The following is a 120,882-nucleotide window of genomic DNA, read 5'->3' as shown; positions in this document are numbered from 1 at the left end:
GAAGAACACACTTCAATGCATAAAATATTAGCACAGTGAAAGCTTTGCTATGCAGCATACATGAGGATTAGAGCATTTTGATTATCTAAATGTTCCAATTATCTGAGCATCCCATCAAGCTGAGAAAAACCAATTGATAACAATAGTAAAACAAAAAGTATGGATATGACCATTGTAAAACTATATTGTAGCCATCAAAAAGTAAGTATAGGATAAATAGAAACGAGTACAATTTACTCTTATTTTATTAAAAACTTACCACTTGGTGGCTTACAACCAACTTTAGTTTTTGTATTTTTCTAAATTATCATTAAATTGATATGGCATTTAAAAAATCTCCCATATGTTATAATGATGTGTGTCTTTCTATACTACATATGAGGTATGGCAAAAAATTCTGGTCTGGTGCAATAAAAAAAACAAAGTGAAGGAGCTCAAAAATGATTTTATTTTTATTCAATTACCTGATTCAGTACACTTATTACACCATTAAAATTTCTGAAAATAGTCATCGAAGGTGTACGAAGCTATGGTATTCAGTTCAGCAGTTATGAATTTCTTTATGTCCTCAACATCCTGAAATCTCTTCTTTGAGGACAGTTTTCACCTTGGGAAAGTGGCAGAAGTCCACTGGTGATAGCTTTGGAGAATAGGGTGGATGGTTGATCTGTACGATGCCATACTTTATCAGAAATTTCTCTCAAAATTGTAGCCTCACCCAGGAAATGCACTTCAGTAGTCTTTGAAGCACCTGCATATAGAATACAGCAGTGATTCTCTCCCCTTCAAGTGTACATTCCCTGTGAATCACACTGTTTGTTGAAAAACACGATCAACATCATATTGATCTTGGACTTTTGTAAACAAGACTGAAACACCAACTCTCATCTCCAGTGACAATACGGTCGAGGAAATTAGGGTTGTCGTGAGAAGTCTGGATGAAACCTTCACATAATGGCATTCTTCATTGCTTTTCCTCATTTATGACACTGTACAGCACAGACCCTCCTTTTTCCTAAATTTTCATGCAGAATCTGACAGATCATCTCCTTATTCATATCCAACTCATCAGCCATCATTGAAAGGATCAACCGACGATCTCTTGCAACTATTTCCCGAACTTTTACAACTCTATGCTCACATCAAGAAGTTAATGGATGCCGACTTCTTGAGTTATCACGAACATCCTCCGACTTTGAACCACTTATACAACTTAACATTTCATCACCATAAACAGTTTTTAACACCATGTTTCTGTTGCAGAATTGCCCGATTCACATATTCTTTTACAATATATGTGAATCAGATTGCAAATAAAGAAGTTGACAAAGTTGCAAATGAAATCAATAATATTGTACATTGATGTAATTATAAAGTTTTACATTTTTTTTTTTTTTTTTGGTATTGTGGACAATAACAACAGCCACATGTAGAATTGAAATGCCTATGCACTTGGAAATATTAAAAGATATGGACGATTATAATGGGGGATTTTAATTTCCCAGATATTGACTGGAATTTGTATGTTGGTCACTCATACACTAGCAAGGCTTTTGTGGATTTATTGGATGATTGTTTTCTACATCAGCATGTTCGGGAGGCAACTAGAGGGAGTAATATACTTGATCTAATTATCAGTAGTGATTTTTTATGCATTAAGAATCTACAGATAAAGGAACCACTAGGTGGCAGTGATCACAGTGTACTGAAGTGGGATTTACTCAAAGAGGTAACCACCAATCAGTGGTAAAAGGAAGGGTTATTGCTTTCTTAAAGGCGACTATGATGGTCTGAGACAGTATTTAAATTCTATACAGTGGGACCAACTGATGATGTTACCAACAGCAAATTCAAAATGGGAAGCATTCAAAGAACTTATCTTGGAAGCTACTAGGCTTTACATACCAACTAAGAAATATTGTTCATGGTTTAGGCCTAAATGGAAGTCAGATGAACTAATGAGACACATGGCAGAGAAGAAAAATGCATGGAATACATATAAATTAACACGTGACACAGAAGCCTATGATAGATATAAGCTGGTCTGTTACCAAGGAGGTTAGGCAGGCAAAGGCAGATTAGGAGAAATCTTTGGCAAAGGATGCAAAGAAAAACAGCAAAGAGTTCTCTTATGTAAACTCTAGAAAGAAGGGGATGAATCAGATTGGTCCACTTGATATCGAGGGTTCAACTGTTGATGATCCTGCTCAGGTAGCTAACAAACTAAATGAATATTTTGCATCGACATTCACACATGAGGAGTTATTCAGCGAGGGGAATGCCAGAGGTGTATTCAGCTTTGGCAGTAAGCTAGATAATCTTGTAATAACTGAGAGTAAAGTGGAGAAGAAATTGTTGAAGATAAACACAAGAAAGGCACCTGGGGTGGATGGGATCTATCCAGTTATATTAAAGGAGGCAGCAAAGTAAGTAAGCAAACCCTTAGCCATAATTATGAGAGCTTCCTTGGACTCAAGGTACCCATAGACTGGAGATGTGCAAATATGACCCCAATTCACAAAGGAGGATCAAAGGCTGACACAATTAATTATAGACCTATGAGTTTAACTTCTGTTCCAGGAAAATTAATGGAGGCACAGGTTAAAGAAGCACTGCAGGATCATCTAGACAAGACTTCAGTTATAGCTCGGACACGGCATGGTTTTGTTAAAGGGAAGTCTTGCCTGACCAATTTGATTGGATACTATGATGCAGTCACAAAAGAGCTGGATGCAGGGAATAACTTTGATATTATATACTTGGATCTTAGAAAGGCTTTTGATACTGTTGCACATGGATGACTGCTGCACAAATTGGAGCAGTGTGGCATTGGAGGCAAATTGCTGCTATGGATGAAGGGGTGGTTGAGGGGGGAGAAGTCAGAGAGTGGTAATCAATGGACACTGACCATCGTGGACTAATGTTATTAGTGGAGTCCCTCAGGGTTCAGTGTTGGATCCATTATTGTTTTCTGTATTTATAAATAATATTGATGATGGTATATCAAGCTTAATGTCCAAGTTTGCAGACGATACAAAGGTTGGCAGGGTTGTTAAGGGCACTACTGACGCTATGCTGCTGCAACAGGATCTGGAAAGGTTGAGCAGATGGGCTGAGAGGTGGCAAATGAAGTTTAACATTGACAAATGTAAAGTACTACATATGGGAAACAGCAACCCCAGAGCAACGTATCAACTCTGTGGTACTACACTGACAGTGGTAGAGAATGAAAAGGACCTGGGGGTAATTGTGCAGGTAGATATGAAGTTCTCTGAGCAGTGCAGACGGGCTGCAAGAGTAGCTCATGGCATCATATCAAAGATATACAGGAATTTTTCTAGCAGGGATAAGGAGGTGATTATTCCTTTGTATAAGGCAACGGTTAGGCCACACCTTGAGTACTGTATACATGTCTGGAGGCCTCATTTCAAGAAGGATGTAGAGCTGCTGGAACGAGTACAGAGAAGGGCAACAAGATTAGTGAATGGAGCAAAGGGTTGCTCTTACGAAGAAAGGCTTAAATTTTGCAAATTACAGTACAGTGTCTGGAGACTAGGCACCGGCGAGGTGATCTGATAGAGGTGTATAAAGCCTTGAATGGTTTGAACATGCTCAATGCTGATGGGATTCTGCCTCTTGCTCAGAATAATCACCTGAGAGGGCATAAATTCAAATTGAGGAAAGACAGATGTAGGATATATGTGCGGAAATTTGCCTTCAGCCAGCGGGTAGTTGGTTGGTGGAACAGACTTCCATCTCTTGGTGTGGAAGTTGATAGCCTAAATAAATTTATGGCGCAGCCGGACAGGTATTTCGAACGAACGGTTCGGTGAAGTGGAAGTGTTGGTTTTTTTTTTTTTGGCTGATGCTGCATAAGCTTGCTTTCTTGTATCATATGCCTCTACTAATGCTAATCGATTGGATGCACTTCCTTAGAATTTGTGTTTCTTAACCAACAGCATAACCCCTCCTCCCTTCCTCTCCTGTCTATCCTTTCTGTACGGGGCGCCTCCGTAGCCAGGTGGGAAGGAGCAGCAGTGCGTAGCACACGCTTCTTGATTAGACCGGGGTTCAAGCCCGTCACCACCAAATACGGAGCATGCGGAAAGGTCAGGGAATGACCACCGCACCGGAGCAATATGGCCTTAGTTGCTAATGCTCTTAAAAAAAAAAACCAAACCAAATAACCAAACCTTTCTGTACACATAGTACTCCCCAAATTCCAATTCTGCACTGCTTATGTCTGTGTTACACCACGTCTCTGATATCCCAACAATATCTGCCTTTGATGTCTTGACTAGCACTTCAAGCTCGTCAAATTTATTAACTATACTCCTAGCATTGGTGTACATGCAAGTATGTTGTTATTTGGTTTTTCGGAGCATTAGCAACAAAGGCCATATTGCTCCGGGATATGCGGTGGTCATTCCCTGACCTTTCCGTATCTGGTGGTGATGAGCTCGAACCCTGGTCTAATCAGACCAGGCTGAAAAAAATTCTACCCCTTGGGTCTTTCACAATCTCTCCAGGGCCGAATTGATCGACAAGGCTCTCATCGTATCTTCCTCCTATCGTGTCTGGGCAGAATTGCAGACTTTCTCATTCAACCCTAAGTTGCGACTTTTTTTCAACATTGACCTGTACTTGTTGAGTAAATCTGCAGATCTCTTACTCTTAATGTCAATTGTTCCATTCTGTACAACAATATCACCTTTTCTGCCCTTAAGAGATATCATCTCTTGCATAGAATATTCCCAGTCTCCCTGACAATAGAGTCACCAACTATAACTAGTTCCTTCAGGTCCAACGCATTCTGCCTTGGAGATTGCCTCTGTGTTGTCTGATGCACAGGAGTGAGCTCTGCCGTTGAGCCGAGAGCTTGATGGGCCTCTCATATTAATTTCTTCGAAGGCATTTACTCTACACCCCAAGCTCTCATAGACGCCCATCAGAACGCTGAGTCAGCACCTAATTTATTGACACTCTAGCACACACACAGCATTCCTTCTTGGCTAGATCATGTATCGTCTTAGGAAGTTCAGAAACATGGAAGACTATTGTACAAATTGGAGCAGAATGGTATTAAGGGTAAGTTGCTACAATGGATAAAAGGATGGTTAAGTGGGAGAATACAGAGGGTGGTAATCAATGGGTGCTGCTCTTCTTGGACTAATGTTATTAGTGGAGTCCCACAGGGTTCGGTGTTGGGTCCACTGTTGTTTTGTATATTTATCAATGATATTGATGAAGGTATATCAGGCTTAGTGTCGAAGTTTGCAGATGACACAAAGGTTGGCAGGGTTGTTAATGACAGTAATGGCAGTGTGCTAGTGCAACAGGATCTAGATAATTTCGGCAGATGGGCTAAGAAGTGGCAACTGAAGTTTAACCTTGACAAATGCAAAGTACTGCATATGGGTAGAAGTAACCCCAGAGAAACGTACCAACTGTGTGGTACTACACTTAAGGTGGTAGAAAATGAAAAAGACCTGGGAGTAATTGTGCAGGCAGATATGAAGTTTTCTGAGCAATGCAGACAGGCTGCCAGGGCAGGTCATGGGGTTTTGTCAATGATATATAGGAATTTTGCTAGCAGGGAAAAGGAGGTGATTATCCCTCTTTATAAGGCAATGGTCAGGCCACGCCTTGAGTACTGCGTACAGGTCTGGAGGCCTCATTTTAGGAAGGATGTAGATTTAATTGAGCGTGTACAGAGAAGGGCAACAAGATTGGTGAGGGGAATGAAGGGATCCTCTTATCAAGAGAGGCTTAAGTTCTGCAAATTGCAGTGGCTGGAGACTAGGCACCTGCGCGGTGATCTGATTGAGGTGTATAAGGCCTTGAATGGGTTCAGCACGCTGAATTCTGATGGGATCCTTCCACTTGTTCAGATTACGAACCTAAGGGGGCATAAATTCAAATTAAGAAAAGACAGATGTAGATTAGATGTGCGGAAATTTGCCTTTAGCCAGCGGGTGGTTAATTGCTGGAACAAACTTCCATCTGTCGTTGTGGAAGTTGATAGGGTGAATAAATTTAAGGAGGAACTGGACAGGCATTTGGAGGGAATGGTGTGATTTTTTTTTTTTTTTTTTTTTTGGCTGATGCTGCATAGCTCATACATTTGCTTTCTTGCATCACATGCCACTACTACTACTACTACTATTTCACGTTTCGCACATTTTTTGAGACTGATGCATTGGAGAATTTCCCCCTTCATTTCTCCCTCGAGTCACAGCACTCTCAATAGTCTGTGATCTTTGCTTTTCAGCTCTAGTCTGGGTCATGATTTCCATTTAAATACAATTTAATTAACAATGAAATTTAATAAGATTAATATTTTTGATTAATTGATAATACTCTAATAAGCTAACAGATTCCTAATTGAGTGCTTCGTATTACGCTATCTAGTTTCACGTTATACCTTACACTATCAGTTCGAGATATATATATGTTACGCTATTTCTTATTGACTACAATATGGAGGCTAGTTCAACAATATTTGCGTCAACATCGGGAGTCGTAACTTCCAAAAATCGCTAGTTAATTTCAAAATAAAAAGCCAACGAATGCTACTAAACCTATTTAATATCTCTGTAAAACACAATGTAAATAAATAAATAAATAAATCTTTATTGTGAAGTAGAGTTACAGCACAATATCCCATCACAGGGACGAGTGCCAGGGGTTCACATATAGATAAAATAAGTACCGCGTACAAATACAAAAGGCTACAAAATACAGCGAACACATACGAAAAGGCTACAAAATACCGATCACAAATGCAACAGAAATACAAATACAGCATAAAAACACAGAGCTAGACACAAATACAGAAATAAATACATAAGAAATACAAATAAATAAATATCAGGGTTCAAGGGCTTTGATAAAGTTGTGTCTGTCCTTGTTACTTATTATGCTGCCGATGTCGGCGTCCACACGGTTGAGGGCAGCGAGCATCTGCTTGGGAAGAAATCTCTCAGTGAGTACAAGCCTGTTGTGGTGAGCCACGAGTGCTGGTACCGACCTTAGGCTTGGCTGTGCAGTCCTCCAAGAGCAAGTGTTCCAAATATTTGGAGATGATATCTGGCCTGTGATGAGTTTGGCTGTGAAGACCAGCCTCTTTTGCACGATCAGGAACTTCATCCTCGGGACGTCGAGTGCTTGTGCCATCATAGTGGTTGTGGTAGCGGGAGGTAGCCGAAGCTTGTTATTGGCCCATTTCAGTAACCAGTATTCAGCAGTGTACACCCGCTTGAGGTTTGTATGTGCAGCAGAGGCCCATATTTCTGCACCATAGAGAATGGCGGGGTAGACGGTGGAGGTGATGAACCTATTAACAGTGACAGGATGTCGGACGTGTAGCAGCTGCTGCTTTGAGATCCACCATAGACTAGAAAATCTGGTACTGATTTTGTCAATCTGGTTGACAAAGGACATCTTTTGGTCAAACAGAACGCCAAGGTCTGTGTGCAAGGGTATTTGGTATTTGTACCCCTGCGAGTGAAACGTTGAGTACTGTCAGCATGGATTTAAGGGAGAATATAACCTGAGCAGACTTCAGTGGGTTGATTTTTAGATTGAAGTTTGCCAGGTACAATTCTAGATCCTTAAGTTGAGAATTGATCCTGTTGCTGAGCTGAACGGGGTTGTCGCCAGGGTTAATTTGAGTCAGCAGTTTGAGGTCATCGGCATAGCATAGGAGACCATTCGTTGAGGCAATAATGGGCAAGATGATAGCTGTGAACAGGACACCAAATAGGACACCCCCCTCCCTGCGGTACTCCAGCAGTGATGTCGCAGGATAGGGTATGTTGCTGCCAATGGAGAATAAGTATTCTGTGACAGAAGAGATTCCAAAAAGCACAACATATCACCTCGAATATGAAATTTCTCCTTAAGTAGGAGGAGCAAGGCCAGGATCGACAAGGCATCAAAGGCTGCACTTATGTCGAGATACATGGTTGCTAGCTCAGCTCTTTGTTCGAATGCTGAGAGGATGCGTTCTGTGGTGGCTGTCAAGTTAGTGATTGATGATTTTCCTGCGATGGCATAGTGGATTTCAGGTGGTTTCGTCCAGAGGATTTGTTGAGTGATTGTGGGTTGCAAAGCCTTTTCAAGAGTTTTTAACAGGCAAGAGGCAACTGATATGGGTCTGAACTGGCTGACGTTTGTGACAAATTGGTTTTTAGGAATGGGGTACACTCTGTACTTATTCCACCTGGGTGGGAAATAATGCTCAGCGAGGCATCTGTTGTAGATCGAGAGAAGAGGGTCTATGATGAATGTGCTCAAGCATTTGATCATAAATTGCGGAATTCCATCCTCCCCAACAGTGGCTGTTGTGGGAAGGGAATTGATGGCACGTATGAGTTCCTGTTTCGTGATCTGGATGGTCCCTAGGACATCTGAAGGGTTTTCATAGTCGGGCTGGACAACTGTAGATGGGACTGTGGTTATATTTGAAAACCTGGCGATGTATTTGAGCCATTCTTGAGGATCAAGCATATGACTGAATCCACCACGTGGGGCAGCATAGAATGGCTTTCCTTTCCTCAGAGTGCGGTTAAGATTTACTTGGATTGCAGCAGCTTTCTTTCGATTAAAGTGGGCCCTGGCGCGGGAAAAGGCAATTCTGTCTTGACTGCCATTCGTAAGCTTCCATTTCTTATGTAGGACTTGTTTCATTTTGAAGCTGTTGTTGAGGTCAGGAGTCCACCACGATCTGGAATGGGGAGTTACGTTACTCATTTGGTGGCAGCATAGTCGGTGACGGATTTAATCCAATTAGACAAGAGTGTCACTGCGAGGTTGAGGTCGCAGTCAATGAGGACATCCCAAGGAATGCAGGATGCTGCTTCTACACAGAGTTGAGGATTAAGGTATTTAGGTGCTGAAATGTATTTGACTATTTTGTTGTCAGGGACGTTGAAGTTTGGCACCTGCAATGACCATGTCAAAACTATGGGCTGGTGATCGGACAGGAAGAATGCGATGTGATCATCCTCAGCTGTGCATAGTGTTGAAGCAAAAGTGAGATCCAGTAGGTTCAATCCCCTGGTGGGGTTCTTATTTACCCGTGTCATGTTGATGGATTTGAAGAACTCGCAAAGCCTGATAAAGAGGTGATGTCGGTTTGGAGGCAGGTTAAAATCACCACAAACAAGGCATTGTGCAGACGAACGAAGATGGTTTAAGAGCCAGTTCCCTAGATCTTCAATAATTTCAATTGTAGGCCCTGGGGAATATACACAGATGCGATATCAATGTGGCTGGAGTGGAAGCGTAGCGAGACTATAATTGCTTCGAAAGCTTGAGTTGTAGTTGAGGTCGAATTCTCATATGAGAATGGGGAGGTATTGTACAGTATGGCTACTCCACCGCCTCTAGATTGCTCCCTGGAGGCAGACAGCATGTGGTAACCAGCAATAGCTGAGCAGAAGAGCGTGTCTTGATTAGGTTGAAGCCACGTTTCTGCAAGGCAGACATCAGAGACCTGAGAGAGGAAGTTCTGTTCTGCTGAGTCTAGTTTGTTCCTGGTGGACCTGATATTTAGGAAGTACACGCTGATGACAGGTGTTCGACGAACTTCCGTCCTGATTGGAAGTGTTCTGAGTTGGCATGTTCTCGAGCGAACAGCACGACTTCCTAACGAAATATGGACTGGTATTTTATGGGGACCGTCGTATAGGAAACTCAGGATACTCTTATCATAGCAGGGTGTGCTTTAACTGTGGGGCTTGGCAGAGTAGTGGTATGAAAGGAGGACTGCTGAGATCTTTGAAAGTTGTCCGGGAGTGAGTCCAGTCAACTGTGGGTGGTGATGTTGCAGACTTGGTTTTGGTGCAGAGGTGGGGGTTGGGGAAGGTGACTGGTTCTCCTATTATAGAAGGGTCGAATAATGGTGCCAATAGGCCAAATAGATTCGGTTCAATTAAATTGAACAGGTCCTGTGCGCATTCAACTCTGAACGATGCGCAGCAGGGATTCCTGGTGTGCAGTTGCTGCACCTTTACTCGAAGATTTAGTAGATCACGTAGAACCTCAGCAACATGATTTGCTGTGGTATTTGGGGCTAAGCGAGATATGAAAAGTCCACTAGAGGGTCTGGACTTCTGCCGTCTGGGAGGTGTGGGAAAGCTGCAGTTTGGAGTTGGTCAATGTAAATCGTTGGCTCACTCTGTAGTTCATACATGTACTTTCCTCTGGTTGCATAGGATATGATGGATTTGCAGTGGGGTGAACTGGGAGTGGAAATTGTAGTGTGGAAGAATCCACTGGTTCGAATATTGAATTCGCTCCAACACAGTCCCAATCCTTGTGAAGATGAGAAGTGTGAGTGAGGTATGGGGGACAGGCATTGCGAGAAGTTGGGTGGGTGTGAAGGTGGAAATGATGACTTTTGCCAGAATTCGTTATTGCAAGTAAGAGAGTTTCTACATGCGGTGCCATTGACCATTGGTGGAGCCTGCTTCTGTAATTGTGGAAACCTCTCTTTCGTTGAGTGGCGATTAACATCAGTTGCCCTTCTCAGGTTCTTGAGCGTACGTGAATGATGGGCTTTTGTGGGTGGTTTTTGCCCTTTCCCATCTGTTTTTAGAAGCTGGCTGGAGCGAGGAGATGGTGCTCGACGATGTTCAGTGTTTGGCCGTTTTTCAGATTCGTTCCTACCTGGAGCTTCTGATGGAGGACTGGGGATTGATTTTTTGCTACATTTGGGGCAGACTGATATTGTAATGGCCTTTGGGTAATTTTTATATAATCTAACGAAGCTCGTCAGAAGGTTAGTGAGTTTGCTCGGATCTGCTAGCTTACTCAGTTCGATCTTATTATAGATATCAAGGAGTATAAATGTCATCTTGTTTTCTTTGTGTAGCACTGTGATGTCGTCTTGTAGCTCTGCCAGTTGTGCTTTTGAGATTTCATTTCCATGATCTATTTTCGCTATTGCTTCTGATGTGGGTGTGCTGAAGTTTAATAATTCATTTTCGAGCTGATTAATTCTGGAGATTAACTGCTTGGTACTCTCAACAACTGCGTCCGTGGTTCCTGAACATGGCACACCGTGTTCAGGTGTCATGTTCAGGAACATGACACACCTCAGTTCTAGAAGTTCATCAGGTTTCGCACCTGTGATGTCGGTTCTCTGTTGCCCTGAGTCCTTAGTGTAAACTCAGCAGAAAGTTGAGAAATTGCAGTCTGAATTTCGTTTACAGAATCACTTAGCTGAATAAAATCACAGTGGGATATGCACTCCGGATCAGTTTGTAAATTAGGTGAAGTGTCATCGACATTCCTCAAGTCATTTTCTGCTTGTTTGCAAAATTGACATTTCCAAGAATTTTTAATTTTCTTTGCAAGTCTTTTCAGATCAGCGTATGGGCTACATGGCCCACAGAGGCAAACAGCTTTGCATGAAGTGCACACAAGGACAGTCAATTTGATAACCACACCCTGTGCAAGTAGTAGGTTTGCTCATGGCTGCAGAAACCATAGGTATTTGCAATTTAAAGGATTATCAGTGTCCTTGAGGACAGGCGAAAAACTGAAAGACGAATACAGAATACGTGTAAAGTCACTGAAGGCACAGTGAGTGAGTGAGGAGTGGTCAATGAGCCCTGAGGCGTAAATTCCAGAGATGTTACGGACAAGCTTAGTGTCAGCAGCTCGTGTAGGCAGGGAGTGCTGTATGTCATCATACAATCTGGAAAAGCAACGGACAATTGCCTTGATCACAGAGAACAAAGTAATATTCAAAATTCAAAATTAACCTGAATCGAATTAAGAGCTGATTGGTTACAGGTATAAGTGCACTTTACTGTCACAGAAAGTTGGGGCTCTCTTTCAGCCTGGATTTAGCATTGATGGGAGCACCCTCCCCAGTCAAGTGCAGGGTATTTACGTGGCAATCACGAGATAGCGGCGCCTCTCTATATCCCTGCTGCCAGCCACATGGTGACCACTGCGGTCTGGCAAACAAAGGATACAGATATTAACGCAAATAACCTGCTAATTTCCCAACAGAAATTTCAAATTTTCTTACCAGGGGAGTAGTCCAGTACTTGACATCTTTGAGTGAGAACACATTTTGAGACAAGAACTGAAGTTAAAGCACATTTTTTAAACAAATATGTAGTATGTTAACAAAGAATATGGTAAAATTAAAAATACTTATCCCTTTTCCCTATATGGGTTAATGTTAACTGCAGATGGAAAACCTAGATTAATTGTGAGATAGGATATATGAAATTGATGGGTATTAGAAGTCACTGTCTTTTTTCAGGCCATGATTTAAAATATAATGCATATGTATATTTTACGCACAAAGGAAAACAGTAAGAAACTTTTAAAAAAAAAGACACTTATTTATAAAAAATCAGTGATAAACATTCAGTGTGATTTTTTTAGAAACAGAATATGCATAAATCTAAAAACTGAAGTAATGAAAAGTTTATTTTACATATTCCAAAACCATTTCTTCATTGTCATACTGATTATTTATTTATTTTTTTTCTTTCAAGATTTGAAAACAATAAGGAACCGATGGGTACCCAATCCCTGTACATTATAGTAGACAAATTTTGAATATAATAATTTATGTAATGAATTGGATGTTTATAAAGGACAATTTTTAAATATATCAGAACAAATCAAGAAATATTGTTTCAAAATTTGAAATAAAATAGTATTAATGTTTTTTTTGCTAACATTTCTCCATGGTATTCCTTTTTATATACAATGCATACGCAGTTGACACCTTTGTTCCATATTGTGCATTTTACATAAATCCATAAATGTCTGAAATCAAAATTTCAGTATCCATGCTTAAAACTTCTGGACTACAGGTTTTCTTTACGTCACCACGAATTCTTCCATTTTACAGCAACAGTAAAATGGAAGAAAATCTTGCCTAAAGGCCAGAGGTGCGAGCAATGTGTACGCAGTTGAGTTATATCTGTACTTGCCTGGGAATCAGCAAGCTTAATTTGTTGAGGTAAGCTGGGGGATTAATACAAGAAGCAATGCCACTGTCCACACGCTATTCCTGTAAACACTCCCACTGATTTACATTGTTCATTTAGGCTACCTGTAGCTGCTGGTGCCAAGTAAGCATGCCACCTGCGTTCTAAGAGCACCCTAAGATTCCACTAGAAGAATTAAAAGCAAGCCTCTAACAAAAAAAAGATGCATTACAACATACAGCACAAAGACAAAATATGGTTAGCTTCTATTGGTAACAAACCAGCTTAAGAGTTGTTCACAGAAGACTTTGGGAGTACTGGAAAATACCCAATTTTTAGGGCATATTCTTATAGTATAGCAGAATGGAGACAATAAACTGAAAGTCTTTCTCCTTGAACAGCCAAGGTAGCCATAACTGGCTCACAGAGAAAGGAATAAAGACAAACAAATCGCTACCATTTCTAAACATGTTCCTTCAAAGAATAAACCAAACAGTCATGTCACTTCCATATACAAAAAGTCAAGAGGTACAGGCAAGTAACTAAACATTATGAACTATCCAAGGAGCAAAAAAGCAGGGGTAATAAAAGGTCTTAAGGATCTCCATATATGCAGCCCAAACCATCTGGACCTGGTAATAGCTACAACAAACCAAATACAGCTCCATAATAGGTACCTGAACTACTTCAGAGATGACTCCTTGAAGAAAACAATTCAACTAAAAGGTGCCAGCCAAACCAGCAAGGGAAGAATCTTAACCTGAATACCTAAGGCTGCCATACCACCATTTGCAGGTCATAAAAAGAAGTGGCAAGAAACAGAATATCAAAATTATTTACTTCAAGGGCAAACCTAAACTAAAGAATATCCACAGCTCCATCCCCAGAGGAACAGGAGTAGTTACTAGAAAGATTTAAATATTACTATCCAGATATGCTCCATAACCCCAGGAACTCATATCTAGTGAGTATGGGCTTGGCACACCCAGGGTCCTGAGCTGGATATCATCATTCTTCTCTTTCTTGGTGATTCCCTTCTACTTCTGACGTGTTCTCTCTCTCTCTCTCTCTCTCTCTCTCACAGGGTAATTCAGAAATGTTTTTTGGCTGGTGCACCATAAGCCTCGGGCTTCCTTGCGCTATATAGAAAATAATAATGTAAGTTTTGTGAACAATATTCAAATAAAGTTAATTTCATATTAATGTTTTAGAAAATAATGAATACAATTTCACGAATTTAGAATGTGGATAAACTGGTGCAGAAATTTAGAATATTTATTGAATTTGATTTTTTAAGAGCTTGAATTATCTAAATATGCAAATCACAGTGACTGTTAGGTCACTTTGATATTATGATAGAAGGACATTCAAAGAAGGTTACTTCATTATAAGTCATAGAGACACAGCCATCAAAAACAAAAAGCAAGTGGGTTCACATTGCACAAGAATACCTCCATCTCTTCAAGAAAAATATCATTACACAAGCAAGGAGTTATTCTAACAAAAGGCCACCAGAAACAACCAAAATGATGATCTTCACAACCAGTACAGACTCTAACAGGTCACATCCTGCAAAAATCACTATTTCCTTAGAAGCTGCAATAAAATCCAAGAAGTCCAACAATCCAAGTAATATAATGGAAGTGTAATTACTTAAATTACAATCAACTTTAAAAAATTTTTTTAAATGTAATTTTAATGAATAATTTATTCCCTAGCTGTTAAGCATAACATTTCAAAAATTGGTTGTTGTTATGATAATTTTTCTTCCTATCCAAAAAAATTACCTCAGCTGTATACAACTAAATTATATCTCAACATTTAGTAATTCTGCATTTTCACTTTTATGTTTAAAACCTAGTCTCTTTCACCTTTTACTTGTTGAAGCAATCTCATATTTCTTAATTCTTTTGTAAAAACCAACCATTCAATATTCTTTTGGGTTTGAATTTATCTTTTGCCAGTTCCAACAATACAGTATGGATGCTGATAATGGACAGTCAGCTCCATACTTTACTTAAGATTTTTCCTATAATTTTCAATAATTATTTTAATTAAATAAAAATAGCATAATATTAATATTATAATATTAGAATAGGAACAGGTGCATGTATACTTGCATGTACACCAGTGCTAGGAGTTTGGTAAATAAATTTGATGAATTTGAGGTATTGCTCAGAACATCAAAGGCAGATATTGTTGGGATATCAGAGACGTGGTGTCACACAGATATAAGGAATGCAGAACTGGAATTTGGGGAGTACAGTGTGTACAGTAAGGATAGACAGGATAGGAAGTGAGGAGGGGTTATGCTATTAGTTAAGAAACACATAAAATCCAAGTAAATGAAGCTAGTCGACATCGCAGGACAGTGCAGTGTTGAGTCAATTTGGTATGACATAAGCACTGGGAGATCACAATTGAGAGTAGGAGTGTTATTTTTTTTTTATATTATATTATTATTAGCCATATGGTGCAAGGAAGCCTGAGGCTTATGCTGCACCAGCCAAAAAAAAATTCCCGAGTCACCCTAACAGAGAGAGAGAGAGAGAGAGAGAGAGGTATCAAAAGTAGAGGGAAATCACCAAGAAAGAGAAGAATAATGATATTCCAGTTCAGGACCCTGGGTGTGCCAAGCCCATACTCACCAGATGTGAGCCCTTGGGGTTATAGGCCTAATGACTCTGATCAGTATAATAAGAAACTGTACAGGGAAATAGAGTGGGCCAGTAAATCAGAGTCTTATAATGGGGGATTTTAATTTCCCAGATATTGACTGGAATTTGTGGGTTGGTCACTCACGAACTAGCAAGGCTTTTGTGGATTTATTGGATGATTGTTTTCTAGATTAGCATGTTCGGGAGACAACTAGAGGGAGTAGTAATACTCTTGATCTGATTATCAGTAGTGATTCTTCATGCATTAAGAATCTGCAGATAAAGGAAACACTAGGTGGCAGTGATCACAGTGTGCTGAAGTGGGATTTACTCAAAGAGGTAACTACCATCAGGGGTAAAGGGAAGGATTTTTGCTTTTGTAAAGGTGGTCTGAGACAGTATTTAGATTTTATACGGTGGGACCAACTGATGATGTTACCAACAGCAAATTCAAAATGGAAAGCATTCAAAGAATTTATCTTGGAAGCTTTTTTTTTTATCAAAGAATTTATCTTGGCAAAGGATGCAAAGAAAAACAACAAAGAGTTCTTTACTTATGGAAACACTGAAAGGAAAGGGATGAATCAGATTGGTCCACTGAATATTGATGGTTCAACTGTTGATGATCCTGCTCAGGTGGCTAACAAACGATATGAGTATTTTGCATCTACATTCACCCATGAGGAGTTATTCAGGGAAAGGAATGCCAGAGGTGAGTTAAACTCTGGCAGTGAGCTAGATGATTTTGTGATAACTGAGAGGAAAGTGGAGGAGAAATTTTTGAAGATAAATATAAAAAAGGCACCCAGGATGGACATGATCTATCCAGTTATATTAAAGGAGGCAGCAAAGAAAGTAAGCAAACCCTTAACCATAATTATGAGAGCTTCTTCGAACTCAGGGAAGGTACCCATGGACTGGAGATGTGCAAATGTGATCCCAATTCACAAAGGAGGATCAAAGGGAACACAAGTAATTATGTTAGTTTAACTTCTGTTCCAGGAAAATTAATGGAGGCACTTGTTAAAGACGCACTGCAGGATCATCTAGACAAGAATTCAATTATAGCTCGGACACATGGTTTTGTTAAGGGATAGTCTTGCCTGACCAATTTGATTGGATATTGTGATGTGGTCACAAAGGAACTGGATGTAGGGAATAACTTTGATATCATATATTTGGATCTTAGAAAGGCTTTTGATACTGTTGAACATGGAAGACTGCTGAACAAATTGGAGCAGGGTGTCACTGGAGGCAAACTGCTGCTATGGATAAAGGAATGGTTAAGTGGGAGAAGACAGACAGTGGTAATCAATGGATACTGCTCTAAGTGTACTAATGTTATTAGTGGGGTCCCTCAGGTTCAGTGTTGGGTCCATTGTTGTTTTCTGTATTTATAAATGATATTGATGATGGTATATCAAGCTTAATGTCCAATAGCAGATGATATGATACGCTTCTGCAACAGGATCCAGAAAAGTTGAGCAGATGGGCTGAGAAGTGGCAAATGTTTAAAATTGACAAATGTAAAGTACAGGTGACCCCCCCCCCCCGCTTAACGCTGATAATACGTTCCGGAAAAACAGAGCGCTAAGTGAATCCGCGCTAAGCGAGCGCTGCATTCCCATAAGGAATGCAGGAATGCATATGTATAAGGAATGCATATGTATTTGTGAGTTGCGGTCGGTGCCATAGGATATTTCCTAATCAATAATAAACGGTAGTGAAAAGATGCACAAATGTTGGTCAAAATATTTAATATTCAAATATTTGTACATATAAAATATTCTGCATTACATACGTATATAATTATATGGTAACTACTTACGTATCAAAATTAAACTTAAAATTCCAATTAAAATCATGAATTTAATTGATCTAAATTGATTTAATTTAACTGATGAATTAATCATGAAAATTGTGTCGATTTTGGGTTGAACTTTGGCCCTCTTCCAAATAAACTAAAAGGGTATTAATTTTAAATTCCCCACAGTTTAATTACCACCCTTCAATAAAGTCAATCGAACCTTCGCCGCTTTGAAACCTGGCATGTTTTTTTCTTCTTTCAATATGAAACTTCTTTTAGGCATTCGTTTCCACAAAAGTCCTGCTTCATCTATGTTATAAACTTGTTGAGAAGTATAACACACAATACCCCTCTTCAATAATTTTAACAAGTTCTTTTTTGAAAGTTTCAGCTCCTTGATCTGCACTTGCGGCTTCTCCCTGGATTTTAAATCTATTCAACCAGCCCTTACTAGTTTTAAATGGTTCCAATTTTTTTTTTCTCTTTCTCTCTCTCTTTTTTATTATTTATAATATTTAACTTAACTGAATTCTGCATTGGATATTATCTTCAATAAAATTAGTTAGTCTTTCCATTTCAATCCTAATAGCCGGCCTAGCCCTAGTTGCTTGCAGTGGAACAGCTATCTTTCCCGCTGCTAAAATTAATTCTTTATTTTTTTTTTATAATTGTTCTTACAGTTAAACTTGCAAGTCCTAAATTTTGGCACACATCCACTTGTCTTTGATCGGAGTCGATTCGCTTCAAAACGTCTAATTTGATTTTCAAATTCAGTCTTTTTCCTTACATTTATAGTCTTCATGTTGTTGCTTTTTCATTCTTATCGGCCATTATTAAATCTTCGAAAATGTAACTGCATTGGTTGCATTAATTATGATACAATATTCAAGTAAACTATTCTTTTCGCACGATGTCTAATACGGTACTGAGTGATCACTAGACTTCGGATAAATGCATAAAACGCAAATATTACAAGCAATATACGTGATCATTTATTAAAATGTTGATCTCCGAATTGCAGTACAGTGACTTGTTACTACGTAACAAGTCACTGTACTGCAATTAAATTAGCGCGCGAGAGAATTTCACTGAACGTGGGAATATTACTCAGGTCGGCGTGGAAAACATTTTAACCGTATTTTTATATTCATTTTCAAGCTATCGACTCCATCAAATGAAACAATTTCGTTAAATATGCCAAAAATGCAATCTGTAAAAGAGCGTTATAGTGATCTATAACAGCGTTATAGTCAGATACGGGTATAATATAAGAACAGCGTTATAGCGAATCAGCATAAAGCGAACCACGTTATAATGGGGCCTGCTGTACTACATATGGGAAGCAGTAATCCCAGAGTGAAGTATCAACTCTGTGGTACTACACTGAGTGGTAGAGAACGAAAAGGACCTGGGGGTAATTGTGCAGGCAGATTTGAAGTTTTCTGAGCAGTGCAGATGGTCTGCAAGAGTAGCTTATAGTATCTTGTCAATGATGTACATGATTTTTTCTAGCAGGGATAAGGAGGTGATTATCCCCTTGTAAAAGGCAATATGGGTCTGGAGGCCTTCTGTACTTGGAATGGGAACAAGTACAGAGAAGGGCAACAAGATTAGTAAATGGAACAAAGGGTTGCCCTTACGAAGAAAGGCTTAAATTAGTGTCTAGAAACTAGGCACTTGCAAGGTGATCTGATTGAGATGTATAAAGCATTGAATGGTTTGAGCATGCTCCATGCTGATGGGATTCTTCCTCTTGCTCAGAATAATCACACCTGAGAGGGCATAAATTCAAATTGAGGAAAGACAGATGTAGGACAGATGTGCAGAAGTCCGCCTTTAGCCAGCAGGTAGTTGGTTGGTGGAACAGACTTCCATCCTTTGTTGTTCCTATCCAAATTGGAGCAGGGGTGAAATGGGAGTGTTTTTTTTTTTTTGGCTGATGCTGCATAAGCTTGTTTTCTGGCATCATATGCCTCTACTAATGCTAATATCGTCCAACTTACTTACCTTTATCTCAGTACTCAGTACAGCAGTTATATGCTATGTGTACTTTGTATATAGTCTGGTATGATTTAGTTATTTCACCCTAAATAAAAAAATCATAAATCAAGAGGTGATGACTGAATTTACTGTCCCATCTAGTGCACTACTGTAGCTGCCACCTCTCTGGGTTCACAATGGAAAATCCATCTCTTTGATCCAGTTTGACTCACCATTATAACATAGTTTGTAACATGGAGTTTCTCCTTCCATTTACAATGACATAGTTTTTCTCTATTTCTTTATTTTTGAGAACTACTTTTCCAATTATTAAAACTACTTTAAAATTAGAATACAGTTGTGCCCCTGTATCCACTAATTCAGTTACGCACAGCTAACCATGGAAAAAAAAACAAAAAAAACTTAACACTTGCTACTCACGTGTCCAATACGATGCTTCCCTTTATTTTTTACGATGTTGATTTTAAATCGAATAGCTTGCCTTTATTTTTTTACAATGTCGCGTGTGGTTTGGTCACCAACATTATAAGATTCATTAGAGACTTAACGGATGCACTGTTTTCAAACTTTTGAATCATTTCAAGTTTTTGATTAATTTAAAAGCACAACTCCTGCGTTTGCCCATTTTTGCGATTTCTAAACAATAAAATAAAATAAATAATAGTTAGCATAAAAAAAAAAAATTCTGACATAAATAACGAGACAAAATCTGTCCTTTTGCGGTGCAAAGGAACACAATAATCAACGCGATACACTAAATCAAACTAAACATTTGGGGTCTCTCTCTCTTTTTTTTTTTGTTTTGAGTGGTAGTTGTGAAGCCAGCGAGGGTTGCAAGATAATAGGTACACTGATCTCACAATGACGACTTATGATGCCGGTTCTTGTCGCTTATTGACGACTTGCAAAATATCTGTTTATACCTATTCTATTTCTTACTTGAATTTTATGATTTCTGTTTGAATTTTTTTTTTTTTTTTTTTAATTTGGAGTCTTGAAGTGTCCCAGTAAATCAAGAGTCTGCTGTACTTTATTATTACCGTATTTAATGTTGGTAGTGTGTTTAATTTATCGATTAAGCTTTATTATATGTACAAGACAGACAACTGAGTAGCATTATTATGTACGAGTTATTAAACCACCCTCATATGTACAAGAAAATCACGTTATATATGGGGTCAGCACATGTTGATTACCACTCTGTCAGCACAGACAGAGAGTGGTAATTAATGGACACTGCTCATCGTGGACTAATATTATTAGTGGAGTCCCTCAAAGTTCAGTATTGGGTCCATTATTGTTTTCTGTATTTATAAATGATATTGATGATGGTATATCAAGCTTAATGTCCAAGTTTGCAGACGATATGAAGGTTTGCAGGGTTGTCAAGGACACTACTGACACTATGCTGCTGCAACAGGATCTGGAAAGGTTGAGCAGATGGGCTGAGAGGTGGCAAATGAAGTTTAACGTTGACACAAGTAATGTACTACATATGGAAAACAGCGACCCCAGAGCAACGTATCAGCTCTGTGGTACTACACTGACAGTGGTAGAGAATGAAAAGGACCTGGGGGTGGTTGTGTAGGCAGATATGAAGTTCTCTGAGCAGTGCAGACGAGCTGCAAGAGTAGCTCATGGTGTATTGTCAATGATATATAGGAATTTTTCTAGCAGGGATAAGGAGGTGATTATTCCCTTGTATAAGGCAATGGTCAGACCACACCTAGAGTACTGTATACAGGCCTGGAGGCCTCATTTCAAGAAGGATGCAGAGCTGCTGGAACGAGTACAGAGAAGGGCAACAAGAGAAGTGAATGGAACAAAGGGGTGCTCTTACGAAGAAAGGCTTAAGTTTTGCAAATTAGAGTGTCTGGAGACTAGGCTCCAGCGAGGTGATCTGACAGAGGTGTATAAAGCCTTGAATGGTTTGAGCATGCTCAATGCTGATGGGATTCTCCCTCTTGCTCAGAATAATCACCTGAGAGGGCATAAATTCAAATTGAGGAAAGACAGATGTAGGATAGACGTGCGGAGATTTGCCTTTAGCCAGAGGGTGGTTGGTTGGTGGAACAGACTTCCATCCCTTGTCGTGGAAGTTGAGAGCCTAAATAAGTTTAAGCCTCAGCTGGACAGGTATTTCGAACGAACAGAGGGGTGAAGTGGAAGTGGTTATTTTTTTTTTTTATTTATTTATTTTTTATTTTTATTATTATTATTTTTTTTGGCTGATGCTGCATAAGCTTGCTTTCTTGCATCAAATGCCTCTACTAATGCTAATGCTCACTTATATCCACTGTTTCAGCCATCCACGGTAGGTCTTGGAAAGGTCGCGGATACGGGGGTCTTACTGTATTTTAAAAATTCTGTGAATTTCTTCTTATTTTTGTTAATGAATACAGTTGTAACAAATATCCTAAAATAGTTTGGCATAATATTCAGTTAATCACAGAAAAAAAATGCAATCTTTATTCTGCAGATTTTTCAATTCCATTGCAATGCATACAATATGCCCCATAGATGATACCCCCCCACTCCTCTCTCTCTTTCACAAACTTAAATCATTAAAGATTTATTTTCAAAGAAATTAAATGTACAGTATGGCAACTGCTCTGGCTTGTGTTGCTAATAGAGGCTAAAACATTGTCCTCCCCTGTCAATAAATTAGTAAAAGTCACCTTCCTTTTATAGTTATAAAAGACCAGTGAGGAATGAGTACAGAAATAATATATCATGAATATCAAAACAGGCTGATGAATGATAAGCTGATCAGTAGTACACCACAACATAAGTGGCAAACATTACACTGTTTTATTCATATAGTAAATATGTATAAAACACTTACATTAAAGTTCAAATATTTAATACACTCATAGTAGAAGCTGTATAACTTTATGAATAAATTTGGTAAATTGTATACAGTAAACCCCCGCTATTCGCGGTTGCTGATTTAATATAAAATGAAACCTAAAAAAATGTGAATTTTAAATCGGCGTGAACATTTTCTGCCATAAAAAACATGGGCGTGGCTAAAATCATCTTTCCCAGTCAAAACAGTGCTCAGTGGCTGGGGGGGGAGAGGGGTGACAAAATCGCGAGCGTGGATGTTTCTCGCTAATCCTTGTTCAGTATGTGTTATGCGCTTGTCATGGAAAGTCTCGTCGTTTGCTTTTAATTTATATGCTTATAAATTGAATAAATTTATCAATTTATATGCTTACAAAAGTGAAAAATCTACCGTTTTGCAGTGTGTTAGTGTAAACAGACTTTTTCGAGTGTATTAACGGTAGAAAGTGACTATTGTGGACAAATTCTTTTCTAACCCCTACAAAAATATGGCTACGAATAACAAGGGAATTGTGAAAAGATCAAAGAAGTTGATGACATTAGCGAGTAAAATTCAGTTATTAGACAAAATTTCTAATGGTGAAAGTGTCTTGTCGGTGGCAAAACATTATAAAATCAATGAGTCAACGGTACGATCAATCAAGAAATCGGAAGAAAAAATCTGCCTTTGTGTCCGTGAAAACGCGCTAATTGCTTAAAAAATTTGCTCTGTAACTCATGATGTTAAATTTGAAAAAATGGAAAAAGCTTTAAATCTGTGGATAGAAGACCAAACTCAAAATAAAGTTCCCTTAAGTTCACTCATCATTCGTGAAAAGGCAAAACACCTTTATCAACACTTTAGCAAAACTGGTGATCGCACTGGTGGGATAAGTTTTTTTAGATATAGCAAAGGCGCTGGATTGAAAGATTTGTTTGAAATTTCTAATAAATATTACATTTAATATTAAATTGTTTCTTATTTTCATTTCGATGCCTTATGCTTGCATTTCACTATGTACATAGTCATATTATCAAGGTACATATCCATACATAGACAAACTTTTAGACTAGTTTTTCTTATATATTTCATACTTTGGAACAGAACCCCTGTATTACTATGGGAGCCATAACTCAGTATTCGAGGCATTTCTCAGGAACGTAACCCCCGCAAATAGCGGGGGTTTACTGTACTTAGTTTGTTGGCCAGCTGACTTTATATAATGAATTCCTAAGACCAAAGTATGTTTCCCTGTTAAATCTACTGGCTCCTAATAGAATTCATAGAGAGCCAAACTAAGTTTTCAGAAGCATTATATTAAATATTATTTAACTTAAATATAATCATTTCTAGAGAACTAAATCATCATCCAATGGCAGAATTTTTGAACCAAACTGAAATGGAATCCTTTTGCAAAACGCACACGTGCTCATACACAATTTTTAGTACTTCTCATTATCATTGAAGATAAAACATAGATATTTTGCAGTGCTAGTTCTTTTGCAATAATGAAAGAACTGATATGCAGTTGTTGGTTGGGGAATGTGCATGCACACACACAAATCTTCAACACTTCTCATTATCATTGAAGATAAAGAATAGATATTTTGCAATGCGAGTTCTTTTCAAATAATGAAAGAAGGTCTTATATCTAGTTGTCTTTGGTTGGTGAACTGACAAGTGCTCGATGAAGTTTGAAATAGAACAAATTATCCTAAGTGATGCTCAGCATTTTAACAATTACTCATATCAATGCTGGGTGTAAGAAAATATTCAGATAAGTTAGAAAAAACACTGAGTTCAGGCCTTCTCTTTCTGGTGAAATTTTGGAAATGTTCTTGTCAGCCAAGTTTAAACAGCAGTGCCATTGTTATGAACAAAACTTTGATGCAAAATTTCTGAAAAGGGCAAAGTCTGCAACAGTATTTTTAGCATTAGCATTAGTAGAGGCATTTGATGCAAGAAAGCAAGCTTATACAGCATCAGCCAAAAAAAAAAATAAATAAATAAATAAAAAATTACCACTTCCACTTCACCCCTCTGTTCATTTGAAATACCTGTCCAGCTGAGCCTTAAATTTATTTAGGCTATCAACTTCCACAACAAGGGATGGAAGTCTGTTCCACCAAACAACCACCCGCTGGCTAAAGGCAAATTTCCTCACGTCTATCCTACATCTGTCTTTCCTCAATTTGAATTTATGAACTCTCAGGTGATTATTCTGAGCAAGAGGAAGAATCCCATCACCATTGAGCATGCTCAAACCATTCAAGGTTTATACACCTCTATCAGATCACCTCGCTGGTGCCTAGTCTCCAGACACTGTAATTTGCAAAACTTATGCCATTCTTCGTAGGAGCACCCCTTTGTTCCATTCACCAATCTTGTTGCCCTTCTCTGTACTCGTTCCAGCATCTCTACATCCTTCTTGAAATGAGGCCTCCAGACATGTATACAGTACTCTAGATGTGGCCTGACCATTGCCTTATACAAGGGAATAATCACCTCCTTATCCCTGCTAGAAAAATTCCTATATATCATCGACAATACACCATGAGCTACTCTTGCAGCCCGTCTGCACTGCTCAGAAAACTTCATATCTGCCTGCACAACCACCCCCAGGTCCCTTTCATTCTCTACCACTGTCAGTGTAGTACCACAGAGTTGATACGTTGCTCTGGGGTTGCTGTTTCCCATATGTAGTACTTTACATTTGTCAATGTTAAACTTCATTTGCCACCTCTCAGCCCATCTGCTCAACCTTTCCAGATCCTGTTGCAGTAGCATAGTGTTAGTAGTGTCCTTGACAACCCTGCCAACCTTCGTATCGTCTGCAAACTTGGACATTAAGCTTGATATACCATCATCAATATCATTTATAAATACAGAAAACAATAATGGACCCAATACTGAACCCTGAGGGACTCCACTACTAACATTAGTCCACGATGAGCAGTGTCCATTGATTACCACTCTGTCTTCTCCCCCTCAACCACCCCTTTATCCATAGCAGCAATTTGCCTCCAATGCCACACTGCTCCAATTTGTGCAGCAGTCTTCCATGTGCAACAGTATCAAAAGCCTTTCTAAGATCCAAGTATATAATATCAAAGTTATTCCCTGCATCCAGTTCTTTTGTGACTGCATCATAGTATCCAATCAAGTTGGTCAGGCAAGACTTCCCCTTAACAAAACCATGCTGTGTCTGAGCTATAACTGAAGTCTTGTCTAAATGATCCTGCAGTGCTTCTTTAACCAGTGCCTCCATTAATTTTCCTGGAACAGAAGTTAAACTAACAGGTCTATAATTACTTGTGTTGCCCTTTGATCCTCCTTTGTGAATTGGGGTCACATTTGCACATCTCCAGTCCATGGGTACTTCCCCTGAGTCCAAGGAAGCTCTCATAATTATGGCTAAGGGTTTGCTTACTTCCTTTGCTGCCTCCTTTAATATAACTGGATAGATCCCATCCACCCCAGGTGCCTTTCTTGTATTTATCTTCAACAATTTCTCTTGAATAAGTCATTAGTTGATATCTAATATACAATCCAAACGGAAATTGACAGAAAAAAAATCTTAGGTTTTTTTTCTGTCAGTTTTCAAACACTGAAAACGTACTGTAATTCTTAACAATCAATCCTATTGTTAAGTAGTGGCAATATACACATTTTAATATAAAATGTGTATATTGCCAGTGAAATTTAATTCCTATTGCAGCATTGACTTAAAAAAAAACCCTCCTGCTTTTATCTGAAAAATTCTCATTTTCCTCCTTATTTTGTTAATGAATACAGTTGTCAAAAAGCTGAAGATTAGTTACCCAGTCTTCAGCATTTTGAAAATCGAAATTTAACACCTGTGCACCATATTAAGACTTTCCATTTAATTTGTCAAATTAAATTAATTCACTCAGAACTGCTAATTACTTACTTTTGATAGGAAAGAGTATACAGTACTTTATTTCATGCAAATAATTAGTGGATATCTAAAAGAAGAGTTAAATTTCAATTGAGAACTTTGTTTTTTTTTTTTTTTTTTGTTTTTTTTTAAACACTTAAATTTGATCAACACATAAGTTAGAGCTGAGATGATCAGGACTTTCTGGCATATAAAATAAAGTGGATTTTTGCTGCTGTAAGGGGATAAGTATTTTTCATTTTTACCGTATTCTTCGTTAGTTAACATAGTACATTGTGTTTTACAGAGATATTAAACAGGTTTAGTAATGTTCGTTAGCTTCTTATTTTGAATTTAACTAGAGATTTTTCGAAGTTACGACTCCCGGTGTTGGTGCCAGTATTGTTGAACTAGCCACCATATTTTGGTTGATAAGAAATTGCATAATGTGTATGTATATCTCGAACTCATAGCGTACGGTATAAAGTAAAACTAGATAGCGTATTACGAAGCACTGTATTAGAAATCTGTTAGCTTATTATAGTATTATCAATTAATCAAAAATATTATTAATCTTATTAAATTTCATTGTTAATTAAATTGTATTTAAATGGAAATCATAACCCACACTACAACTGTGAAACAAAGATCACAGACTAGCGAGAGTGCTGTGACTCAGGGGAGAAAAATGTGAAATGTTTGCCGACCTTTCTAATCTAGCCAAGGAGGATGCCTTTGTGTGTGCTAGGTGTCTTAGAGTGTCAATAAATTAGGCACCAGCTCAGCGTTCTGATGGGCATCTATGAGAGCTTGAGGTGTAGGGTAAATGCCCTTGAAGAAATTAATATGAGGGGCCCATCAAGCTCTCAGCTGCCCACCCAACGGCAGAGCTCACTCCTTTGAATCAAGGAACACAGAGACAATCTCCAAGGCAGAATGCACTGGTCCCACAGGAACAAGCTACTGTTGATGACTCTATTGTCAGGCAGACGAGGAATATACTATGCAAGAAGGATAGGTGGAACAGAATCGGAGTATGTTTGCCAAGGGCAAAAGTTCACATTGTAGAGCAGATATCTTTTAAGGGCACAAAAGGTGATACTGTTGTACACAATGGAACTAATGACATTAAAAGTAAGAGATCTGCAGATTTACTCAACAAGTACAGGTCAATGTTGAAAAAAAGTCGCAAGTTAGGGTTGAATGTGAAAGTGTCTGCAATTCTGCCCAGACTCAACAGGAGGGAGTATATGATGAGAGCCTTGTCAATCAATTCGCCCCTGGAGAGAGATTGTGCAACGTTCGTGGGGTAGTATTTTTTTCAGTATGGTCTGTGCTTGTTGACAGGAACGTCTGCTTCTAAAGGGATGGGGGTACACTTAAATAGAAAGGGTGCAAGAATATTTGCTGATGCTATCAAGATAGTGTTAGGTAGGTCGGAAAACAGCTAGCTTGGGAAGGGTAAACAGACTAAAATGTTAACAGTGGCCGCAGGCAGAGGCAAATGTGATTCTTGCACTGGTTCTATTAGAATGAGCAGAAGCCTGGAAAGAAAGGTGCTGGAGATTTCCAGGACTGCTGGGAATCATAGTGGAACAAGTAAATACATGTGCTGTGTTAGGGTAACACAGAGTAGAAACAGGTGCATGTATACTTGCAGGTATGCAATTGCTAAGAGTATAGTTAATAAATTTGATGAGTTTGAGGTGCTGGTCAAGACATCAAAGAGGGATATTGCTGGGATATCAGAGATGTATCACACAGATATAAGCAGTGCAGAATTGGAATTTGGGGAGTACAATTAACAAACACAAAATCTAAGGAAGTGTATCCAATTGACAATGGTGGACAATGCAATGTTTTGTCAGTTTGGTGTGACATAAGCACTGAGAAAGGGAAAGTGAGAGATGTGTGTTATAGGCCTAATGAATCTGATGAGTATAATAAGCAACTGTGCAGAGAAATAGTGGGCCAGTAAATCAGAATGTCTTATAATGGAGGATTTTAACTTTCCAGATATTGACTGGAACTTGTGGAGTGGTCACTCGCCCACTACCAAGACTTTTGTGGATTTATTGGATGACTGTTTTCTACAGCAACATGTTCAAGAGGCAACCAGAGGGAGTAATACTCTTCATCAGATTATCAGCAGTGATTATTCATGCATTAAGAATTTGCATATAAAGGAACCACTGGGTGATAGTGATCACAATGTATTGATGTGGGAATTACCTAAAGATGTAACTACCATGAAAGCTAAAGGGAAGGGCTTTTGCTTTCTTAAAAGTGACTACAGGGTCTCAGACAGTTTCAAATTGTGTACAGTGGGATCAACTGATGATGTTACCAACGTTGAATTCTAAATAGGAAGCCTTCGCAGGCACTTTGGAGGCTACTAGGCTTTTAATTCCAACTAAGAATTACTGTTCAAGGTTTAGGCCTAAATGGATGTTAGATGAATTAATGAGGCTTGTGGCAGAGAAGAAAAATGTATGGGATGCACAAGTTATCAGGTGACACAGAAGCCTACGGCAGATATAAACTAGTCTGTAATCAAGTCACAAAGGAGAAATTTTTGGCAAAAGATGTAAAGAAAAACAGCAAAGAGTTCTTTAATTATATAAACTCTAGAAGGAAAGGGATGAATCGATTGGACCACTTAATGGGTTTACTTTTGATGATCATGCACAGGTCGCTAATAAATTGATGAGTATTTTGCATTTACATTCACACATGAGGAGATATTCAATGAGCCGAGTGCCAGACGTTTATCCAATTTTAAGTGATTTTGTAATAACTGAGAGTAAAGTGGATGAGAAATTGTTCAAGTTAAACATAAAAAAAAGCACTGGGGTGGATGTGATCTGTCCAGTTATATTAAATGAGGCAGCAAAGGAAATAAGCAAACACTTTGCCATAACTATGAGAGCTTCCTTGGACTCTGGGGAGGTCCCCATGGACTGGAGGTGTGCAAATGTATCACCAATTTACAAACGGGGTTTAAAAGGTGACACAAGTACTGAAATTTGAAATTATGTTCGCATAAATTATGTCCGAATTAGCGGTGGAATCGGATTACCAGTTGCTGGATTAGTGATGGCTGACCTGTACTTGGATTTCAGGAAAGTTTTTGATAATGTTGCACATGGACTGCTGTACAAATTGGAGAGGTATAGCATTAAGGTTAAGTTGCTACAATGGATAGAGAGATGGTTGAGTGTGAGACAACAGAAAGTGGTAATCAATGGACACTACTCTTTGTGGAAAAATGTTATTAGTGGAGTTCCCCAGAGTTCGGTGTTCAGCCTAGTACTATTGATGAAGATATATCAGGTTTAATGTCCAAGTGTACAGATGATACAAAGGTTCTCAGGGTTGTTAACGACAGTATGCTACTCCCACTGGATCTAGATAAGTGGCAACTGAAGTTTAACATTGACAAATGCAAAGTAATGCATATGGGTAGCAATAACCGAAGAAAAACGTACCAACTGTGTGGTACTACACTCAGGGAAGAGGAAAAGGCCTGGGGGTAATTGGGCAGTCAAATATGAAGTTCGCTGAGCAGTGCAGACAGGCGGCAGGGCAGATCATTAGCATTAGTAGAGGCATTTGATGCAAGAAAGCAAGCTTATGCAGCATCAGCCAAAAAAAAAAAAAAAAAAAAACCACTTACACTTCACCCCTCTGTTCGTTTAAAATACCTGTCCAGCTGAGCCTTAAACTTATTTAGGCTATCAACTTCCACGACAAGGGATGGAAGTCTGTTCCACCAACCAACCAACCACCCGCTGGCTAAAGGCAAATTTCCGCACGTCTATCCTACATCTGTCTTTCCTCAATTTGAATTTATGCCCTCTCAGGTGATTATTCTGAGTGAGAATCCCATCAGCATTGAGCATGCTCAAACCATTCAAGGCTTTATACACTTCTATCAGATCACCTTGCTGGTGCCTAGTCTCCAGACACTGTAATTTGCAAAACTTAAGCCTTTCTTCGTAAGAAAACCCCTTTGTTCCATTCACTAATCTTGTTGCCCTTCTCTGTACTCGTTCCAGCAGCTCTGCATCCTTCTTGAAATGAAGCCTCCAGACCTGTATACAGTACTCTAGGTGTGGCCTGACCATTGCCTTATACAAGGGAATAATCACCTCCTTATCCCTGCTAGAAAAATTCCTATATATCATTGACAATACACCATGAGCTACTCTTGCAGCCCGTCTGCACTGCTCAGAGAACTTCATATCTGCCTGCATAACCACCCCCAGGTCCCTTTCATTCTCTACCACTGTCAGTGTAGTACATCATGGAGTCTTGTGAATGATATATAGGAATTTTGCTAGCAGGGACAGGGAAGTGATTATCCCATTATACAAGGCAATGGTCAGGCCACACCAAAATACTGTGTACAGGTCTGGAGGCCTCATTTTAGGAAGGATGTAGAGTTGCTATAACGAGTACAATGAAGGGCAAGATTGGTGAGGGGAACAAAGTACTCTTACCAAGAAAGGCTTAAGTTCTGCAAATTGTAGTGTCTGGAGAGTAGGCTCCTATGAGGTGATCTGATTGAGGTGTATAAGGCCTAGAATAGGTTGAGCAAGCTGAATGCTGATGGGATCCTTCCTCTTGCTCACATTAAGTATCTGAGGGAGCACAATTTCTAATTGAGGAAAGGCAATTGTGGAATATTTGTAGAGAAATTTACCTTTAGCCAGAGGGTAGTTGATTGGTGGAACAGACTTCCATCTTTTGTTGTGGAAGTTGATAGCCTAAATAAATTTTTTTTTTAAGGCTCAGCTGGAGAGGCATTTGGAATGAATGGAGGGGTCAAATGAGAGAGGTTTTTTTTTTTGGTTTTTTATGGCTGATGCTGCATAAGCTTGCTTTCTTGCATCATATGCCTTTACTAATGCTAATGAGGGCGCAGACTCTCTTTAAAAATTACAGCTGTGAATTACAGACTTCAAAAAAATAAGCATTTGCCATTTTATTTACCTAATTGTTAATTTATCTTGTACTTTATAAGTAGCCTTATAGTTCTAATTATGCTGGTTATTTTTATTTTAGATAGAGTTTTTGTAGGTTACTATTTAATATAAGTAAAACCATTGTTTCGTTTGAATCTTGCAGCCATTGTTTTTGTGTAGAGAGTGGTAAGGAATTCAATTTTTAATTGTGGTAAATAGGTAGCTCTAACATAAAATTATACTGTGTAATACACATCACTACATTTAGGATTCTATTAGATAGTGTAGTATTGATAATTAATTATTAATTAAATTTATTGATCTTATTCATTTTAAATATCATGCCCCAGACTAGAGCAGTAAAGCAACAGAAACAAAGTGGCAGGAGTGCTGTGACTTGGGGGAACTGAGGGGGGGGGCAATTCTCCAACGCATCACAGCCTAAAAAAAAATGTACAATTTGTGAAATGTTTGCCGAACACTCTGGAACAGAACATGATCTAGCCAAGGAGAATGTCTTTATGTGTGCTAGGCCAGAGTGTCTAGAAATTGGGCGTTAGCTCAGTGTTCTGATGGGCATCTACGAGAGCTTGAGGTGTAGCGTAGATGACCTCAACGAAATTAATATGTGGGGCATGTCAAGCTCTCAGCTGCCCAACTCAACGCCAGAGCTCACTCTTGTGCACCAGGCAACACAGCAGCAATCTCCAAGACAGAATGCACTGGTCCCACAGGAGTTAGTTATTGTCAGTAACTCTATTGCCAGGGAGACAGGTAATATACTGTGTAAAAAGGATAGATGGAATAAGACCAGGTTATGTCTGCCAGGGGCAAAAATTGATGATGTTGTAGAGCAGATATAATCTTTTAAGGGCACAAAGGGTGATATTGTTGTACACATTGGCACCAATGACATTAAGAGTAGGAGATCTGCAGATTTATTTAACAAGTACAGGTCAATTTTGGAAAAAGTCGTAAGTTAGGGTTAAATTTGAAAGTGTCTGCAATTCTGCCCAGACACTATAGGAGGGAGTATATGATGAGAGCCTTCTAAACTGATTCGGCCCTGGAGGGTTTGTGCTAAGATTATGGGGTTGAATTTTTTTTCAGCCTGGTCTGTGTTTGTTAACAGAAGAGTGTGCTTCTACAGGGATGGGATACCCTTAAATAGAAAGGGTGCAAGAGTGTTTGCTGATGCTATCGAGGCAGCGTTAGATGGGTCACAAACTGCTAGCTTGGGGGGGGATTCACAGACTAAAAGGTTAAAAGTAGCCACAGGCAGAGGTGAAGGTGATTCTTGCACTATTTCTATTAGAATGAGCAGCGGCCTGGGGTTGGGGGTTTCAGGGACTGATGGTAGGGTAACTAAGAATAAGAATAGGTGCACGTATAATTGCATGTTCACCAATGCTAGAAGTATAGTAAATGAATTTGATGAATTCGAAGTGCTGGTCAAGACATCAAAGGCATGGTGTCACACAGATATTAGGAATGCAGAATTGGAATTTGGGGAGTACAATATGTACAGACAGGATAGGAAGGGAGGAGAGGTTCTGCTGTTAATTAAGAAAAACAAAATCTAAGGAAGTAGATCCAGTTGACAGAGATGGACAGTGCAATGTTAAGTCAGTTTGGTGTTACATAAGCACTGGGAAAGCAAAAATAAGAGTAGGAGTGCATTATAGGCCTAATGACTAATCAGTACAACAAACAATTGTACAGAGAAATAGTGGGTTAGTAAATCAGAATGTCTTTTAATGGGGGAATTTAGCCGACCGGGCTAGCCGAGTGGGTAAAGTACCTGCCCGGCAACCCAAAGGTCGCGGGTTCGATTCCCGCCTCGGGCTTGGATCAAAGTACTGCAAAAACTTTGGGAGGTGCAATATGGCCACAGAAGCCGATGCGCCAACAACTACCAAATCAAAAAAAAAAAAAAAAAAATGGGGGAATTTAACTTCCCAGATATTGACTGGAATTCGCACACTACCAAGACTTTTGTGGATTTATTGGATGATTGTTTTCTGCAGCAGCATTTCAAGAGGCAACCAGAGAGGGTAATACTCTTGATCTGGTTATCATCAGTGATTATTCGTGTATTAAGAATTTGCAGATAAAGGAACCACAAGGTGGCAGTGATCACAGTGTACTGATGTGGGATTTACTTAATTATATAATTACCATCTGGGGTAAAGGTTTTTGATTCCATACAGGTGACTACAGTGGTCTCAGACAGTTTTTAAATTCTGTACAGTGGGACCAACTGATGATGTTACCAACAGCAAATTCTAATTGGGAAGCATTCAAAGAATTAATCATGAAAGCTACTAGGCTTTTCATACCGATTAAGAAATATTGTTCAAGGTTTAGGCCTAAATGGTTGTCAAATGAACTAATGAGACTCATGGCTGAGAAGAAAAATGTATGGGATGCATAAAAATTATCAGAGGACACAGAAGCCTATGACAGATATAAGCTAGTCTGTAATCAAGTCAACAAAGGAGATCAGGTAGCCGATTACGAGAAATCTTTGGCAAAGGATGCTAAGAAAAGCAGCAAAGACTTCTTTACTTATATAAACTCTACAAGGAAGGGGATGAATCAGATTGGTCCACTTGATATTGATGGTTCGACTGTTGATGATCCTGCTCAGATAGCTATCCAACTGAATGAGTATTTTGAGGAGTTATTAAGGGAGGAAAATGCCAGAAGTTTATCAAACTGTAATAGGATACTTAATGATTTTGTAATAGCTGAGAGCAAAGTGGAGGAGAAATTGAAGTTAAACATAAGAAAGGCTCCTGGGATGGATGGGATCTATCCAGTTATATTAAAGGAGGCAGCAATGGAACTAAGCAACCCCTTAGCCATAATTATGAGAGCATCCTTGGATTCAGTGGAAATCCCCACGGACTGGAGATATGCAAATGTATCCCCAATTCACAAAGGGAGATCGAAGGGTGACACAAGTAATTACAGACCAGACAGTTTAACTTCTGTTCCGGGTAAAATAATGGAGTCACTGGTTAAAGAATTTGTAAAAATTGTAAAGATGTCTGACAAATTTGAATGGATACTATGATGTGGTTACAAAGAAACTGGGTTCAAAAAATAATTTTGATATGATATACTTGGATTTCAGAAAAGCTTTTGACACTATTGAGCATGGAAGACTACTGTACAAATTGGAGTAGAATGGTATTAAGGGTAAGTTGTTACAATGGATAAAAGGGTGGTTGAGCGGGAGAAGACAGAGAGTGGTAATCAATGGGCACTGCTCTTCATGGACTAATGTTATTAGTGGAGTCCCCAGGGTTTGGTGTTGGGCCCACAGTTGTTTTGTGTATTTATCAATGATATTGATGAAGGTATATCAGGCTTAATGTCAAACTTTGCAGATGATACAAAGGTTGGCAAGGTTGTTAATGACAGTAATGGCAGTGTGCTACTGCAACAGGATCGTAGAAAAGTTGGGTAGATGGGCTGAGAAGTGGGAACTGAAGTTTAATGTTGACAAATGCAAAGTACTGCATATGGGTAGAAGTAACCCCAGAGAAACATACAAACTGTCCGGTACTACATTTAGGATGGTAGAAAATGAAAAAGATCTGGGAGTAATTGTGCAGTCATATATGAAGTTTTCTGAGCAATGGAGACAGGCTGCCAGAGTAGGTCATGGGGCATTGCCAATGATATACAGGAATTTTGCTAGTAGGGAAAAGGTGATTATCCCTTTGTATAAGGCAATGGTCAGGCCCTGCCTTGAGTACTGCGTACAGGTCTGGAGGCCTCATTTTAGGAAGGATGTAGAGTTGCTTGAGCACGTACTGAGAATGGCGACAAGCTTGGTGAGGGGAACGAAGGATGGTCCTCTTACCAAGAAAGGCTTAAGTTCTGCAAATTGCAGCGGCTGGAGACTAGGCACCTGCGAGGTGATCTGATTGAGATGTATAGAGCCTTGAATAGGTTGAGCATGCTGAATTCTGATGGGATTCTCCTACTTGCTCAGATTATCAATCTAAGGGTGCATAAACTGAAATTGAGGAATTGTTGGAACAACTTCCATCTGTCATTGTGGAAGTTGATAGCTTAAATAAATTCAAGGAGGAACTGGACAAACTTTTAGAGGGAATGGTTGCGTGAATTTTTTTTTTTTGGCTGACGCTACATAAGCTCATACGCTTGCTTTCTTGAATCACATGCCTCTATTACTATTACATGAGCTCACAGAAATAAAATGTGAATTAAATCGGTAACAAATCTTAACCAGTTGCGGTCTGATTTCGCAACCACTATGATAGTGAGAAATTCTGTTTCCAGTCCAATGTCGCATTAAGCACACCAATTAGCATTTTCTGAATACAGATTTTGTTTTCCTGCTATGCTGATACAATTATTGTACTATTATTGATTTACATATCATATAAAGAATCTGAAAAGCTAAATCCATGTTTATTGATGCTTATAATCAATTGTTAAAGCCAGGTTCTGTTTTGTTTTTTTTTTTTTTTCAGTCCTCTTTCAGTTAGATGTCATGGCACCAGAAATGGTGTTTTCCAAATATTAAATGTTTATATTGTACTGGCATCTATTTATACTGCGAATAAAAATCTGAAAAACTATATCTATATTCAATTGTTAACAGCAGGTAGTGTTTTTTTTTTTTTTTCTTGAAGTCCTAATATGTCAACCAGTGGAACCGATTATGAACTTTAGGATTTCCAATTATGAACTTTGTTTTTCAAAATCTGAAAACATTTTTCATAATTGGTTTGTGTGCTGGCTCATTTACTGTATTATCAGCTATATATACTTCATATGACCAATCTAAAAAACTAATTTGATGTTTACATTCAATAGTTGATGGCAAGAGGTGTTTTTCCCCCCTTCCTCCAAAGTCAAATTTTTGAAACTGGCACAACTGTTGGCATTGAATGTTTATATTCAATTTTTAATTGCAGGTAGTGTTGTTTTTTTAGTCACAGAGTAACTTATACTCTATATTAGCCTGAAGTATTTGGACAAGCCGTCAAGATTAAAGGTCTTTCTGATGGCAAAACTGAGAAATTGTTAGACCTTTCTGAAGAAACTGAGGGGTAAAAATAGGAAATCTCTTACAATAAGATGGTTTTGGAATTTTCTACATAGTGTGACTGGGTTTCAATGTCACTAAATGAACTAAAGGAGTTTTGGAGTTATCAACATGGGAATAAAATGAAAAAAGCTGATATAAAAAAATATTGGTCTGAAGAATGGACATATGGAATTAAATTTTTCAAGACTGTATTTAGCAGGAAAAGATTTCTGCAGATATTTTGGATATTGCATCCCTGCCCACCCACAAAAGGACAAACAAGGAATCCACAGCAGGGGCTCTAAAATAAAAAATATAGTCCACATTCAGAATGGAAAAGTTTCATGAATATTTTCCTCTAGGAAGAACTATAGCATTAGAGCTTTTAAACTGTTTTGTCACACTGTTTTATATATTAGCCCATGTAAACCCAAAAATAAATCATTTTTGAACATCACATTCAACTAGTAATTTTTTTTCGTTGTTAGGACTGCATGGGGAAGACAGTAAAAATAATGATAGACTGAAAAGGGTTAATATTATAGCTCAATTTTAGTATTAGTAAACTAAAGTACTAATTTCAGATGTTGCATGCACAGAGGCTCCTTGGATTTCCTGAATTTTTTTTTTTTTTTTTTTATGTAAACCCCAAACACGAGAGGTATTAGAACCTATAGTACTTAGTACCGTGCTTGGGTTGAAGGTTGAGAAGACGAAAGAAGATATTTGTTGACATTGGACTTGAATTTCTGTAGATTGTAATTTTCAGGAAATACATATGAAGGAAGGTTGTTCCAGAAAACAGCAGTTGAATGAATAAACAAGGAAGATGAAAAGTTGGTTCTGTGAGTTTGAAGTTGGACAGTAAATGGATGTTGGCTGGTGGCTGCACGTGTTCGGACTGTTTTGAAAGAGAGAGCGGGAATTATAGAAGCCAATTCAGAAGAACAGTGCCCATAGAAGTATCTGTAGAAGAGGCTTGCAGCAGAAACAGTACGTCTATGAGAAAACGAGTGGAGAGACTCTGTTAGAGATGAATCATTAATTAACCTAACTGCCCTCTTCTGAATGGAATCAAGAAGCCTGAGAGAGGTTTTGGGAGCACCACCCCAGAAACAATATTCCCAAAGAATAATGTTCCCAAAATGTGGGAACAATATTCTATGGCAGGGCGGATTTGCGATTTATACAGAGTGAGCAGCTATTTGGAAAAAAAGTAACCGAGAGCGAAAGAGAAAACCAAATTTTTTAGATGCAGAGGAAGCAGTATTTGTAATGTGCTTGTGCCAAGAGAGATTAGAAGTCAGGGTAATCTCCAAAAGAGATATATCATTTTGCCTAGAAATCGGAGTGTCACTAAAGATAAGCATAGGAACAGAAGAATCCTTTTTACGAGATATAAGACAAGACTGAGTTTTAGAAGGGTTGAAATCAACTAAGTTGTCTTTACCCCACTGGAGAATTACCTGAAGATCGGCATTTAAGGAATTGGTAGAAGATTTTCGAGAAGTTGAAGCTGATTGAGCAGGACAAGGTTTCTCAAAATGGAAAGTGGAATGCAATGTGCTATCATCGGCAAAACTATGGATAGGACTTCCAGTCAATGGAAGGTCATTAATATACAACAGGAAAAGAGTGGAGGAAAGAACTGAACCTAGGGGGACACCGGCATTAGTGGAGAAGTTAGAAGACAGAGAGCCATCTACCATCACCCTCAGTGAGCGATCAGAGAGAAAACTGGATAACCAATTACTAAAAACAGTTGGCAAACCATAGGATGGAAGCTTCTTTAGAAGACCTTTATGCCAAACATGATCAAAAGCCTTTGAGATGTCAAGAGCAACTACTTGTGTTTCACCGAACCTTTCCATTGAATTAGTCCATAAATGGGTAACATAAGCCAGAATATCACCAGTGGATCGACACTGACGGAATCCATACTGGCGATCATTGATCAGACGGAAGGTTTCTAGGTAGTTTAAGAGTTGGCGGTTAATTGATTTCTCCATTACTTTAGAAAGAGTAGAAGTAATTGCAATGGGACGATAATTGGATGGGAGGGATTTGTCACCCTTTTTAGGAACTGGCTGGATATGAGCAAATTTCCAAGCAGAAGGAAAAACACCTTTGGAATAAGAAAGTGAAAAAAGGCGGAAAAGAATAGGAATAAGTTCGGGAGCACAGGTTTTGAGAACAAGTGGAGAAATACCATCGGGACCTGGAGCTTTCTTAGCATCAAGATTCATCAAAATCCTTCTGATATCCTTTTGACAGAAGACCAACGGAGGCATTGAATGGAGCGTGTTGGGAATGGTGGGAGGTGTTTTACTAAAATCATTAATGCATGAGCTGGAAGAAAAATGGGATGCTAGCAGGTCAGCTTTATCCTTTTCTGAAGTGACAACAGAACCATCTGGTTTGGACAGAGGTGGGAACAGAGATGGCCAAAAGTTGCAGCCAATAGCTTTGGCAAGAGATCAGAATGTTCGGCTACCATTAGGGCAAGAAGCAAGTTTTCTACTCTTAGCCTGTTCAAACTCTAGTTTGGACTGATTAATAACTGCTTTACAATTGTTGCAAGCTTTGGTATAGGCAGAAAATGAAACTGCAGAATTAGAAACAAGCTAATTAAGATATGCAACATTCTTCTCTTGAACAGCCTTAGCACATTTATTGGAAAAACCAAGGTTTAGATAAGGGACGAGATTTTAAAGTGGAGTTTGGGATAAAGGATTCCATTCCTGCAAGAATAATTTCACTGACACGATCTGAGCAAACGTTGACATCAGAAGTTTTGAAACAGTAATCCGACCAAGTAAAAGAAGAAAAGTCTCACAGGTCATCCCATTTTGCATTCTTGTAATGCCAAACAACACGAGGTTGGGAATAGCCATGAGATAAAGGTTTCATTGGAGAAGAAACAATCACCAGGTTGTGATCTGAAGTGCCTAAAGGACCTCTCACTTCAACCGTGTACTTAGAAGGGTTGTTTGTGAGAAAAAGATCAAGCGTATTGGCTGTATGATTAGGATTGTCCGGTATTCTTGTAGGTAAATGAACAATCTGTGCAAGGTCATTAGTAATTGCAAAAGCCTCAGCATCTCGCCCTGCTGGGTCAGTGTGACTAGAAAACAGAAGCCAGCTGGAGTTGTGAACATTAAAATCACCAAGGAAAATTACCTCACTGTTAGGAAAGTTGGACTGGAGAAAGTCAAGTTGCAAAGAGAGGAAGTCAAAGAGCTCCAAGTGATTGGTGGAGTTGGGAGAACGGTAGAGACAACAGATGAATTTGACACAATGAGGTAGAGAGATTTTAAGCCAGAGAAGATCAAAGAGAGGAGATTCCAAATTGCCAAGTCTCTGACAGGGAATATTGGAACCGAGATATGCACAAGCACCACCTTTGAGGCGAAAGGAATCATACAGTGAATAATTTGGGCAACTGAGATGAGCAGTGGTCAAATCAACCGATAACTGAGATTCTGTCAGAAAAAGTACATGGGGTTTGGCAGACTGCAGGTGGAAATGGACATCGTTGAGATTAGAATTGAGACCACGTATATTTGTGAAATGAATTAGGAAGTGCTTGGGAGGTTTAGATCTTTTCGCAGATAAGCTTGCTCTATTAGTTTGACAATTCATGGTGTAGTCAATAGTAAGAAAAGTGGGTGGGACATGCTGTATGAGGCAATGAAATTTTTGGATATGGCGTACACGTGGTAAGAATATACCCAGATCCTTGACATAACGTGGCCTCGACAATGCTACCCGCATACACACTATTCGGACTCCCTCAGTCACTATCTGGCAGAGTAGAGGTAGCAAGATTATACACTAGCTGATCCGGAAGCCTCCTAGAAAGTTACCAATAATTTCGGTCCGGTGTACTAACTAGCGGCCGGCCGGCAAACACCGTTTTAGAGCTGTACCCTCGAAATGTAAGGAATATTGGATCTCGCCACGACGTTCATCATAACCTCATTCATCAACCATACTGCATGATGGAAGAGATAGGGAAGGGTTGACCGGAACTTAGCTCTAGAGACTAAACATGGGTTCCACCACTTCAAGCCTCCAATAAGCAAAGTGGCGGTATTTCACCAGTTGATGAGTCATCTACCACCTAGTACTGCCTGGTAACATAGAGGGGCGGCGTTCCTCCACGTGGTGTGGGCACCACACCTCGACCCCTGCTTACGTTGGTTCACACCTGGGTGGTCACCCACCATGTACTTGTGCATGGAGGTTATACCCAGGATTACTAACAGTCCCACCATCGTGAAGGTGCAAGCAGAGGATTTGACTGTCACAGACCATCCGGACTTCGCCGAAATTGGGTCCACTTGACTTGAGTGTCACCCAAATATCAGTTCCATCAGCGTTTTAGACTCCCAGGTAGCAAGTACAGCATGTCTGGCATATCTGAGAGAATGCCTGTGACAACCTCAAGGACCCATTAAATTAGTCCATAAATGAATAACATAAGCCAGAATATCACCAGTGGATCGACATTGACGGAATTTGACTAACATCTTGAATTGTCATGGCTAGGCCAACATTCCTGTCAATGGTCCATATTTATAGAACAAAGTTTTAAATTGCTTGACCACTTTTGGAGAGGTCAAATGTCTATATCAATAGTTCAACCTTTTCACCGCCGAGGATCCCATTTTTTTTCCCCCCCCATGCTTTTTTTTAAAGATTTCATTTTCGCTATCAAAGCTCTGAATTTTATCAAGTAATGAAAATTTAAAGAAAAAACACCTGAAAAAATTACGCATGGATAATCCATAAACTGTACACTTCAATGAACTGAAAATAGCTTATGGACTTCCAGTGGTTCAATGCATGTAAATATTTTGCATTTATGGAATTTAGAGATTTAAACAATATCAAACACACCCTCCAAAAGGACTGTAAGCAGCACATATCAGTAACCTATAATTTTTTTTCCCTCTCCTCCCAGTTTACTTACCACAGTCAAAGATCTCAAAAGAAATCATAATAAATGTCATGTTTACATTCTGAAATGTCAATTGTTCAGCTCTCAAAATTTTATAAATTACATATGTGAAATTTTTCACTTATTCTATTTAGCAGATTTGTATGGTTCAGTTAAGCCCTTCAATTCTCACATTAAAACAGAGCTACTGATTTACATAAACAGTGTTAATGGCAAAAATGTAGTTCAGTGTAATTATTATACAGAAATATATGGAAAATATGGTTCTTAATCATTTTCTCTGTATTCAAATTGAAAATTACACTGCTAAATTCTAACAGTACAAAAAAAAAATACTATTAAAATTTTTCTAGAATTTAAAAATTTCACATTTTTTATAGTCTATTTCTGCTTATATGCAAATCATAAATGACGTGCATATAAGCAGATAACAAAGATTCTTTAAAAATTTATATTACATTGAAATAGCAGACAAAACTTCTGTATCTTCTGCAAGACAAAAAGAAGCAACTTTCTTAAACATATGGCCATGACTCTATGCTTTTATAACCTTTGTATTTTTTCTTCTCCTTTAATTTAGAAAAATATCTATTGGTTCCAGGAAATGCACTCACACCACCAAAAAATGTGTCATTCTCTGGATTAAAAAGGTCATAGTCTGGAATAACATGGAGATTTGCTGGTAATGTCTCTCTAGAAGTGATTAGTTGATCATATGGAGAGTTCCCCTCAACAAGAGTCTTGAAATAATCAACAACATCAGCAACTGTATTAATTTCATGAAGCAGATAACTTGGTACATGATGACTGAAATGCTTGACACAAGTTGTTAAGACCTAAAAAAATATAAAAGTATGTCTGTGTTAATACTCTCAATTTTAAGTAATACTAAACCAACAGATTTTAAAAAATTCAGCTTTTACAGAGACAAGGAATTTTTATCCAGGCATTCTATAGTTATTTCTTTATTTGCATAATTTCAAATGCACAAGGTTAAATATATAGCAATAAACAGAATTCTGCTCTCTCTCTCTCTCTCTCTCTCTCATTAATTCAGAAGCACTCTAAAAGAAAGGCTGACAGCTGAGGCAAAGAGTATGCAATGCCAGGCTTGGGAAGTCTGGAATTCTGGTGCACATATTTTAGGAGGCCCTTAAAATATGGTCACAAAGGCCCGACCAGCAATAAGTACACTGTTCCGGGGTCCCCCATGACCTTGGATCCTGGAAAAACTGCTACTGCACCTCGGTAAATGCAGCCTTGAGAATATGGAACCCTATCATACTCTCAATGCTGTCATCACCTGTCATATTCAAGTCTGCTATTCTAAATATACTTTGGAATGCAACTTATTCATGATCAATAACACACTGCACAAATATGATCTCACAATATATAATCTTCTCTGTTGCTTCCCAAAATTTTGTATTTGTGCTCCATTCCTCTCCCCCGCTCTCCATTCACTTGCCATTGCAAATACAGGCAACCACCGTATAACACAGTACTTCTACAACACAGTCAATAAATTGCAGCAATCCTCGCACAACACAGTACTTATATAATATGGTTTCGCTCTAACATGGTTAGAGAATTGCGGCAAACAGGGCAGTGCAAAGGTACTTGGGCACCTGGATGCAAAAGTGATTAAGGGGCCTCCATTTATTTATGTTGAGACTGATGGCTCCCAACTGTTGGGTCCTCCTAGATCGGGGGCCCTGATGCGGTGGATCCAATGCACCCCCTATTTGCACAGCCCTGGAGGCAAACCTCATAACACGGTATTTTTGAGCTTTTGTGCTTGGGCAACTCTGCAAGATGTAATTTTTCAACATTTCCATTCTTTTATATTATCCCCACTGTTGACCTGCTAGTCGTTATGCAAAAAAATTATTGGGAAATCTCCGTACTTTATTCTGTTAGGAAATCCCCGCATTAGGTTCTGTGCTATTGAACTTGTGCTTGTTTGAGACCATAAAAATTTGTTACTTCAAAGCTTGCAGTTGGTGACATTTAAGGTTATTTTGGTTTTTATTTGATCGTTTATAAATTTTTCCGGGTATGTATTACTAAAATGTGTTCTTAAGAACCATATTGGAATAATTTCTTTGTTGTGAATTTAAGCGGCCTCGTTCATTTATGTTTCAGCCATAAATTATGCCTAAGGAAAGTAAAAAAGCACCGCTCAAAAGAAACTATTTCCCTAGAATCGAAGATACAAATTTTGGAACGTCTTATATAAGAGGAATGGTATCATATGTTGCAAAACATTTAAATTTAAATTAAGCAACAATCGGACCATAAAGAAAAATGAACAGAAAATTAGAATGACACATGAAGCAGACAGAGTTGTGTGGGATCCCAAATACTTAACGAGTTCTCAGATTTTCTATAGGGCACTGAACTCTTTTTCCCAAACTCTGAATCTTCACTTAATATACTGCTGTAATAGGTGAGTTCTCATGAAATGGCATGATCCTAAGTACATTCTGATACATGAAAATGACAAAATCAATATATCTGGTAAAATAAAAGCAAAATGATAACTATGGCCATAATAAATCTGACTAATTAATAATCAAGTATATGCACTCCTTTATTTACGTACAAATGACATAGGTACAACTTGTAGATACATACAAAGCACAAAGCTTCTCAAAATTAATAAAATTACCTTATTACTGTATAAAATTACACAACACGATAATATATTGCCAGTTTTTAAACACGCATGTGCAAAGTGCCAAAATTAGCTGCAGTACAGTGGACCCATGCTTTACGATATTAATCTCTTCAGGACACCATCGTATCATGAAAATATTGTGAAGTGAATAAAACGTTAACCCCAGGAACTCACATCTGGTGAGTATGAGCTTGGCACACCCACGGTCCTGAGCTGGATATCATCATTCTTCTCTTTCTTGGTGATTTCCTTCTACTTTTAAATCTCTCTCTCTCTCTCTCTCTCTCTCTCTCTCTCTCTCTCTCTCTCTCTCTCTCTCTCTGAGTAACTTGGGGAATTTTTTTTTTTTTTTTTTTTTTTGGCTGGTGCAGCATAAGCCTCAGGCTTCCTTGCACCATGTAGCTAATAATAATAAAACACATTGTTTTTTGGTAATTTGTTCGAAGACCTAGGAAGCTGAAATTTTTGCTATAAAACTAAGCTAAAGGGTCATTTTTATAATAGAAATTGTATTAGTTTTATATAAATTTATGTCAGTTAAGCACAACACGAAAATCACTTTTAACTAAAGGATGCAAAAACAAAACATGCACCCAACATGTTTATAAACCTTCGTACTGGCTGAGAGGAAGGACTACGTGGTCCTGTCAGAGACAATTGTAAGCCCCGAAATAAATAGGTGGCAGTTAACATGATCACTAGAATCATCTGCTTTATAGAATCAAATTTCAAAAAACTAAACCAAATCATTAAAATGCGCTACACTTTCACTGTTTATTGTCACGGAAACTCTGGTTTTTCATCCAGCAAACAGAAAATCGACCACAGAACACATGCAATTTTCATTGGTATAAATGGAGCAATATGGCCGTAGTCGTTGATACGCCCAAAAAAAAACCCCACTCCAACAACACCATTTACTGATATTTGGTTATAAGAATCAATTTTTGAATGCCTTCATGATATAGTAATACGCTCATAAGCTTGCAAGAAAGCAAGCATTATGAGCTTATGTAGCATCAGCCAAAAAAAAAAAAAAAAAAAAACCCCAATTTCACACATCCATTCACTCTAAAAGTTTGTCCAGTTCCTCCTTGAATTTATTTAAGCTATCAACTTCCACAGCAAATGGAAATTTGTTCTGGAATTAACCACCCACTGGCTAAAGGCAAATTTCAGCACATCTATTCTACAACTGTCTTTCCTCAATTTCAATTTATGCCCCCTCAGGTTCGTAATATGAGCAAGCGGAAGAATCCCACCAGAATTCAACGTACTTAAGCCTTTCTTGGTAAAAGGACCCCTTCGTTCCCCTCGCCAATCTTGTTGCCCTTCTCTGTACGCCCAACCAACTCTACATCGTTCCTAAAATGAGGCCTTCAGACCTGTATGCAGTACTCAAAAGCGTGGCCTGACCATTGCCTTATACAAAGGGGTAATCACCTCCTTTTCCCCACTATCAAAATTCCTGTATATCATTGGCAATACCCAAAGACTTGCTCTGGCAGCCTGTCTGCATTGATCAGAAAATTCATATCTGACTACACAATTACTCCCAGTTCTTTTTCATTTTCCACCATCCTAAATGCAGTATCACACAGTTGGTACGTTTCTCTGGGGGTTACTTCTACCCATATGCAGTACTTTGCACTTGTCAATGTTAAACTTCAGTTCCCACTTCTCAGCCCATCTATCCAACTTTTCTAGATCCTGTTGCAGTAGCACACTGCCATTACTGTCATTAACCCTGCCAACCTTTGTATCATCTGCAAACTTCAACATTAAGCTTGATATCATTATCAATATCATTGATAAATACACAAAACAACAGTGGGCCCAACACCAAACCCTGGGGGACTCCACTAATAACATTAGTCCATGAAGAGCAGTGTCCATTGATTAGCACTCTCTGTCTTCTCCAACTTAATCGCCCTTTTATCCATTTTAGCAACTTAAAATTAATACCATACTGCTACAATTTGTACAGTAGTCATCCATGTGAATTGTCAAAAGCTTTCCTAAAATCCAAGTATATGATATCAAAATAATGTTTTGAATCCAGTTCCTTTGTAACTACATCATAGTATCCAACAAATTTGTCAGACAAGACTTTCCCTTAACAAACCCATGCTATGTCTGAATTATTACTGCAGTCTTGTCTAGATGATCCTGCAATGCATCTTTAACCAGTGACTCCATTATTTTCCTCAAAATAGAAGTTAAACTAAATGGTCTGTAATTACTTGTGTCACTCTTAGATTCCCCCTTTGTGAATTGGGGATACATTTGCACATATCCAGCTCATGGGGACTTCCCCTTGTCCAAGGCTACTCTCATAATTATGGCTAAGGGTTTACTTACTTCCTTTGCCACGTAAAGTCCTTGCTGTTTTTCTTTGCGTTTTTTGCCAAAGAATTCTCGTAATCTGCCATCGATTGCCTAACCTCCTTTGTGACTTGATTACAGGCTAGCTTATATCTGCCATAGGCTTCTGTGTTGCCTGATAATTTATATGCATTCCGTGCATTTTTATTCTCTTCCACGAGTCTCATTAGTTCATCTGACATCCATTTAGGCTTAAACCTTGAATATTTCTTAATCAGTATGAAAAGTCTAGTAACTTCCAAGATTAATTCTTTAAATGCTTCCCATTTAGAATTTGCTGTTGGTATCATCATCAGTTGGTCTCACTGTATTGAATTTAAAAACTGTCTGAGACCACTATAGTCACCTTTACAAAAACCTTTCTCTTTACCCCTGATGGTAGTTACATCTTTAAGTTGTTGTTGTTTTGGTTTTTAGGAGCATTAGCAACTAAGGCCATATTGCTCTGGGAATATGTTGTGGTCAATCCCTGACCTTTCCGCATCCTCCGTATTTGGTGGTGACGGGCTGGAACCCCGGTCTAATCAAGAAGCGTGTGCTACACACTGCTGCTCCTTCCCACCTGGCTACGGCGGGGCCTACATCTTTAAGTAAATCTCACATCAGTACACTGTGATCCTTACCACCTAGTGGTTCCTTTATCTGCAAATTCTTAACGCATAAATAATCATTGCTGATAACTGATCAAGAGTATTATCCTCTCTGGTTGCATCTCGAATTTGCTGCTGCAGAAAATAATCATCCAATAAATCCACAACAGTCTTTCTAGTGTGCGAGTGACCAACTTACACATTCCTCTCAATATCTCAAAGTTAAAAACCTCCATTATTACACAATCTGATTTACGGTTTCATTCTATTTCTCTGTACAATTGTTTGTTGTACTCATTAGAGTCACGATAGTTGTGTTCCTAGGAACACAACTATCGTGCTATACGAGGACTGACTGTACACTATACAGTACTCAACATTATTTATTTTTTTTTTTTTTAGACTCATTTAACTTGGTTACAAATTGTAAAATGCTGTAAACAATACTGTGCATATATGTACTGTACTCTATAAGTATTTAGTATCTATAAGACTGAAGTTGGTCTTCCATACAAAAAAAGCACTTATGTACATTAAAAAAAAAAAAAAACAATTAAGTACATAAGTCAAGGAGAAAAGAAATTTTAACATACCTTAAACTTCAATAAAGGATCCTTTAGGGATGTATCTTTCCATGATGATGCTAAAGTAATTCCAAGAACATCTTTACAAATATTCTGCAACTGCTGCTCAGCATCTGGAGGAGGAATATATGATTTTTTGATCCTGGAAAACCTACACCAAAATGAAATGACACAACTGGTCAGTGTTTCTTCAATGGACTATCATTTCCATGCAACCTTCCCCACCCTTCAATTCTTTTTAAAGTTTTTAATTCTTATTAGAAAAATGTAATTATAAATGCTCAAGGCATATAATATTATGAGTTTAAAATACACTATAAAATATTGGCGTAAATACACTATAGTGAACTCATAATGAAAAATTATATAAGTGGTGTAAAGGTATCGATTTAATTTTATCTCATATTGTGACTACCTTCACAATGAGCTATTACGTATTGCACTACCTCGAATAAGTAACACTTCACTAATAGACAAGACTATTGTTACTTATTCTCAGTAGGCACCACCACCACCCAGATGGCACCATTTCAAGGCTTATTGACCTATCGTCGGTGGGTAGGCTCAAGGCATAATATATTATGCCTTGAGAATTTATATTTTATTTAAGTATTATCTTGCACACCTTTTGGCATCTCTCATTTGTGGAAAAACTTCACAACTGGGTTGGCATGATTGCAACACCAGGGTAGGCTTCTGTGTCACCTATTAATTTATATGTATCTCATGCATTTTTCTTCTTTGCCATATGTCTCATTAGTTCATCTGACATCCATTTAGGCCTAAACCTTGAACAATATCTCTTAGTTTGGTATGAAAAGCCTAGTAGCTTCCAAGATTAATTCTTTCAATGCTTTCCCCATTTAGAATTTGTTGTTGGTAACATCATCAGTTGGTTCCACTGTATATTAAAACAGTCTCAGACCACCGTAGTCACCTTTACGAAAGCAAAAACTCTTCCCTTTACTCCCGATGGTAGTTACCTCTTTGAGTAAATCCCACATCAGCACACTGTGATCACTGCCACCTAGTGGTTCCTTTATCTACAGGTTCTTAATGCATGAAGAATCACTACTGATAATCAGATCAAAAGTGTTACTCCCTATAGTCACCTCCCAAACATGCTGCTATGGAAAACAATCCTCCAATAAATCCACAAAAGTCTTGCTAGTGTGTGAGTGACCAAACCCACAAGTTCCAGTCAATATCTGGGAAATTAAAATCTCCATTATAAGACAAACTGATTTACTGGCCCACTCTGTTCAGTTGTTCATTCTGCTCATCAGAGTCATTTGGCCTATAACACATTCCCTACTCTCAATTTTGCTTTCCCAGTGCTTATGTCACACCAAACTGACTTGACACTGCACTGCCCACCCATTTCAACTGGCTGCACTTCCTTGGATTTTCTGTCTCTTAACTAATAACATAACCCCTCCTCCCCCTTCCTGTATATATTGAACTCCCCAAATTCCATTTCTGCATTCCTTATATCTGTGTGACACCATATCTCTGATATTCCAACAATATCTGCCTTTGATGTTTTGACCAACACCTCAAATTCATCAACCAAACTCCTAGCATTGGTGTACAAGTATACATACACCTGTTCTTATTCTTAACTACCCTAACACCACCCATGACGACTCCCAGCAGTCTCTGAAATCCCCTGCACCTTGTTTACCAGCCTGCTGCTCATTCCAATAGAAGCAGTGCAAGGATCACTTTCACTTCTGCCCTCGGCTACTGTTAATCTAATAGTCCATGTATCCCCCAAACTAGCAGTTTTCCGGCCCACCTAACACAGCCTTGATAGCATCAGAAATTCTATCCCTTGAGTCTTGCACAAAATTCTACCCCTTGAGTCTTGCACAATCTCTCCAGGGTCAAATTGATTGACTAGGCTCTCATCGTATTGACTAGGACCTCATTTCGTGTCTGGGCAGAATTGCAGACACTTTCAAATTTAACCCTGCTTTTTTTCAACAATGACCCGTACTTGTTAAGTAATTCCGCCAGTCTCCTACTCTTAATATCATTAGTGCCAATGTGTACAACAATATCACCTTTTGTGCCATTAAAAGATAATATCTGTTCTACAACATCATCAACCTTTGCTCTTGGCAGACATACCCTGGTCCTGTTCCCCCTATCCTTCTTGCAAAATATATTCCCCCTTTTCCCTGACAATAGAGCCACCGACAACAACTAATTCCTGTGGGTCCAACGCATTCTGCCTTGGGGATTGCCTCTGTGTTGTCTGATGTTCAAGTGCAAGCTCTGGCATTGATGTGGGCAGCTGAGAGCTTGATGGGCCCCTCAATTTAAATCCTTTGAGGGCATCTATAGACCCATAACAATGCTGAGTTGGTGCCTTATTCCCTCACACTCCTTACATCAAGCACACACAAAGACATTCCCCTTGGCAATATCATGTCCCATTCCTGAATGATCCACAAACGTCAAACAAGCACTACATTTCATAAGGCTATGATTCAGAGGACAAACAACCCCCCTCAGTTCTTCCCTGAGCCACAGTACTCCCACTAGCTTGAGCATTTTGCTTTGCCTCTGGTCTGAGGCATGATTTCAATTCAATTTCAATTAAAATTTCAAATTCAATACAATTTAAAAACACAGGTCAACCATCACTAATCCGGCAGTATTGGGACCTGTGGCGTGCCAGATTAGTGAGTTTGCCGGATCACCAGTGGTTATTTTAGCACATACACTTTACCCAACAGTTAACTACCTCATCCTACCTTCAACAAGTTGACTGCCAAGCTAGTTTAAGAAAAAAATTCTCAGGAACCAAAAAATATTTAGCAAATAATTTGATTAGTAATTCTAAAATAAATATTGTAATGTCAGTGTTGTTGTTTTTTCGCTTAAAATATCAAAAGACGAGTTTTTTTTTAAGTCGCATATATGTGGCTGACATGGCCCAGTAGGCTACTTTATTTCTTGAGAAGCCATGTCGGCGACATACCTGTGACGCTATTACAGCATACATATGAAGGTCGTTTGTGATTAGTTTATTGCACATGCGGTGAGCACTGCAATAAAACTAACTGCGATAAAATAAACTCGAACATCGCAATAAATTTGTCAGTATTGTTAGAGATTTTGTGAAAACAAGTTCGTTAGCGCACTGTATTATCCATCATATTGTGTTGTTTTTCCGCAAGTTTGTACAAGTGTGGTGTAAAAAAAAAAAAAAAAAAGCTAAAAAGGAATGGCTAAAAGAAAATTACTAAAATAAGAGGAACTGAGAGAAATTGCTGGAATTTTTTCAACTAAGCAGAGTTAAACTTCTCACATACACACTGCTGTCGAGGTTTTTCAGAAGTTCAACTTTATCTGTTATGGACAATGTATGGTGTTTGCGCTTTACACCACGAGAGGCACTTCCTTTATGAATTGGAACCATGGCTGGGGCTAAATGTGAGCAGATTATAATAACAAATGCTAAATGTGAGCAGATTATAATAACAAATGAAGAAAAACAAGTAGATATGGCTTGCCAGTGTTTACGAGTTTGCACCAACAGCTGATGCTGCAACCAATGCCACCAAAAACAGTAGCGGCAGGTCAGTGCACCGACCCGGGAAATTTGAAATTACATTCACGGAATTAGTGGTGGAACCGGATTACCGGTGGCCAGATTAGTGATGGCCGACCTGTATAACACTAAACTTGTATACTAATGCAGTTATAACACTATATATATTTCAGTATCTAGTTTTATCTCCAACTGAGTTATGTTATATGAATTTCATATCTCCTATGAAGTTGTGTATTAAGTTGTAACATTACGTTTGTAAAATCTAAGTCGTTATATGTATTGAGTTAAAAAATTACGTTCGTAAAATCTAAGTAGTCATAATAGATAATAAATTTAACTATCTATTGCCACCCATGTGGTTCAAACTCTCACGCTAGCTATCTATGCCAAATCACTGATTCTAAAAGTTCTATGAATATTACTGTCATACGTTACAATCTACATGACAAATCAAATTATTAAATCACATAAGTAGTGCTATAATTTATAATTCTCTGCTGATACTGATTTCACTGCTACAAGTTTCAGAGAACTACCAGTATGTTTGTCTAGCTCTGGCTTGTGCCGCAATTTATATTATCTGTATATCACATGAATCTCTATATCATATGAATCTGTATTTTTATCTGTATATCATATGAATCTGTATTTTTATCTGTATATCATATGAATCTGTATATAATATATATGAAAGCGAAGTTGCCAGCTTCTGGCTAGGGGCTGCTTGCTAATAAAAATGAAAAAATGTCCAATGAAAGCAGTTTGGTAGCAACATTCAGGTTCATGTGACATATTTTCGTGTTACAGCATTAATTTTTGTTGTAGTTATTTATGAAGTACTGAATAATTTCCTTTAGTGAGTGTAGTAGTGAAAAACAACAAAAAAAAAGGAGAATATATGACATTGTGTCAAAAAAAATATTTTATCCAATGAAAGCATAAGTTGAAGGTCACGGTTTTTAAATTTCTATTCATTCGCCGATAGGTCTACAGTTTTAATTTTCAAAAATTAATTAAAAACATTTTTAATACACAGAACATGGATTTTTTATAGTTTCATTTAGAAGACTGAAAATATAGGTGATATCAAAAAAATTAACAATTTTGAATTATTTTTTGCTGATATTTCAAGTTTTCCAGTGACTGCTGATGGGTTAAAAATAAAAACTGCTGAATGAAAATAATTTTTTTTTTTTAAAGAGAAATATGATGCAATTAGAATCATATTTCTCTTAAAAAAAAAAGCCTGTTATCAAAAGGCCCTCAGTTTTTACAAGAAATTTAAGCTCAATGTGAATTAAACAATCATATGCAGGATTTAAATCTAAGGCACAGCAGAGCTTTTAAAATCTAGGTTGAAGGAATGGAATTTATTGCAAAAAGATACAACTGTATCTATATTTTGTAAAACAAAGAAAAACTTTATATTTTGCTATGGAAAATTCACTTTGCTACTGTAACAGCATTGATGGACTGCTTGATGCCCTTTAAAGAGAACATAAATCAGAAGAGGCTTTTCACTGGCTCTTCAAAATTAAGTCTAAAAGGTATGCTGTTACACAATGGTATAGTAGTAGTAGTGGTGGTGGTGGCATGTGATGCAAGAAAGCATGTGTATGAGCTTATGCAGCATCAGCCAAAAAAAAAAAAAAAAAAAAAATCACACCATTCCCTCCAAATGCCTGTCCAGTTCCTCCTTAAATTTATTCAACCTATCAAATTCCACAACGACAGATGGAAGTTTGTTCCAGCAATTAACCACCCGCTGGCTAAAGGCAAATTTCCGCACATCTATTCTACATCTGTCTTTTCTTCATTTGAATTTATGCCCCCTTGGGTTTGTAATCTGAACAAGTGGAAGGATCCCATCAGAATTCAGTGTGCTCAACACATTCAAGGCCTTATGCACCTCAATTAGATCACCTCACAGGTGCCTAGTCTCCAGAAGCTGCAATTTGCAGAACTTAAGCCTTTCTTGGTAACACCAACTCTTTGTTCCAATCACCAATCTCGTTGCCCTTCTCTGTACTTGTTCCAGCAGCTCTACATCTTTCCTAAAATGAGGCCTCCAGACCTGTATACAATACTCAAGGTGTGGTGTGGCCTGATCATTGCCTTGTACAAGGGGACAATCACCCTCTTATCCCTGCTAGGAAAATTCCTGTATATCATTGACAAGACACCATGAACTACTCTTGCAGCCTTTTTGCACTGCTCAGAAAACTTCACATCTGACTGCACAATTTCTCCCAGATCTTTTTCATTTTCTACCATCCTAAATATAGTACCACACAGTTTGTACGTTTCTCTGGGATTACTTCTACCCATATACAGTACTTTGCATTTGTCAATGTTAAACTTCAGTTCCCACTTCTCAGCCCATCTATCCAACTTTTCTGGATCCTGTTGCAGTAGCACACTGCATTACTGTCATTAACAACCCTGCCAACCTTTGTATCATCTGCAAACTTAGACATTAATCCTGATATACCTTCATCGATATATTATTGACAAATACCGAAAACAACAATGGGCCCAACACCAAACCCTGGGGAACTCCACTAATAACATTAGTCCGTGAAGAGCAGTGCCCATTGATAACCGCTCTGTTTTCTTCCATACAACCATCCTTTTATCCATTGTAGCAACTTGCCCTTAATGCCGTACTGCTCCAATTTATACAGTAGACAATATACATGTGCCACAGTATATTGTTGCTTTTTGTGTGAGTGCAGCAATCAAGCCATTTCTTAAGAAACTAAGCTTTGGCCTCCCTCACACGAATCTTATACCTGAAAGAAAAATGTCATTTATAAGCCACTAGCTGATCAAATAAACATATTTTTAGCACTAACTGACACAAAGTTGGTCTAATGAAGAATTTTGTAAAAGCTACACACGAATGAAGATTGCTTTCAATGTTTAAAACTAAAATCTGCGTGCACGATGCCAAAATTAAAGGTGCATTCATCACAGATCAGTGAGTTGCCAAAAGATGAACATTTTGAAATAGTGTTAAAGCTATTGCAAATCCTTCAAGAAAGTTGTTGAACATTTTTTTGTGAGCAAAAACAGAATACAGAAAATATGTAATGATATACCGTATTTCCGCATGTATAAGATGCACCCTTTTTCGAAAAATTTGGGGTCTAAAAACTGGGTGCGTCTTATACAGTGGTTGTAGATTTTTTTTTTTACTTGCATTTCCCGCTTTTTAACACTTGTTGTCTTTGCACTCATTGTTTCGCACTTGTTACTGGTATATTAGGTTACGTTTTGCCACATTCTGCCCAGAAATGGCTCAGAAAAGATTTTCGTACAGTGCTGAATTCAAGTTAAAAGTGATCCAGTATGCAAAAGTGAATGGAAATCGTGCTGCTGAACGTAAGTTTGGTCCTCCTCCAACTGAGAAAACAATCCGAGACTGGCTAAGAGAAGAAGAAACCCTACTGAAAACACCACAGCAGAAGAAGGCCATGAGAGGCAAGTCAAAAAAATGGTGTGATTTAGAGAGGGAATTGAAGATATGGATTGAAGAGCAAAGGGCAATTGGAATTCCTGTGTCCACAAAGATGGTTCAGCATGAGGCAAGAAGAATTGCTGATGAAAAAGAAGTTACTGATTTCAAAGGAGGACACAATTGGTGCTTCAGGTTCATGAAACGGAATGGACTAAGCATGCGTACACGCACCAGACTTGCCCAAAATATGACTGAAAGCTATGAGCAGAAGGTCCTTGAATTTCATCGTTTTGTCATTCAATGTCGGAAGGCACATCAGTTTGAGTTGGGACAGATTGCAAATATGGACAACGTCCCCCTTCAATTTGATGTCCCAAGTAACAGAACTGTTGATAAGAAGGGGGTGAAAACTGTAACTGTGAAGACAATTAGACAGAGCCATTATACTGTTGTTCTAGGTTGTGCCAACGGCACCAAGCTGCCTCCTATGCTGATTTTCAAAAGCAAAACAATGCCAAAAGATGACATTCCTCGAGGAGTGATTGTCCACGTTCATGACAAGGGTTAGATTGATCAGGATGGGATGAAGATCTGGTTTGAGAAAGTTTGGAGCAGGAGACCAGGTGGGCTCTTATGCAAACCTGCCCTATTGGTGCTTGATCAGTTCAGGAAACAACAAAAAACACAAAGAAGACTGCTGCAGAGCAAGAAACAAAACTTGCCGTCATACCTTGACATCCCAGCTCCAACCACTTGATGTCAGCATTAACAAAACCTTCAAAGCTGCCATGAGAGATGAATGGAACCAATGGATGAAGTCTTCTGGGGACAATTTGACACCAGCAGGAAGAGTGAAGAAACCAACTATAGGAGAAGTTTGTACCTGGGTGAAAAGATCCTGGGATAATATCAAGATTGAGATCGTTGTCAAGTCATTTAAGAAGTGTGGCGTTTCAAATGCCATAGATGGAACTGAGGACGAGGCAATATATGAAGACAGTGATTCGTCATCAGACCAGATGATTGCAAGTTAATGGATGGGAGTTTTGATAGTGATGAGGAGTTGTATGAATTTTATGATGAATAAAACTTGAGTTCAATAACTTTATGTAATACATATTTTTTCAAATTTTGGGGCCCCAAAATTAAGGTGCGTCTTATGTCTTATATATGGGGAAATACAGTACTTCCTCTATTCCCATTTAGAGTGTGACCTTGAACATCATGAAGCCATCAAAATAATGCACTCGTGAAGAAAAGTTAACAAGGAAGGTGGAAACCCAGTATGCCGGCAGACTACTGCTGGACATTGATTAGAGAGGCTCCTGATTATTAAAAAAGAAAATGCAAATGCAAAAAAATAAATAGCTGCATTTTTTTACAGAATTTATTAAAATTCTTTAAGTGTTAAAATTTTATTGAAAATTTCAACACATGTAACCTGATTCCACTGTATATCAGTGGGTGCTAGATGGCAATATCTGACTTCACATTGGATTCAGCTAATCAAAATCCATGAAATACATATTTTTATAGGAAAAAAAGTCAAAAGCTTAAAATTTATATCCACTGTAATCATTCAAAAATGTAAAAATCATAGTAGGTGTTGATATTGAGTGATTTCTTCTGCCACATCCTTTAAAGTTTTATTTTTTCAAGAGAAAACATTCACTTCTAACTAACATTGGCTACACACTACTATTCTTAATTTTATAGTAAAGTCTTTACTATAAAATTGGTTTTCAATAAAAGATTGAAAACCAATTACATTACAAACTTTTAAAAATAATTCATTGTACTGAATATTTTTGTCAAAATTATTTCATTCAAACAAGACTTACAAAGCACTGATAAGGGAAGTCAACTAGGAGTCAGAAATATTTTTGCTATAGTAAAATTTTCATTAAAATGGTTTTCATATCATAATAGGATTTTGCTTATACTAAATCTTTTTAGATGAAGCTCTTCATTTGAAATGGACTCTCATATGACTCAATGGACTCAAATTTTCCAGCTGTGTTATTTTCAAACATTTTTTTAATACTTATGTTTTCCTCTGACACTGTTTATTTTCATTTTTGGCCTTATGCTTAGTTAAATCATGGCTGGTAAAATATAAAATAGTTAAGTTAGGAAGGTTCTGCGTAAAATATATAAGTTAGGAGAGTTCTGCATAAAATATGCAAGTTAGGAAGGTTCTGCGTAAAATATATAAGTTAGGAGAGTTCTGCATAAAATATGCAAGTTAGAAAGGTTCTTCTCATTCTTATTTATATTTAATTCCATTAGAATTCATGTCCAATTGCAGCAAACATTTTTATTTATATTGTTTACTATACTTGTGGTTGGAAATTTGTTCTTCAGACTAACACTCTTCATAAATCTAGTCATCTCTGTATTCTTGCACAGGGAAGTTAACTAACTAATCATAAGCAACTTATGATTTCCACCACTACCTCGTAATCAGCATAGCTGCCCTAGCAAGAATGGGATATTTTTCAAGAGTTTTGAAATTAGAGGGAGTTGAAAGAATTAGAAATAAGAAAATCAGTCTGTTGTTAGACTAAATAATTTTTGAGTGAGTCAGTACTGAAGCTGGTTTTCACTTAAGGTACCTGTAATTAATAAGTTGTTTTAATTTTGAGAAATGAAAGTGAAATGAATCTGAACTTGCAAATTAAGTTTTAATTCTAAAGGATGAGGAAAATACAGTTATTAATTTATGCTATGATAATCAAGTTCATTATTATTATTATTATTAGCCATATGGTGCAAGGAAGGCCTGAGGCTTATGCTGCACCAGGCAAAAAAAAAAAAAATTTCTGAATTACCCTGAAATAGAGAAGTAGAAGGGAATCATCAAGAAAAAGAAGAATGACGATATCCAGCTCAGGACTCTGGGTGTGACAAGCCCATACTCACCAGATATGAGCCCCTGGGGTTACATAATGGGAATTTAAAGCAACATTAGAGTGATTCTGTGAGCAACTGTATGTATGTGTGTGTGTGTGTGTGTGTGTGTGTGTGTGTATATATATATTAATTATTATAATTATTGGGGAAAAAAAAAAAGATTTATTGCACATATATTTGTTTAAAGAACACATCACTGATGAGGTTACGTTTTGCTACAGATTTTTCTTCTTTTAAATACAGTTTTCTTCCCAAAATAAAGTCCTGTTTGGTTGACTTATTTTACCATTGTTAGTTGATTTCAAGTGGAATTCTTATTTTAATTTTTATAAATCTTCTTGCCATGCTTTTAGTGCTAGTATTCAACTAGAACAGCTTGGCATGGCAAATATAGCAGTCACTAGTGGGCTGCTGATATGACACAATTTCATTTCTACATGTGGCTGTTGTTATTGTCCACAATAGCAAAAAAAAAAAAAAAAAAGTAAAACTCTCTATAATTACATCAATGTACAATATTATTGATTTCATTTGCAACTTTGTCAACTTCTTTATTTGCAATCTGATTCACATATACTGTACACATGATGGAGGAAATTTAATCAAGCATGAGAAAGTAGTGGAAACAAATCTGGCTGTCTGTCAAATTCTTTAAATTTTTTAAAATAACGCATATGCTGAAAAACACAAGACTCAAGTTTTTATTCTTGAAGTTTTATTCTTAAACTTTCATTTTAAAACTTATTTTAAAACTTTTAAAAATATTTCTGCCATATATCTTAAAACATAATCCAATATATCTCTGTGTGCATTTATATGTTTATGAAAATATCTACTAGTTGTTGTAATTTTTAATCCTGGTTTAACTTTATTTATAACAAAATAATAAGTAAAAAATTATATATTATTTCTTCATAATAGAAGGAATTTCTTCTTAAAGACAAAGAATACGTTAAGAAGGGCCCAATTTTAAATTATTTATTGCCTTTATTCCAAACATTCCTGCAGTATTATGGAAACCCACATGCACGTGCTAGTGTGATTCTAAGGGATGCACCAGCTAGTGGTTAAGGCTTAACAAACAATGCGTCATTACATTAATTTCTGTTAAATTCCAGTGTTAAAAAAAAAAAACAAGTTTTCTATGCTTATGTTTGTAACTGCTGTCTAGATCTAATACAGGTGGCCACCTTTAAAGTTAATTGTAATCATAGCTTGATGATACTTATTAATTCAGGTGAATTTATATACTATATGAATATATGAAGTTTTCAAAGTTAATACAAAACATTCCATCTCAACACAATCTTGAGTTATACATTCCTTTACATGCCTGAGCATTAATAATTACAGGATTCTAGGTTTCTAACCCTGCATGTATATTTAAAAGAAAACCCAAAGACTAAATATAATATTTAAATCTTCTCTTAACTGGTGTAATCACATTTAGTATTTAGAACCTATTGCTTTATCTAAACTGCACTGAGAACTATTTGGCAAACTTCACTGCCATTCTTGTTTTGTTTGGTTAATCAACGAATTTTGTTTCAGTGATGATGTTGGTTGACAAAAATAAAGGTGTGAATGAATGACTGAATGACTGCAAGTTTGTGAATAAAAATCTTTCAACAATAAAGAGGGTACATGTCACCATGTACCCTCTTGTTCCCACAGATAAAAATCTAAGGTGCTAAGGTCTGGAGAATGGATAGCCAACATTATAGATCAATGACCAATTCACAGACCAAGAAAGCAATGACTGAGTTATGCTTTCATTGGCTTACTATTCATTGCATTAATTGACTAATTATTCAAATCATTCCTAAATTTCAAATATCTAAAACTTCTTAATTACTGAGATTCACAAATGAATCGAATGTGTACTGGGGATGAGATGATCCTTTTTAAATGTTATTCCACTTGCTTTTTTATACTTATTTTTTAAAATTCAGATAATGATAACTGCATAACTACTGAGAATCAGACTTATGTTTTCTGACATTTTACTGAAAGCGATAAGCTCCAGAAGTTAATCGTCCTGTGTGTGCGTGCGTGCATGTATGCATGCACACACACTAATATGAATACATTTTTAATATAAATTGTAATATAAATTTTAATATACATTTTTAATACTAATATGAATACACACTTTTAAATTAAAAATACCTTAAAGAATAATAAGGAAAAGAAAAGACAGGCAACCAATGGTACTATACATATAGCAACAAATGGGGAAGTTACTAAATTAAGAATTTATCCTCTCTCCTTATAAGAGGAGAGAGGATAAATTTTCTCCTTATAATAAATTAGAATACTGTAATTAAAAGATCAATAAAGCAAAATTATGAGTCATTTAGAGATAAATTTATAGATGGCACCTAGTCAACAGCACCAAAAGGAACTGTTGAGAAAATCAATTGCACTGTTGTGCCGATTTAGTTTCTGTTAGTGGTGTGTGTGGTGATGCCATGATTTGTTGACATTTGAAATTCAGTGTTTCTAGGCCGCCGTAGCCTAGTGGTCAGGCGCACGGGTGCATAAGTACACGTGCCTTGAGTGACCGGGGTTCAAGCCCGTGACTACTGAATACGGTGCTGTTTCTTGTAATCTGTCTATCTTGTGAACTCCTCTGACCGTTTGGTCTTCCCGGAGTATAAACAGAAAATTTATTTATTTATTTATTTATTTATATTTGTTGATTTATGGCCTTCAACCAAAATGGGACTCAATCATTGCTCTGTTATAATTTAATTTTGTTTTATATATTGGCTATGTTGTTGTGACTGGGTTTTAGTATCACCAGTAGCAACATTTTGTGATTTTCAGCTTCAGTGCTAACAAGGAGATAGTCTAAATTTATCTATAACTTGCTTGTAATTTTTCTCACACTAGCCTTTTAATTAAAGTATTCTAAATTATTAAATATGCATTCTGTGACACCCTTTTTATTAATTTAGTCTCTTCAATTGTTTCATGTTATTTTCATACTCATTCTGATAACCTATTCTTAATCTTCTAATTTACATTTGTGTGTGTGTGTGTGTGTGTGTGTGTGTGTGTGTGTGTGTGTGTGTGTGTGTGTGTGTGTGTGTGTGTGTGTGTGTGAGTGAGTGAGTGAGTGAGTGAGTGAGTGAGTGAGTGAGTGAGAGAGAGAGAGAGAGAGAGAGAGAGAGAGAGAGAGAGAGAGAGATTCTGCTGAATATACTACACAGAACATAAATCTAGATGTTACTTGACTATGTGGTTATGATATAAATTAACTTAATGTCCCCAAAAACTCCATCAGCAACAAAAATCAGACTCTATACTCACTCAGCAGCAGTGAAATCAGATACTGTGTTCCAAATTTTGACCAATGCCCAGGACGATATACCCCCCCCCCAAGGAAATAAAAGTTAACAAACTAAAGAATCTAAAAGACTTTTTATCATGTACATAGCGTTATCTTATCAGTTATCATTTTGTTCTAAAAACAAAATTTGTTTTTAGAAGTGGGGAGAAAAAAAAAAAGACAGATGGCAGTTATTTTTTGCTATTTTATACATTCATCATTGGTAACATTCATTAATAGAATCCTTTCAGGCCAGCAGCATGACATTAAAATTATAATTGCAAACAAATGCATGAAGTCAAACAGACCGGTTAACAGGTGGACTCACCAAGCAGTAAGTTCAGTCAGGAAAGATTTGACTAACAGGCACTTCTAGACCAATCAATGCATAGCAAAATAAAAGATTCTGTGGGTACATATAACTGGCAATTGCCAAGCAAGGTCAGATTCAGTGAATGACTGAGTGCCTGAACAGTGATGGTCAGAGTATGATCAAAGTTTGAAAAGCAAGTAGTCCAAGAAACTGCCGGTGATCTGGAAAACAGGATCTCAAATATTTAACTGCAATTAAGTACAAGCAAATCCATAAATTAGCATTAGTAGAGGCATACGGTACAAGAAAGGAAGCTTATACAGCATCAGCCAAAAAAAAAAAAAAAAAACACCTTCCCATTTCACCCGTCCATTCACTCCAAATGTTTGTCTAGTTCTGCCTTAAATTTATTTAAGGCTGTCAACTTCCACAACACAGATGGAAGTTTGCTCCAGCAATCAACCACCCGCTGGCTAAAGGCAAATTTCCGCACATCTATTCTGCAACTGCTTTTCCTCGATTTGAATTTATGTCCCCTCAGGCGATTAATCTGGATAAGAGGAACAATCCCATGAACATTGAACTTGCTCAAACCATTCAAAGCCTTACACACCTCAATCAGATCACCTCGCAAGTGCCTAGTCTCCAGACACTGAAAATTGCAGAACTTAAGCATTTCCTTGTAAGAGCAGCCCTTTGTTCCATTCCAATCTCGGTGCCCTTCTCTGTACTCATTCCAGCAGCTCTACATCCTTCCTAAAATGAGGCCTCCAGACCCGTACACAGTACTTGAAGTATGACCTGACTATTGCCTTATAAAAGGTGATAATCACCTCCTTATCCTGCTAGAAAAATTCCTGTATATCACTGACAAGAAGTCACACCTGTAATACAATTCTTACATGAGCTGAATGTCTTTTAACTGTAGTTTTTTTTAAAGAGGATCTGGAAAGTCAGCAGACCCACATCTAACATCCCAGCATACTAAGCCATGCTATTTCAAGGTTATGCTATATACAGTTAATCAGTACATGAAATGGTGGAAGACAAAAAAAAAAAAAAAAAAAAGTAGGATGATTTTGGATATTCTTTCAATGTGGTAAATGGCAGGATAATTATGAAATTTCTTGATTTTACAAACCTTCATTCATTTCAAGTCCAAAAAGAAGGATGTAGGATGGCAGATCATAACTTCAAGCACCACATTTACCTAAATGGCTGAGAATTAACAAACTTCATATTCTGAATATTTTCAAAATTTATCTTCTCTTCACTATGATGTAATCAATTCCAAAATAACTTACCCTTGTGCGACTAAAGAATCTACGCTTGATTTAAACAATCCATCTGAATGTAAATAACCAGTTTTTACCTCACTTCTCTTTCTTAAACAGATACCAGCAGTTAAAATCCTTGAAGAGCCAGCAATCTTCTCCTAAACGTAAATAAAAAAAAGTTGATTAAAGTTTGTGTATATATATGTATTTTATACAGTTATTTTTGAATATATTAGTAATAACCAATAGACATCCATACTATGTACCTAAATCTCATCAAATAAATCTAAAGTGCATACTTCAAAGAAGTCAACAGATAAAACTGTTTATCAGCCTTTATTTTTATTTCAATGCCAAAAAAATATCATCTGATGTCTGCTGTTTGCTTTACATGAGATATTCTAAAGTGTCAGTTTTATTCATTAGTGGTGCTTTTGTGGTTGGAGTTAGTCAGCTCTGTTAGTTAATTGAGATTTTCTGCAAACCCCCACCACACTTCCATTTATGTGAAGCTTTTCAACTTCCCAATTTAACCCAAAATTAGTGTAAGATGGGTTATACTGACAAAAACATAAAATAGAGTTTATTTAACCCTATCCCACTAATCACTGGCTTTCTGTTCACCCATTCCAAATTTAAATGTTAAAATATCAACTAAAATTAGTCATCATGAATTTTAAAATATGCCCAATATGAACCTCCGTTTCAATCCACAGATTATTTTTTAATTGAAGAAGTGGATACGTGAAAATCTAAGAAGACACCGCGTTTTTAAATAAGTCAGGTATAATTTTTTTTTTTTTTTACTTTTTTTCCCACTCAATATCAAGTATGCATTATAAGTAAGGTAATCAGACATCATTTTTGTGAATAAGATTTCTTTTACTAAGAATTTTTTTTTATTTTCTTATTATCCAATAATGGGAAAATAACAAATAAATTTATTAAGTGCACCACTTTCAACTAATAATAGCTGTTTGAAAGAAAAGTAACACCAAGAATGAAAAAGAAAACAATATTTTTATGCAGAGGAAGTAATATTTGTGATGCGCTTATGCCAAGAGAGATCAGAAGTCAGGCTAATGCTAGTATAGGTATTATCTTAACTAACAACTAAATGTTGTTGTTGAATGTGATATGAGAAAAAGCAGATTCTTTTTTGCAAGAAATAATACAGGACTGAGATCAGCATTTAAGGAATTAGTAGTGGATATCTGAGAAGTTGAAGCTGTTTGTCAGAAACATTTTCTCAAACTGGAAGGTGGAATGTAGTGTGCTATCATAAGCAAACTAAGGATAGAATTTGCATCAGTGGAAGGTCATTAATATAAAGTAGGAAAACAGTGAGAGAAGAAACACTTGGGATTTTGTTATCAGGTGAGAAGTTCGAAGACAGAGTCATTACCCACAGTGAGTGGTTGGAGAGAAAACTGGCAAAGGTGGGGGGAAGAAGCAGCCCACAAGACAAGTGAGCTTGTTTAGAAGACCTTTATGCCAAACATAATCAAAGGTCTTGAAAGTGTCAGATGCAATTGCTTATGTTTTAAACTTTGAGTGAATTTTTCAAAGATGAAAAATGATGGAATCCATACTGGCCAATGGAAGGTTTTGATATAATATAAGCAGGGCTTTTTTTATTTTTGTAAAATATGAACTTCTGGAATGGTGAGGAAGTCCTCCCAGGAAATCAGGGTGGGGGATCTTTCCCAGGAAAATTTTTAGAAAATCATGGTGCCAAATTTTCAAACTTGGGAGCTTTTTTTTAGTCTTGTACAGTTAGTTTTTAATGAATTTTTGTTTTTCTGAGATGTCAATAAAAAATTATTTGGTCCACATGCACAAGGCTAACTTTCTGTATTATAGTTGACCTACTGCCGTGGGCTTTCAGTAAGTTGACAAAGAGGCTCTTCGCCTCGAAAGCTATTTGCCGCATTTGCTTGATTTTATGTTTTTAATCCAACTTTGTATTCTAATGTTTTTAATTAATTTGTTTGTTTTATTTTAACAGAGTAATTTTTAATTATATCAATTAAATTTTTAATCATATATTTTTATTTCAAACTTTGGGGGTTTATTTTATTTTGTTAATTGTCAGCTGATACAACAATATTGTTACAGTATAAAAAATTATTTTATCATTTTGGCCACTTGATAGTTTTGCCACTCGCCTCGCTCTCCCACTTCTTTGCTATAGTGTGTTTAATAGTCACCTTTTCCTTTACTTGTCACTTCAATAATATCGGACTTTGCCTGTGGACGTCCTGGAGTGAAGACATCACTCCACTTGGTGAGAAATTTGCAAAAAATGGTGACTACTGAAGAAATTCAGTGTTTTACTGATATATTTATTAATGAAAATGGGCATAGTTAATATTAAATGCAGAAAGATAAAAATTATCAGTTAAGATTAATTCTTTGCAGTTTTATTAAGTTCTTAGCAAGGTGTGACCACTTTAAATTTCTACACACTAACAATGCACCATCAACAACGGCCACCATTGTTGTTGTGGAGTTCTCTGTTTTGTGAATGGCCACCATTGTTGTTGTGGAGTTCTTTGTTTTGTGAATGGGTTAGCTTGTCATGCTCACGTCTTGCTTGAACTTAATGGTGTTTTCTACATATACAGATAGCACTTTAAAAACTAGTTATAATCAGTGCAAGACTACAAAATTTAATGAGTTTTACATTTTGTTAGACTAGCACACACATCACAAATGACTGATAGCTCCCTTTTGCTGAACTTAGCATTCATACTGATCTTTTAGCCGAGCCTTGGAACTTTGCATTTTATGAGATCCCTCTGGAATCTCTGGACCTTGAGTCTATAGATACCAGTGATATTAAAGATCACTCTCCATTTTATCATAAGAAACAGGACATAAAATTGAGTTGTGCCTAAATCAGAAATATGGGATCTTAACCCTGTTAACAGGTTTAAGACACAAGAACTAAGGAAAACAAATCTCAAATGAAATCAGGACAGCAGACCTGGCCTTGCCACTAGTAAATCTAAAAGGATAAACATATCATGAATGGAATCAACAAAGATAGACAAAAATATGCAGAAAGATCCAGAACCTGTCACAGAGGACATAGACATCACCTTTCAGGCAGCTGGCTCTGCTTTAGATAAAGTGATAGTAACAAGCTTAAAACTTGATGGTTTAATGGCTGAACAGACTTGAAGGATCGTGGCTTCAGTCAGAAAAAAGGTAACTGAGTGCTGGACAGTGTTAGAGCATACAGCCACCAATCTGATTTTTGAGAACTAAATATTAAGAACCAAACTTGAAACCAAGAAAATAAAAATGGCAACAAACCCAAGCATGTGCACAGGTCTCCTGAAAACTAACTTCCAAAATAACTTACCCTCTACCACACCGCCACCAAAATCAAGAAACTAGACCCAACACCAATCAAAACAAGGAAGACAATGTTTTAATTATAAGACCCACAGAGGAATTGAAGCTAGATTCAAGCAAAGCTGTGAAGCAAGTCTTCACAAAAAATCTCAACTTAAGAATGTAAAAATACAGAGTTTAAGAAAAATCTAACTGGCAGTGTAATCCAAACAGCGACAAAGGCTGAAGCCGACAAAGTTAGACAGAATCCCCTAGTTGCAGAGATGAGTTTAAAAGCTGAAAAGCCCAAAACCAGAGGCCCAATCATTGTTATTTTTGACCTGAATAAAATTAAAGGTAGAAATGATATCCTCACAGAAATATATGATAGAACTTTCATGAATAAATGATAAAGGATGAAATAAACAGTGAACTAAATATACTGAAATATTATACTGAAATACCCCAAAATTAAGTCAACACAATCATGCAACTGGACTATTGAACTTTCACCCACCAAGAGCATAGCAAATCGCCTCCATACAACAAAGAATTTATATATGATATCCTATATAAATACCTGTTCCCAAAAAGAGACTACTTGTGGACACTGCTGTACAAGGATTGCAGAAAAACACCAGAGGCCAGATGCACCAATCGCAAATCTGCTGGGCTCTCCTATAACCACTCGGTGAGGGATCCAAGTGCCCGATCCACATCAAGACAGTAAACCAGTTTAAACAGAAAATAGATTATAGGTACTCTCCATAATCCAATTAATTGTATAAGGCAATGGTCAGGCCACACCTTGAGTACTGTATACGGGTCTGGAGGCCTCATTTCAAGAAGGATGTAGAGCTGCTGGAACGAGTACAGAGAAGGGCAACAAGATTAGTGAATGAAACAAAGGGGTACTCTTACGAAGAAAGGCTTAAGTTTTGCAAATTAGTGTCTGGAGACTAGGCACCAGCGAGGTGATCTGATAGAGGTGTATAAAGCCTTGAATGGTTTGAGCATGCTCAATGCTGATAGGATTCTTCCTCTTGCTCAGAATAATCACATGAGAGGGCATAAATTCAAATTGAGGAAAGACAGATGTAGGATAGACGTGCGGAAATTTGCCTTCAGCCAGCGGGTGGTTGGTTGGTGGAACAGACTTCCATCCCTTGTCGTGGAAGTTGATAGCCTAAATAAATTTAAGGCTCAGCTGGACAGGTATTTCGAACGAACGGAGGGGTGAAGTGGAAGGGTTTTTTTTTTTTTTTGGCTGATGCTGCATAAGCTTGCTTTCTTGCATCATATGCCTCTACTAATGCTAATGACCAGGCTTTGAAGTTCTTACAGTTGAATGCCCAACATGCAAACACAGTTGTCAATCAGATAAGAATAATCATGGAAGAAAACCAGATGGGCATACCATGAATCCAGGAGCCCTACACCCATGATGGCAGGGTTCAGGGATACCTCAGAAACTACAGAATTGTTGAAGCCACTACTGATACATGGGCTGCCATAGTAATCAGAAATACAGACATAACTGTCACCAAAGTAAATACCCCATACACTCCACTAGCAGTCTGTGCACATTCCTTCTCCCTTGGGTTCACTTCACATTACATCAATGTAATTTCAATGTATTCAAACCATAGATTTCCCCTGTGGCATAGCCACACCTCATAGAGACCACAGGAACTGGAAGACTTCATATAGCTACATCACCACCTCAAGTCCTAAACAAGCTACGCAATCTGCCGACATACAGCAGTACATTGCACAGAAGTGATCAGCATTACTATGGACACAAGCCATAGCACACAAATTTATAAACTCGCATGTGCAGGAGGCTTGGACCACATCTGACCACTGTACTATAAGCTTTCAACTGGATCAGACCACCCCCCCCAATATATGACATTATTCACTAGCATATGAAAAGCAAATTTCCAAAAATATCAAGAAACTCTAGGAACCCCCCTGTCACAGACACCCCCAGAAGAGAACAACCATGTCCATCCAAATGAACAGTTAGGCAACTTACAAACACTATCATCAGAGCAGCAGATGCCTCTAAGAAGAAAACACAACCTAGACAAAATGCAGTTCCCTTATGGTGCCTACAGCTGAATACTCTCTGGTGAAGTGCACCAGGCAAGAAAATACTTTCAAAGATCCAGAATATAATCCAGAATACAATGTGTATAGGAAGGATAGACAGGACAGGAGGGGAGGAGGGGTTATGCTATTAATTAAGAAACACAAAGTCCAAGGAAGTGAAGCCAGTCGACATCGATGGACAGGGCAGTGTCGAGTCAGTTTGGTGTAACATAAGCATAGGGAAATCAAAATTGAGAGTAGGAGTGTGCTATAGGCCTAATGACTCTGATGAGTATAATAAGATATTGTACAGGGAAATAGAGTGGGCCAAAAATCAGAGAGTCTTATAATGGGGGATTTTAATTTCCCAGATATTGACTGGAATTTGTGGTTTGGTCACTCGCACACTAGCAAGGCTTTTGTGGATTTATTGGATGATTGTTTTCTACATCAGCATGTTCGTGAGGCAACAAGAGGGAGCAATACTCTTGATCTGATTATCAGTAGTGATTCTTCATGCATTAAGAATCTGCAGATAAATAAACCACTAGGTGGCAGTGATCACAGTGTGTTGAAGTGGGATTTACTCAAGGAGGTAACTACCATCAGAGGTAAAGGGAAGGGTTTTTGTTTTCGTAAAGGCGACTATGATGGTCTGAGACAGTATTTAAATTCTATACAGTGGGACCAACTGATGATGTTACCAACAGCAAACTCAAAATGGGAAGCATTCAAGGAACTAATCTTGGAGGCTACCAGGCTTTACATACCAACTAAGAAATATTGTTCAAGGTTTAGGCCTAAATGGTTGTCAGATGAATTAATGAGACGTGGCAGAGAAGAAAAATGCATGGGATACATACAAATTAATGGGTGACATGGAAGCCTATGATAGATATAAGTTGGTCTGTAACCAAGTCACAAAGGAGATTAGGCAGGCAAAGGCAGACTACGAAAAATCCTTGGCAAAGGATGCAAAGAAAAACAGAAAAGAGTTCTTTACATATTTGAACTTGAGAAGGAAAGGGATGAATCAGATTGGTCCACTGGATATTGATGGTTCAACAGTTGAGGATCCTGCTCAGGTGGCTAACAATCTAAACGAGTATTTTGCATCTACACTCACGCATGAGGAGTTATTCAGGAAGGAGAATGATGTAGGTAAAGTAAACATTGGCAGTGAGCTGGATGATTTTGTAATAACTGAGAGGAAAGTGGAGGAGAGATTGTTGAGGATAAACATAAAAAAAAGGCACCTGGGGTGGATGGGATCTATCCAGTTATATTAAAGGAGGCAGCAAAGGAAGTATGCAAACCCCTAGCCATAATTATGAGAGCTTCTTTGGACTCAGGGGAGGTACCCATAGACTGGAGATGTGCAAATGTAACCCCAATTCACAAAGGAGGATCAAAGGCTGACACAAGTAATTATAGACCTGTTAGTTTAACTTCTGTTCCAGGTAAATTAATGGAGGCACTGGTTAAAGAAGCACTGCAGGATCATCTAGACAAGAATTCAGTTATAGCTCAGACACAGCATGGTTTTGTTAAGGGCAGGTCTTGCCTGACCAATTTGATTGGATACTATGATGTAGTCACAAAAGAACTGGATGCAGGGAATAACTTTGATATTATATATTTGGATCTTAGAAAGGCTTTTGATACTGTTGCACATGGAAGACTGCTGCACAAATTGGAGCAGTGTGGCATTGGAGGCAAATTGCTGCTATGGATAAGGGGATGGTTGAGTGGCAGAAGACAGAGAGTGGTAATCAATGGACACTGCTCAACGTGGACTAATGTTATTAGTGGAGTTCCTCAAGGTTCAGTGTTGGGTCCGTTGTTGTTTTCGGTGTTTATGAATGATATTGATGATGGGATATCAAGTTTAATGTCCAAGTTTGCAGATGATACAAAGGTTGGCAGGGTTGTTAAGGACACTACTGACGCTATGCTGCTGCAACAGGATCTGGAAAGGTTGAACAGATGGGCTGAGAGGTGGCAAATGAAGTTTTTAACATTGAAAAATGTAAAGTACTACATATGGGTAACAGTAACCCCAGAGCAACGTATCAACTCTGCGGTACTACACTGACAGTGGTGGAGAATGAAAAGGACCTGGGGGTAATTGTGCAGGCAGATATGAAGTTCTCTGAGCAGTGCAGACGAGCTGCAAGAGTAGCTCATGGTGTCTTGTCAATGATATACAGGAATTTTTCTAGCAGGGATAAGGAGGTGATTATTCCCTTGTATAAGGCAATGGTTGGGCCACATCTTGAGTACTGTATACAGGTCTGGAGGCCTCATTTCAAGAAGGATGTAGAACTGCTGGAACGGGTACAGAGAAGGGCAACAAGATTAGTGAATGGAACAAAGGGTTGCTCTTACGAAGAAAGGCTTAAGTTTTGCAAATTACAGAGTCTGGAGACTAGGCACCGGCGAGGTGATCTGATAGAGGTGTATAAGGCTTTGAATGGTTTGAGCATGCTCAATGCCAATGGGATTCTTCATCTTGCTCAGAATAATCACCTCAGAGGGCATAAATTCAAATTGAGGAAGGACGGATGTCGGATAGATGTGCGGAAATTTGCCTTTGGCCAGCGGGTGGTTGGTTGGTGGAACCGACTTCCATCACTTGTTGTTGAAGTTGATAGCCTGAACAAATTTAAAGCTCAACTGGACAGGTATTTCGAACGAACAGAGGGGTGAAATGGGAGTGGGGTTTTTTTTTTTTTTTTTTTGGCTGGTGCTGAATAAGCTTGCTTTCTTGCATCATATGCCTCTACTAATGCTAATGCTAATAATTGGACACTAGTTAAGATAAATGCCAGAAGAGAATTCTAACGAACCTTGAAAAATGAATATACAACCCTAATAAGGTAGAAAAAGGACTCCTGGCAACAGCTTGTTAGTACCACTGGTACGGCTGACTCATGGGATGTGGTTTACCGAATTGTTACCAACAAGCTGCCAAAAGGCAACAAGTACCACAAACACTGGCCAGATTACTAATACCTGGGAGGAAACAGTGCATCATTAAGAACAGTCAAACACATGCACTAAAAACAACAACTGTCAACATCTGGAGACTGAAATGCCTTTCAGCCCTGAGAAACAATCCACAGCACTGAATAGAACTAAAAACAATAAATGTCCAGGCAATGACCTAATTGAAATATAAATGGTGAATGAAGTAGCCAAAAGATATCCACACCATTCCCTACAACTATTTAACAATTGCCTGCAAAAAGGGATTTTCCCTACTCTTTGGAAACAGTAAAACATTAGGTTAACATTAAAAAATCTGGAGAAATCCTCCAGAGATCCAAAATCATACTAGCCCATTTCCTTCCTATTGGTCCTGGCCAAGGTATTCTATTCGGTATCTATCAGGCTGGATACCCACTACTTGAATGCACATCTTAACAGACACAATATGGATTTAAACAAGGATGCTCCAATGAGGATGCAATGAACCACATAGTCAAGACAGCAACCACAGCAGAAGAAACATGCTAGCCATACCCATAGACTTTGTAGGGGCCTTTGATGCCCTGTGGTAGCCAAGCATACTTTGCAGACTGCGATGTTCTGTACAAAATAATACAGGATTATCTTAGGGATAGAGAGGTATCAGTAAAAAAGAGATATCAGTGCATTACTAGGAAATGTCACACAAGGTTCAGTGCTGGGTCTGTCTCTGGAACATGGTGCTGGATGAATTCCTGGGGATGGACATATCCCCGACAGAAATGTGATGTGATATCATTATTTCGATAGACCAGAGTCCATGTATGTGGTAACTGAGATCCTAAATTTACAGAGTCAAGTGGCAGCTTTCCAGGTAGTACCTGCAATGCAGGGATACTGGCTGCAAGGCTGCTGGATAATTGTGACTAGCCAGTTCCTGACTGTTATCTGGGTTACTTTTTTGCAGCCACATTCCCGTTGCATAGGTGACAATGAGTATGAACGAAATTTATGGAGAAGGGAAAGAGCTTTTACTTTTATTCCCCAGTTTGTCCTTGTTATCCTATTTACCATGGATACAAAACTTTCACTTTTTCAGTTGTATATGTATGTCACAAATATAAGTTTACAATCCAAGCACTTAGATATTTTATTGTAGTTATATGTACAGAAAGGACATTGTATATATGTGTAAGGTAAGGTAAGGTGGCTCCAAAACATTAGTTCAGCTCTGCCACAGTACACTGTGCTGATAAAGAACATTGTAAAAAAGGCCAGATATAGTGTGTATACAGTTATGTTGAAAATATTGTATTAGGCAACTTAGATACCAAAAAATAGCAATCAATTGGAAAGTTGCTTCCTGATACTTGTACAGTCACATACTGCCTTTAGTACAGTGTTTAGGGTCAAGCGGCACCAGTAGTTTTCCACAACTCCACCACATACTGTTTTTTTATTATTATTTATTTTACTAGCTAGTTCCAGCCAGCTGTCCTGGCAATCCCACCAATTATTTACATGCTACATATATACAACCACTGAAAAAGTTTATGCAATTATCTTAGATTCCTCATTGAGTCAAATTCATTCTCAACCTAATGTCCATATCACAATGCAATACCATAAAGGTATCTGAAACAATAAAAATCCCAGCATAAGGTTGTGATGACCTCCAAGGATCCAAGTGACACTTGTAGGTCCACCACAAAGACTCAAAATCATAGCAGACGTCTAAACCAGGAATTATGGTCACAACAAAGAAGTCAACTGTTCTCAAATGTAGCAGTCCCAACAGAACAGCAGTTAACAGTAAAGAGTAATACCCCAATTAGTCTCTACATACTGTACTTGGAACCACAATAACAACACAGCAGAACAGGTCATCCATCAAGGAAGGAAACAACCACAATGCAATCCAGCTGACTCATCATGCTAGATATCAGGCATGCTCAGTGATTACCTGATATGACATACTGTTACTAATGCCAATATCACTGTATCACAGTTCTCCACATGCTACATATATACAACGTCAGACTTATAGCACCATACAGGTGCTATAAGTCTGACATTGGTAGTATAATATCACTATTCTTCACAACTGAAGCATTATGCTTCACAAATACTGACAAACCAAAACCATGAGCATGTAACCCTTGGTGTTGAAATAGCACAATGAGCCATTTAGGCCAAAAGATTAAGTTCTACAAATACTGAAAGATGGGCACCAGGAACCTGTAACTTCTACTGCAGAAATTGCATAACTGGTCATTTTGGCCAATCACAACAATGTGATCTCCTGCTGTAGAAATGGCAAAATTAGCCATTCATATCAATCAGAACAGTATAATGACACAGTGAGCCACTGAAATTACCCGTAGACCTAACCCAATGAGCATCCCCCCCCCCCCAAATCTTTTAACCAGTTAGTTTCATGAGTCAGTGGAAGGGGCATTTGGAGGATGTATCTTGAGGTACTTTAGAAGTTATAGCATTCACAGGGTAGACTCCCACCTATAATTGAGAGATTTGCTTCTACAGGGATGGTATACACTTAAATAGAAAGCGTGCAAGAATATTTGCTGACGCTATCGAAGCAGGAAAACTGCTAGCTTGGGTGGATACAAGGATTAATAGATTAACAGTAGCCAATGGCAGAGGTGAAAATGATTCTTGCACTGCTTCTATTGGAATGAGTACCAGCCTGGAAAACAAGATGCAGGGTATTTCAGAGACTGCTGCGAGTCATTGCGGTACAAGTAAACACATGGGTTGTGTTAGGGTAGCTAAGAATAGGAACAGGTGCATGTATACTTGCATGTACACCAATGCTAGGAGTTTGGTAAATAAATTTGATGAATTTGAAATACTGCTCAGAACATAAAAGGCAGATATTGTTGGGATATCAGAGACGTGGTGTCACACAGATATAAGGAATGCAGAACTGGAATTTGGGAAGTACAACGTCTACAGAAAGGATAAACAGGATAGGAAGAGAGGAGGAGGGGTTATGCTATTAGTTAAGAAACACATAAAATCCAAGGAAGTGAAGCCAGTCGACATCGCTGGACAGTGCAGTGTCGAGTCAGTTTGGTGTGACATAAGCACTGGGAGATCGAAATTGAGAGTAGGAGTGTGCTATAGGCCTAATGACTCTGATGAGTATAATAAGAAACTGTACAGGGAAATAGAGTGGGCCAGTAAATCAGACATTCCTATAATGGGGGATTTTAATTTCCCAGATATTGACTGGAATTTGTGGGTTGTTCACTCACACACTAGCAAGGCTTTTGTGGATTTATTGGATGATTGTTTTCTACATCAGCATGTTCAGGAGGCAACTAGAGGGAGTTGATCTTGATCAGATTATTGGGAGTGATTCTTCATGCATTAAGAATCTATAGATAAAGGAACCACTAGGTGGCAGTGATCACAGTGTGCTGCAGTGGGATTTACTCAAAGAGGTAACTACCATCAGGGGAAAAGGGAAGGTTTTTTGCTTTAGTAAAGGTGACTACGATGGTCTGAGACAGTATTTAAATTCTATACGGTGGGACCAACTGATCATGTTACCAACAGCAAATTCAAAATGGGAAGCATTCAAAGAAATTATCTTGGAAGCTACTAGGCTTTACATACCAACTAAGAAATATTGTTCAAGGTTTAGGCCTAAATGGATATCAGATGAACTAATGAGACATGTGGCAGAGAAGAAAAATGCATGGGATACATATAAATTAATGGGTGACATGGAAGCCTATGATAGATATAAGCTGTTCTGTAACCAAGTCAGAAAGGATATTAGGCAGGCAAAGGCAGATTATGAGAAATCCTTGACAAAGGATGCAAAGAAAAACAACAAAGAGTTCTTTACCTATGTATACTCTAGAAGGAAAGGGTTGAATCAGATTGGTCCACTGGTTGATCCTGCTCAGGTGGCTAACAAACTAAATGAGTATTTTGCATCTACATTCACTCATGTGGAGTTATTCAGGGAGGGGAATGCCAGAGGTGAGCTAAACTCTGGCAGTGAGCTGAATGATTTTGTAATAGCTGAGAGGAAAGTGGAGGAGGAATTGTTGAAGATAAACATAAAAAAGGCACCTGGGGTGGATGGGATTTATCCAGTTATATTAAAGGAGGCAGCAAAGGAAGTAAGCAAACCCTTAGCCATAATTATGGGAGCTTCTTTGGACTCAGGGGAAGTACCCACGGACCCCAATTCACAAAGGAGGATCAAAGAGCAACACAAGTAATTATAGACTTGTTAGTTTAACTTCTGTTCCAGGACAATTAATGGAGGCACTGGTTAAAGAAGCACTGCAGGATCATCTAGACAAGACTTCAGTTATAGCTCGGACACGGCATGGTTTTGTTAAGGGAAAGTCTTGCCTGACCAATTTGATTTAATACTATGATGTGGTAACAAAGGAACAGGATGCAGGGAATAACTTTGATATCATATTATTTGGATCTTAGAAAGGCTTCTGATACTGTTGCACATGGAAGACTACTGCACAAATTGGAGCAGTGTGGCATTGGAGGCAAATTGCTGCTATGAATAAAGGGATGGTCGAGTGGGAGCAGACAGAGAGTGGTAATCAATGAACACTGCTCATCGTGGGCTAATGTTATTAGTGGAGTCCCTCAGGGTTCAGTATTGGGTCCATTGTTGTTTTCTGTATTTATAAATGATATTGATGATGGTATATCAAGCTTAATGTCCAAGTTTGCAGACGATACGAGGGTTGGCAGGGTTGTTAAGGATACTAATGACAGTACACTGCTGCAACTGGATCTAGAAAAGTTGAGCAGATGGGCTGAGATGTGGCAAATTAAGTTTAACATTGACAAATGTAAAGTACTACATATGGGAAGCAGCAACCCCAGAGTGACGTATCAACTCTGTGGTACTACACTAACAGTGGTAAAGAAAGAAAAGGACCTGGGGGTAATTGTGCAAGCAGATATGAAATTTTCTGAGCAGTGCAGACAGTCTGCAAGAGTAGCTCATAGTGTCTTGTCAATGATATACAGGAATTTTTCTAGCAGGGATAAGGAGGTGATTATCTCCTTATATAAGGCAATGGTCAGGCCACACCTTAAGTACTGTATACAGTACTCAAGGTGTGTCTGGAGGCCTCATTTTAAGAAGGATGTAGAACTGTTGGAACGAGTACAGAGAAGGGCAACAAGATTAGTGAATGGAACAAAGGGTTTCTCTTATGAAAAAAGGCTTAAATTTTGCAAATTACAGTGTCTGGAGACTAGGCACCTGCAAGGTGATCTGATTGAGGTGTATAAAGCCTTGAAGCGGCTATAAAGCCTTGAAGGGGCTTAGAGGGGAACAGGTATCCTGTGTGTTATCAGACACTCAGCCTAAAACACTGATGGATCCAATATCTCTCTATTACAGAAGATTTAGGAGAAGTCCGGTTGGCCTGCCTCCCTAAAATCCACTCATGCACACCTTCTCAATGGTAAGCCCTGTTACGTCACTTAGGTGGCAACGAACGTGTAGAGTGGTTCTCTTCAAGACGCCTGGTCAGCGTGAAGAGGAAAAGACCAAACCCTCCAGCAATGAGAGCACAACAATACAAATGGCCCTCAGTCCCCAGCAGCTTTCACTCTCCCTCTTACGGCAGCGAGAGGATCAGAGTGGAAGCAGAGGGTGCTAAGAATCTCTGGGTACGACCAGGCAGCCATTCACGGAAACTGAACTTGGCCTGTTATAACGTACAATCACTCATCGGTGAAGACAGGATATTAGAGCTGGAAAAGGAATTAGAAAATGTGAATTGGAATATCATCGGTTTGGCTGAAACAAGAAGAAGAAATGAATCACAAGTTTATCAAGTGGAAATCTGCTGTACACCAATGGAAACAGTGAAAGGAGTGAAGGTGGAGTTGGGTTTCTGGTCCATAAAGATTTTAAAAACAACATTTTGGAATTCAAAAGTACATCACCAAGGGTGTCAAGACTAATACTCAAGATTTCTAAGAGGTACAAGCTAAAGATTATAATGATTCATGCACCAACATCGAGCCATGATGATGAAGAGGTTGAAGAAATGTACACTGAAATTGAGTCTTCTAGATGAGCAGAAAACCCACTACACTATTATTATGGGGGACTTCAATGCTAAGGTTGGAAAAAGGCAAAACAGCGCAGAAAGAGGAACTATAGGAAATTTTGGAATTGGTGAAAGAAATAAAAGAGGTGAAAGACTTGTGGAATTTGCAGAATCTCAAGGAATGTCAGTAATGAACACTTTTTTCAAGAAAAGGGTGAACAGAAAGTCGACACGGAAGAGTCCAAATGGATTAACAACTAATGAAATCAACTTCATCCTCACTAACAGAAGATATATTGTGAATGATGTTACCGTCCTGAATAACGTAAATGTTGGAAGTGATCACAGAATGGTAAGATGTACACTTGATATAGATGTAGGAAAGGAAAAAACTGACTCGAGTAAATAATACAAAGGTCTTTGAAATAACAGAGCAGGAGAAAAAGCAGTATGTACTGGAACTTAAGAACAAGTTTGAGCTTCTGCAGACTGCTCAGAACCAAGATATCGACGAGGAATATTACAACTTTCTGAAAGTGATAAAGCCCAAGAAACCTATAGGGAAACAGAAATCCAAAGAAGAAAAAATTAGTCAAGAAACACTTGTCATGATGAACCAAAGACGACAAATGAAGAGCAAGAAAAACACTGACAGGGAGAAAACTGAGTATACTGAGTTATGCAAAGCCATTAGAAAGAGACTCAGAGAGGACATAAGAAGATTTAACACAAGAAAAGTAGAACAAGCATTAAGGGAAAACAAAGGATTTAAATCAGCAGCCATGAGCAGTAATACAGAAAGACAAATGATACTGAAACTGAAGAATAGCGAAGGTGTACTTATAAACAGCAGAGAAGGCATAATTCAAATAGCAGAAGACTACTATAGAGAATTATACAAGGAGCGAGGGAATGATACCAGCAGTGGGGAAGATGGATTGCAAAGTAGCAACACATACGACATACCCGATATTCTTCCTGATGAGGTAGAACATGCATTGAAGAAAATGAAGAATCAGAAAGCCCCAGGGGAAGATGAAGTTACTGTAGAGTTGTTAAAATTGGGAGGAAGAAACATAACACAAAAACTGGCAAGGCTCTTCACAAAGTGCATTAGAAAAGGTGTGACGCCTAAGCAGTGGAATAATGCAATCATAGTTTTACTGCATAAGAAAGGAGATAAAGCAGAAATTATAGACCAATTAACTTGTTATCCCACATCTACAAGTTCTTCACAAGGGTCATTACTAACAGATTAGAAAGAATACTTGATGAGAATCAACCGAAAGAGCAAGCTGGCTTTAGTACAGGATTCTAAAAAATGGATCACCTTCATGTAATATCACAGCTAATGGAGAAAGCAAATGAATATAAAACACCATTATGCCTGGCATTTGTGGATTATGAAAAGGCATTTGACTCCATACAGCATAAGGCAATGTTTTGGGCACTGGAAAGACAAGGCATAGATACTCCATATATTATGATTTTGAAGAAAATATATGAGAGTGCTACATCCTTTATTAGACTAGACAAGACAGTAGCAAATTTAAAATCGAGAAAGGAGTTCGACAAGGAGACACAATATCTCCGAAGCTGTTTACTGCTGCCCTTGAGGAAACTTTCAGAAGATTAGACTGGTCGGAGAAAGGAGTCAATGTGAACGGAGAGTACCTAAACCATTTACGATTTGCAGATGACATTGTGGTAATAAGCCACGATCCCAAAGAATTAGAGGAAAATCTTAATCAGTTATGCACAGTTAGTAAGGATTTTGGACTAAAGATGAATATGGCTAAAACAAAAGTAATGATAAACAAGTATGCCACAGAAAGGGAAATAATGATTGAAGGAGCAGTAATTGAAAAGGTGGAGTCATATACTTATCTGGGACAAGTTATTAGCTGTAATAATGATAAATGGCTGGAAGTCAAGAGAAGAATAAATTTTGGATGGATAGCATTCAGGAAATATAGTCACATACTGAAGAGCAATATCCCAGTTTGTCTGAAACGTAAAATAATGAATCAATGTATACTCCCCACCATGACTTATGGAAGTGAAACTTGGGCACTCACCAAAAGAATGGAAGAGAAGCTAAGAACTACACAGCAAAGAATGGAACGAATTATATTGGGAATCAGACTGTTAGATAAGAAGAGAAACACATGGATTAGGCAGCAAACTCAAGTAAAGGACATTCTTATCAAAACTAAAGAACTAAAATGGTCTTGGGCAGGACACATAGCTCGAAGACATGATGACAGATGGACTAAGAAAATAACAGAATGGTACCCAAGAGGAGCTGGAAGAAAACCTGGAAGACAAAGGCGGAGATGGATAGATGAAATTCATGAGTTTTTGAGTAGTAAATGGATGGCCAGTGCTCAAAACAGAAGGAACTGGAAAGTTGCTGGAGAGGCCTTCATCCTGCAGTGGATTGAAAATGGCTGATGATGATGATGATGATGAAAGCCTTGAATGGTTTGAGCATGCTCAATGCTGATGGGATTCTTCCTGTTGCTCAGAATAATCATTTGAGAGGGCATAAATTCAAATTAAGGAAAGACAGATGTAGGATAGATGTGCGAAAGTTTGCCTTTAGCCAGCAGGTGGTTGGTTGGTGGAACAGACTTCCATCCCTTGTTGTGGAAGTTGACAGCCTAAATAAATTTAAGGCTGAGCTGGACAGGTACTTGGAACGAACAGAGGGGTGAAATGGGGGAGTTTTTTTTTTTTTTTTTGGCTGATGCTGCGTAAGCTTGCTTTCTTGCATCATATGCCTCTACTAATGCTAATTAGAACAGTACTACTCATCCTGTGTCCACCCTGTCTTCTATAATAATAATCTGTTCTAACATAGCATATTATGCCTTTTTTTAACCATCACTCAATATCTGGCTCATACTCCTCCAGCTGCAGCAAGATCCTCCTTCTTCTGAATATTTGGACCGCAAAGTTCATAAAAATATTCTTTTGTACACTAACAGTCGTTCACATCCAGGAGTAAAGGAGCAGAGATTAGGAGCTTCTTCAATTAATTTTCCCCTTAGGTCACATTCATAGAAAAGATGGTTCCAATCTCCTGGGAGTCCACAAGTAGATGGAGTATGCTCACTGATTCCTAATTCCCTTAGCTTTACAAAAAATATGAACCACATACAGAAAGATTTTGTTATTGTTATTTGGTTATATTTTAGGAGCATTAGCAACTAAGGCCATATTGCTCCGTGAATATGCGGTGGTCATTCCCTGACCTTTCCGTATTTGGTGGTTACGGTCTCGAACCCCAGTCTAATCAAGAAGCGAGTGCTACGCACTGCTGCTCCTTCCCATCTGGCTACGGAAGCGCCTTACAGAAAGATAAGTTGTATAGAGATTAGGATTAAACCAAGTTGCCCGCTGTTTACCATTAGCATTTCTCATAAAAAAAATTTTTGGCTCCTTTCCAACACTTTTCTACTGTTTTATTAATTCTGTCCATAGATGCTTCCTTTCCTCTTTGTATCACAATCTATTTCGAGTGACAAATAGTTGTATATCAGCCCCTTTCTTAGATAACTCATTGATAGAAACAACAGGTGTAAATCCAGTGGTAGATGACCTGTTAAAACATGTAGTGCATCAGTACACAGTTCAATAGGGTATACACATCTTCAATAGAATATATTGCTGAATTGAAAAGATCCTGTGCAGGGATCTTTTCAATTCAGCAAAAAGCAGAATCCAACCAGATACGTGATGCATACCCCCACAATTAGCATGAAAATGCAGTTCCTTTCAGATTTATTCATTAATCAAGGATAACTTCAACGACAGGTAAGTTCATTGTTAAGTCACTGTTAAGTCAGTTACTAGAACTGTTCACAGGGGATCTCCACAAGGATCCATATTTGGGCCTATGATGCAGAATCTAGTCTTAAATGACTGACTGAAAGCAACTACATCAACATAAATATGGTAGCATATGCTGATGACCTGGTTATGCTAGTGAAGGGTGACTCTCAATTACAATTGGAAGTGCATTCTAATTTTGTTTTATCAGGACTGCAGAATTGGTGTGACTTGCACACACACACACACACACACACACACATTTCAAAAACAAACAGTAAAACCTTATTACTCAAGGGCCATTTATCAGTGACAAGAATTCAAGGGTTATGATAGGAGAGCCAGTCTTCAATCAGTTAAAACTCTAAAATATCTGGAAGTGATGACTGACAGGCAGAAGGGCTTCATAACCCACATCACATATATTGTGGTAAAATTTGGAAGTTTGTGGGCATTGACTGCTGAAATTACAAGGAAAGAATTGGGCATTAGGAGTAAAGTACTGACCTTAATTTATCGCCACATACTTCCTTATAAGAATTAGGAAAAATTCCACACCCACCAAAGAAAGTTAGTGCAATATCAATGTATGCCAGCAAATCCCATGCCATTGATGGCCAAAGCCAATGGCACCAACAATTTTAAAAAATAAAAGAGAATAAATAAGAGAAATCCTGCACTCAGTGCCAGCAAAAAAAAAAAAAAAAAATCCTGTCCTGAACAAGCTACGACTAACTAGCATATAGTGGACAGACATCAGAGGCTAACAAATGCAGCAAAGTGTAAAGAGGTCTTCAGGGTTCACAAGTTACGTAGAAACAGAAAACTGTTTCCTGTTTCAGTGCCAGCTCATCAGAGAGGTGGCACTGAAGCGGTAGCAGTAATGGTAGTGGTGTGTATATTAGTTGCTGAGGTAACAATAATGAAATGGAAGCAAAAATGCAACATCATGTGGAAAAGTTGTTGTAGGCAAAATCCTGAAGTTGATCAAGATTCTCTTTGGTGCTCAGTAGAATAGTTTTACTACCAGGATCTCAATGAACATTAATGGTGACGAGTTGTTGATGCAAGTCATGGTACAGAAAGTAGTGGTACAACACATGCTCCCAGGCCTCGAGATCACCACGGAAAAACAGGAGAGCTAGAAAAATTAAACCATGCAAGTTTATAATTCAAAGAACCTTGATCAGTTAAAAGAAACATATTGTTTTTTTGTTTTTTTTGTAGTTGTTGGCGCATCGGCTTCTGTGGCCATAATGCACCTCCCAAGGTTTTGGCAGTACTTTGATCCAAGCCCGAGGCGGGATTCGAACCCATGACCTTTGGGTTGCCAGGCAGGCACTTTACCCACCTGGCTAGCCCGGTCAGCAAGAAACATATTGTACAGCCTGGAATAAATAATACTGTCTGTTAAAGACTTTGATAATGAAAAAGTCACATTTGATACAAATTTCTGTCTAAATGCCTTTCTTAGAAGTGGACCAGCAAGACTGCCATTTCTGAATGAGAAAATTCCAAGAATGAAGTTTTTTCAGTTTCAGCAGATGCATCAACAGTGATATCCTGGAAAGTAACAGATATTCCATGATGAATGTAAAAGTATAACCCACAACAGACAAGGTGGAGATAAACTGAAAAACAACCAGTTAAGACATGTAGGGTTGAGGTTGTCATCCCCTACACACAGCCAACAACAACACAGATTGTTGTAGAACGTGTAGTTTGTTTGTACTTTATAGGCATACCAAAATCAGGCACCTGTGCCAAAGTTGCAAATATGAAAAAATACTACTTTATAAAGAGTATACAGTGTTCTTGTGCTGAGGATTGCCAAGTAATTTTAATTAACAAGAACATATTTTCTAACTTCATCCAAAAGGTGAACAAGATATCAATTAAAGTTCAAGCTGCAATCAATAAATACTAAACCAAGAAATATAGGATGGAGAATGACCATCCAAATGAACAGCAGGAAAACAAACTAAACAGACCTTTAACAGACAGTATCATTTCTGTTTTCTGTGAACAATATACCATTGCAGAAGATTGTTCAATACAGAGTTGGCAGTATGTTCAATAGAAGCTTGAGAATTACCAGAAACCAAAAGAGAACATCTGCATAAGTGTCACAAACTCATTTCTGCATAAGTGAGTTTGTGACAGTCAGAAAGGGTGGACATATTTTTCCACAATAAGCTTTCATTCATGCTTTCACAAGTGAAAACCATGAATGCATTAAAGTAATTCCAAAACTGCTTCTTTAGTTCCACAATCAGCATGAACCCAGAATAATCAGAAGAAACCTTAAAATGTTCAAAGAGAGGAAATCCAGTTAGGAAGAATCATTCAAAGCACTTCCCAAAATTAGAAAGTAGTACCATAGTACTGTATGTTTCAGAGGAGAGGTAGCTTATGGCTTAGGATTAAGTTGGAGGACAGACTTCCAGATGACAGGAAAGGCAAATTCGGAAAGCACATAGGGCAGTCGAATACAATTCATAACAAATAAAACTTCAAGACAATCCATACTAGTGAATTCTGTCAGCATACAAGTCTTAATTTTAACAACAGCGCATCGACCTCTGTATAAGAAAAAGGCATTAGTTCCATGGAAGAAAAAGAAAAGGATATCATTGAAAAGATCTAATAGTAACATACTGGAGATTATTTATCAAGGAAATCTGAAGGAGTAAAGCATCAAGAATACTATTTTAAAGACTAAATCAGGTAATTGTTTCAGAATTACTAAAAGCATGGACTTTGTTCTGAGGGAGGCAATATATGAGGTTCTAGGGGATCTTGGTTTCCTATGTTCAGGCAAGCCTGCTGCCAAGAAATGGCCTTATGGCAATAAACAACTCTGATGTACTGACACTTTAAGTCCTAGTAACTGCATTTCTGTTACTTGACCAAAGGATGCTGGAACATGCAGCAATCCTTTGTGAACGTGACAAAGTGAAATGATCAATTCCTGTCCCTCCTGGTGGACAAAGGAATTGGGGCACAGATTGGTAAGAACTATTCAGTGAAAGACATTAATCGAAATATTAATATTAGTAGTGAAAAATAATGAAAGAATCATTTTCATCAGTCAAAAAAACATCAGTCAAAAAAAAAACAAAACCATGTCACCTGGCCATCGCTTTCAGTAGTTTTTCTAGTTATTCCTTGAATTTATTGAAGTTATCCACGCAACAGATGGAAGTTTTTTCCAACAATCAAATACCAGATGGCTGCAAGTAAACTTCCACACACCTTGCAACCATCCTTTATCAATCTGAATTTCTGCCCACTTGTTTGTGTAATGTGAGCAAGAATGGCATCAGCACTGGGCTTGCTCAATCCATTAAAAGCTTACACCTCAATAAGGTCACCTTGCAAATGCTGCAATTCGCTAAACTAAAGCCTTTCAATGATTATTATCAATGATATACAGGAATTTTGCTAGTAGAAAAAAGGAGGTGCTTATCCTTTTGTATACGGCAATGGTCGGGCCACACCTTGAGTACTACGCATATAGGTCTGGAGGCCTCATTTTAGGAAGGATGTAGAGTTGCTTGAGCGTGTACAGAGAAGGGCAACAAGATTGATGAGGGGAATGAAGAGGGTCCTCTTACAAAGAAAGGCTTAAGCTCTGAAAATTGCAGTGGCTGGAGACTAGGCACCTGTAAGGTGATCTGATTCTGATGGGATTCTTCCACTTGCTCAGATTACAAACCTGAGGGGGGGGGCATAAATTCAAATTGAGGAAAGACAGTTGTAGAACAGATGTGCAGAAATTTGCCTTTAGCCAGGGGGGTGGTTAATTGCTGGAACAAACATTTAGAGGGAATGGATGTATGAAATTGTTTGTTTTTTTTTTTTTTTTTGGCTAATGCTACATAAGCTCATGCACTTTCTTTCTTGTATCACATGCCTCCATTACTACTACTACTTTCTCTTTCTAGGAAAGAACCACCTTTTGTTTCCCTTACCAATCTTCTTGCCTTCCCTGCACCCATTCCAGCATATTCACATCCTAAAATGAGACCTCTTGACCTGTATGCAGTACTCAAGATTCAGCCTACCACTGCCTTCTATAAGTGCAAAGTGTGTTAGTTGTCTGACGGCACCAGGGGTTTCCCCCATTTTCAGATTGTATTCTTTGTACGTGTGACACAAAACTCTGTGGGAGACAGAGACTTAAAAAGTATGTGGAGAGTGGTTTGTTATGTATGTTATGTTCTGTTGTTTCTCTGACCATTTGCCATTGAACCCCTATTGGGACCCACCGTTGCCCATACTTTGCCACGAGGAGGCAGGTCAAGCACCCAATAGATTATTTAAGTACTCTGGCAGACCCCACCACCTAATTTCTGGGAATTTGAGCATACTGAAATCCTCCTTTTTTATATATATATATAAAAAAGGGGGAGGGTGAACATTAGAATTTAGAAAGGCCGAAAGAGGTTTACTAGAAAGCAGTTGAATTTAGTGTTGATTAGAACTTGGCAGCATTGTTAGGGGCGTACTTGATCAGTTTAGTTAGAGTGGGTGGGACTGAAGACTGGGGGTGGAAACAAGTAAAAGGATGGGAATGATAGAGTAGGCATCCCCAAAGAGGTCAGTGGGGATGGGCCCCAGCAGGCAAAGTATGAGGGAGGCCGAGAGGAGAGGAGAGAAGACAGAGACCAGTCTCCTCCTCCCCTGCCTGGGGATGGGGTTTTAAAGGGAGCCGGGTTTGAGCACCCAGTTCAAATTGCCAAATAGCATGTCGGCAGCAGAGCCACAGTATGTCTCCATTGGTGATAGTTGTTAGGTCCATGTAAGTGTCGAATCCGGTAGGAAGGTCAAACTGCCCATCCTGCTCCAGGGATGGAATACATTAGCTGGCAGTGGGGAACCCACTAGGCAAAGGGGGAATAATCTTCCCCCTCACCAGACAGGGGGTGGGAGAGACATTTACTTCATTCATAATCCACCTTCTCACTCTACTTGCATTCCATTTTTATACTTTTTCTTATATTTTATAATTTTTTTTTTTTTAGGTTATATACATATATATAATTTTTTTTTTTTTTCACTTATTCATTCATTCATCTTTTTTCTCACACACCCGGGGTGGGATGCAATGGTGTATAATGTAAATTTAAAAACTAATGTATAATTATTAAACTGAATAAGTAAGAATAAAAAAAAAATGAAAACTAGGGTTAGTGTGTTCTTAATTAACTGTAACATTTATGGTTTGTATCCTTTTTCTCACACACTTTCACTCTAGTTCATCCTTCTGGCATTCATTTCATTTGTTTGACTCTTGCTTTCTGCACTGCACTCTCTGGGCACCTCAACTTACTGCTATTCTTCAGTTGTGGTGCAGGCCAGGGGAAAATGCAGTAATATTGTGTGTGTGTTGTTAGTAAATGCTTGTTAGTATATATATAAAGTAATGTAAGTTGTTATTAACTTTGTATTCTTTTGGCCAATTACATCCACTCTTCCACTCATTCCCATTCACCATAACACTCATTCACTCTCTCTCCTTCCCTCATGATGGGTCACTCTTTCTTTCACCAAAACTGATATTCCCTTTTACCATAATTCCTAATTCACTCAGTGCCCAGCCCATTCATTCATCTTTCATTCTCATTCATCTATTCATTCTTCATTGCATCCCCTTGCTACTAACTTACTGATATTTTTCAGCTCATCTTGCTTCCCTGGCTGCCTATACATCTCCCTCCCTTACAGGGTCACTTATTTGGTGGGGGGGCCCATGTTCCTACACATGGCAGGGTATTCCTGTGGGGTATCCAGATCAATCCAGCTTTTTCATGTTAGGTTTCTGTCAGGGTGCAGAATATCCTGACAGTCTTTAAGTCATCATCTGGGCGTATCCAATCCAAAAATGCTCTCGTAATTATGGCTATGGGTTTGCTTACCTTAATATAATTGGATAGATCGCATCCACCCCAGGTTGAACACTTTCCTCCATGTTATCAATAAATTATTTAGCTCTCAGTTAGAAGTGTGATAAACTTCTGGCAGTCATTTTCTAAACAATTCCTCATTTGTGAATGTAGATGCAAAATACCTTTTCAGTTGATCCTATTCAATTTTTCAGCAACCTGAACAAGGATCATTGACAGTAAAACCATTGATATCAAGTGGACGAACGTTGTGATTAATTCCCTTCCTTCTACTGTTTTCATAAGAAAGAATGCTATTCTTTGCAAAAGACTTCTCAATCTGTCTAAGCTTGCCTAATCTTTGATTTGATTTGATTGCAGATTGGTTTATATCTATCACAGATTCCTGCATCACCAGGAATTTATATGCATCCCATATATTTTAATTCTCTGCCAAAAGTCTCATTAGTTCATCTGATATCCATTTAGATCTCAGCCTTGAACAGCATTTCTTATATTTCTTAGTTGATAAAACCCAGAAGCTTCTACAGTTACTTCCCTGAATGCTTCCCATTTAGAATTGGCTGTTGGTAACATTATCAGTTTGTCCCAATGTACAGAATTTCACTGACTGAGACCACTATAATCACCTTCACAAAAGCAAAGGCCCTTCCCTTTACCCTTGATGGTAGTTAGATCTTTAAGTAAATCCCACATCAATACACTGTGATCACTGCCACCCACTGGTTCTTTTATCTGAAGATTCTTAATGAATGAAGAATCGCTGCTGATAATCAGATCAAGAGTACCCTTGATCTGATTATCAGCAGCTTACTCTTGTTGCCTCTTTAACATGCTACTATAGAAACAATCATTCAATAAATACACAATCTTCAGTACTGTGTGAGTGACCAATCCACTGGCTCCAGTCAATATCTGGAAAGTCCCCCATTATAAGATATTCTGATTTCCTGGCCGACTATTTCTCTGTAATTGTTCATTATACTCATTATATACATAACACATTCCTACTCTCATTTTTGTTTTTCCAGTGCTTATGTCACAACAAACTGACTCAACATTCCCACTGGACACATTTGTCAACTGGATGCACTGCCTTAGATTTAACATGCTTCTTATCTAAGGACATAACCTCTTTCCACTTCTGTGCTACCCATCCTTTCTGCACACATTGTACTCATTGTACAAAATTTAACATATGATGTAAAAATTGGTAGAGTAGTTAATGATGAGATGGTCAAAAAATAGCAGCTATGCTTTAATCCAGCAAAGTGTAAGGTAATATGCCTGGGGAATAGTAACCCCAAAAAAACATACACTTGGTGGAGTTGAACTAAAGCCAGTTGTGGAGGAAAGGGACTTGGGTGTTACAATACAGTCAGACATGAAGTTCTCCAAGCATTGTAGACAGGCTAGGAAGGCAAATGGTATCCTATCGATGATTTATCAAACATTTGTTAGTAGAGATAAAAAGACATTGAGCTTCTTGAAAGGGTCTAAAGATGGGTAACTCACCTGGTGAGATTGGCAAAAGGGCATCCATATGAGGAAAGACTTTGAATATGTGGGTTGCAGAGCTTGGAAACTAGGCACCTTAGAGGAGACTTGATTAAGGTGTTTAAGGCTTTGAGAGGCATAAGTAAAATGAATGAGGACAAAATTTTCACAGTTATGATTTTAGAACCAGGGGCCATAAATTCAAGATACGGTGGGTTGGAGATGTTTAGACTGGATTGCAGTTTTATTTTAGCCAGAGAGTTATAAATTACTGGAATAAGAACATGGGTGGTAGAGGCTGATGGTTTGGGAAAATTCAAAGGTCAGCTGGATCTGGTTGTCTAGCACAGGTTGTCTATTTCTTTTTTTTTTATTATTATTAATTATTTATTTTTTAAAATTTTCTTCTGTTTATTAGTTTATTCTTTTTTTTGGCTGGCACAGCATAAGCTATATGCTTCCTTGCACCATGTGGCCATTGCTAATACAGTACTAATATTCCTCATATTCAAATTCTGCATCCCTTATTGTCTGATTGACACCAATATCTCCATAATGTCTCCAATTTGATGACTTCACCAGTACTTCAAATTTTGCAAATTTATTTATTGGTTCTAGCCATTAGTGTGAATACAAGCACACATGCACCTATTTACTTTTCTATAAGTTAATGCACTAGCATAATTTCTATACACAGTAAACTAACCAAAATTGTACACTGGCACCATTACATTGCATCTCATATTGTGAATTCCTTCATGAGTTGCCTATCTCGTTATACTACAATACTACTGTATTGTTATTTATAAGTATCTCTCATATTATGAACTTAATTCACAATTGAGTTGTCAGCTGCTATACCATCACGGTACCTACCCACTCAACCGATGAGGGGTCAGATAGCCCTGAAACAGCTGTCTGGGTGGTGGTGCCCACTGAACATAAGTAACAAGTCTTCTCTACTGGAAAAGCATTACTTATTTGAGGTCTATATCCTGCAGAACATAGGGTGGGTTTGGGGAATTACCAACTGAAAATTCTAAATGAGAAGCATTCAGAAAAGTAAGCATAGAAGCTATCAAGATATAATGTTCAAGGTTTAGATATAAATGGATTTCAAATAATCTAATGAGAGCAGTGGATGAGAATAAAAATACATGGGATGCACATAAATTATCAGGTGATGTACAGAAACCTGCAGTAGATATAAAGTAATCTGCAATTGTGTCACTAAGGGGATTAGGAAAGTTTAGACAAATTATGAGAATTCTTCAGTTAAGGATGCTACGAAAAACAGAAACGAATTCTTTGCTATTGTTAACACTAGAAGGAAAGAGATGAACCACACTGGCCCATAAGATTTGAGTGACATAGCTACTGATGATCCTGTCCAGACTGCTGACAAACTGAATAAATATTTTGCATCCACATTCATGCATAAAAGAAGGATAAAAGATTCAATAAGTTTTTAGGGAAAGAATACAGAATTATACAAAGTTATAAATGGAAACTAAGTGTTGTGTGATAACTGAAGAAATTTGAAGAGAAATTATTGTAACTAAAATAAAATAAAGCAAATTGCAAATTTTGTTTGCAAATCAAAGTATTTTAAAAAACAGTCCCTTACTTTTTCAACAATACTGTGAAGGCATATCATACTTACTGTCTAAGTCTGCAAGTGATAAAAAGGTTGGAACAGTGGTTAATGATAGGAATCGAAGCATACTACTGCAACAAGAACATATGATGTAATGATTGGTAGATACTATTGCAACAAGGCCTAGTAAAATTGGACAATTGGAGAAGTGGCAATTGAAGTGTAACACTGATAAATGCAAAGTACTGAATAGCAGCAATAATTCCAGAATAACATACAAATTGAGTGGTCAAGCAAATGAAAGAAACGTAGGGGCAATTGCAGGTTGATATGAAGTTCTCTGAGTAGCACAAACAGGCTGCTAATTTTTTTTTATTTTTACACAAGTATTTGTTATATTTGAATGATATAAATAATATATATCGAAATTAAATAGTATTTATAAAATAGAGTAATATTTTTTCCCCCTCTTACTCTCTCTTTGGGAGCATGAATTGATACTCGTGATGTACAGAGGTGGCAGATGTCCAGTAAAGACCTGGACAGTCAAGTTGTTGTTGTAGGGCTTTAGGGGCATCAGCAACTAAGGCCATATTGCTCCATGTATACTGTCTGTAAATTGTGTGTTCTGTGATCAATTTTCCATTTTGCTGGATGAAAAGCCCAAGTTTCGGGGAGGGAAAAACCATGCTACCCTTGTCATAGACAGACTAACTCAGCCACATCATGAAAAAGGCCCATAAAAATTCCTCACATCATTGATGGGGCTCGAACTCAGGTCTTTTCCATCCAGTGTGGGGAGGATGGCAATTCTACAAACTGTGCTACCCACAAGAGCCGGACAGTCAAGTATTTCAACTTACTGCCCAGTACACAAATTGAGCAAATACCACACTTATATGTAAAGTATTTGCTGAACTGGTTTGTGTAAATTTTGCAACCAGTATCACTGTTTCAATGAAATTTCAATTTCTATAAGCAAAGGAACATAACAGTTTCTGCACTAAATTTGTATAAAGTAACTTTTTTTTTGTATATCTCTCAACTATTTGTATATGAAAGAAGTTTTTTCTATAAAAAATTGATAAAAGCTGTGCAATAAAATATGTTGAAGATTATTATTTTGAATAACGTTTCATTTCAGTTCAATTATATATTAGATTGGTATTTCTTTTTAAAATCTACAAGCTTTTTTGTGGCAGCCTAGTCAGGACAACAAAGCAAATTGTTGCTTTGTTGTCAACAAAGCATACCACTCATTTGAAGAGGTGTGGGTTTGATTTCTGTCAACAGAAGATTTATCTAAGGGCCTCTTCACATTTGACTGAATTTAGATGATCTCAGACAGATGATGCAGAGTTCCCCCATGAGTTAATCCAGGTTTTTTTCAGCCCACACAATATGCTTGTGAACACACACTTCTACAGACACACATTTGGTGGCACTCCTAACACTATAATCTACAGTTAGGGCTCACAATACCAGTCAAAATCTTAATACCAGTATTTCAGTATTTTTAATTTATGAAACCAGGATACCAGTATTAATAAGTATTCAAAAAAAAAAAAAAAAAAAAAAACCATTCTTCTTCATAAATTTTGATTACAATCTGATGCAATAAAGTAAGGAAAAAAACAAGCCATTACTTGAATTCATGTTTTAAATCAAACTTTTATTACAATAATAAATATTCTGACAAAAACTTATTAAACATAGTTATTCTAAAAACAAAAAAATACATATTTTTACTGCAAATTTAGTTATGTTTAAGCATCCACACTACCTGTCCGAATAAAGTGAGCTCTTAAGAAACATTAGCAATCAATCGTATGATCATTTAAAATGGATGACTGGAAAATTGTACTGAGATAGTCGGAGAATAGTTCCTCTCAAGCAAGACCCACAAGTTAACTGAATGCATTCAAATATCAGAATTTCCAGAACTGAGGGATTTTCTCATATAATATATATATATATATATATATAAAATAATAACAATATATATTATTTATTATATAACAATCAATGAAAAAAAAAAAAGACCTATAAACTGTTCTTACAAACTAAAGACCTACATCTACACATAAAATATAAAAAGCTTCGAGCAGAAGTCAGAAAACTAACCAGAAGAATCCGACGAGATGACTGGGATAAATTTGTTAAATCTTTAGAACGTGATATCACAGGCCCACAGAGAAGAGGTTTTAAAATTTTTAAGAAATTACAACTAGACACAAATGATCAAATAAAAACCAACTCCATCTCCCAAGCAGAATGGAAGCAACACTATTCCAAACTATGGTATAACCCAGGCACTAGGGAATTGAAAGATGAATCTGTGATAATCAAAGATGATGAAAATATAACAATGGAAGAACTAGAGTTAATATTACAAAAATCAAAAAATCGAAAAAGCCCAGGCATAGACCATTTGAATGTAGAACTATTTACATATGAGGACACCTTACTAAAAAACGCACTACTAAAATTATTTAACATCATATGACATAAGCAACAGATACCCAAAGATTGGGAAACAGGAATAGTAATCAATTTACACAAAAAAGGCTCCAGAAATAAACCTAATAACTACAGAGGGATAACACACTGCTGTCAACTGCTGCAAAGCTATATTCTAATATACTAAAGAATAAACTTAATAAATACAGTGAACAATTCTTAGAAAAACAATATGGGTTCAGAAAAGGGAGAAGCACAATAGATGCCATTTTCTCACTACAACAAATTTTGGAGAAAAGAAGAGAATTCAATCTACCAACATTCCTGCTCTTTATTGATTATGAAAAAGCATATGATAATGTAAACCGGGAAAAACTTTGGCAGATTCTACGTGAAAAAAGCATTCCAACCCAACTTCGGAAAGCAATCCAAAGCCTATATAAAAACTCAAAAGTCTGTATAAAATATTCTAATGGCCAACTATCAGACCCAATTAACACCAATAAAGGAGTGAAACAAGGATGTGGACTATCACCAAATTTATTTAATATCTACATCAACAAAATTCTTAAAGAATGGAAACAAACAATTAACAATGGAATACAGTTGAACAACAGGAATAAAATCCAAACTGTATTATATGCTGATGATCAAGTAATAATTGCAAAATCCGAAGATGAACTACAGATAGCAGCAAATGAACTTAATAAAATAGGTAAAATGTACGAGATGAAAATCTCCACCTCAAAAACAAAATCAATGGGATTATGTGGAAAAAAACATACAAAGAGTCAAAATTGTTATTGATGATAAAATAATAGAACAAATATCTGACTTCACCTATTTGGGAAATTTAATATCAAATGAAGGGAGACATCCACATTAAACTACAAAAATATAATAAAATGAATGGAACGATTAAACGCCACTTCAGAAAACAAATGACAACTGAAACAAAATTACGACTGCACAACATCACTTCAAAACCAGCCCTCTTCTACAGCTGTGAGACTTGGGTCATAAATAAGAAAAATGCATACAAACTAGAAGCAGCACAAATGAAATTTTTAAGACCATTATTATGCTTTACAAGACTAGACCACCAAAGAAATATAGATATCCGCGAGAAATTAAAAGTAGATAACATAGTAAATGACATAAAACGGTATCAGGAAAAATGGATCAGCCAGGTAGAAAGAATGAACCCAGACCGGATCCCAAAATTAGCCTTTAACTAAAAACCTACAGGCAAGAGAGATGTTGGTCGACCAAGACAACGATGGCGAGATTAAGACCACCTCCAAGAGCTACAACGGAACAGGTCTTAAAAGACCTAAGCCGGACCAAGTTCATGATGATGATGATTATTTATTATATATATATTGTCCTTTCTGTGGTTTCCTTCCACAGAGTGCAGTGAAGTCTTTCTTAGTTGAACTTTGCTGTATAGCTCTTCCAGTACTCGCTTATTGAATTCTAAATGGGAATCCTTCAGGGACTTAATTTTGGAGACTACTAGGCTTTTCATTCCAACTAAGAAATACTGTTCACGGTTTAGGCCTAAATGGATGTCAGATGAATTAATGAGGCTTGTGGCACAGAAGAAAAATGCATGGGATGCGTATAAAATATCATGTGACAAAGAAGCCTAAGGAAGATATAAACTAGTCTGTAATCAAGTCACATAGGAGGTTATGTAGGCAAAGGCCGATTATGAGAAATCTTTGGCAAAGGATGCAAAGAGTTCTTTACTTACGCAAAGTACTACAAGGAAAGGGATGAATCAGATTGGACCATTTAACACAGATGGGTTGACTATTGATGATCATGCTCAGGTAGCTGATAAACTGAATAAGTATTTTGCATCAACATTCACACATGAGGAGTTATTCAATGAGGGGAGTTCCAGAAGTTTATCAAACTCTAACAGGGAGCTAAGTGATTTTGTAATAGCTGAGAGCAAAGTGAAGGAGAAATTGTTGAAGTTAAACATAAAAAAGGCAACTGGGGTGGATGGGATCTATCCAGTTATATTAAAGGAGGCAGCAAAGGAAGTAAGCAAACCCTTAGCCATAATTATGAGAGCTTCCTTGGACTCAGGGGAGGTCCTCATGGACTGGAAGTGTGCAAATGTATCACCAATTCACAAAGGGAGTTCAAAAGGTAACACAAGTACTCCAGACCTGTCAGTTTAACTTGTGTTCTGGGAAAAATAATAGAATCACTGGTTAAAGAATTGCAGGTTCATCTAGACAAGACTGCAGTAATAGTTAAGACACAGCATGGGTTTTTTAAAGGGAGGTCTTGTCTGACCAATTTTATTGGATACTATGATGTGGTCACAAAGGAACAGAATGCCAAAAATAATTTTGATATATAAGTACTTGGATTTCAGGAAAACTTTTGATACTGTTGGAAGACCTGTACAAATTGGAGTGGTATGGCATTAAAGGGAAGTTGCTACAATGGATAAAGGATGGTTGAGTGGGAGATGACAGAGTGGTAATCAATGGACACTGCTCTTTGTGAATAAATGTTATTAGTGAAGTTCCCCAGTGTTTGGCCCATTGTTGTTTCGTATATTTATCAATGATATTGATGAAGGTATATCAGGTTTAATGTCCAAGTTTGCAGATGATACAAAGGTTGGCAATTTTGTTAACAACAGTATGCTACTCCAACTAGATCTAGATAAGTTGGGCAAATGGGCTGAGAAGTGGCAACTGAAGTTTAACATTGACAAATGCAAAATACTACATATGGGTAGCAATAATCCAAGAGAAACATACCAAATGTGTGGTACTACACTCAGGGAAGTGGAAAGTGAGAAAGACCTGCGGGTAATTGTGCAGTCAAATATGAAGTTTGCTGAGTAGTGCAGATGGGCTGCCAGGGCAGGTCATGGAGTCTTGTCAATGATATATAGGAATTTTGCTAGCAGAGACAGGGAGGTGATTATCCCATTATACAAGGCAATAGTCAAGCCACATCTAGAGTACTGTGTACAGATCTGTAGGCCTCATTTTAGGAAGGATGTGGAGTTGCTAGAACATGTACAAAGTAGGGCAATAAGATTGGTGAGGGGAACAGAGGAGTGCTCCTACCAAGAAAGGCTTAAGTTCTGCAAATTGCAGCGCCTGAAGAGTAGGCACCTGCAAGGTGATCTGATTGACATGTATAAGGCCTTGAATGGGTTGAACAAGCTGAATACTGATGGGATTCTTGATTCTTCCTCTTGCTCAGATTAAGAACCTGAAGGGGGGGACACAGTTTCAAATTGAGAAAAGACAGTTGTAGAATAGATGTACGGAAATTTACCTTTAGCCGGATGGTAGCTGATTGGTGGAACAGACTTCCATCTTTTGTTGTGGAAGTTGATAGCCTAAATAAATTTAAGGCTGGGCTGGACAGGCATTTGGAATGAATGGAGGGGTGAAATGGGAGGGTTTTATTTTTATTTTTTGGCTGATGCTGCATAAGCTTGCTTTCTTGTATCGTATGCCTCGATTAATGCTAGTTTTGGGAACAGTTCTCTGTTAATACTGAAGGAAATTACCACAGCAGTAGAAGCCAGGGCACTATCAAACTGGAATGTTACTTAGCTTCCAGGTTAACTTCTAGTACAGAAATATGCCTGGCAGAACTCTTCATATATTTGGCGTGGAAACCTTATTTATTTCTGTCTCATTTATTTATCTCCACCTATCTGATTTAAACCTGACCCAATCACGGTGTTATTCTTTAAACTCACTCTTCTTCTGTTGTGTGGGAAAAACAATGTTTTTCCCACACAAGGGAACACTTTCATATTTCACCTCTAAATCACCTTCTGATAATACTTTTGAACTGCTCCATGCCAAAACACTTTTCCAAAATGCACTAAGTTCGCATCATCAAGTAGCAGTGTAACAGGATTAAACTACTGTTCTGAAACTTTTAATTAAGTATCTTATCAGGCCTACTCTGACTAATGGAAATATTTCCATAATGATGTTTTCTTTATTACTTTATGTGCTTTACTTCCACACATACTTATTAAGAAAAATATATTTGTAACACTTTGTCTTATGGTTTCATGACATTTTCAGGTTTCCATTACATTTTTATTGTGTATAAAAATCCCTCAGTTACAAATTCGGTAATATTAATGATTTGTTGTTATCGATTTTATAACCTTTATGTGAATAAATCATAAAGTTATTTTTTTTAAATTAGTACCGAAAAACTGGTATTTTTGTATCAATACCGGTATTTGAATTCCTGAAAAAAATTGCCGGTATTGGAATCTTGGTATGTAAGCCCTATCTACAGACCACCAGTTTCTTTCTTTCTTTTTCTTGGGCCAAACTTTCCTTCAGAATGTATGGTAATTTTATAAAACTAACCAGCCTTGAAGCAATCTATACACCTTGAAGCGAATGCAAGAAACCGATTGGTGGTGGGTTTTTCTAAGGTAGTCCCCTACCAACCCAAGTGACGTACCATTATTGCGCATTGCATATGACGCCAATTCAGCAATAATCAAGGGTTGCACTTTCGTGAACCATATCAAACCGTTAGCCATAATTATTGACATCGATGGTTCGACTGTTGATGATCCTGCTCAGATAGCAAACAAACTGAATGAGTATTTTGCATCTACATTCACACGTGAGGAATTATTAAGGTTTGAAAATGGCAGAAGGTTATCAAATTGTAGCAGGATACTTAATGATTTTGTAATAACTGAGAGCAAAGTGGAAGAGAAATTGTTGAAGTTAAACGTAAGAAAAGCACCTGGGGTGCATGGGATCTATCCAGTTATATTAAAGGAGGCGGCAAAGCAACTAAGCAAACCGTTAGGCATAATTATGAGAACATCCTTGGACTCAGGGGAGGTTCCCACGGACTGGAGATGTGCAAATGTATCCACAATTCACAAAGGGGGATCGAAGGGTGACACGGGTAATTACAGACCAGTTAGTTTAACTTCTGTTCCGGGTAAAATAATGGAGTCGCTGGTTAAAGATGCATTGCAGGATCATCTAGACAAGATTGCAGCAATAATTCAGACACAGCATGGGTTTGTTAAGGGAAAGTATTGTCTGACAAATTTGATAGGATATTATGATGTGGTTACAAAGGAACTGGATGCAAAAAATAATTTTGATATCATATATTTGGATTTCAGGAAAGCTTTTGACACTGTTGTGCATGGAAGACTATTGTACAAATTGGAGCAGAATGGTATTAAGAGTAAGTTGCTACAATGGATAAAAGGATGGTTAAGTGGGAGAAGACAGAGGGTAGTAATCAATGGGTGCTGCTCTTCTTGGACTAATGTTATTAGTGGAGTCCCACAGGGTTCGGTGTTGGGACCACTGTTGTTTTGTATATTTATCAATGATATTGATGAAGGAATATCAGGCTTAGTGTCAAAGTTTGCAGATGATACAAAGGTTGGCAGGATTGTTAATGACAGTAATGGCAATGTGCTACTGCAACAGGATCTAGATAATTTGGGCAGATGGGCTAAGAAGTGGCAACTGAAGTTTAACCTTGACAAATGCAAAGTACTGCATATGGGTAGAAGTAACCCCAGAGAAACGTACCAACTGTGTGGTACTACACTTAAGGTGGTAGAAAATGAAAAAGAGCTGGGGGTAATTGTGCAGGCAGATATGAAGTTTTCTGTGCAATGCAGACAGGCTGCCAGGGCAGGTCATGGGGTTTTGTCAATGATATATAGAAATTTTGCTAGCAGGGAAAAGGAGGTGATTATCCCTCTGTATAAGGCAATGGTCAGGCCACGCCTTGAGTACTGCGTACAGGTCTGGTTACCTCATTTTAGGAAGGATGTAGATTTACTTGAGCGTGTACAGAGAAGGGCAACAAGATTAGTGAGGGGAATGAAGGGATCCTCTTATCAAGAGAGGCTTAAGTTCTGCAAATTGCAGTGGCTGGAGACTAGGCACCTGCGCGGTGATCTGATTGAGGTGTATAAGGCCTTGAATGGGTTCAGCACGCTGAATTCTGATGGGATCCTTCCACTTGTTCAGATTACGAACCTAAGGGGGCATAAATTCAAATTAAGAAAAGAGATGTAGATTGGATGTGCGGAAATTTGCCTTTAGCCAGCGTGTGGTTAATTGCTGGAACAAACTTCCATCTGTCGTTGTGGAAGTTGATAGGTTGAATAAATTTAAGGAGGAACTGGACAGGCATTTGGAGGGAATGGTGTGATTTTTTTTTTTTTTTTGGTTGATGCTGCATAAGCTCATACATTTGCTTTCTTGCATCACATGCCACTACTACTACTTTCACCAAGTACTGTATTTCGCAAAATTCCACTGAGATCCGATACTATCCGAGGCTGAAATTTACTTACGGGTGCACTCTCTAGACTGGGAAGAGAAAGAGAAGAAGAAATGAATTTCTTCAAAAAAAAAAAAAAAAAACAAGTTCCTCAAAATCAGAAAATCAATTCCTTCCCCCTCGCTGCTGGTTTAAAACCACCGGTCAGTCGCAAGGGGCAAACCCATAACTAAATTTTTACCAGATCCGAATTCGAGTCTAAAAGATGGTAACACTAATTATATTATTAGAGAATACAGAATAATAAGAAATTAACTTTCGCTTTACGTCTCGTTGTCAAAGAAACAAGCCCTCAGTAAGCGATGTACACGTGTTTATAAAATCCAAAATAAATTTTAATATTAAAATTCAAAGCCTAAGCATTACATAAATTGAAATTACTTATCCGATTAACATTACCAAATTTAAAAGTTCGGTCCCAAATAGCCTAAATGAAAATCCATCAACAAATTTCCACATCACCACCATTCTAAAACTAAAATATCAAAACTGCGAATAAACATGCCAGTTTCCGAAAACAAAAAATTATCAACTTTCACCCTATCGGTTTGGAACAGCACCATCTACATTAGAAAGAGGAAGATTGACTAAAGGAATTACAATAGATTTATTTCAATTTTTTATGTAATAAAAAAGAAGCGATGCCTGAATTTAGCAATACCCACTATACTACCATAGAGTTCGTTTTGAAAAAATATATTTTTTACGTGATACAGCTGACGTAATTTATAAAATCTTTATGTGCAGAATGGCGATGAAGTCATTTCCCTCTCTTAAAAATTAATATCTCTAAAATTATTAACTTAGGAATACAGAGTCTGAATTATTCTATAAACAACTTACTCGGATATTAGAAAAGTTAAATAACATTAAGAAGTTTAGATATAAGAATTGAATGAAAAGCAGCAATGATTACTTATACAGGGTGATTCACTACCAGTGCGACAAACTTGCAGGAGGTGTAGGGGGCACAAAGACCAATCGGAATCACATAGCATTGCAGGGTCCGAAATGCCTTCGTCATGCGGGAGGTCGCGTGAACAAAGAAGCAAAGAAAAAGAACAGAAACAGCAACTCTTTAGTGTAACAGAAATCATTTTAATGACAAGTTTTACATTGGCAAAAAGCCATGCTACAGAAAATGTTCGAAAATTCGACCAGAAGCAGTCACACAGGCTTCACAGCGCCGCCGCATGGAATCCCTAAAGTTCTGGAAGATTCCTGGCGTGTCTCGAATCTCCCCGGCAGCTACAGAGATGCGATGGAGCGACGTGGTCTTCAACTGAATCAACGGGGGTCTCGTGCACCAATGTCTTCATTTGACCCCAGCAGAAGAAGTACAGGCATGATAGGTCCGGCGATCTAGCAGGCCAATGAACGGGACCACCACGACCTATCCAATTCTGTCCAAATGTAACGTTTAGGTGTTGGCGGACGTCATTGGTGAAATGTGGGGGAGCCCCATCATGCTGGAACCACATTGAGCGGCGCAACGACTGAGGAACATGTGCTTCTTCAATAAGTTCGGGCAGGACTTGCTGTAGAAAGATCAAGTATGCCCTACCGTCCAGACGAGGGGACAGAAGGTACGGTCCAATGAGGTGGTCTCCAACAACGCCGGCACAAACATTAACAGAGAAACGGCGTTGAGTTGCACTTGTTCGCGTACAATGGGGGGTTCTCCAAAGCCCACAAACGGGCGTTATGTTGATTGAAGGTTCCCTCTCTTGTGAAACTTGCCTCATCCGTGAACAATACGGACGCAGCAAATGCGCTGTCTGCTGCACTCTGTTGAAGAAACCAAGTAGCAAAAGTCCTCCGGAGTGGATAATCCGCAGGCTCCAATGATTGGACGCGTTGCAGATGGTATGAACTCATTTGGTTTGTTGACAGTATCCTCCATACAGTGGATTGGGAAATACCCAATTGTTGGCCTATCGCTCGAGTACTCGTACTCGGATTGCCTTCTGCAAGACGTAGGACATTCTCCTCATTGTCTGGCTTCCTCGTCATTCGCTCTCGATTCATGGTACCTCTCGTGAAACAACCAGTCTTAAGTAACCTTCTGTGCACACGTGCGAGAATCGTACGATGAGGAGCACGCCTGTGCGGGAAACGTTCCTGGTACCAGCGCAGAGCGGCGCGTCCGTTACAGTCGCAGCTCCATACGCGAGGGGCATGTCAGCCAGTTCAACGTTTGAATACTCGTCCATTCTACTGCCTCGGGAACCGGTTCACAAATGCTGACTTCCAGCGGGATCGCTGTTCACGCGACCAAGTTTGTCGCACTGGTAGTGAATCATCCTGTATATGACATAAGGAAAACGATCAGGCACACTATCAAATTGAATTTGATAATGTGCCTGATCAAAAAAATTGCTTAAATCAATAACAGCCTAGCCATATTGTGCTCTTTAAGATGTCTGTAATTTGCATTTCCTGTATTCTTGATTTACTGTTTTGTTGGATGAAAAATCCCAGTTTCTGCGTGGAACAATCAAGCTTTCCTACTCCTGAGACCGACTTACTAGGCGACGTTTAAAAAAATACCCATAAACTTTCCTTGTAATATCTACGGATTCAAACCCAAATCTTTTTCCATCCAGTTTAAGGAGCACTGTGACCACCCCAAATTAAAATCTCTGGGCAGACATTGCAACTCAAAACAGAACTAAAATATCTAGGAGTAACCTTTGACTCCCGATTAACATTCTTACCTCATCTTAATTACCTCTCCAATAAAATACGTCGTTATACTGCCATGATCGTAAGAATTAGCAGAGCAGACTGGGGTTTGAAGAGGAGGACTCTCATGCTACTTTATAAAACCATCTTCTTACCAGCTGTGTGCTATGGTGCAGCCATATGGATCCCTCGTGCCATCATTGCACGTAATAAAGCAAAGCTACATACAATTCAACGCAATATCCTACTCACTGTGACTAGAGCATGCCGCACAGTCAGTAATCCTGCCCTGCAGGTCTTAGCAGGCACTCTTCCTCTGGACCTGCAGGTTATTCGTCGCGGCCTTGCATACCGCATAAAGAGAGGAATTGCCACCACCATTCTGGATATAACACTCGATCTAGCTAATGATCCAAAAAACGAAATGAAACAGATTTACTCTAAGCTCTTCCAGCATTGGCAAAGATCTTGGGAGCAAACAACCAAAGGTGAAACAACTAAAAGATTTCTTCCACAAGTTATGATAACTGGACCAAAACCTCCTCCGTGGTACTCACCAGGCCTTCACGTCTCGTTCTTCCTCACTGGTCATGGATCGTTTCGGGCCAAGCTGCATGCCCTGGGTCTCACCGATTCTCCTCTCTGCACATGCGGTGACAATGAAGACTGGATTCACCTCATGTATAATTGCCCTCTTTATGATTTACCCAGAAGTCTCCTAATTACCAAAACTGGAAATATACCCAGTGGGCAGGAACACCTCTACATAATTGACGAAACCAACTACAAAGCCTTCACTACTTTTGCCCAGACTGTATTTGAAATGCGTCAAATTCACCTACAGCAAACTGTTCAACGCACCCCCATCTTATAATGAACCCAAAACTCAATTCACAGAACATATCCTGAATGGAATCAAAGAAAACACAAACAGAATATTGATCTTTGTCATGACCTAACAGGAATCTCTCGACGTTCACAAAGGAAGCTATCTGACAAACCCACGAACCCAAAAAGGACTTTTCTACAATAGCCACAAGAACTCCAAGCAATCCTTGAGTTTCATGAATCCATGTGCCTCCTCTCATCCCCTAAGAGAAGATTATCCAAGTCCCAGTGTGGGACACTGCTCATTGCCTACAAGTCACCCTTGGATGAAGAAGATTAAATTGTTGACCCTGGGCCCCTTGCCCATTGTGGGACCCACTCACTTGCTGGCACCTCTTCTGTTCAAGGTGTATGACAATATCTGATTTTCCTACTTGTGGCCGACCGGGCTAGCCGAGTGGGTAAAGTACCTGCCCGGCAACCCAAAGGTCGCGGGTTCGATTCTCGCCTCGGGCTTGGATCAAAGTACTGCAAAAACCTTGGGAGGTGCAATATGGCCACAGAAGCCGATGCGCCAAGAACTACCAAATCAAAAAAAAAAAAAAAAAAAATCCTACTTGTGCAGGAACTCATATAAATACTCCTCTGGGAGTGGGGCTGGCATTTGACTTTCAAATGTAGGATCATGCTATTAGGCAATCTGACTTTGTGGGTCACTTGACCTCACAACCTTTTCTCTTCTTCCTGAGGTAGGGTGGGCTCCCCCAGGGGGGGAGCCCACCCTACCTCACCCTCTCTCTTCTGCTTACCTTCTTTCTTCTCCTCAATCTCTCACCCCTTCTCCTATTTGAAAAAAAAAAAAAAAAAAAAAAAAAAAAATTTTTTTTTATTTATTTTTTTATTTTTATTTATTTTATTTTATTTATTTATTATTTTTTTTTTTTACTAATTTTTTTTATTATTATTTTTTTTATTTTTTTTATATTATTTATTATTTTTATTTTTATTTTATTTTATTATTATTCTTTTTTATTTTATTTTATTATTTTATTTTTTTTCTCGGCCCTCCCTGGGAAGCTCAGGCTAACCCCAGGGTCGGCCAGCCAGAGTTCTCTTTCCACATACCTGGTCCGGCTCCCAGTGCCAGTGACGGTAACTAGCAGTCTGTGGTGTTCCACAGACCCTAGGCTAAGCGGCCAGATGAACAACATAACCCGCACTAAGCAAACATGAACATACACTAACATATGATATCTGGCCTTGACAGTACTGTACTGTCTTACTTCACACGAGATTCAAATGCGGAGTTGTGCGAAAGCACCAGTGCCGCTTGTCAAAAAACACTATGTCACACTATGTCACTATGTGATTATGCCACGTCTGCACGTGTAGCACGGTGGTATCGTCACCGTCCTCCCCACACTGGATGCAAAAGACCAGGGTTCGAATCCAGTCGATGGAACTTTAAATGGGCTTTATTCACTCTGTGGCTGAATTAGTCAGTCTCATACTGTAAATAGCAAGGTTTACCCCCCAGAAACTGGAGTTTTTCGCACAGCAAAACACACAAATCGACCATACACACACGGGCAATTAACAGACATAAGACATGCAGCATGGCAGATATTTTTTTTTTTTTTTTTTTGATTTGGTAGTTGTTGGCGCATCGGCTTCTGTGGCCATATTGCACCTCCCAAGGTTTTTGCAGTACTTTGATCCAAGCCCGAGGCGGGAATCGAACCCGCGACCTTTGGGTTGCCGGGCAGGTACCTTACCCACTCGGCTAGCCCGGTCGGCGCACGGCAGATGAATTTAATTACTCGGGTGGCCTAAATATAATAGTTTTTTTTTTTTTTTTTTTTTTGGTGATTATACCACGGTGAATGGCTGCTAATGCTGTCTCTATTTGTTATGCAAAAACCGCTCGAATAAAATTTATAACAGAAATCATTGTCTATACAAATTATGTTACGAGTATGTAAGACAGTGTTGATCATTGCATTGCAAGTTTTAGCTGGAGTGATACCTTTGGATTTATTTCTTGTGTATAGATCATTCTGTTATTATTACCATTAGCATTAGTAGAGGCATATGATGCAAGAAAGCAAGCTTATGCAGCATCAGCCAGAAAAAAAAAAAAAAAAACTTCCACTTCACCCTTCCTTTCGTTCGAAATACCTGTCCAGCTGAGCCTTAAATTTATTTAGGCTATCGACTTCCACACCAAGGGATGGAAGACTGTTCCACCAACCAACTACCCGCTGGCTAAAGGCAAATTTCCGGACATCTATCCTACATCTGTCTTTCCTCAATTTGAATTTATGCCCTCTCAGGTGATAATTCTGAACAAGAGGCAGTATCCCATTAGTATTGAGCATGCTCAAACCATTAAAGGCTTTATACACCTCTATCAGATCTCCTCGCTGGTGCCTAGTCTCCAGACACTGTAATTTGCAAATTTTAAGCCATTCTTCATAAGAGCAACCCTTTGTTCCATTCGCTAACCTTGTTGCCCTTCTCTGTACTCGTTCCAGCAGCTCTACATCCTTCTTGAAATGAGGCCTCCAGACCTGTATACAGTACTCAAGGTGTGGCCTGACCATTGCATATACAATAGAATAATCACCTCCTTATCCCTGCTAGAAAAATTCCTGATATCATTGATAAGACACCATGAGCTACCCTTGCAGCCCGTCTGCACTGCTCAGAGAACTTCATATCTGCCTGCACAATTACGCCCAGGTCTTTTCGTTCTCTACCACTGTCAATGTAGTACCACAGAGTTGATATGTTGCTCTGGAGTTGCTGTTTCCCATATGTAGTACTTTACATTTGTCAATTTTAAACATCATTTGCCACCTCTCAGCCCATCTGCTCAGTCTTTCCAAATCCTGTTGCAAGTAGTATAGCGTCTTAACAACCCTGCCAACTTTTGTATCGTCTGCAAACTTGGACAGTAAGCTTCATATACCATCATATATTATTTATAAATACAGAAAACAATAATGGACCGAACACTGAACCCTGAGGACTTCACTGATAACATTAGTCCACGATGAGCAGTGTCCATTGATTATCACTCTCTGTTTTCTCCCCCTCACCCACCCCTTTATCCATACCAGAAATTTTCCTCCAGTGCCCCACTGCTCCAATTTGTGCAGCAGTCTTCTATGTGCAACAGTTACAAAAGCCTTTCTAAGATCCAAGTATATAATGTCAAAGTTATTCCCTGCATCCAGTTCTTTTGTGACTGCATCATAGTATCCAATCAAATTGGTCAGGCAAGACTTCCCCTTAACAAAACCATGCTGTGCCCGAGCTATAACTGAAGTCTTGTCTAAATGATCCTGCAGTGCTTCTTTAACCAGTGCCTCCATTAATTTTCCTGGAACAGAAGTTAAACTCACAGATCTATAATTCCTTGCGTCAGCCTTTGATCCTCCTTTGTGAATTGGGGTAACATTTGCACATCGCCAGTCTGTGGGTACCTCCCTTGAGTCCACGGAAGCTCTCATAATTATGGCTAAGGGTTTGCTTACTTCCTTTGCTGCCTCCTTTAATATAACTGGATAGATCCCATCCACCTCAGGTGCCTTTCTTGTGTTTATCTTCAACAATTTCTCCTCCACTTCACTCTCAGTCATTACAAGATTATCTACCTTACTGCCACTGTTGAAAACACCTCTGGCATTCCCCTTGCTGAATAACTCCTCATGTTTGAATGTTGATGCAAAATATTCATTTAGTTTGTTAGCTACCTGAGCAGGATCATCAACAGTTGAACCATCAATATCAAGTGGACCAATCTGATTCATCCCCTTCCTTCTAGAGTTTACATAAGTAAAGAACTCTTTGTTGTTTTTGTTTTTCCATCCCTTGCCAAAGATTTCTCATAATCTGCCTTCGCTTGCCTAACCTCCTTTATAACTTGGTTACAGATCAACTTATATCTGTGGCTTCTGTGTCACGTGTTAATTTATATGTATCCCAAGCATTTTTCTTCTCTGCCATATGTCTCATTAGTTCATCTGACACCCATTTAGACCTAAACCTTGAACAACATTTCTTAGTTGGTATGTAAAGCCTAGTAGCATCCAAGTTAAGTTCTTTGAATGCTTCCCATTTTGAATTAGCTGTTGGTAACATCATCAGTTGGACCCACTGTATAGAATTTAAATACTGTCTCAGACCATCATAGTCGCCTTTACAAAAGCAATAACCCTTCCTTTTACCCCTGATTGGTGGTTACCTCTTTGAGTAAATCCCACTTCAGCACACCGTGGTCACTGCCACCTAGTGGTTCCACTATCTGCAGATTCTTAATGCATGAAGAATCACAACTGATAATCAAATCAAGAGTATTACTCCCTCTAATTGCCTCCCGAACATGCAGATGAATAAAACAATCATCCAATAAATCCGCAAAAGCCTTGCTAGTGTGTGAATGACCAACCCACATGTTCCAGTCAATATCTGGGAAATTAAAATCCCCCATTATGAAACTCTCTGATTTACAGACCCATTTTATTTCCCTTTACAGTTTCTTATTATACTCATCAGAGTCATTAGGCCTATAGCACACTCCTGCTCTCAATTTTGATGTCCCAGTGCTTTTGTCACACCAAACTGACTCGACACTGCACTGTCCGGCGATGTTGACTGGCTTCACTTCCTTGGATTTTATGTGTTTCTTCACTAATAGCATAACCCCTCCTCCCTTCCTATCCTGTTTATCCTTTCTGTAGACGTTGTCTGCGTGTATAGCACAGTGGAATCGTCACCGTCCTCCCCACACCGGGTTGAAAAGGCCCGGATTCGAATCCCGTCGATGACGCGAGGAACTTTAGTGGGCTTTTTTCAGTCCGTTGCTGAGTTATTCGGTCTCAGGGGTAGATAGCAAGGTTTTTCCCTCAGGAACTGAGGTTTTTCGTCCAGCAAAACAGGCAAATCGACCAGAGAGCACACGCATTTTACAGACACGAATACGGGTTAATGTAATCATTTACGGGTAACCCTAATATAGTAATTTTTTTTCTGTAGATTGTACTCGACAAATTCCAGTTCTGCGTTCCTTATATCTGTGTGACACCACGTCTCTGATATCCCAACAATATCCGCCTTTGATGCTTTGAGAAATACATCAAATTTATTTACAAAACTCCTAGCATTGGTGTACACGCAAGTATACATGCACCTGTTCTTTTTCTTAGATACCCTAACACAACTCTTGTGTTTACTTGTACCGTAATGACTCCCAGCAGTCTCTGAAATATCCTGCATCTTGTTTTCCAGGCTTCTGCTCATTCCAATAGCAGTGCATGAATCACTTTCCCCTCTACCAGTGGCTACTGTTAATCTATTAGTCCTTGTGTCCCCCCCCGAAGCTAGCAGTTTTCCGACCCACCTAGCACTGCCTTGATAGCATCAGCAAATATTCTTGCACCCTTTCTATTTAAGCATGTCCCATCCCTGTAGAAGCTGTCTCTTCTACACGGAGAAGCAGTCCCTTCTTCTACCTTATTTACGTATGGGAGGTCAGTAGTTAAAGTGGGGCTATAACCAGTTTTGCCCGAGGTGTTTTATTGGGGGTAATAAAGCAGTCTGTTGAGTAGGGGAGCTGCCATGGCCCTGCCCCCATTCTCTGTGATTGACTGTTGAGTTGAGAAGAAAAAACTTTATTATAGTTATTATTTTGATCGCTAGATTGCGCTGTGTGTTTTTCTTTTTATTATTTCTATTTCTTTTGTTGAGACTCAAACCCATGTCTTTCTTATCGGTTGTTTGAACCTATCCACTGGGCTCCTCTTTAAGCTGAGTGCGTGTGTAAATGTGGTTGGGGCGACTCCGTAGCCAGGTGGGTAGGAGCAGCAGTGCTTAGCACACACTTCCTGATTAGACCGGGATTCAAGCCCGTCACCACCGGATGCGTAAAGGTCAGGAAATGGCCACCGCATATTCCCGGAGCAATATGCTAATACTGTACTCCTAAAACTCAAATAACAATAAGAACAATAAATGTGGCTGATCAGTTTGTGTGAGTGTGACCTCAAGAGACGTGCATTCTGCAATGAATTGTTGGGCGGGGAGGCTCTGCTTCGCTCTGCAGAGCCCGGCACCAAACATTTATTTCTTCTGGTTGGAACGTGGCTGTTAGAAAGTTTTTTTTATTTTTTTATTTCCAGCATTTTATGCTTTTGGAAATATATACTGTATTATTGTTAGTCCAGTTTGCCTGAGAAAATCTGAAAGTAAAGATTTTTTTTAATTTTATTTTTTGTGTTTGATGGTTAGATATATATATATATATTTTACCCATAAGTTATTCTGGTTGTAGCTCCAGCTATTGGCCCTTTTGCAAGCTGAAAATGAAAAAAAAATTTTTTCCTTCTTATTCTAGAACGTAAAGTTTTTTATTTCCTGTGTTGATACTATTTATGTGTTCCATGTTTAGAGGCACACGTTACCATCGAAAACCTGAAAAGTAAAGATTTTTTTTATGTGTTATATGTTTGATAAGTTAGGCTATGAATGGTGGCTCCATTTATCAGTCCTTTCTGCAAGCTGAAAATGAATTTTTTTCCCTCTGTATTGAAATACTGTATAATAATTTTACATTCTAAAAAGTAATTTCCCAAAGTTGTTTAAGATTTTAAAACAATTGATTAATTGTTAAATTTTAAAAAGTTATTTCTCTAGTAGCTAAGAAAACGACAGACACAATATTTACAAATAGATTTTTTTTATTTTTATTGGTACAAGATTTACATGACTAACTACAAAAACATAAAAGGTTAAACCAGTGGTTTTCAACCGGGGTGCTGCAACAGCATTTCAGGGGTGACACGTAATTTGGGTTTAAATTACTTAAACTTATATTTTTTAAAATTTATATGTTTATTTCATTATTAAAAGGTATACAATATCTTTTTAATTTTGTGGTGATCTATAATTGATGTTTACTTAATACCTCTATATAAAGAATAAAATTATTATATACTGTATATATATAATTTGTATTATGAAATGTAATTTTTATAATTATGAAACAGCCAGAAAATTGAGTAGGGGTGCCGCAAAATGAAATATATTACTTATGGGTGCAGTTATAAAAAAAAGGTTGAAAGCCACTGGGTTAAACTGTTAAGAGAAAAGAAAAAAAAAAAGATAAAAAATCAACACAATCACTTACAAAACGTACATAGTTTTCTAGCTGACCGGGTATATCATATATTTCAATGTGTAGGCACAATTTAGTTCTTCAATCATCGAACATACTGCACTGAATACACCATATACGTTGAATTCCGTTTTTACCCCTTCTTTCTGACATTTAGCAGAAAAATTTGAACGCTACTAAATGGCTCTGCAGTTCCCAGAAATGCACATACACGTCTTTAGAAGGTACATCGAAAGAGTTTGTAAACACTCCTGAGCTCTCTAACACAGTTTACGTATTCTAATATAACAGTTTGCATCAGTAGAAATGTCGGCTTTTCAATTTCTACACGCTCAAGGAAAGTATCGATATCAGGGATTCTAGTAGGCAAAGCTTCAATTTCCGAAAAATATAAGCTTAAATTTACCTCAGGTTCCAGAGAGAAGCGTTGCCAATACAAATCCGCAGTACTGTGTTCGGTGCAGATTGGGAGTCTACGCAGTTGGATCTCCTCTTTGCTCTCGGTCTTATGAAAAGCAAGATATTTGGCAATTTCTCCTTGAATTCAGTCCATTGCCTTCTCGATAATAGAAATTCGCACTGTAGTACTACTGTCCACCTGTCTATAGAAAATAACATTCTGTTTTCTAAAATCATCAAACTTTTTAGGCACTGACATTTTTTTGACAACCACACAGAGAAAGGTTTAAGCAGCAACTGAAGTCCGAAATGTTGCCGCCGTACATGCGCAGAAGTCACTTGGTTACCGCTTCTCCCTCAGTACATACCCCTACTCAACGCTCCCACGCTGAGGAGGGGGATAAACTACGTGACTGAAGCCGTGTTAGTCAAAACAGTTCCATCTGCCTAACTTTTTTTTGCTCCCCAAAATACAAGAATAATCATGTGTTTGTTTACAATGTCAATGTTATTGTATCCCTCGGCATACAGCAGAGGGAGAAGTCGTTTCCAGAGTCTGAATTCCACTTGTTTAGGGTTGTTAAAAGTGACAGGTAAGATCTAGTATAATGTCCGTTCTTATAATCAGGTGTAAGCGGTATGGACGGATACTAGACGCCGTCAGCAGTCAGAAGCAAATAGCACAGGTTGTAGTGGGCAAAATTAAACGGGTTGGTTTTGAACGAGCCATTGAAACTATTACTGGACACAATACCCACGATCAGACGGGCGGGGATCTGTCCTATATATATATTGTCTCGGGTAGAATCGGACATACCTTTGGGAACTGAGTAGCAAGTAACATTAACTCTGTTAATGGGGTAAAGAAGGGGATGCTTTTCAAGAACACTCATGTGGGCCAGCTATATGTTGGGATTAAGCTTAACTTTACTTATTAACAGGCAGGCTTCTCGTATGTGTATCTTTGCTGTAGTGTCAAGAGATACCAGGCAGAACTCGGGAGAGCTACGAACCATTCTCAGACGAAGTGGCCTGGTGGCACAAATCTAGTCTGAGACGTCCTAGTAGCTCTACCGTATTGGTTTTCGAAAAGTACTTCATATGCTGATGCATACCGCTGTCAGTTCGAGAAAATATCTGTGGCACTTCACAAGCATTGTCTTTTACGAACAGTTCTATTCTGAGCTGCAAGATTTTAGCTCCTTGGTCAAAGTTCAAAAGTGTTTCTAAATAAGCTCTATAGGCGTAGGTGTCACTGCTGGGGTTGATGAGTTTATCCTGAACGAAAAGGTCTACATGGATAAACAGGGAGTGGAAAAAGCAATTGAAGACGCCCATATTCGATTGCCGTTCTTTACCGTCGGTTTGGGTTAACTGTACTTTAAGTTGCAAATAAGTTTTTCCCAGGTCCAGATATTCTTCCGACGTTCTCGGAAGAAAACTCTATCGGCCCCAGTGTGTCCACGGATGCTAAAGGTAGGGATGTGATATAGGAAGGACGCTCGACACACAGATTAGTAGCTGGATAGGCGAACAAATCTAATTCTGACATCATCATCATCTGCATTATTCAACAATACCCTGATATTTTCGGTGTTTGCCTGCGTTCTGACTACGGACGTTTTGCTTAATGGTTTGTCCCACAACAGAAGATCGATTTATAAATGATCGTTTCACAGGCGCTCCCGAAATGATATCATTGAGCATATTACGACCTGCTGACAGCACTTGGCGATCAATGAACTTAGCTGTGGGTTTCAGAAGAGGAGAAAGAAATGTGAAATCCGAACGGAATACGCTGCCTAGTGGCTAGCCTCTGGATCGGGGCTCCTGCAAAGTAGGGACTTCCTCCCGCCTGCACGGTGTAGTATTCCGCGTATGCGTTCATTGGGTTCGAAAGTGTAGCTTAATTAGGGTTTTCACTCCTCTGAACAGAAATATCTGGCCGCCGTCTGTGCATATTTGAATAGCTATGGAATGAATGAATGTTTGAAAGCAGCACAGGGTAATAATACAAATGTGGTAATTCGCCTCTGTTTCCGAACAGCATTACTCGCAAAAGAGGCAGCTTGGTATCGCCTACTATTTGATCATTGATCACGTTACTATAGACCAGCGGTTCCCAACCGGTGGTTCGCGAACCCGCAGGGGTTCGCACTAAAAATTTTGTAATGGCATCTGCTTAGATTTACATAGGTATGTTATTGTAAACTACAAAATATAATTAATAATAAACAATAAAGTAAACTAAAATTAAATAAAAAGTAAAGAATTGCCAAAGAAATAAACCACATCTCCCACAATTCCTTATAATTACTTTACTATCTTACAATATATCATGTTAAATAAATATCTAAAATTATTTCTTGACTAAATGTCTAAGAGTATGAAAAAGATTGTTTATCTATGGGTAATGCGAGATAGAATCAGATGCATGCATACTACCTGGGTAGTAGAAATGATGGAAGTGCATTGCCAAAGCATAAACAACCTTTATCATACTCTTGAATGTTTAGTCAAGAAATAGCTTAAGATTAAACCATGCACACCATCAAGCATCTTTCATATTGTGGAGTTATACCTCATAACTCCTCAAAAGTTACACCTCATAACTACCTCGGGTTGTCGCTATTGCAACAACACGGTACTGCCTATCCACCGATGAGTAAGCCAACAATCTTCGAAACGGTGCCATCTGGGTGGTGGTATCCGCCAAGAATAAGTAACATTAGTCTGGTGAAGTTACTTATTCAAACCAGTGCAATACCTCGGCCACACGTTCTGAAGGTTCATTCACAATATGAGTTATGAATAAACGATGCATTCATACTACCTGGGCAGTAGAAATGATGGAAGGGCATTCATTACCCATGCCTAACCAACCTTTTTTAAATATGTTTTCCATACTATTTTTTTTTTTTTTCATTCTCAAGGATCATTGTTACGTATACGTACCTTTTTTTTTTTTTATAACCTATGGTACTCAGCACCGTGCATGGGTTGAAAAGATGAAAGAAGATATTTGTTGACATTAGACTTGAACTTCTCTAGATTGTAATTTTCAGGAAATACATATGGAGGAAGGTTGTTCCAGAAAACGGCAGTTGAATGAATAAACGAAGAAGATGAAAAGTTGGTTCTGTGAATTCGAAGTTGGACAGTAAAAAGAAGTTCACTGGTTACATCATGTGTTCGGACTGCTTTAAAAGAGAGAGAGAGAGAGAGAGAGAGAGTGGGAATTACAGAAGCCAATTCAGAAGAACAGTGTCCATGGAAGTATCCATCGATAGAAAAGACATGCGGCAGAAACAGAACGTCTAAGAGACAGAGTGGAGAGACTCTGTTAGAGATGAGTCATTAATTAACCTAACTGCCCTCTTTTTGAATGGAATCTAGAAGCCTGCGTGCGGTTTTGGGGACACATCGCCCCAGATGTGAGAACAATATTCCATAGTAGGGTGGATTTGCGATTTATACATAGTGAACAGCTGTTTGGAAGAAAAGAGTTTGGTTTTCTCTTTTCGCCGAGAGCGAAAGAGAAAACCAAGTTTTTTAGGTGCAGAGTAAGTTATATTTGTAATGTACTTATGCCAAGAGAGATTAGAAGTCTGGGTAATCCCCAAAATCTTGCCTAGAAATGGGAGTGTCATCGAAGATAAGCATAGAAGCAGAAGAATCATTTTTGCGAGATATAAGACAGGACTGAGTTTTAGAATGATTGAAATTAAGTTTTCTTTTCCCACTGGGAATTCCTGGATATCAGCATTTAAGGACTTGGCAGTGGATACTCGAGAAATTGAAGCTGTTCAGCAGGGCAGGGTTTCTCAAACTGGAAGGTGGAAAACTATCATCAAAACCATGGATTGGATTTTCGTTCAATGGAAGAAGGCCATTAATATACGTGGGAGAAAGAATTGAATCTTGGGGGGACACCAGCATTAGTGGAGAAGTAAGAAGACAGAGAGCCGTCTACCATCATCTACCCACAGTGAGCAGTCAGAGAGAAAACTGGATAAAACTGTATACCCAATTACAAAGCTCACATGCCATAGGATAGAAGCTTATTTAGAAGACCTTAATGCCAAACACAATCAAAAGACTTTGAAATGTCAAGAGCAATGGCTTGAGTTTCACCAAAAACTTTTCCATTGAATTTTTCCACAGATCTTCTTCTTCAAGAGGAGTGTTTCCATTTACAATGGGTTTCCTCAGCCTACGAGTTATTTTTTTTTTGTAGGAATTTTTTCCCGCCATAAAGTGCGGTTAAAGGTGTCTTGGTCAGTTAAACCTCGGGCTGTCATGCACTCCCATTCTCCATCTATCCATATCCTCCTAGGTCTTCCTCTTCTCCTTCCAGGAGGTATCCATTCCAGGATAGCCTTTAGATATCTAGTTTCTTGAATCAGTTTACATGTCCATACCATGTGAAACGTTTTTCTTTGATAGTGTCAATATTCTTTTTCACTTCCATTTTCTCTGATATGTATTCACTCCGTTTTCTGTCTCTTCTAGAAGTTCTTGCATAGATGTACAAAAGTCAGAATATCACAAGTGGATCGACTCTGACGGAATCCATGCTAGCGTTCGTTGACCAGATGAAAGATTTAAGATAGTTTAAGAGTTGACAGTTAATTTATTTCTCCATTACAGTACTTTGAAAGAGTAGAAGTAATCTCAATAGGATGATAATTGGATGGAAGCGATTTGTCACCCCTTTTCAGGAACTGGCTGGATATGAGAATTTCCAAGCAGGAGCAAAAACACCTTTGAAATAAGAAAGTGAAGCAAGACAACACAAAACAAGAGTAAGTTCACGGGCAGAGGTTTTGAAAACAAGTGGAGAAATACCATCAGGACCTGTAGCTTTCGTAGCATCAGATAAATCAAAATCCTGCTGATGGAAAACCAACAGGATTCATTGAATGGAGTGTACTGGGAACGGTTTGAGGTGATTTACCAAGATCATCAATACATGAGTTGGAAGAAAAATAGGTTGCTAGCAGGTCACCTTTATCTTTGGGTGATGTGGCAATAGAACCATTTGGTTTTGACAGAGGTGGGAACAGAGATGGGCAAAAATTGTGGCCAATAGCTTTGGAAAGACCAGAATGCTCAGCTATCATTTGGACAAGAAGCAAGTTTTCTACTCTTAGCCCGTTCAAAATCTAGTTTGGACTAATTAATAACTGCTTTACAAAATATAAATAATACTTAATAATTTTTATTACGCAATATAGCTTATAAAAAGGTAATGCTGGAAATATTTTATGATGAAAATTCAGTACTGTACTTTTATAGGATATCAGAGAATAAGGGCTCAGAGTTTCGCAATAACAATATTATGTTGAAAGGGGTTCGCGAGTCAAAAAAGGTTGGGATCCGTTTTTATAGACGAAGTAACAGTTGGCACCTCTATATATATCGCACGGAAATCTCGATCGCACAGTTCCTTCGTTGGTACGGGATTTGCTGGCATCCACTGGTATAGCACTGTCTCCAGCGCGTGCGGGACTTCGCTCCCTTCAGGGCAGACAAAGATGTAATGGTCTATCTCCACTTCGCTAAGGACATATCTAGTTGAGGCCCACCTCCTCGTGGTGTAGACGGGCACCGGGCAAGCTTTCCAGGAGATCGCCTGCCCGGTGGCAAAGAAGCCAGAAACAGCACAACAACACATAATACAGGGTGTTTCAGTTAAACGTTTCAGAACTTCTAAGAGAGGTAGGGTACATCCTGACAACTCGAAATCATATAGCAATGTGGGGTCGGAAATGCTTTCCTGAAGCGGTGTTGTACACAGAAGCACCATAAAGAAAAGAGACCGTAAGTGAGAAATCGTTTTAATATGAAAAGAAGCAAAAGGTACATGGATTACCGTAGGTACATGGATTATCAAGTAGATAGGTCTAACCGGACCTATCTACTTGATCTTTCTGCAGCAAGTATTGCCACAACTTTTGCGAGATGAACAGATTTCTGCATCGACGCAACAGACAATGTGGTTTCAACACGATGGAGCCCCTGCCCATTATAGCTGAGATGTTCGTAACTACCTGGATGTCACATTTGGTCAACAGTGGATCGGACGTGGTGGTCCCGTGCGTTGGCCTGCTCGGTCACCCGACCTATCATGTCTTGATTTTTATTTCTGGGGTCATATGAAATCGCTAGTTTATGACACCCCTGTTGAAAATGCTGAGGAGCTGGTTGCAAGAATCGCAGTAGCTGCCGAAGAAATTCGAAATTCGCCTGGAGTATTCCAGAATGTTCGGATGTCCATGCGTTGGAGATGTGAGGCGTGCATTGTAGCCCGTGGAAGAAACTTCGAACACTTACTTTAATCCATGTACCTTTTGCTTCTTTTCATGTATTATTAAAACGATTTCTCACTTACGGTCTCTTTTCTTTATGGTGCTTCTGTGTACAACACCGCTTCAGGAAAGCATTTCCGACCCCACATTGCTATATGATTTCGAGTTGTCAGGATGTACCCTACCCCTCTTAGAAGTTCTGAAACGTTTAACTGAAACACCCTGTATAAACAAACATAACACTACACGTTTCTGGCCTCTCTACAGAGTTTTATATCATCACAGAGTAACAGGGCGGAGATGAACTTATGTTCCTGGAGCCGCTATACAGAAGATACTATACATGCCTACATGTCTACATTCCTTCAAAGTGTCTGCACGGTAGAACAGTGGTATCGTCACCGTCCTCCCCACACGGGGTTAAAAAGGCCCGGGTTCGATTTCCCGTCGATGACGAGAGGAACTTTAATGGACTTTTTTCATTCCGTGACTGAGTTAGTCTGTCTCAGACGGAGATAGCAAGGTTTTACCCCCAGAAACTGGGGTTTTTTTGTCCAGCGAAACAGGCAAATCGACCAGAGAACATACGCATTTTACAGACACGAATACAGGTTAATGTAATCATTTACGGTAACCCTAATATAATAATTTGATTTTTTTTTCTTTTTAAGTTTCTTCGAATTTGCGGTGCTGACGGTCAAAACCGAGCAGTTCGCCTAGTTCTGTCTCAGGGAAATGAAGACACACACTGCTTTCTACTTCGAAAGAAACAAAGCCATGGGTATTTACACTTCCCTTAATTTCGGGAGCAATTTATGTCATAGCTTGTAGGATTTCGGAGATACTACTGTAATTATCGTAAGGAATTTTATACTCGCGAACATCACAAATCAAAGGCCCTATAAACACAAGCCTCCTATCGTCGCTGTGAGGCGTGTGTGGTGGAAACATAATTTTACCTTTATGTATCCATTTTCCAATGTGCACACCTTTGAAAGTTCTGTATATCACTCTTCGCTTTATATTTAGGGATCAAACCTAGAATTTCAGCCGTTCGGAAAGCCATATGCAACTCACTGTTGTTCTTGACATTAATTGTGAATCTCAATCTGAATTCTGTTTCTATTACTTTAAGCTCTAAATTGGTATTAAGGCTACACATATGGTCGATCAATTTAGACGAATTTTCGTCCTCTGTTTCTAACACGTAAACCTCTGTGTTCCTGGATGAAAGTCCTTTCTGCAAAGTTACAAACTGAGCCTACCCTTCGGAAATATTGTTCCAAGAATTAAAAACGTATTTTCTGCTAACGCAAACTCCCACTTGCCATTGAGAGAACTATAGCATCGGGCAAAACAACAGTAAAATTAGACTGTGTATTCTAGGGATGGAAATACATGCTCCGTTACTTCGCAGGGTTAAGAAGAACATATTTTGCAGGAACCCAGCAGTTATAGGAAGCAAGATATCTTAACCACTTAACCAATAATTGTCGATGGCCTCCTATATGTCTGTCCTTAAGTACCTTCCAATAAAAAAGACATTGCCAATTAAGTTGGACACTGCTCATCGTAGACTAATGTTATTAGTGGAGTCCCTCAGGGTTCAGTGTTGGGTCCATTGTTGTTTTCGGTATTTATAATTGATATTGATGATGGTCAAACTTAATGTCCATGTTTGCAGACGCTACGAAGGTTGGCAGGGTTGTTAAGTACACTAATCACAGTACGCTGCTGCAACAGGATCTAGAAAAGTTGAGCAGATGGGCTGAGAGGTGGAAAATGAAGTTTAACACTGACAAATGTAAAGTACTACATATGGGAAGCAGTAACCCCAGAGTAACGTATCAACTCTGTGGTATTGCACTGACAGTGATAGAGAACGAAAAGGACCTGGGATAATTGTGCAGGCAGACATGAAGTTTTCTGAGCAGTGCAGACGGTCTGCAAGAGTAGCTCATGGTGTCTTGTCAATAATATACAGGAATATTTCTAGCAGGGATAAGGAGGTGCTTATCCCCTTATATAAGGCAATGGTCAGGCCACACCTTGAGTACTGTGTACAGGTCTGGAGAACTCATTTTAAGAAGGATGTAGGGCTGTTGGAACGAGTACAGAGATTGGCAACAAGATTAGTGAATGGAACAAAGGGTTTCTCTTACGAAGAAAGGCTCAAGTTTTGCAAATTACAGTGTCTGGAGACTATGCACCTGCGAATTGATCTGATTGAGGTGTATAAAGCCTTGAATGGTATGAGCATGCTCAATGCTGATAGGATTCTTCCTCTTGCTCACCTTAGAGGGCATAAATTCAAATTGAGGAAAGACAGATGTAGGATAGAAGTGAGGGAGTTTGCCTTTAGCCAGCTGGTAGTTGGTTGGTGGAACAGACTTCCATCCCTTGGTGTGCAAGTTGATAGCCTAAATAAATTTAAGACTGAGCTGGACAGATATTTGGAGAATGGAGGGGTGAAATGAGAGCGGACCTTAATCTGCCACCCTGGTCCAGTGCGGGTTGGTAGATCGACCCTATTCAGCAGTCAGGGGCTTGAACCCCGGTTTACTCAAAGAGCTACTGCACTCCCGCTGCTGACCACTCGGCTACGGAGGCCGTTTGATGCTGCATAAGCTTGCTTTATTGCATGCTATACCTATGATAATGCTAAGTCGTCTTGGAGATTAACACGGTGTAATTGTTGCTCATAAAACATGCCTTGGATTGTTTCGCGACCCTGTCTTTGTCTCTCTACACAACTGGTTGTCTTTGTTTCAGAATTGGGATACAGTGAACACCTCACGTCTCCAACCCCATAAACCTTTGCGGAAAAGATGAGAACCGGTTCTTAGAACAACACGATCCCCTAGTTTAAATTTAGGAATCTATTCTTTGGGCTTTTTTTAAGTTCAATTTCCTGTAGACGTCTTCTTCATTATGCAAGGTGACATCAGCAGGCGGCTTCCCGATGGTTCGATGCAATGTTCGGTTATAAGTAGTTACAATGTCGGGAAGAATGTGCACATATTTCTTGCTTTTAGAATAAGTTGTCCATTTAAATATTTTTTCTTTCAGAATCCGAATGAAACGCGCTCAAGAATGGCTGCCTTTTTTACCCGACCTAATAGTATATAAATTAATATTAAGAGACTTAAATAATGCTCTTACATCTTTATTTGTAAATTCTTTGCCCTGATCGCTGTTAATATTGAATAGTGTTTCTTCCTTGAAAATTGATTTCAACGCCTTTACCATTTGATTTGAAGTTTTATTTCTAAGTGCTCTCACCCAGGTGAATCTTGAAAATGCATCTATACAAACGAGCAAATATCATATTCCTCCATTCTCTTTAGAGAGACTGGAAACTTCTGCTAAGTCGCACTGAAATGTATGATGGAGCCCCGGAACTGTTATCTGGTTTCTAGGACAATTAACTCTTTGAGGCTTGTGTCTCACATAAGCAGGTTGAGATACCAAGTACTCTTTCACGACGCGCCTGGATAGCTTTGTGTGTGTTTTTGTAATGCATTACATCACTGAAACTTCCCACTACACGAGGATCATTGTAATCTTTTGGTTTACATTGGATTACACTGAATACAATGTAATCCAATTACAATGTATTGGAGGCTTGAAGTGGTGAAACCCATGTTTAGTCTCTAGAGCAAAGTTTCCGGCATCCCCCTTCCCCCATACTTCTCCTTCTACCCATGCACGGTACTATAGGCTTTGATACCTTTCGTGTTTGGGGTTTTCATAAAAAAAAAAAAAAAAAAAACCTTAAGTCCTGCCTGACACTATAACGCATAACCTTTAACCCAAGCACGGTACTAAGTACTATAGGTTCTAATACCTCTCGTGTTTGGGGTTCACATTAAAAAAAATAAAATAAAAAATCTTCTAACATTTTGTTGTTTTTTTCCAGATGGCGACACTTTACGAACAAGATGGGCAGGAGTATTCGTGGCGATAATAATGATCATTCTCGGCGGCCTATATGGGGTGGTGCGATTAGAAGCGTAGCATATGAAGTATAGCATATGAAGAAGAAGAGGCAATAGCTAGTGAGGTAAACACCACCATAACCCCCTCATTGTAATTTTGTATATATATATATTTTTTTGTGTCAATAAAAAAAAATATCTATTTGTAAATATTGTGTTTGTCTTTTTCTTAGCTACTAGCGAAATAACTTTTTAAATTTTTAATTAATGAATAGTTTTAAAATCTTAAAAAACTTTGGGAAATTACTTTTTAGAATGTAAAATCATTATATTTAAATATAGAGAAAAAAATTTCATTTTCAGCTTGCACATATGACCAATAGATGGAACTACCATTCATAGCCTAACTTATTGGTGAAAATAAATTTTTACTTCAAGCAATATAGAAAGCATAAAAAAAAAAATTTTTGACTTTTCAGTTTTTTGATGGTAAAGTGTGCCTCTAAACATGGGACACATAAATAGTATCAACACAGGAAATAAAAAACTTTACATTCTAGAATAAGAAGGAAAACTTTTTTTTTCCATTTTCAGCTGGCAAAAGTACCAATAGAAGGAGCCACAACCAGACTAACTTAAGGGTGAAAAAATATATATATTTAACCATCAAACACATAAAATAAAATTTAAAAAAATCTTTACTTTCAGCTTTTCGCCGGCAAAGTGGACTAACAATAACAGTATATATTTCCAATAGCCGTAACATGCTGGAAATAAAAAAAAAAAAAAAAAAAACTTTCTTACAGCCACATTCTAACCAGAAGAAATTAACCACGTTAGGTCACAGGTTCTGTGAAGCAGAGCCTCCCCTGCCCCACAATTCATTGCAGAATACAGGTCTCTTAACGCCACACTCACACACACATCAGCCACATTTACACACATGCACTCAACTCAACTTAAAGAGTAGCCAGACAACCACCATGGAAGATATTGGTTTGAACCTCAACAAAAAAAATAGAAATAATTAAAAGAAAAAACGCATATCGCCATCTAGTGAACAAAATAATAACTAAAATATTCCACTAAACTCAACAGCCAATCACAGAGACATAACAGACTACTCTACTACCCCCAATTAAACGACTCGGGC

General features: G+C 38.3%; 1 protein-coding gene across 1 annotated transcript; it reads right to left on the bottom strand.

Annotated features, from left to right (window-relative positions):
* Positions 1-41,671: 41,671 nt before the first annotated feature.
* Positions 41,672-98,924, bottom strand: mRpL50 (mitochondrial ribosomal protein L50). The gene is made up of 4 exons (XM_090373546.1): positions 98,791-98,924; positions 62,285-62,415; positions 47,405-47,546; positions 41,672-41,992 (listed from the first exon to the last, which is right to left on the bottom strand). Exons 1-4 carry the CDS (start codon positions 98,857-98,859, stop codon positions 41,672-41,674), a joined length of 663 nt encoding a protein of 220 aa, XP_090229672.1. The 5' UTR covers positions 98,860-98,924.
* Between the last annotated feature and the right edge of the window lie 21,958 nt (positions 98,925-120,882).

This window comes from Mastigoproctus giganteus, chromosome 5 (genome assembly GCF_048544385.1).
Source record: "Mastigoproctus giganteus isolate SK-2022 chromosome 5, ASM4854438v1, whole genome shotgun sequence".
In the NCBI taxonomy this organism is placed as follows: domain Eukaryota; kingdom Metazoa; phylum Arthropoda; class Arachnida; order Uropygi; family Thelyphonidae; genus Mastigoproctus; species Mastigoproctus giganteus.
This window is presented reverse-complemented; position numbering and strand designations above follow the sequence as displayed.

Bases quoted from the DNA above. Each gene is read 5' to 3' on its own strand.
- mRpL50 (XM_090373546.1), bottom strand. From the start codon at position 98,859: ATGGTGGTGATGTGGAAATTTGTTGATGGATTTTCATTTAGGCTATTT. The intron at 62,416-98,790 runs GTAATGTTAATC...ATTTACGTTTAG, and splicing joins GGACCGAACTTTTAAATTTG to GAGAAGATTGCTGGCTCTTC. The intron at 47,547-62,284 runs GTAAGTTATTTT...ATTTTGGTGTAG, and splicing joins GATTCTTTAGTCGCACAAGG to GTTTTCCAGGATCAAAAAAT.